Source organism: Zalophus californianus, chromosome 16, assembly GCF_009762305.2.
Source record: "Zalophus californianus isolate mZalCal1 chromosome 16, mZalCal1.pri.v2, whole genome shotgun sequence".
In the NCBI taxonomy this organism is placed as follows: domain Eukaryota; kingdom Metazoa; phylum Chordata; class Mammalia; order Carnivora; family Otariidae; genus Zalophus; species Zalophus californianus.
In genome coordinates, this window is record NC_045610.1 from 43,571,143 (window position 1) to 43,709,356 (window position 138,214).

Here is a 138,214-nt window from a genome sequence, read left to right on the forward strand (position 1 = left end):
TTAGTCAGCACTTACTGTGTGCCAGGTCCAGGCTCCATTCCCCATTGTAGGTGCCCCCTGATGGGCCTGGGTGCTCCCAGTGGCTCCCTCACCCCCCCTCCCCCTTAGCTCAGCAGCTCTGGGCCCTGGTGCACCACCTTCCACATGGCGGGTGGCTGGCTGGGGCCTCGTCTGCCCTAGTTTGTGCGGGCTTCAAAAACGAAAGACCACATTTTTCACTTTGGTGGGCTAGCAGAGCTGGCTGAGACAGACAGACCGCCTGACCCGTGAAGGTGACAACCGTGGTTTGTGGCCTCTCAGATCAGACAGACACTCTAAAGCTTGAGAGGGGACCCAATACCTTCTTGGCAGACCGTTCGATGTTCACCAAAAGGCTCGTCCCCACCTCCCTCCCTCAGGGGCAGCAGGAAAAGTGAGAGGGCCAACGTGGGTTTAAATCCTGGCTGTGCCACTTTCTAACTGAATGATGTGAGTTGTCCCACCGGTGGTAGCCTCAGGGGCCTCATTAGGGAAATAGGACCAGAATAATCCTTCACTCACAGGGTTGTTGTTTGTAACTCATCCTTTGGGTTTCCTCTTCCCAGACTCAGTGTTTACCTCCAAGTCCTTCAATCTTCACCCCTCCTTTGACCTCAGAACTAACTACTGCCACGTTTCTCTCATTAGACACCTCTCACTCCACATAATACTGTTGCGTCTTTATCATCATTCTCCTGCCATTTTTAGGGACCTCTGTGCCAAGGATCTTCTACATAATATTTTTGATATTCTATTCCAAATACGTCCTAATTTCAACTCATGAATTATTCAGAAGTGCATTTTGACATTTTGAAATGCACGCGGTTGTCTTTTCTTTTCGTGCTGTCTTTTGATTATTGATTTCTTTTTTTTTAAGATTTTATTTTTAAGTAATCTCTACACCCAACGTGGGGCTCAGACTCACAACCCTTGAGATCAAGAGTTGCATGCTCTTCCAACTGAGCCAGCCAGGCGCCCCTTGATTATTGATTTCTAATTTAATTATATTGCTGTCAGATAATGAGGTCTGTTTGATTGTTTTGAATTGGTCAGGACTTGCCTTGTGATCTAATATGTGGTCACTTTTGTAAATGTGTGCCTGAAAGCAAAAGTGTGTTTGCCGGTTGCTGACTGGAGAAATCAAAGTATTCAATTAAATTAAGCTTGTCAGTTGTATTGTTCAAATCTTCTACACACTTACTGATTTTTTTTAAAGATTTTATTTATTTATTTGACAGAGAGATACACAGCGGGAGAGGGAACACAAGCAGGGGGAGTGGGAGAGGGAGAAGCAGGCTTCCCGCTGAGCAGGGAGCCCAATGCGGGGCTCGATCCCAGGACCCTGGGATCATGACCTGAGCCGAAGGCAGACGCTTAACGACTAAGCCACCCAGGCGCCCTGATTTTTTTTTTTTTTTTTTTTTTTTTTTGTCGGCTTAAACTACCAGTTCCAGAGGGAGGGGATTTAAATCTTCCTTTATATTGGTGGACTTGTCTATGTTTCCCACTATTTCTGTTTATGATTTTGAAGCTATGTTATTAGGTGCCTATAACTGTAGAATGGTTATACATTCTTGATAAATTGAGGCAGGCAAGTATCCTAGTGTCTCTCTCAGCATGGTGGGTTTATTTCTTTCATGTTTGTCCAAGGATGTTACCTTTTGGGCACCCTTAACTTCTGAGAGGGGTGGATTGTGTCTGCTCCAACCTCCGACCTTACGAGGCCCCAGCTTTTACCTTGCTCCATTTTGGATTTGTGCCTTTGGGGATTTTCTTTTCTTGCAAGCTTGGCCTTGCATTGAAAACATCACATGTGCGCGCGCACACACACACTTTATGTTTTATCTAGCATTTCTAGTTGTTTCGTACCAGAAGGTACCTATAGTCCACCGTATTGCTGGAAATGAAAGTCTCTGTTAGCTCTTAACTTGAAATTTTATTTACTATTTAAGACAATTCTATGAGGGGCGGCGGGGTGGCTCAGTTGGTTAAGCATCTGCCTTTGGCTCAGGTCATGATCCCGGGGTCCTCCCATCGACAGAGCCCCACATCAGACTTCCTGCTCCATGGGAAGCCTGCTTCTCCCCCTCCCTCTGCCCGCTACTCGCCCTGCTTGTGTGAGCTCTCTCTCTCTGTCAAATAAATAAATCAAATCTTAAAAAAATAAAATAAAACAATTCTATGAAATCCTATCACCATTTTTTCATAATGAGAAAACTGAGGCTCAGGGGTTTTAGGACTGGATTCAGATCCTAGCTCTGACATTTACCAGCTGGGCGGCCTTGGATAAATCAGTCATTTCAGAGGACACCGAGCTCGGAGGGCACGGCAATAGGGCCTGCCTTGCAGGGCTGCCATCCAGCTCCGAATGACACACAGAAAGTCCCTGCTATGGTGTCCTTGATGCTCGGAAGACATCTGGGACCATTTCACCTGTGATCACCTGGCTTCTTTCCAGTCTTTAGGCCTGGCTGTCTGTAGGGCAGGGCCGAGTGTCTGGTACCAGGGGCTTGTCCTCTCTTCTCTGGGAGACGTTGACAAGGATAGTTCAGTGCTGGAGAGTTACCTGGCGGACCATAAAAGGCACATCTGCTGAGATTCTGATTCTGACGCACTCCTGGGTGTGGGCATGTGAGTCCCACGTGGGACTCTGCACGTGGGTACGGCCCGTGAAGGGTTGCCCCTCCCCCTCCCCTGGGCTGTCCTCTGGTAGGTCACCTAGACAGGACAGTAGGGTTGCTTCATCCACCACAAGGTGCCAACAAGAGGGATAGAGTGGCTCTCCTTGGTTAGCAAGCAAATTGCCTTTATTTTACCTTCACTTTCTGAATAGGGAATAAATACATATGGTTCAAAAATCAAAACAGTTTAGAAAGAAATGCATTCGAGAAATCTTGCTTCCACCTCTGCCTTGTCCACCCTGTTTCCCCACACCTTATAGGCGACTTCTTTTGTTACCTTGCTGACATAAATTCAAGCAAATACATTTATTCCTATATCCACCTCCCTTTCTTACATAAAAGGTAACATAACATATATACTGTTTTGCACAGCATTTTTGCTTCCAAATATATCCTGGAGATCTTTCCATATCAAAATCTGACAGGTTCTTTTTTGTTTTTTTACAGCTGCATATTTTTTCATTGTGGAGATGTACTATAGTTTATTTAACCTTTCAATGTCCAGCATAGTAGCCACATGTGGCTATTTACATTGAAATTAATTACAATCAAGTCAAATTTGAAATTCATTTCCTCGGTGGCACTAGCCACATTTCAAGAGCTCGGTATAGCTACCTGTGGCCAGTGGCTATCATGTTGGACAGCACCAACAGAATGGAACATTTCTATCATTGCAGAAAGTTCTATCGGATTGCTGGTTTCACGAATCCCCTAAAGCTGGACACCTGGCTCATTTCCAGTCTCAAGGCGGTTCAGTGATGATACCACCCATGGGGTATCAGGGATGCAGGGATGCAGGAGAGCTAAGTGAGAGCTGCTTTGGGAATGCTGGGCCTTCAACCTCAGATCTCAAAATGTGGGAGGCTCCTGGAAGAGAAGGTCTATTGGGTTTGGGGCAGGGGCTTGACCAGGGCCTGGAAAAGAGAGTAGCCCTAAGGACAGGCTTCCTGCTTTGCTCTAACCCTCCACCCACTCCCTCCATCCCCGCCAAAATGCAAGCCGGTTTCCTTTCATTCACGATTTAAGTCCTGCACTGCTGATATAGGGACAGAAGAGATACAGTTTCTTCCTTGGAGAAAGAGACAGATTGTTACTTGCCTTGTGACAAAGACTTTCAAATAGGCCTCACCAAACATCAAAAGGCCTTACAATACCTTTAATATAACAGAGTGAGGAGGTGGGAAAACAGGCATCAATTTAGAGGGGTTGCAAACTTTTTGAGGGCAATTCCAAATCTATCCAAATTCCCAAAAATCTATCCCAAAGTGCATAACCTTTGACTCAGCACTGTCATATTTATTTATAAATTTGTCTTATGGATACACACATAAGTACCGACAAGTTTATGTACCCAGATATTTCCTGCAGGCACCACTGTCTGTTGCAACAAAAGACTGACACAACGTAAATACCCACTAGGAGGAGAGTAGTGAAAGAGACTGTGACACATCCATATGATGGAGGACTATGTAGATTTTGTAGAGGCAGATACATTATTAAGTGAAAATAGCAAGGTGCTAAATTGTGGAACGCGTGCTACCATTTGTGTTAAACACACACACACACACACACACTGCTTGTATATGCGCAAAACATCTCTGGAAAGATGTATTAAAACTGTTGTTCTTTTAAACCGAGCACATGTATGTATTACCTTTAAAAAACAATTTTTTTTATTTTTTTATTTTTAAGAGGTACCCACTGAGTAATGGTGAGCAGGCAGAGGGAGGGAGATTCTTGGGGAGACCTGCTCAGTCACCTGAGCTCTGAGTGTCCCCAGTGACTGCACAATTCCTCCATACGAGGTGACAAGGCCACAACAGTCCAGAAATGTCACCCACACTGTGACTCCATCTCCATCACCTCTGGAGGCCTCGCCCTGCTTTGGCTGTCATACCGCCTGCGCCCAGCAGGGGGAAGCACAGACCCACTAAAGCATTGGTTCCAAACTTCACCAAGCATCCCTTCTAGGATTTCCTCCTCTGTGGACACTGATTGGAAAGACACTTCCTGCCAAGCCGACCAAATTTATTAGGTAATAATTGATTAAATTCTCTCCCTTATTTTGTGCCTCCCATTTCTCGTCAGGGTGCACGCGACAGAGTGTAGGCTCGCTAAGCTCGTCATTTTCCACATAAGAGGTTCTACTTAGCCCAACCTTGTTTCCACCAGGCCTTGGGTGGCGGTGGTTGGCCAGAGCATCCCCAGGGGTTGAGGGCTCAGGCTGGCAACTGCTTCATTAGGGGCTCCCCACCCTGCTCAGATTTTCAGCCGCGGGACACAACTCTCACCCTTCTCCTACCCAAAGAAGTAGTTCTGGGCGAGAGGAAGCATGAAAACCTGGCACCAGTCTGACTGGTGGCAGTCACTCCCCCAGATGTGTTTGGAGTCTGTCCCTTGCTAGGGGTGAGCAGCCTATTAATGGGGACTCTTTTCATCAGCCACAGATTCTCCAGGAGTGAGTGCAGTGCTGGGCATACAGCTGGTGTAAATTAAAGGTTTGTTGTTGTTGTTAAATGGAAAGAGACAACCATCGAGGGGACCGGGGACTAAATTCTTTAAAAAGCAAAAAAAAAAAAAAAAAAAAAAAAAAAAGGAGGGCCTAGTTAATCTCAACGGCAAGAACCCACTGACAAGACTGGACCATCTTCAGCTGAAGGGTCGTAGGCACAGAATGGATCACCTTCTTAGCATTCCCAAGGAAAATCCTGCTTTGTCTTACCTTATGGGTCCCTGGCTGGGACATGAAATCAGGAACCACATCTCTCTCACCCACCAGAGGTGCTGGTGACCTTGGCGGAAGAAATGCTTAAATCAGGTCGGTCTGGGGGAAGGGACTGTTTCATCCTAGGGCCTTCCTTAAAATTAGATAAATTTCCCAGCTCCTGCTTAACTCCTGTCAGTGGTTCTGGATGTGTGTGTGGGGGGGGGGGGGGGGGCGCGCAGAGGGAAGAGAGGGCTCTAAGGGGAAGGGATACTTATGGCCTCTGGCCTGACCTGGAGGAAATCCAGGGCTCCTTTAGTGGGCTCTCCCTCCTCAATGTCTTAGAAGTGCAGGGAGGGGCAATTGGGGATCTCTACAAATTAAACGGGGAACAAAAGGAGCAACTGAGAGGTTGGAGATTATGTCTCAGACCTGGGGATCTACAGCCCTCCCAATACTCGCTCACCTTTCTGGACCACCCTGGATGAGGGGGGCAGTGGGGGCTCGGACAGCAGCCCCAACGCAGTGTGGATTTTGAGAGTCCTCTCTGCCCCTTATTAGTTGCGTGCCCTTGGGCAAGTCACTTAACCACAGTGAGCCTCAGTTTTCCCATCTCTAAATGAAGATATCAACACCTACCTTTCCTGGTCATTGTCGCGGGATGAATGAAAGAAGACCTCTGGAAGCATTTCTGTAATTGCTAGACTTCAGGGATTATTATTCGCCAAGGTGAGAGGCCACCCTAGGTCCCTGGAGGTGATAGCGTCAAGGAGATAATTTTTTTTTTCCTCCTCTGCGGTGCCTGCTCCTTTCTCAGCCTGGATATGCTGGCTTTAATCCTCTGTTCCCCAACCCCCGTGCTTCTCCTTGAGACCGCCTTGGTGGTCTCCAGATTCTGGCACCTTGGCCTTTTCCCATAGGCGCTCCCATTCTACGACCCTGAGGATGTCGGCATGCGCGCAGAGTTGGTCCAGGTTGGGACAGGTCGTGGGGCTCTCCGCTGGCCTGAATGTGCGCCCCCCCGCCCTGCTTTGGGGTTCTCATTTGCAGATGGTTCCCTCTGGTCCTCAGCTCCTCTCTGGACTAAACAGAGGAGGACAGAAACAAGGGGTGGGGGGCCTGGAAGGGGGTTCCCACCTTCTCAGTCGGGAATCCGAGAGGGGAGCCCAGCCTTTGCGCCCCAACGCCGCACCGTCAGGGGTCTCCAAGCCGCGCTCGCAGTTGCTGGCAATCCTCGACAAGGAGGTTTCCCCCTCCCGACTCCCAGGCGGTGACACCGCCGCCCCCCCCCCCCACCGCCTTCCCCACTTCCCCTCACCCAGACCCCGCCGATCCCCGGCTCCGAGCGAGAGCGGGAGCATGCGGTTTTAGGACCCGGAGGCGCCGCCGCGCGCGCCGCCGCCTCTGCCTCGCCTCCGTCGCCTCCCGCTCCGGCAGGTGAAGCGGCGCCCGCCGCCCCCTCTGCGGCAGGTGAAGCGGGTCGGCCGCCCCCTCCCCGCCGCGCCATGGCAGCGGCTGACCCCCGGCCCGCGCCCCGCGCCCGCCCTCTCCCTCCAGCCCGCCCCCCGGGGGCCGGGTGCGTAGCGGCGGCGGCGAAATGCGGTTTGCGCGCTCGGGGAGCGACAGCAGAAGTTAGAAAATCGCCGAGGGGGGAGCCCGCGCCGCAGCTTCCTGCCCCCGGCCCAGCCCTCTGGCCCCGGCGGCCTGCAGCCTGACTTCCTCCCCCCACCCCGCAGCTCGCCGCCCGGCTCCTCGGACGGGGCCGCCCCGATGGGACGCCGCGCCCCGGCCCTCGCGCGCCGCTGAGCGGAGCGCCGCCGAGCCGAGCCCGCGCTGCCGCCGCCCGCCGCTGCCCTGCTCGCCCCCCCGCCCCGCAATCCCCCCCAGGCCCGGAGCCGCGGCCCCGGTCCCCCGGAAAGCTGGATTTCCGAGGCTGGAGGCGCCTGGCCGACTGGGTGGGGACCACCATGGGCAACGCGGCCGGCAGCGCGGAGCAGCCCGCGGGCCCCGCCGCGCCGGCCCCCAAGCAGCCCGCGGCGCCCAAGCAGCCGATGCCCGCGGCCCGAGAGCTGGAGGAGAGGTTTAACCGGGTTCTGGTGAGTGTGACCCGCCGCGCGCTGGGCGCGGGCGGGGGGCGCCAGGGGCTCGGCACGCGTCCCCGCCCCCGGGGGCTCAGGTACGGCTTGGAGATACCCGGCCCAGTGGCTGCCCCTACAGAGAGGGTGGGAGTGACAGTGGCTTCTTTCAGAGTGACTTAGCACTCTCCCCCCCAAAACTTTCTTCTGCAGTCGCCCAGTCTGCCTCCCCAAGACACCCCTTTCCCCGGCGCTCCTGGGTCTACAGGTCTAAACAAAAATGTCCTGCGAGGAAGTTGGGAGTCCGGCACTCAAGGGGGCCCTGGGGCATCCCCTTCCACACTGCACGCAGGCCCAGCCATGGGGCGCAGGTCTGGAGCATCTGCTTGTGTCTCAGGGCCAGAGATGGAAGGGTTACATTTTAACGTCCTGGGAGCTGGAGACCGAGTTCAGGTGTTTGGTCCTGATTCGTTCGTGCCTGGGCTGCTGGGAGCTGGGTCCTCAGACCATGCCGAGGGGGTGTCTGTGCGGGAGAGATTGCCTGTGGGTCCTTATCTTGGACATTTCCTCCAGCTCACTGAAGGGATTAAGGTTAGGAGGGGTGGGGTCAGGATGGGTTGGTCTCTCTGGCTTGGGGTGGTGCAGAATTCTGGAACCCCCCCCCCCACTATCACCTGCTGGAGGAATTGGGGGGCTTGGAGACTAGGCCCCTGGGGAGAGAGCCATCAGCTCAGGCTGAGCCTGGAAGCAGTCAGGATGTGTTTGGGGAGGGGCTCCTGGAGCAAAATCAGGGCTCCCTAAGACCTGGTGGGAGGCAGAAGTAGGGAGGGGGAAGGGCCACTCATTCTCACTTCCCTCTTCCTACCTCAGCCCTGTCCCAGGCTTCCTTCTCTAACTAATTGCCTGGTGGCCTGTGTGCTGTCAGCTCCCTTGCTGGACTCTGAGTGACAGGCGAGTGAGGCCGTGCTTTTTCTCAGGGGCACTTTGTAGCCTAAGCAGGCAGGCCCTGCAGGTCTGAGGGAGGGGGCCCAGGGGAGGTGCAGGCAGGCGAGCAATGCTGGCCCGCGGCAGTGCTCAGTCCGGTGTCCCCTCCATCTCCTTGACATCATTTCCCCTCCCTTGGCCAGTCATTGGGCAGTACTTGCCAGATCCTCTGCATGGCCCCTCATAAAAGTTCCTAGAAATCTTGGCTGCCCCCTCCCAGAAGGAAGGCTAGGAGGGGTTTGGGGGAGCCATCGGGTGGGGTGGGTCAATCCTTGTGAAGGCACCTTGCTTGATTAGGTGAGAGGGAGGGACTCTGAGAGACGCCTCACATGGGGCCAGGCCCTGATTACTCCATCTCTCCACCTGCTTTCCTTTCCCCAAACCCATGGCCTAGTAAAGCTGAGCTGAGCTGAGCAGATGGGGGAGGGGGGGGAGAATGAGGAGAGACAGTCTCTGGGGGACCATCTGGGGAGCCTGAGTTGGTGGTGGATCCTTGGACCCCTGCCAACCTGATGTGGGGGGAGGATATGGGTCTGTCTGTGTTTCCCCCCAAGTGTGTGTCTGTGGACAGGGGTGGGACAGGCCATCAGGGTGAGGTGCGGGCCCCAGTCTGCTCTCTGTTATACACACACTAGTGGGGAGGAGCGGTATGAATAACTCAGACCAGTGGGAAATCCAAAAGTCAAATGGTGAGGTTCAGATGCAGGTGTAGTTCTTGATCGCCCTGCTTGTGTTTTGGCCTTAGCTCTGATTGGCTGAGTCTGGCGCTAAGCGCCATGGGGAGTCCCTGAGTACCAGGGCGTGGAGGGCGGAGGCCCAGAGCCGGGTCTTAGAGGGTGTCTTGGTGGAGAAAGCAGCGGTAGCTGGGTAGGAATCTAGGGTTGGCAGCACCCACTGGGGCTCAGCTTTCCCCCCCAGCCCACAGGAACCCCAGTGTGTTTATACTTGGCCTTCTTTCTGGGGAGGGATCAGCCTGTCCCTTGTCCTGTGTGAGCAGAACACACCCCACCCAAGGTTGCTTGGCTAAGAACCTGGCTCCCCTCACTCCCCACCAACAGGGGCATGAGCCCCACCCTGGGGTGACAGCCTCGCCCCCGCCTGCAGCTGCCTGGGCTAAGTATTTGGCTAACCCCACGGGCCTGGCAAGCAATATCGCAGGGCGCGTCTCCATCAGAGCCTGCCTCCATGGCCAGAGCGGAGTCCCGTCCATAGTGAATGTCTACGTGGAGAAGAGCCTCCGACTGCTGAGAGTGATGGGCCCACCACCCGCCAGGAATCCCCGAGTCTTGATGGCAAAAGCATAGCCCCTTCGGATATGGTCACATGGCCCCAGGGGAGCTCTTCCTTTTGCTTAATAGCAGCCATTTGGTCCCTGGTGGGGGGTAGGACCCTGAGACCCCAAATCACTCCTTGGCTCCTGGCTGCGGGACCCGTCTTGTGGGTGAAGGGCGCCCCCACCAAGGCCTACCCCCAGACAGGAGATGGAGCTTGCTCTCCCTTTCCCTGCCGTGACCTTTCTCCCATGCAGGGGTGGGTGGCAGGGGGCTAATTTTCTAAGGAGGCTGTGAGAGAGAGGGGTGCCCCTGCTTAAAATGGGGGTGGGGAGAAAGAGCAGGTTGAGCCGGGGTTTCCTGCTGCTGCCTTAGCAACAGTGGAGGAGCGATGGCTGCCCAGAGACACGGGCCTGCTGTGATGGTGGGAAAACCAGCCCGCCAGACTCCACGCTCTCGCCTCTCCTGTGCCGTGCCCAAGGCTCGTGTCTTCCCAGACCTTCCCCTGGAAGGGTCGGGGTTTGGGATGACAAGGCACTCTTTCCAGGCCTTCCAGAAGTTCCATGCTTACGGCCAGGCATAGGACACCCCTGATCTGTCTGGCCAGGGAGGAGCCTGTGACCTTGGGACCAAGGGACCAAGGGAAGGTGTCCTGGATGTTGTGCTCGAGGCCGAGGGTGATGCTGATCCATCCACATGGTTCCGAGGCCGAACCATTCGGAAAGGAGTTTGCCTGCTGGGGCCTAGCCCCCTGGGCTGCCCTTAGCATGTGCCCAGGGATGTAGACATTTGGGGAGGCTGTGGGGGGAGGTGAGGACAGCCTCACGCAGGGTGTGGATCCTGGAAGTCCTGCTTTCAGCTGGACCCCTTCCCCGAACAGCAGAGGTAGACTCCATTGTGTTGGCCAGAGCCCTTCTCTGGGGCGAGGCAGATGAAGTTCGGGGAGGTGTAGCTGTAGGGGTGTTTAGGCCTTGGACCTCTCATCTCTGGGGTGTCTTACATGGAGGATCCCAATGGGGCTGGGGCCGTGTGGGCAGATGATGGCCTGGACAGGTGCTGTGGGGTGAGATTCTTAGCAGGCAGGGCTGGTGCACGCTGACCCTGGAAGCCCAGGGATGTGGTAGGCATGATTCACAGGGACATCTGGGGCCAGTTGGCAAAGAGCTGGGTAAGATGGGCAGGAGCAGGTGGGGTTGCTCTGGGGGCTACCTCTGCACTTTTCCTGGGAGCATGGGGCCCTGGGAGGTGGCTCAGGCCTCCCCGCCTCTGAGGGGGACAAGGGTTACTCGCGGGAAAAGCAGACTAGCTTCCTGAGCTCTGAGGTCATTATGCTGGGGGGTTGGATTTTGTCTTTGCCACTTATTACCTGGGTGACCTTGAGCAAGTTACTTGACCTTTCTTTTTTTTTTTTTTTAAGATTTCATTCATTTGACAGAGAGACAGCGAGAGAGGGAACACAAGCAGGGGGAGTGGGAGAGGGAGAAGCAGGCCTCCCGCCGAGCAGGGAGCCCGATGCGGGGCTCGATCCCAGGACCCTGAGATCATGACCTGAGCTGAAGGCAGTCGCTTAACCAACTGAGCCACCCAGGCGCCCCCCCCCCCCGTTACTTGACCTTTCTGAACTTCAATTTTCCCCATGGGTAGAAAGAGAATGCTACTGGCCTAGGCTGGCCTCCTAGGATTGTTGAAAGATTAAGTAGAGTTTGCCTGACCCAGAGCAAGTGCTCCAGAAACTCTTCCCAACCATGAGGAAAGGGATGATATCGGAGCAGATAGGGTCCTCTCCATATTGGAGGCCTTCTAGGCCCCTCTGGACTGTGCCTTTCCCCTCTTCCCACCTCCATTACCGAGACCCACAAAGGTTGCCAGCGTCAGCCATCACAGGCCAGGCTGCCCTCACTGCCATCATGCAGGTCAGCCACAGCGGGGCCTAGACCGAAAACTGCCTGGTGGCCGGAAACCACGGGAGGGAGGGCCCACCTCTCGTGGAGGGTGGGGCAGTGGTGGTGTTAACGGTAGCTGTGTGCTCATGGGGAGGGGGTGGGGAGGCCTCCACTTCCCTCTGAGAGACGGTGTGCTGGTGGGGGGGGGGTTCCCCAGTGAGTAAGAGCTCAGTGTGGGCAACAACAGGAAGCGTAGGGTGCTGGGTGGCAGGAAATGGGGCTGGCTGTTCCTGGTTCCTCAGACGGGGGACCGGGCCCAGGCTGTCTGCTGAAGACCCCTGGGGGTTCAGGACCCACATTTCTCACTGCCCTCAGTGAGAAGGAAACTGAGTCTTCTTACCAGCTTGCCAGCCAGGTCAGCTTGGGCAAGCGACTTAATCGCTCTCTGCCTCAGTTTCCCATTTGTGAACTGGAGATCATCATACTATTTCCTGTGTAAGCTTCTTTTTGAGGTTTAAATGAGTCAGTAGATAGAAACCACCTGGAATGGCACTCAGCACAGAGTGGACGTTTGGGGGAATGTGTATTGTCAGTGCTGTAATTCTCCCACCGGCTTAGATCAGCTTGGGCAGCCCCTGCTGTCCTGGCTCTCTCACCTGGCTTGCCCCTTGTCCCTGCCATGGGGACGCTTTAAACCCTGATGGGAGAAGCTGTGAGCTTTTTGGGGGTTCTCAGCACCTAATCCTGGGCCAATAACTCCAGAGCCCTCCTCTAAGTCTGGGATTGCCTAGAACTGCCGCAGAAAATCTATATAATGGGACTTTAAAACGTGAACAAAATGGATTGTGTTTGGAGATGCACTGAGAGCTCTAAAACCAAGGTTGAGGCCATGGAGAGGTGGGCGGAGGGGAGATGGATGGGGAAGTGGGGGCTGGGGGGACACTTCCTGGCTTCTGGGCCCATCAGGCTGTGGAGGCCCTGTAGGGCTGGTCTGAGACTGGGCTTGGTACCCAAGTTCAAGGGCATTCTGGGACTCAAAGGGCCAGACGTCATGAGGAGAAGGTGGGCAGGTGGGTTGGGACATAGTCTGAGCTCAAGCTGAAAGTGAAACCAGAGGGTGTGTCTGTGTCCAGATGCAGACGGAGCCCGTCAGTCTCCAGGGAGACCTCTCCAGATGTCAGCACTTGGGGGAGAGTGGGTCAAGGCAGTGCTTGCAAGGGGCTGGTCTTGGGGGAGTGAGGTTGGAGGCCCCTCTTGCCCCTGGAGAGGGAGGGACGGGAGAGGGGAGAATGATCCCCACACATTCTAGCAGGAAAGTTCGGAAATCAGCTCCTTTTCTCTGCCACGCCCTCAAAGATGGATCTTTTCTCTCTCTTCCCCTGACTCAAAGCCTCAAGGGCAACAGGGAAAGGGGGGCTGGAGGGTCAGTTCACTTTTGGCCAAGCCTCAGAGACAGGTCTGTTGGCTCTGGACGTTTTCACAAACTTCTGCTCATCCCACCGGCCCTCACCTCGGGGTCTCCAGTGGACTCCTCCCACCCCCCAATCTGTGAAACGCCTCTGCACAGTGTGCATCACTGGAGAGTATTATTACATCAAAACACAGCTTCTCACTGGGCATTTCCAGGAGCTCTGGGAGCCGCGAGGCAGAAGGGAAGTGTGCCTATTTTCCGGAGGAGGAGGCTGAGGCTCAAGGAGACAGAGGAGTCATCAGGCTGGGTGGGCCCAAAAGCTGGATGTCCTTGAATCCAGCCCGGGCTCTTCCTCCCCCCACGTCCCCTCACGGGAGGCAAGTGTTTCTCCCCCCCCCCCCCCCACACCTGGACTTCCCTGTCCTTTCCTGTCCCACGTGAGCGCTGTCCGCCAACCTTCGACTTGTCTCTCAGCCCCCGGCCCCGTGGTACCGCCTCCTCGCCGAGGGCCCTGGGTCTGGGGTCTGCAGCCGTTTCCCAGGAGGGTTTCACTCCACCCTGAGTGAGTGGCATCTTCTGGCTCCTCTCGCGCTCCTTAGGGTACCCGTCTCCCCGGTGGGCACAGCCGAGGAGCAGCTGCTAATTAGTGCTCAGCGCTGTCAGAGCTATTTCTGATTTCCGAGCCTAAATTTAGCCCGTCTGGCAGGCTGGCACGTAGCCCCCGGGGCTTGAGCACACCCAGGTGGGGAAGGGGCAAAGGAGTGGCCTGCCCTCCACCACTGTCGGGGCAGGTGGGCCCCACAGCAGAGGCCTCCCCCTCCCTGGGAGTAACCACTGGGCGGCCCTGGGGGAGTGGGCCAGGGCGCTGGTTCGGAGTCAGCTCTGGGCTCAAAGCCAGCCTGGCTCCCCGCTTCCTGGCTTTGTAACCTTGGGCAGGTCATTAAACTCATCAGTCCTTGCACCCGTAAGATGGGACGGGTGGTGCCGACGGTGGTGGTGAGGGTGTCCCCCCGCGGGGAGGGCTCAGAGCAGAGCATTAGTTAGCATTAGTTGCTGCCTCTAGAAGTGCCACTGGGCCCAGTCCAGGAACCAGATGGGTCCCTGGGGTGGGTGAGGGCCTGGAAAGACCCGTGTTGGGAAGCAGCTGTCCCCTGTAAGGCTCGGTGGCTGGGGCTCAGCCACCCCCCTCACTCCTCCTCACCGCCCTTCCCCGCCACCCCCTCTCTCCTCTGAGTCGGCCACAGCTCCAAGTTTCCCTGACATTGGCTGCCTTCCAGCCTCCCCCTTCCCCCTGAGCCTCGCCCCACTTTGCCCTGCCCCACCCTGGATCTCTATGGAGATCCAGGAGAGAGAGAAACAGGGATGGAGAAGGGTCTGGGGGAGGCCTTGCCCTCAGCTCCAAGGCCCTTCCTGGGCGATCGGTCAGTGGTGGCAGGAGCCGTTCTGGCTACTGGCGTCTTGGAGGAGGGCAGCAGATGAGACAGCAGCGGTTTCCTCAATCCAGGGGCTCACTTTCGCAATGGGGAGAAGCATGACGTACCCCCATCCCCAGCTGGCCTGCGGGGGGGGGCGGTGAGTAGGCCGTTTCACCTCTCAAGTGGGGCCCCCGCCGGAAAGCTTGGGCAATGGGGGCTCAGAACAGCCAGCTTCCTGTTGTCTGGGACTGACCTAAGGCAGTGATTTTGGGGGGTGAGGTCTGGCCAGAGCCCCAGAACTAGGCCCAGCGCCCCGGAGAGGAAGCTGGCTGCAGAGCCTCGGGTGGGTGTGGCCCCCTCTGGGCTCCAGCTCTGGCCTCCTCTCAGGCCCTTGTGACTGAGGCTGTGTGGTGAGCCACCAGAGCTGGTGACAGGGGCTTTCTGACTCTGGGCTGGGGATCCCTGGGGACTCCCACATCCCCAGTGGGATGGAACTCCTTGAGGGCAAGAACTCTTTTGGGGCCTGACGCCTAGGAGACCGTCTTTTAGCCTGGGGTTTACTGAATTGGGGTAGACTGGCGTCATCTTCTGTGTCTATTAGGAAGACACGCCAAGTTCCAGGGGCCCAGGGATCCCCTGGTGCTGGCAGCACCGGGCAGGACCCTACACCCGCCCTGTAAGGGAGAAGCTGGATGGGCACGGCTGTGGCTGGGGGAGGAGGACCAGGCAGAGCACTGCTGACCTTTCTTAGCTCCTGAGGAGAGTCCCAGCCTGGGCCACCAGCACCACAGACCCAGCATGCTGGCTGCCGGCCCCAGTTCCTGTGGCTGGGTGACCTTCCCCAGGAATCCCCCCCCGCCGCCCTTCCAGCCGTGATGCGCCTGCTTGGAGTTCCCTGCGTGTCTGACAAGCTCCCTTGGCTTGTCTCGGTCTCCTCCTTCTAGAAGTGATCAGGAGGGAGGGCGCTGGAGAGGGGCGAGGAGGAGACAGCTGTTTCCACCCTGGCAAGAGGTTTCCTGGTGTTTGTGAGACATTGGTGCCCTGGGCTGGGGCCGCATGTAGTCCCCGTGGTGTGTGGTGGCACGCAGGAGTGGGGCGTAGTGGGGCCTGGCTGGAGATGGATCCCGCCCAAATGCAAGAAGAGATGGTACCCTCTTATTGCACGTGGGGAAGTGAGTCCAGAAGTGCCGGAGGCCCCAAGAAGTTAGGCTGAGAACCCGTGCTCTTACCATCCCGGCCGTCGTGCGGGGAGGTGGTGTACGGACGACAGAGCCCAGGCCCTGGGGTCAGGCAGCCTCAGGGTCAAATCCCAGTGTCCCTTTCTAGCTTTGGTCCTCGGTTTTCTCATCGGCTAATCTGCTTATCTCCCGGGGAGAGAGGGTGATGGGGATTCACGAGGATGACAGATCTCCTAGGGAGCTGACCCCATGCCTTGCCCCTCACACGGGGGCCCCAGGCTCAGGGTCCTTACCTTGTCCTCCAGAACTGCATGAACTTGCCCCCGGACAAAGTGCTGCTGCTGAGCCAGTATGACAACGAGAAGAAGTGGGAGCTCATTTGTGACCAGGTGGGTCCCAGCCCCTTCCGGCATCAGGGTGCCCTGCCCTGGCCAGGCTGGGGCTGGCAGGAGGGGGGCACTGCCGCGCCCCCGCCCAGAGGGTCAAGACCCTGCCCAGAGGCCCGTGTAGCATCTGCAGAGGGTGCTGGGGGTGTCTTCAAGACTCTAGAGTCTCCTTCTCTTGGACATGGGCCTCTCCAAGGACCTTATGAGTCCCTAGCAGGGCTGGGTCTGCCCTCTGGAGAGCTGGCAGGGGCTAGTGCGGGGCGCTGGCCAATCCAGCCGGGCCACGTCACCGTCCTCCTTGCTGGGCTTCTTGGGACAGCCTCTTTTGACCCTCCAGCTCTGGGCTGGGGAGGAGAGGGTACAGCCCCAGGGCTGGGCCTCTTTGACCCCATGGGAGGTGAGGAGGAAGGGGCAGGACCCTTGTCCTTCTTTTCCTTGGGCCCAGAGGAGCTAGTGTCAACCAAGCAACAACCCAAAGGTAACCAGTTCCCAAGTGGCAGAGCAAGAACTAGAAGCCCTGTCTCCTGGTGCTCGGTGCCGCACCTGGGTTTGCACCTTTGTGGCTCACCGGGTGCCCCTGCCTCTCCGGCTTCTAGGGCTGCTGTCTGTGGTAGCAGGGAAGACCCCTCTCGCGCTGCTGGGCCAGGGTGGGGCCTGGCTGCCGCAGTGGTTCAGTGAGGGAGGGAGGCTGGGGGTGGGGAGGTGGGGAGCAAGGAGCCTCCCCTGGGAGCCAGGGCTGGGCCTTCGGCTCCTGCTAATGGACCGGAATGGGATGAGCAGCCTGTGCAGGAGTCTGGGGCGTAAGGGCTGGGCCCTGGCGGCAGGGTGAGGAGCTGCTTCCAGGGGCTTTGGGGCTGGGGTAGCGGCCCCTGCCCACCCCCCGCCACCAGGGCGGGGTGTGTAACAGTAGTGACACCTCCAAACCCCACCTCAGGACCGCACTAGGGCTGTGGCTTGTGAGGCCAGTGTGGGAAGCGAAGGTCCGAGACCGGGGTCTTTTAAAGTGGCCTGGTGGGTGGTTTGTTTAGATCTTTAGTATTTCAGAGGGGTCTTCAGATAGCCTGGGACCTGGGGTCAGAGCTGAGGATGGGATTCTGGGACAAGAGCTGGGGTAACTCTAGCTGTTTCACTGTTCACCTCATTCCGTCTTCCCAGGAGCGGTTTCAAGTCAAGAACCCTCCCACCGCCTATATCCAGAAGCTGAAGAGCTACCTGGATACTGGTGGGGTCAGCCGCAAGGTAGCGACGGACTGGATGTCTAACCTGGGGGTATATGTCTCCCCCTTTTTCTCTGTCCCTTTCCCCGCCTGCACCTTCCAAGCTCTGGGCAGTTGGAGTAACTGTGTGAATAAACTTTTTGGTGGCCTTTGTGGGTATGTGTATGAATGTGTTTGTATACTTTTAGGGGACTGAGGGGGCCCTGGGCAGGCTCCTTTGCCTGTAGCTGCAGATGCTTACATGGGTCCACTCATGTGCACTATGCAGCGTGTGTGCTTGTATGCATGGTGTGGCCATGTGTGGACGTGTGCGTACTATGTGTGTGCTTTTGTGTCCACATATGGTTGTGAGTGTGTACCCTTGGGTCCATGTGTAGATGTGCGTGTGCGCGTGTGCGTGTACCCCAGGTGTCCATGTATGGATGTGTGTGCGTGTGCGTGTACCCTTGGGTCCATGTATGGATGTGCGTGTGTGTGCATGTGTGTGCATGTACCCCAGGTGTCCATGTATGGATGTGCATGCGTACGTGCCCCAGGTGTCCATGTATGGATGTGTGTGCACGTGCACGCGTGTGCGTGTACCCCAGGTGTCCATGTATGGATGTACGGGTGTCATATCTGTGTACCCAGGGTGCTTGTATATGGATGCGTGTGTGTGTGTGTGCGTGCATGCCGCACGTCTGTGTGTGGAGGTATGTGTGTGCACCCTCGTCTGCGTGTGGGGCTCATCGTTGTGTGGGGCTATGTGTAGCCCGAGATGCTTATTCTGCCAGGCAGGTGTGTGGAGGTGGTGGGGGAGGCGGAGCGTGAAAGGCCAGCCGTGGGGTGGGGGGGGGCTCAGGCTTCACCCACCAGACTCTCCTGTTCTTGGTCCCCAGTTTAAGAGGCGAGTTCAGGAGTCCACACAGGTGCTGCGGGAGCTGGAGATCTCCCTGAGGACAAACCACATTGGGTGAGCAAGGGCTCAGATTTCCCTCTTGGGGGCCTGGGAGAGCTCTGTCCCCAGGGAGCTCCTGGGGCTTCCCTTTGCTACTCCCCCGTCACCCCCCAACACCCCCCCACCCCCGCATAGGCCATGTCTGCGGGGCCCCTCTGGGTTGGGGTGTCCAGTACAGCTTCCCTGCCTCTTCTCCTGCCCACCCTCTGTTCACCCCTTGAGGCATGGCAGGGCCTTGGGTCCCACCTGAGCCCCCTAGCACCCTCTAGCCTCACTGGGTCTTCTGAGGTTGGGGCTGGCTGGTGTCTCAGGGGTGGGGTGGGGGATGAGCAGCCCCGGGGCCCTGGCTGTGCCTGTTCTGTGCCCAGTCCGGGCAGGACCTCCCTCCTGGCTGGAACTCAGGGAGCCCTGTGCCCTGCAGGTGGGTGGAGGAGTTCCTCAACGAGGAGAACCGTGGCCTGGATGTACTCCTCGAGTACCTGGCCTTTGCCCAGTGCTCCGTCACGTAAGCCCCCCTCCCCGGCCTCACGCTGCTTCTCAGAGCCCTGGTCTGTGCTTCCCTGTACCTCATCCACGCCTCTGGCCACGTCCATGCAGTGCCACCCCAGCCCACCCTGGGCTCATGCACACCGCACCCGCGCGGTGGGTGATGTCCCTTCCTCAGGGCCTGCATGGACAGGGAGGGATGTGGCCTGGGGTGGCCAGCTGGGACCTGGGCGGCTTACTCTTCTGTTCCATCATTCCCTGGCCCCCTCCTCTGCCCAGCACAGCACCGAGCACAGCCCCGGATCTCCCCTGCACATACCTCTCTCCCCTCAGCGCCCCCCGCCCTGCCCTCAAGGGCCCCTGCAGGGTGGGCTTTCAGCCCCACTCTAACCCCTGCAGGTATGACATGGAGAGTGCAGACAACGGGGTCCCCAGCTCAGAGAAGAGCAAGCCCCTGGAGCAGTCCGTGGAAGATCTCAGCAAGGGGCCGCCCTCGTCCTTGCCTCCCCAGCCCAAGAGCCGCCACCTGACCATCAAGTACGTGGGTCCCCTTGCAGGGTGGCAAGGGTAATAGAAGATTCACCCCTAGACCGTTGCACCCTGCCAGCCCCGCCCCAGGCCCTTCGGGGTGGTGGGAGGGGTAGCCTGGCATTGGGGGTCACAGTAAGAGCCTCGAGCAGGGCTTGAGAGATGGGTGTGTTAAGAAGCCTTCCAGGGATGGGCACCTAGGAACTGGAATCTGGGTGGGTCTGGTTTAAGGAAGGTGTTTCTGGGTTGGTGAGACCTCCCTTGGTCCTCTCTAACCCACTCTTCTTTCCTGTGCGGCCTCCAGGTGCCCCCCCTCTCCCCGGTACGTAGCCACCTGGGGGCAGGTGCATGCCTGGTTGGCTCCCTGGGTGGGGGTGGGGTTCGGTGGGGTGTTCAGCTGACACCCCTGGGTTCACCTGCTGTGGATAGGCCACCCCAGCCCAATGCAGGACATCCTGCTGGGAGGCGGGGAGAGGGAAGAAGGCAGCCCTGGGGCCTCATGTGGCCCCCCAGCTTCCATCCTTCCAACTTTGGTCTTAGGGACCTACTTCATATTAAGCCCCAAACTCTCACAATATGTTCCTTTGTTTGCTCATTCATTCACTCATTTAACAAATATTTTTTTAGCATTTCCTATGTATCAGGCATGGTAGCAGGTGCTCAGGAGAGAGAGAGATCACCCTGCCTTTGGGAGCCCTTGGTCTAGAAGGGGACAGTGTTTGAGAGGCTATCGTGGAGGTGTGACTGGGAGCTCTGAGAGGGGAGGTGGCTACTTCCCGGGGCATCAGGAAGGTCTTCCAGAAAAGAGAGCGCTGGAACTATGTCTCGCAGATGGATACGGGCTTTACAGGCAGTGATGGGGACATTCCAGGTGGAAGGAACAGCATGAGCAAAGACTTAGGCACATCTGAGCAATGATGGGAGAAGGACGATGTGGCAGATGGGGGGAGGGGGGAGGGCTTCCCAGTGTTGGAAACGTGATAGAATTGTCAAGAGGCACTGATGTGGAAGTCATGATGGGCAGTTCTGCAACAAGGAAAAAAAAATCATGTTTTTTGGCAAAGAATTATCAGGGACACTCTTGGCACTTACTATGTATCAGGCACTGTTCTAAGCTCACTTCATAGTCCCAAAAACCCTATCAGGAAGGTACTGTTATTACCATTCCTGTTTTACAAATGAGGAAACTGAGGCACGGGGTGATTAAGTAAACTTGCCTAGTAAGTGGTGGCCAGGGATTTGAACCCAGGCTGTCTGAATTCAGAGTTGGCCTTTCAAGATGGCCGATAAGCCCATGAGGCTGGGAGCGCCACCTTGTGGAGAGCATTCCCATGGTGATTTCCAAGCTTTGGCTGTCTTCCCTCTATAGGCTGTCTACCCCCACAACACAGCAACCCTTTTTGATGCCAAGTTGCTGTTAAGGGTCTTTGCCTTCCTGGAGCCCCTCCATACCCCCACATCTAGATGCAGCATGCCAGGCCCAAGGCCTCGGGACCAAGGAAGCCTTCCTGCCTTCCGCTGGCCTCTTTGGTTGGGTGGGTGGGAATCAATTGCCTAATGTTCCAGATGTACCTTGTCGGGGGGAGGGGTTGTGGGAAGCCAGGTGTAGGATTCTGAGCCCTGCTGCCTCCCCCCTGCTCCACCCAGGCTGACCCCTGCCCACAGCAGGAAGGCCCTGCGGAATTCTCGCATCGTTAGCCAGAAGGATGACGTCCACGTGTGCATCATGTGCTTGCGCGCCATCATGAACTACCAGGTTGGTCAGCGAGCGTGAGGCACTGGGGGGCCCGGGGGAGCTGAGCCTGTTCTCACCGGGGGCTGCCTAAGCCGCTGGGGTTCAGGGACCCACTGTCCCCCCCGCCCCGACCCTGTTCCCCACTGGAGAACCCTGGGGATGGGGGCTGTTGAGGGTCTTGAGGCTGATGAGGCTTGAGGGGAAGCCCAGATTTCTGCCCCTTCCTGGTCAGGTCCCCTGGAGTACCCTGGACATGACTGGGGGCATGGACACGCCTCCTGTGGGGACCTAGGCACCCTCACCAGGGAAGGCTGAACACAGCGCCCTCAGGGACAGCTGCTCTGGGTGATTCTGTTTGGAGGAGTGGCTGGTGCGGCCAGTCCTCCTTCACTTAGCCGGCCGTTGAGGGCTCGCTGTGTCCGAGGTGCTGAATCCTGACACACTGGCTTTCGAACCAAGTTATTTAAAAAGAGGGGCCAGGCTTTGGCTGCCACAGAAAAGGCTGTGGTTGGCTCTGAAGAACTTCCCAAGCCTGAGGCCAGTGGGAGACCAGGAGGCAATGGCCCTGCCAGTGCCTTAGGTGTTGGGCAGGCCAGTCTGGCAGTCCTGGGGGTCTGCCTGGAGGAGCTGACCTTTCCTCTCTCGCCAGTCTGGCTTCAGCCTCGTCATGACCCACCCAGCCTGTGTCAATGAGATTGCTCTGAGCCTCAACAACAAGAACCCCAGGTGAGGTCCGGGCCCCTCACCTTTTTCCACATCTAGATTCTCCTGCCCCTTCACCCCTGGCTACTCTGCTCTCCCATTCCCAGGACTGCTGACCAGGCTCATCCCACCCCTACGCCCCATCAGCTGCCCTCCCTGCCCTCCCCCAGCCAGGCCCACCCGCAGCCTTGCTGTGGGGCCTGCTTTCAAGGGGTAAATTGGCCCTCCTGTCCCCAGAACCAAGGCTCTGGTGCTGGAGCTGCTGGCAGCCGTGTGCCTGGTTCGAGGAGGGCATGACATCATCCTGGCGGCCTTTGACAACTTCAAGGAGGTACTGAAGCCCCCCCTCCCAACAGGTGCTTGCTCTCTGGTGCTGCTTGGAGTCCTGTGGCTTGTAGTTGTGGCCTCCGCTGGGGGCAGCTGGGAGTGTTGGGTAGGCATTTGGGGAGCACAGGGTAGGGATAATCTGGGATGGGGAAGCTTTAAAGGGCAGGTGCCAGGTCATGTGGGGCACTGCCTGGGGCGACAGGGACAACTACAGGGATCTGCTGAGCCTCTGCCCCTCAGCCTGGCCAGAGCCAAACTGGGCTTGGTCCATGCACCTCGGGGTTGCACACATACACCTCTGCCGTGACTCTGGCTGAGTGGGTGCATGAGAATGTGACGCACAAGGTGGGGTATGGTCATTCCTTCCCTTAATGACGATTTGTTGAGTGCCTACTATGTGTCAGGCACAGAGTGGGCACTTGGGATGCATCAGTGAGCAAAAGAAACAAAGAAGGCAGGGGAGGACAGATAATAAACAGTATACTAAATGAGCAGATTATATAATGTGTCTGAAAACGGTGGACACTCTGAGGAACAAGAGCAGGCTGCCAGAGGGGCAGGAGGAACGGGTCGCAGGGTGGACAGGGAGGCCTCACAGAGATGGTGAAGCTTGAGCAAAGCTGTGAGGGAAGTGAGAGGCTTGGTGTGGTGGCGATCTCGAGTAAGAGCACACTAGGCACACGGAACTGCAGGTGCAAAGGCCCTGAGGTGGGAAAGTGCCAGGACACCAGTGTGGCCAGGGCAGTAAGTGAAGGGAGGGCTGGGGGAGATGGAGAGGGAGGGGAGGTTTTGAGCAGAAGAGTGACGTGGCCTGACTTCGATTTAGCTGGGAGGAGCCCGTAGAAGCACAAGGGTGGTGGCTGGAAATGGCTTGGGAGGTGTGTCACTGGGGCCCTCATGACAGCCATTCTCCCCACCCAGGTGTGTGGGGAGCAGCACCGCTTCGAAAAGCTGATGGAATATTTCCAGAAAGAGGACAGCAACATCGACTTCATGGTGAGCTCGGGAGCCCAGGCTGGGCCTGGCCGTCCTGGCCACCCTCGGTGTAAGGAGCAGCCCGGGGGCCGGGGTCTCCAGCTTCTGGGCTCTGCTCCTGCGAAGTATGAGGACTGAGTGGCTGGTGGGGGAGGGGTGGATGTCAGAGACAGGGAAGCTGGAGGGAGGGAACCTGGGGAAAAAATACGGGTAGGGCCAAAGCTGGGTTAGCTGAGTGAGAAATGGGGAAAAGGAGAGACTTGGGAGTAAATGGGGGACAGAAGACACTGAGCACCCCCACCCAGAGGGTCACAGACCTGCTTGTGGGCTCTGCTTCCCAGGTGGCCTGCATGCAGTTCATCAACATCGTGGTACACTCTGTGGAGAACATGAACTTCCGTGTCTTCCTGCAATATGAGTTCACGCACCTGGGCCTGGACTTGTACTTGGAGGTGAGCCCTGCGTCCCCCGCTGGGACTTAACCACTCACCAGCTGCAGAGTGTGGCTCTGTGCTTAGCAGCATGGGTGTTGAGGTCAGGCAGATCTGGTTCAAATCCCGACTCTGCCCCTTCCAAGCCCATGTGACTTTGGATAGGTTTCTTCTTCTCTCTGAGTCTCATCTGTAAAATGAGAGAATCATAAAGGTAATAATGACTCTAAATAGAATGAGGCAGAAACGTTTTCTGCCACCTTATAGGCATGTGGTCCATGGAGCTGTTATCACAGGCACCGGAACAGGCTCTGGGTGGCTCTGGGTCTGTCTGGCTCTGGGAGCATCAGCCTCAGACAGCTCTGACTCAAGCGCATAATGGGGAGCACGGAGATATTGGGCCAAAGTGGGAGCTGGCTTATGTTGGATGGGTCCAGGTCCTAGAGGCATTCCTTGCCCTGGGGAAGGTAGGCAGAGGGGCTTGGCACTTCCTGGTCCAGCCTTTGCAGAGAAGCTGCAGGTTCCCCGATTCCTTTGGGAGGCTTCTTGGAGGAGCAGGGCCTTTGGGATTGGATTTCTGAAAGCCAAAAGGTGAAAAGCTGGTGGGGGTGATATATCCATACAGGGGAATATTATTCAGCCATATAAGGGAATGAAGTACTGACACATGCTACCACATGGAGGAACCTTAAAACCATTATGCTAAGTGAAAGAAGCCAGACACAAAAGCCCAAATACTGTTATGATTCCTTTATATGAATGTCCAGAAGAGATAAGTCCACAGGGGCAGAAGGTCGATGGGCAGTTGCCAGCGGTCAGGGGAGGAGTGTATAGGGACTGACTGCTAACAGGTACAGGGGTTCTTCTGGGGTGATGAAAATGTTCTGGAACTAGACAGTGGTGATGATTGCACAACCCTGTGAATATACGAAAAACTACTGAATTATATGCTTTAAAATAATGAATTTTATGGTCTGTCAATTATATCTCAATAAAAACAAAGCAGGCTAGGGCTCAGGCCCCTCCCTCTAGACCCTAGGGGTGATGGGGGGGTCCTCAAAAGACCCCTTGCCTCGGGCCTCACCCTGCTCTTTCTGTCTGGGGGACAGAGGCTCCGGCACACGGAGAGTGACAAGCTGCTCGTGCAGATTCAAGCATACTTGGACAATGTTTTTGATGTGGGTGCGCTGCTGGAGGACACTGAGACCAAGAACGCTGTGCTGGAGCACATGGAGGAGCTGCAGGAGCAGGTGGCCCTGGTGAGAGCCGCTCCCGAACTAGGCCCAGCACATAGGAGGCCCCCAGGGCCTCACACTGGCATCAGGCATTGGTTTTAGGTGTGAGTAGCGGGTGGCTGTCTGCCTGGCCCCTGACTTGGACCTGAATCCGAATCTCGCATCCTGTGCCTTCTTTCTCAATGAGCGTTCACTGGGTTCCTACCCTGCGGGACCTCTGAGGAAGGCAGGCCGCTCCTCTCCCCGAGCTCGGAGCCCACACCCTGGCTTGGGTGGAACTGGGTGCCTGGCGCCCGTCCTGGCCCAGTCTCTCTCCACCCATCTCCCTCCTCAGTGGTGCCTTGGTTTCTCCTCCCGAGAGAACGGTAGTACCCTCAGGATCTCACCTACTTGGGTTCAAGTGCCAGGCTCAGCCCACCCGCCAGGCACCGGGCCCTACGCACGTCCGGAAGCCTCCCCCAGCCCTGCAGGCAGGCGTGCCTGCTGCCGCCCCCTCAGCGGCGGCGGCGCCAGTGCCCAGCGGCGGGTGGGGACTCACCATGAGCTGTGCCACAGCTGACAGAGAAGCTTCGGGACGCGGAGAACGAATCCATGGCCAAGATTGCCGAGCTGGAAAAGCAGCTAAGCCAGGCTCGAAAGGAGTTGGAGACCCTGCGGGTGAGGTTGGGGGCGGAGGGGGCCGGGCCAGGGGCGGGCTGGGCTCCCAAGAACTGGCCCCGTGGGGCTTCTGGGCTTGGCACTTCCTCTACCCGGGCAAGAGGGTGGGGGTCCTGCTGGGAGGCACTGACCTCTCCACACCCCCCCGGCCCCCCCCCCCCCCCCCCCCCCCCCCCCGCCCCGGGCTCACAGGAGCGCTTCAGCGAGTCGACCTCCATGGGCGCCTCCAGGCGTCCTCCTGAGCCTGAGAAAGTGCCTACCTCCGTCCCGGCGGCGCGGCCCTCGGCCCTAGAGCTGAAGGTTGAGGAGCTGGAGGAGAAGGGGTTAATCCGTATCGTACGGGGGCCCGGGGATGCTGTCTCCATCGAGATCCTTCCGGTCGCTGTGGCAACTCCGAGCGGCAGTGACGCCCCGACTCCTCCGGGAGTGCTCACCGACTCACCCAGCGCAGGTGCGCAGGAGCTTCGGGCTGGGTGGGGTGGGCGTGGGGGAACCGGGGTCTGGAAGGAGAGTGGGGAGACGTAGGTTCGGGGTTGTGGGCGTGGCTCAGGTGGTTGCGGGAGGGTAGACGGGGACCCAGTGCGCATGCGTAGGGAGGGGAGGCAGAGGCCAGAGCGCCTAGGTCCAGAACTTGATACTCCCCCTCCTTCTGCCCATCTTGGGTTCTCGGTTCTGTCTCGGCTCAGATCTCCCACCTGCGGCAGAGCCTGCTCCCGGAGCAGCACCCCCACCGTCGCCTCCACCACCCCCACTTCCCGGCCTCCCCGACCAGCAGGAAGCCCCGCCCCCGGCACCCCCACTGTCCTCACCCCTCCCTGGCAGCTCAGTGCCCCCGCCCCCACCGCCGCTGCCTGGAGACTTGCCGCCCCCACCCCCGCCCCCACCGCTGCCTCCCGGCACAGATGGACCCGTGCCTCCGCCGCCTCCACCGCCTCCAGGAGGTCCCTCTGGAGGGTCCGGCCCTGAGATGGGCCCAGGTGAGTGGACCGCCCAGGGCTGGGGGGAGATACGGAGGTGCCCCGACCTCAGTGTCCTCCAGGACCCTGTGTATGGGGGCCTCCTATTTCCTTCTGCCTGTCCTGTCAGGCCTCTCTGGGCCCTGGGTCCCGCCAACGACCCCACCCTCACCTCCCCAGTGCTCACCACTCTCTCCCTGTCCCAGGAGTGAAGGCCAAGAAACCCATACAGACCAAGTTCAGAATGCCACTCTTAAACTGGGTGGCCCTGAAACCCAACCAGATCACTGGCACTGTCTTCACTGAGCTCAATGACGAGAAGGTGCTGCAGGTGAGTGTGGCCCTGCCTTGCTTCCAGTGTGGGCACCAGGGGAGAGGGCACTTGCCTGGATCATGCTAGGGCATCTCCTCCACCCCATTGTACGGATGAGGGCATGGAGGCCCAGGGATGGGTGTTAAGCTACATGGATTGTTAAGATACATTTTATTAGTGTATCTGATAGGCAGTATGTCCGGACTCCCCTGGAGGCTTTCCCCTCACTCATTGTAGAGGGCACATCTAGCCTCCTGTCTGGCCTCTCTCTCCTTCTTTTAAGCTTCTTTTCCACCACCCCCACAGGCAACCAGGGTTTCAACTCTCTCTTTTTTTTTTTTTTTTAAGGGAGAGCAGGGTGAAGTGCAGGGTGGAGTGCAGGGGTGGGGCAGAGGGAGAGGGAGAGAGAGAGTCCCAAGCCGACTCCAAGCTCAGCGAGGAGCCCAGTGTGCGGTTCAGTCTCACAACCATGAGATCATGACCTGAGCCAAAATCAAGAGTCAGATGCTCAACCAACGGAGACACCCAGGCACCTCTAGCCCTTCTAATTCTACTTTTAGTTTTCCAAAAGAGATGTGTTCTCTTGCCTCCAGGCCATTGCTCATGCTGTTCCTTCTGCCTGGAATGCCCTTTCCCCTTTTTACCCCCAGCCAATTCAGCTTTGCCTTCAGCTGTAAGGGCTTGGAGTCTGGGTCCCCAGTGTTGGGTACTGCTCTTCCTCCTCGACGCTGTCTGCACTTCCCCTGTATCCCCCATCAGGGCTTGTGGTCAAGCCAGGTTACTGGTTTCTCTCTCTGCTGGTGGTGTGGTCAGAGCTGGATAGCTGGTTCAGCCAGGAATATATCAGACCCCAGCCCGCCCAGCCCCACCTCCTCTCCCTGTGCCCTCAGGAGCTAGACATGAGTGACTTTGAGGAGCAGTTCAAGACTAAGTCCCAAGGTCCCAGCCTGGACCTCAGTGCTCTCAAGGGTAAGGCAGCCCAGAAGGCCCCCAGCAAGGCCACCCTCATCGAGGCCAACCGGGCCAAGAACCTGGCGATCACCTTGCGCAAGGGCAACCTGGGTGCTGACCGCATCTGCCAGGCCATTGAAACGTGAGTACCTCTGCCCTGCACTTGTCAGTAGCCCAGCCTTTCTACTAGGCCCAGGGTCATCAGGCATCTGGTAAAAGAGTCCCAACTATGGGGCAGAGCCCATCAAGCTTCATGCTAACTCTGGTCAGGGAGTAGGGCTGGGAACCTTGTTCCCATTTTCAGGCCAAGAAAATGAGGCCATAGTGTGAGTCCACACCCAGACTGAGACATTCCCGTTTCCTCCCTGCCTCCTTGCCCAGCTGTGAGCACTCAGGCCCAGGCATTTACAGCTGGGCCTCTGGCACTGATGTATGTATGATAGGGACCTCTGGCTTCCCAGCTCCCAACGTCCCTGACTCCTACCTCTTGGTCCCTGAAGCTATTGGCAAAAAACAAATACTGAAGTTCATTTATTCAGTCGAGGTAGTGGGGTGGGGGGTATAGTCCTGCCCTCAAGAACTGGTGGGTATAGAGCGATAACTACTCCACCTTCCACCAGGTACGACCTACAGGCCCTTGGCCTGGACTTCCTGGAGCTGCTGACCCGCTTCCTGCCCACGGAGTACGAGCGTAGCCTGATCGCCCGCTTCGAGCAGGAGCAGCGACCCATGGAGGAGCTGTCGGAGGAGGACCGCTTCATGCTACGCTTCAGCCGCATCCCGCGCCTGCCCGAGCGCATGGCCACGCTCACCTTCCTGGGCAACTTTCCGGATACTGTCCAGCTGCTCATGCCGGTGTGGGCGGGGCAGGCAGAGCGGTGTGGGCGGGGCAGGGCGGTGTGGGCGGGGCAGGCAGAGCGGTGTGGGCGGGGCAGGGCGGTGTGGGCGGGGCAGGCAGGGCAATGTGTTCTGGGTTGGGGATGCGAGGAGGCAGCTAGCAGCCTCCGCGGGGAGAGGGCATGTAGGAGTACTTGAGCCTCCCATGGGCTTGCCCGCCACCCTGCCCCAACTTATCTTGCCTCTCCAATTGCACCCCCAGCAACTGAATGCCGTAATTGCAGCCTCAATGTCCATCAAGTCCTCTGACAAACTCCGCCAGATCCTGGAGGTGAGAGCCCAGGGCAAGGCCTGGGAAGTGGGGCCCGCTCATGACTCCTCGCCTGTTCTGGGTCATGTGAGGGGGAGACCCTGGCCTTGCCCTGCACTCCTGGGATGCAACAGATATGTTCCCAACTCTCACATAGAAAGACAAAGCTAAGGCAGGGGTGGAGGTTATGTCTACAACAGTGCACCTTAGACTCCTCCTGAGGGCTGAGCCCCCTCTGGGGATCACTATGTGATTAGCAGAGCACCCACACCTGCTCAGTGGAGTCTAGGGGAGGTCCCGGGAGCCGGTAGAAATGGCTGTTAGATAGACCGTGACATCACGGCCGAGGGGATGTCAGCCGCGCAGTTCTGGGTGGGAGCAGCAGAGGACAACACTGGGTATGCTAAGGGGCACCTGGCTGGCTCAGTTGATTGAGTATTATGAGACTTTCTTTTTTTTAAGTTTATAATTATTTATTTAAGAAATCCCTACACCGAATGTGGGACTCGAACTCATGACCCTAAGATCAAGAGTCACATGTTCCTCCAACTGAGCCAGCCAGGCGCCCCAAGCATGTGACTCTTGATCTCGGGGTTGTGGGTTCGAGCCCCATGTTGGGTGTGGAGATTACTTAAAAATAAAATCTTAAAGACATTGGGGAGACCAGGCACATATGTCAGCTACACATGCGTGTACATGGGTCATGGACCTGAGGGGCCCGTGCAGGAGTCAGGTGCGGGCTGAGTGTGTGGGGCTTGCTTTTCACCACATTTTCTTGTGCAGTTTATACTTGAGGGGGTTCCCTCAGCCCCAGCACCCTGCTGAGCACCCCCCTTCCCCCCCAGATTGTCCTGGCCTTTGGCAACTACATGAACAGCAGCAAGCGTGGGGCAGCCTATGGCTTCCGGCTCCAGAGCCTGGATGTGGTGAGGGGCACAAGGAGGGGGTTCCCTGGCCTGGGGGATGGGGGACAGCCGGTGGCCTGTGGCTGACAACAGGCCTGCATGCAGCTGCTGGAGATGAAGTCAACTGACCGCAAGCAGACGCTGTTGCACTACCTGGTGAAGGTCATTGCCGAGAAGTACCCACAGCTCACAGGCTTCCACAGCGACCTGCACTTCTTGGACAAGGCGGGCTCAGGTATGGGGTGCAGGTACCACCTCCTGGGCGGGGGGAGGGGCTCCGCCCTGGGGACTGATAGGGGTTGAGAAAAAGTGAGGGGACCACAGGGTGTCATTGGATGGGAATGCCACCTCTCTGATTCCCTGCCTCTGTGCTGCCCCACCCCCCACTCAGTGTCCTTGGACAGCGTCCTAGGGGATGTGCGCTCCCTGCAGCGAGGCCTGGAGTTGACCCAGCGAGAGTTTGTGCGGCAGGACAACTGCATGGTGCTCAAGGAGTTCCTGAGGTCCAACTCGCCCACCATGGATAAGCTGCTGGCAGACAGCAAGACCGCTCAGGTGGGCCAGGGCTGGCCAGGCCCTGGAGGTGGGGAGGTGGGGAGGTGGGGGGGGGGATGAAGTGGGAGAGGGGGCAGGGGGCCCACCTGCCTGGAGGAGCAGAGATGAAGTGGCCAGTGTCTTAAAGGCATATGGAGCTCCTAGGGGTCGTGCTGGTGGGGCTGACAGGCTGTGCCCACAGGAGGCCTACGAGTCCGTGGTGGAGTACTTCGGAGAGAACCCCAAGACCACGTCCCCCGCCATGTTCTTTTCCCTCTTTAGCCGCTTCATCAAGGCCTACAAGGTATGTGTGTGTGGTGGGCCGGCTGGGACCCCTGCGGGGCATTTTGGCCTCTCCACCTGGGCAGTGCAGAGGGTAGGGGACGCTTCTGTCTGGGGGTGGGATAAGACTCCCCTCACAGGGACCCACCTTGGCCCCTCAGAAAGCTGAGCAGGAGGTGGAACAGTGGAAGAAGGAGGCAGTAGCCCAGGAGGCAGGTGCTGACGCCCCTGGCAAAGAAGAAGCCCCAGCACCCAAGGTAGGCAGCTGTGCCTGAGCTTGGCACTTTGCAGGGATCCTCACCCCAAAGATCTGGTCCTCTTCCGTACCCTCATTTCTGTGAACAGACCCTGCCCAAGGTGAGGATGGTGCCCCAGCAGCCTGGGATGGGAAGGGCTTCCTCCTGCTCCAGCCTGCTGTGGGGGACTGGGCACACAGATGTTCTAGGGTTTGGTGGCCTGGGGAGAGGGGATCCTGGAGTTGGAGCTACTCACCTTCCATGCCCCACCCTCCCATCACCACCCAAGGCCCGGCGGCAGCAGATGGACCTCATCTCTGAGCTGAAGCGGAAGCAGCAGAAGGAGCCACTTATCTACGAGAGTGACCGCGACGGGGCCATTGAAGATATCATCACAGGTGAGGCTTTGGCTGGGCCTCTCCTAGCCTCTAGCCATCCTTCTAATGCTATCCTCCCCCCTCTCCCCACCCTAGGGGTCTGGCTGCCTCACCGCTTCTTGCTACTTTTTTCTGTCTGTTTTTCCTTTCTCTCCCCCCTCCTCCCTCCCAACCCTCAGTGCTCAAGACGGTGCCCTTCACGGCCCGCACTGGCAAGCGGACGTCCAGGCTCCTCTGTGAGGCCAGCCTGGGAGAAGAGATCCCTCTCTAGCCCCCAGGTACCTGGCTAGCCTGGCCTGGGATCCCAGAAGCTGCCCACAACCCTGGGGGCCCCTCAGGGGACTGGATCATGCTGCCCTCCCTTGGGCCACGCGTGGCTGGGGTGTGCTTGAGCGGGGTCTGGTAAACATAGGTCCCTTCCCACATGCACACCACCTGGGTCCCTACAGTGGGGAGGCCTGGACCCTGGAGCTGTGGTCCTAGCCCCGGGGCAGACTTTGGAAGGTAAGTGTCTCTCCTCTTGGCTGCCAGATCTGCGGAACCAGCCCTACATCCGTGCAGACACAGGCCGAAGAAGTGCTCGTCGGCGCCCCCCGGGACCCCACATGCAGGTCACCTCGGACCTCTCGCTGTAACGGCTCTTTCTGCAGAAGGACTCAGTGGGGAATGGGGAGGGGGTGGCAAGGCGGGGCTCAGGGGCTCAAGGAAGGTGTCTTCAGCTCGGCTGGGCCGGGCAGCCCCCTCTGCTGCTGCCGCCATTCTCCGAGATGGTCCCACCTCAAGTGGTCGGGCGCGGGGGCGTGGGGGGGCGGGAACAGCATCGCCGGCCCCTCCCCCAAATGCTGCTTGCAGCATCCCTCTCCCCCTAATAGCCATACTTAGCCTCAGCCGGAGCCTGGCCTGTAACTTATAAAGTGCAACCTCGCGCTCCACCCCCAGCTCCGGGAACTCTCCATGGACCTTATTTTTATACAAGATTAATAAAGATGTTTGCAAAAGATCCGCGTCCGCTCTGTGCCCGCCCCACCACACGCAGCCTGTTTTGCTCCGCAAACGCTTTACTTTTTCATAGCAGGTTTCTGCAAACAGGCTGGCGAAGGGGAGAAGGGCTGCTTCTGCACTAGAGTTGGGGGGGAGGGAGTCATCTTCGCGGGGCGCAGATAGTCTAGTGGCTGGCCCACGAACTCTGTGGGAGGGCAGAGGGGGCGTGCGGAGGATCAAGCTGGCAGCTCCCCTTTAGAGACTCTGGATTGGCCCCACCTCAGTCCTCCTTTCTACCCGCCCCGCCCCATTTCCGCCTCCTGTCTGGGTACCCTGCCCCTTTTTCTTAGGCTCCGTCCTAGCCTTGGTCAAGCCCCTGCATGATCCCAGACTACTTCGCCGTCCTCCCTCCCGGTTTCCTGGAGTCCGGCTCCCGCTCTTCGCCGGTCCCTCCCCGTCTGCCCCGCCCCCAGCCCCGCCCCCAGCCCCGCCCTCTCCCTCCGCTCTCACCCGGGCTGAGAGACCTCCGCGTGGGCGCGAGCTTGTGGCGGCTGGAGTGGCAGGACTTGGGAAGTCGGACGTCGGGGCGCGGGGCTCGGGGCCGCATCCGGTCTTCTGCGGGTGTCCGCCCGGCCAAGTTAGGTATCTGAGAGTAGGGGCTGTGCGCACCTGGCCCGGGGAAGCCGGGGGTGGGGGAGGGGAGGAAAAGGAGAGGCTAGTCCTGACAGCAGGTCCCCAGGGAGGGTCCGCCCCCTCCGGCGGGTCCCCGCCTGGCCCGGGGCGCACCCGCTTTGTGCAGTCTGTGCAGCGAGCGCTCCAGCTCGGCGCTGGAGAGGCTGCTGAGGCGCGCGGCCTGGCAGAAGAAGGTGAGGCCGGCGTGAGTGCGCACGGTGTCACTGTGGCCGCGGGACCGGCCCCTCCAGCCGGGGTTCAGCCGCAGAGCCCGCTGCTTCTTGTAGTAGCTTGAGGGGACAGGTGGGGGGCGGCCTCATCAGACACCGCCAGTCCTCTCCATCTCACAGGACAGGAAGCCACAGGAAACTGCCCCAGAATTCAGGGATCCCGTCTCCCTCAGGGGACCCCTGCACGGGGCAGCATCTGCTCCCCCATCCTGGGTCCTGAAACTGGGGACATGGGCCTACCTCATCACTTCCTGCACCACCTTGTGGGACAAGAAGCCTTGGCTCATCAGCTTGAACAGCATCTCTAAGAACAGGGTTTGCAGGCCCTGGGGGTCACAGGACCGGCTGTTCCTCACCTGGCCTGGGAGCAGAGATCATGGGGGAGTGTGAGGAGGAGCCTCCCTCAGTCCTGGCCGTTCCCACCCCGCCAGCCTTGCCCCTCACCCAGGCACTGAGCCAGGCGGTGGCTGTCAGTAAGGACACCCAGGAAGTCTTTGAAGCTTACAGTTCCGTCACCTGGGAAGAGAGAGAGGAAGGGGTGCTGTGGGGGCCTCCCCTGCAGAAGGCCCACCCTGCATATGCTTTAGGGGTGTATTTGCATCTCCTTCCAGACATTAGAGAATCCAGTCCCACCTCCAGCCAAATGTCAACCCCAGTGGAATGGGGGAGAAATAGCCCTTGCCCTCGGGGATCCCCAAATCAGGGTGAGGATTAACACAGCAGAAATGTTTAGGGGTTATGGGATAGGTGTGTTGATCAGAGCAGGCTTCCTGGAAGAGGGAACTTTAAAATGGGACCAGGCCGGGGATTCTGTGGGCAAAGGAGACATCGTCTGGGGCTAGAAGTGAGGGAGGACAAGAGGCCAGGGATGGGGGCACCCACCATCCAAGTCGGCCTGCTGCAGAGCCTCACACATCTCCTGTGGGCTCAGCTGGATGCCCACATTGCGCAGGGCGGCTTTCATGCTGCACATGTCCACAGTGCCTGTCGGGCTGGAGCTGAACAGTTTGAAGATCTCCTGGAAGGCTGCGGGCAGGGAGGGAGGCAGGCAGCAAGGTGAACCACACACAGGGGCCCGGAGGTCCGCCCACTCTAGCTCAGAACGGTCCTGAAGACTTGGGTGACTCCCACTGCTGCGGCATTATAACATTGAAAGAACACCAGTGACTACCGTGTATTGGCACTTGTCAAGTCCCCATTCAGGTTTCATGTTTGGACATGTTTGTATGAAAAGACATTCAACACTTCATGTCCAAGGTCCCACCATCAGTAGACTGAGCAGTGCTGGGCTCTGGAGCTGCAGTGCTCTGAGGCTCCCGGAGCCCTGCTGGCACCTGGTGGGGAGCAGGCCCTGAAGATTACTGGTGGTGAGTGAAATGGCTGCTTTGAGGGGCCCCTGCCAGGGGTACCGTGGCTTTGGGGCCCTCAAATATAGACCCCACAGCCCCAGATTCCAGGGGGGGGTGGGGAACTCAGATTATTTTTCCCCATCCTCCCTCCCAATTTCCTTCCTCCCTTCCTCTTTCATCTTTCACGTGTTCTGTCCATCCATCCATCCATCCAACCATCCATCTCTCTCTCTCTCTCTCTCTCTCTCTCTCACACACACACACACACACACACGCATGCGCACATATTAGTGAGCCCTGGAACTGTAAAGATTAGCCAGTTAGACTGGCATTGGGGACAGTTACAATATGATCACCAACTTCTCACAATGATCCCAGTCTCTGGGGAGGTGGTCCCGTGCTGGTCCTCTCCTCCTCCCCCGCTCCCAGCCCAGGGCCCTCACCCGCCAGCAGCCGGGCTGTCAGGGGCAGCAGGTTCTCGTCCGCAGAGCTGCTTCAGGAGGAAAAGGGTGGAAAGGACTTTGCACCTGCTGCACAGAGATGCCAGGGCCAGGCAGGCCTTACCCCAAACCCCGCACCTCAGGCCTGGTCTCTTGTTCCTGCCCTTACCTCTGAGACCCGGAGCCTGACTGCACTGAGCTGGCAGCTGCAAGGCGCTTGAACTCCCTGGGCCTGCGGGAGCCCTGCTCAGCTCCTACGGCCTTGACGGATGCTGGCTCCCTCTGGGTCAGTGGGGCAGTGGGCTGCTGAGGCCTCCCCTTCTGCATCTGGCAGCACCGCTGCTCTCCTGGGTCCTGTGTGGGCAGTCTTCCAGGCTGCGGTGGAGGCCTTGGAGGCAGGGAGAAGACAGGGCTGGGGGCCCCGCCCAGCAGAGTGCTCAGACTCTCCAGGGTGAGGGTGGGGGGCGGGGAGGCTGAGACCAGGCCCTGTGGAGGAACAGGCTCAGCTCTACCTTCTCCCAGGACCCCCCCACCAGCCTGCACCTATGGTCCCCAATCCAGGGGATTCTGCGGGCAGTAGCTTGTCCCAGCAGACCCTTCACTAGCCCTGGTTACCTGAACATCCCCTGTGCCGACGATGGGGATCTCTTGGTCTTCTGCCTTCGGCTGCCTGAAAGGCAGAGTCACAGGCTCTGAGGCTGGCTTTGGGGTGGACTTTAGCAGCTTTTGGCAGGGGGGCACTCTGTCCCTCACCACAGGCCTACTTCTCTTTGCGGGGGGCGGGGGGGGACCTGCGGCTTTACTCTTTTGAGTTTCTGCTCCCCTTAAGGCATCCGAATGTGTGACTCCACTCCAGAGGCTCACACAGGCTGGCAGAGGCCCAGGGAGAAGCAGGTCTTGGAGTCCCGAAGTCAGGGCGTGGGAAGGAGGGGTCCAGCCCAAGGTGGGGCTGTGGCCGCCCCCCCCCCCCCCCCGCCTTCCCCCAGGTCCCCTGGGAGGGAAGGATCTCCTCTTCCAAACCATGCAAACTTGCAAACCACAGTTCACAAAATACTCCAGGAAGATGCATCCCGACACCCCAGCGCCTCCCCAGATACTCACCTCTGCATCTCCTCCTCCTTCCTCTTTCCAGTCTTCTGTCCTCCATTTCCCTCTGCCAGCCCCCCCCCCCCACGCCCCCGGCCCTGGCCCATTCCCAAGTGTTCACCCCTTCCTAATCCCACCCTCCTAGGCCCTGGGCACTTCCCTCCTCGGCCCCCTCTCAAGGCAGGGCAGGCTCCTGAGGACCTGCAAGGCTGGGCTTTCACCTGACGGGGAGCCTTGGTGCTGGTGGGTCTGGAAGCTGACCAGGGCCCAAGCGATGGCTCTGCCTCTCGCCTCCCTTTCTCCCCGGCTTCCCTTTTCCCCGCCCGTGTTCTTCCCACATTCCGAACTCCCTTCCCTCCTTTGCTGCGAGCTCTCCTCTTCCAGAGCTTTCCCACATTGCCCAACGTCGTGGGGAGGCTTGTGCATTCGTGTGCATGTTTAGTGCACGTGTCCGGCTCGCCCGCCTGCGTGTGGATGTGTGCTTGTGCACACGGCCCGCGTGGAGCTGTCTGTGGGTGGACGTGTGTCTGTGCGTGCCTGTGTGCGGTACGAGTCAGCGGATGGTGTGTGTGCGCGCGTGTGTGAGTGTGTCTGGGTTGCTCGAGGAAGTACACCATTACATACTCGCCCCTACATTTTGAGCTACTTCCAGCTCAAGGCTGTGGCCCCTGGAGGGGCAGTCCTTTGGCTTCCTTCTTCCCCTCCTTTGAGCCCCTGGACACCGTCCCTTCCCCATGCCAGGCCCTTGCTGTGGACAGAAGCGGGAAGAATTCCTTTCAGCCTTGCCTCCTCACCTGGCCAGCCCACCCCCAGGAGGTCCTCTCCTAAGAAGATCCCAACATGTCCCTGGCTTCAGGCCAAGAGGAAGCCCCACTTCGTGCCCTAAGACACCCGAAGCCTCAGAGAGGGCACCAAGGCCTCCCCGAGACGGCTCACGAGTCTCTGCCGCCGGCTGAGAGGTCTGGAAGGTGGGAGCGAAGTGGAAGGACCCCTGGGGAGCGAGGAGGGGCCAAATAGGGCTGGCAGAGCCCCCTGGGGACAGGCTGGGGCAGCTCAAAAATGGGGGTGGGTGGAAACGAATACGACACGATGTGTTAACTAACTAGAATTTAAATAAAGTCTTGAAAGAAAAAAACCATGGGGCTGACATCCCTAAAAAAGCGAGACCGGGACTCCACAGCCAGGTGAGCTCGCTGGTCCAGGAGCATTTGCACAAAAAGTCTGAGTCAGGGGCCAGCACTGGAGGCTTTACTGGTTTTGTCTAGTCATTTCTCTGGGGAGGTGGGGGACGACACCTTAAAATGGATTTTCAGCAATAATGGACTCCCTTTCCTGGTTCTCGGCACCGAGCTGCAACGCAAAAGAGAGAGTGTCACTTGGGCCCCCGTGGCAGGGACGGGGAGAGGGGTGAGCCCAGAGGCCTCTGTGGGGAGGGCTCCCCGGGGGGGGGGGGGAAAGAGGGCCTCTTCCTGCTGCATGCTGATGGGCAGCTGGCCCTCTGTTGTGTCCATTCGTCACCAGGAAGCAAGGGGTGCTGCTCCCTCACATTCGGCTCCATGGAAGCGTCCTGGGCCCAGGGCCATCAAATTCTCAGCGGGGCAGATGCGAGGCTGAGCTTTTCCCATGAGGGTGAGGCCATCTGCCCTCTGGGTGACCGAGCGTCCTAATGCTAGAATGGCCCTTCCCATGTCGAACCCAGGTCCTTGCCGGGGCCCGGAAGTGCTCACCCTCCATGGTCCCCAGGCCTCCTCCAGCCCTGGCCTTGGCACTGTGCCTCAGTGCACAGGAACCTTGTTTCCAGCAGCCCTTATGAGGTCACTGAGGTTGAGACATCACAGCCCACCCCATCCCCTACCCAGCCCCTCATTCCATTTCCCCACCCCTACCCAGCTGTGTGAGCAGTGGGCCTACCCACACATCCTAAGCACACCCCCTCTTCGGGAAGCTGTAGGCCAGCCTCACTTACCCTTTCACGGCTCCTTTAGGCGGAGGGGACCAGGTCTGTTGCTGGAGAAGCTTCACTTCTCCTTCAATGGTGGCCCTCTTGATCCCCGGCTTGCTGAAGCCGAGGTAAGGGTGGAAGAAGTTCTTGTCTTCCTGCTTCCGAGCTTTCTGTGACTCCTCGGCTTTAAGTGGTTTCTCTAGCAAGTCCTTAATGAGCTTTTTCTTCTCTTGCTGGTCCATGGACAGCTGGATATCGGGATCTGTAGAAGGTGCCTCGACCTTCTGAGGTGGAGCTTTGACAATATGCTCCAAGTTGGGCAAGTCCATCTTGCTGGAGGAGGCCACGGCGGCCAAGGAGGAGGCAAAGTTGACCAGATCGGCCAAGCCGATGCCTGGCGAGAGACTGGAAGAGGACGGGTGGGGGTTTGGTGGCTGCTGGGAGCTGGTGGTGGGTGGAGCTGGCTGGGCCCTGGGGTCCTGGAGCTGCTTCTTGGAGCACGTGGTGGCCTTGGGGCCAGACTGCTGGTCCTGACAGCCAGCGGTCTTACCTGCGTTCTTGCCATGCTGCATGTTGATCACCCGCTCCAGGCTGTGTTCTGAGGCCTGGATGTGTTTGTCTGCCCAGAAGAGGTGCTTAGAGGTCTGCACGCGGATAGAGCGTTGGTTGGTGGACGCCTGGTCCTCCCCTACTGAACTCAGGTAGCTAGAATTTGACCTCACACTCCACCGGCTGACGTCCTGCTGCGTGGGGGGCTGGAGGGACTCTGTCCTAGACTCCCGTTGCTCAGGGTCCTTGGGCTTGGACTCCATCTCCAGCTCCAGTTCTGGCTCTAGGTCCAGGTCCACTTTGTGTGGGGGCTCCAGTTCCAGCAATTCTTTCTTCAGCTGGAAAGTTTCAACTGACGCTGAGGAGACCCCTGGCCCCTGAGGTCCTTCTGGGACCAATTCTCCAGCCCACTTTCCTGCCTTTGTCCCCTCCCCCTGCCTCTTGGCAGAGACCTGCCTGTGGCCGGGAGGCAGTGTGCGGCGGGGGTGAGCATGGGTGTGCATGAGCACGCCAGCACTGGCCGGGTGCGGGCTCCCAGGATTGTCAAGGATTTAGGGAAGACGGACCTTAAGGAATCCTGCCCCTTACCTACCACCTCCCCCGAAGAGGTGCCCCTGCCCACTGTTACCTCGACCTCATCTTCCTCTGGTACCAGCTGGTGTTGGCTTAGGCCACTCCTACGACAGAAGGGGACAGAATGGATGACAGGCCTCCAGGGAGTGGGTGGGGTGGCCTTCGGGGGAATGGAGGTCTCTGGGGCCCTCAAGATTCCCTCCCTTGTACAGGGGCCGGCAAGACGCCCCCAGCTCATCCACTCCCCTCGCTGTCCCTGCATCCACCAAGAATTCTGGAGCAGCATTTTCAATCTTTAGTGAGTTTAGGAGGTGCCTGGAGAGCTTGCCAAGTTGCTCCCTACCCCAAAGAGGGATCCAGTTAGTTGGAGGTAAGGCCCAGGATTCTTCATTCTAATCAATGAGCCAATGCAGCTCACTTGGAGAACCAGTGCCCAGAAGTTGGCTCCCCACAGAGGGAGAAGCCCAGGGCAAAATCCCTCCTCCTGACCTGCCCAACCCCAGCTTGGCAGATCTGAAAGGCAGGGGTGTGTGTGGAGGGTCCCCTCAGTTCTTGTTGGCACTTTGCTGCCATCTGGGCCCTTACCCTCAGTGCTCAGCCACTGAGACTCCCTGTCCTTCCTCAGGCATCTGCCCCCCGCCCCCACCTCGGGTCGCTCTGTGCCAGAGCAAGGCAGCTAGAAGGGCTCAGTTCCCATTCATGTCTCTGAGTGTACCCCGCCACCCCTCAGTCCTTCACTAATGTCAGGGGCTGGAGGCAGAAGCAGAAGGCAGGTGGTAGGACTCCTCCCCGCCCCAACACCGCCCTTGGGGAGATTTTGGAAGGAAGCAAGATGGAGGGAGATCCCGGGTTGGGGGGTGTATGAGAACTTGGCAGTGGTGGCAGGTGGTAAGGGTTGGTGGTCCTGGACGATGGGGAACTGGCTCTCACTGTGTCTCCACAATGTCCACTGACTCCTTGCCACAGCAGGGAAATCCATTGGCACCTGGCAGGAAGAAGGCGGTGAGGGCAAGGGAGCTGCAGGTGGGGACATCCCTGGGGGGTTCTGGAGCCCCGGCAGGTGGTGCTGCTCCAGCTACCTCCTTCCTTCCTCCCTGTCCTGCATCTCAGCTCATCCATCCTCCCCTCCCCCGTCCTGCCCCTCGGCTCCCTCCTCTCTCCAGTGTCACCAGGTCTGCGCTCCATATCTGCTCCCCTCCATGCTCGAATTTGCCTTTCCTTTGGCTCTCCCCAATCCATCACCATCCTCCACGAGGATGGATGTTAACAGGCTTCACTGCAATTTACTGAGTGCTACTAGGCTAGGCATCGTATTGGGTGCTTTCTGTGCTTTATCTCATTGATTTAACACAAAAAAATGAGAAAAGGTTCATTGGCCCAAGGTCCCTCAGCTGGTGGTTGCCGACATCAGGAACCGAATGCAGGTTTGACTAAAGAAAAACCCTTAACTCCCCTGTCCTGCATGCTATCCTACCTAGGGGTCTGTAACTGTGTCGGGACACCTAGAGAACCTTCCATTCCTGCTCCTCTGCCGCCTTTCTCCACTCTTCTCTGGCCAGGCTTCAGATCTGGCACTTACCCTAATCCTGGCCCCTCCTGCCCTGAAGCCCCTCCTCTCCTCCAGGCTTCTCACTCCCTCACGTCCGGGGTCACCCACCCAGGCATTTGATCTGCGGGGATGCTGACAGCAGAGTTCCCATCACCTTCTGCAGAAGGGCCTGAGCAATGCCTTGGGGAAGATTTCCCCGCCCCAGTCACCTCCCTGGAAGCTTGTATCTTTTACTGAAGAAGCCTCTTTTTCATCCTCTGGGCGGTAGGGGCACCAGGCTGTCCCATTCTCTGCTCCCCAGGGTGGTAGATGGGGATTGATGGTGGAGCCGTCATGGCAGTGGGAAAGCCAGATCCCCCTGAACCTAGAGTGTGGCAGGAAATAATGGCCTTGGCTCTGGCTAAGAATTGCTCCCAGGATTATATCCAAAGGATCGGAGTGTGCCATGGCCTCTTTCTAGAGATGTAGAGGCTGTTTCTGCATTTGGGATTTGGGCACATCCATGTTCCTCTTGGGCCTGGGCATCTTGGATCAGCCACATGGCCGGGCTAGGAGTGCGCTACCAGGGACAGGCTCCCAAGAGCTAGCTCGGTGGTCTCTGGAATCTTCCACCAACTTCACTGCCATGTTCCGTTGGCTTCCTTCATGTCTCTCTTCATTTGCAACTCCAGCTACTCCCAGTGCTGCTTTTATCCAGGCCCCTTGCCTCAGAGCCTTCCTTTGCACGCTTTGCAAAATTTCCCTAGACAATCTAATCAACACCCATAGCCTAAACCCTTCCATGAACAGCAACAGTGTGTGGATGGGAAGAGAAAGTGTTATGGTGTGAACCTCATAGCGGCACTGGGGGTTGGAAGCAAAAGTCTGAGGTTGACTCAACTTGGGACCTCTGTGCCCAACTTGGGAATGTTCTAGTAGGGATTCAGGTGACATTCTATAATATGTGAAATAATTACAATTTCCAACTGCTGGTTGCTAGTGTATAGAAATGTATATCCTGTAACCATCCTAAAATCCTATCAATTCTAGTTTTTTGTTTTGTTTTGTTTTGTTTGTAGATTCCGTAAGGTTCTCTACATAAACAACGATGGTGTGACTAGGGGCGCCTGGATGACTCAATCGGTAGAGCACGAGACTCTTGATCTCGGGGTTGTGGGGTTCAAGTCCCATGCTGGGTGTAGAGATTACTTACAGTATTTTAAAAAAGTATGTGTGTGACTCAAGACAGTTTTACTTCTTCCTTATCAAACTGGATGTCTCTTATTTCCTTTTTCTGCTTTACTGAGAACAATGTTTAATACAATGCTGAATAGAATTGAGACATCCTTGCTTTGTTCCTGACCTTAGGGAGGAAGCATTCAGTATTTCACCATTAAGTATGATGTTAGCTGTAGTTTTTCCTCATAGATGACCTTTATCACGTTGAGCAAAGTTACCTTCTATTCCTAGTTCACTCAGTTTTTACAGATTATTTTTTAGAGAGAGAGCACATGTATGTGCAAAAGATGGGGGAGGGACAGGAGGGAGAGAATCCTAAGCCGACTCCACGCTCAGTGCGGAGCCCAATATGGTGCTCGATCCCACAACCCTGAGATCATAACCTGAGCTGAAATCGAGTCAGAAACTTAACCAACTGAGCCACCCAGGTGCCCCTCAGTTCACTTAGTTTTTAGTTAGGAAGAGATGTTAGATTCTGTCTGATGCTTTTTCTGCATTTGTTGAGATGATTATATGGTTTTTCTTTTATATTCTTTTGTGTTTTAGTAATCTCTACACCCAACGTGGGGCTACAACTCATGACCCTGAGATCAAGAGTCATATGTTCTTCTGACTGAGCCAGCCAGGTGCCCTTGTTTTTCTTTTATATTCTGTTAATATATTGTATGTTATGTATAACATGAACAATGTTATATATTATTCTGTTAACAATTCTCTTATATTCTGTTTATGGTGAAATAAATTAATTTTTGAATGTTAAAAATCAATCTTACATCCCTGAGATAAATCTCATCTGGTCATAATGTATTATCATTTTACACATTGTTGAATTTGATTTGCTAACTTTTTGAAAGAAATCTCACATGAGGTTCATAAAGTATATTGGTGTATAATTTTCTTACATTGTCTTCATCAGGTTTTGATATTAGAATAATGTTGGCCTCATAGAATGAGTTGGGAAGTATTCTCTCTTCAGTTTCCTGAGTTTGCATAAAATTGGCATAATTTCTTCCTTATGTTTGGCAGAATTCACAGGTGAAGTGTGTGAACCTCAGCCTGTAGTTTCCTTGACCATTTTATCTAAGTTGGCAAATTTATTGGCATAAGGTGTTCATAATATTCTTTATTATCCTTTTCATATCTGTAGATTCTGTAGTGATGCCACCTCTTCTATTTCTCATATTGGTAATTTTTGTCTTCTTTTTGTCCTGTTCAGTTTGGCTAGAGATTTGTCAATTTTGTTCATCTTCTTGAACCAGACAGAGATATGTCTGTTTCCTGCCTCATCATCCTAAAGTGACATCTGCCAGGGAATCAGTCCTGCAGTCACAGATTCCCAGTCAGCTTTTTATGATTTCACTCTTGAACATGAATAGCCTAGCATGACTAGACATTTGAGGAAACTACCCACCTGCAGTTTACAGACCAAGAGAAAAGATGACTCTAGAATACCAGAGGTTATTTGGGAAACAGAAAGGAGCTTTAAAAATACTCTAAAATCTTGAGATTCTGAGATGTAGATATTCAACTATATATTGCATCCAAAAAGCAAGAACAGGATGCTTTTTGAAAAATTAAGAAAAGAAAGAACTTTTGGCAAAAAGGCTTGGAAAATAAAAGAAAATCTTCCCAGAAAGTAGAACCAAAATATCAAGACAATGTGAGAGAAAATGATCAAAAGGCAGTCCAGTTCTGGGTTACAGAAAGGGGATCTAGAAAGAATAGAGAACATGGAAAAGGAACGAGAACAGTTTTCATGAGCTGAATGATGATGTCATTGGCTTAAAAGTGTTCACCGAAAGCCCCGCACTATAGATGTCAAAATATCCTTGCTGTAAAAGTTCACTGCACCAGGAACAAAGAATTCTTAAATGCTTCTAAAGTGGAAAAACCAGTCACCTACAAGGGGAGGGGAATCGATTATACTGGCAGCAGTGTTAGCAACAATGGCTGCCTTTAAAATTCTGAGGAAAATTTTTTTAACCTGTAGGTTTATATCCAGCCAAACTATCATTTCAGACATGGAAGGACTCAGGAAATTTACTTCCTCTTTTTTGAAGGAAGTTATTTGAGGATGTTCTAAAACAAAATAAAGGTGTAAAACAAGAGAGCCAGAAAGGAAAGAGTGGTCCACCTCAGGAAAGCAGCTAAGTCCCAGGATTTTAACTGTGTAGAGGCAAGAAGATGAAGGGTTCTGGACAGTGGATTTCTGAAATAAAGAAAATCTGATAGGATAGTTGATTAGATGTAGAGGTTGATGAAAACTAAGACTATGATAAAACCAAAGAATATAAGGGAAAGGCAACTAGAAACTCCGGGAAAAACAAAAAGCTCTATGAGAAAGAAAAGGTAACTGTGGTACATTTCTTGGTTCTGCAGTGAACAGTAGTTATGAATCACAATAATGTTAAGTCCAGTTTTCAACTTTCAGAATCAACATATAAATAAAAATTGGAAAATATATTTGTGGTTATAGGACAATGTGAATGTTACCAACCTTGATATTTAAAAAATAAAAATACAAGTTAGCATTGTTGGGAGGTGGGAGGGAGGGAAGAAAGCTGAAGGGAAGAGTAGGGGCACTAAAAACTTCATCTTACTATGTGTGGTATCAAAAGATATTATCTAAAGTGATGAAAAATAAAGACATAAATATATTAAACTTACAAAGGCATCAGCAGATCTAAAAATGATGTTGGGAGGATGGCTCCATTAGAGCAGGAAGGTGATAATGTCTAAAACTGATAAACCAAGAAAGAGTCCGTGGGCTTGTAGAAAGATAAGAAGGTAATTAGGCAGAAAAATAGTTCTAATGGAACAATGTGGCTGCTCTGAGGAGTGAGACTGGGGGTGTTCTATGGGAGACACTTGCTTTTCATCACTGAATCAGCTCTTCAGAGCTATTTAATCATATGCATATATTTCTTTGATAAAATTAAATGTTGAACCCCTAAGGGCCAGGCATTGTTCTAGGGGACACAGTGACGAACACACGGTTTCTGCCTTCTTGGGGTTTCCAAGCCTGTGGCTGGGACCACAGAAGATCCTCTAATCTCTATTTCTTATTCCCACTTCTCCTGAGGTCTAGACTCAAACTCCAGTCACTGATTGCCCATTTCTCCCTAAGGGGATCTCTCCCTTGTCAGAGCCTTTGATGTCTCCTATCTCTGAAATGTCCTTGTTTTCTATTGTGATGATGCTCAGTGCTCACTTCTTCCTGGAGACCTTCGGGATTCTACCCTGTGGCATCTCCTCCAGTTGCCCCAGCCCAGTCCCTGCAGACCTCTGAGCACAGGACTCTTGCTGACCCTTAATGCAAGGTGGGCAGACTGTGTGGGCTTCCCACTTTGAATCTCTGATCCCCTGCACACAGAGTCTGCAAGGTGGATGCTCAGCAAAAGTCTGCGCAAAGAAATGAACACCCCACCAAACCACACGGCTCGTCCTCCATCTTTCACCTCAAGTTCACACCCTCCATGTCTAGACTCTAGTGTAGCCAACAGAGTTTGCATGTCTGATCCATCGTCCTTCCTAATCACTCATGTCTTGATCACCCCCTCTGCCCTGGAATCTCCCCCTCTCTGATAATCCTCCATTCTATCACCCAAATTGAAACCTGGGTTACTTGTGACCCCTTCTCAGTTCCCCAGCTTCTGACCTCCCTACCTCTGATGTTGACCTTGTGCAGGTCCCTTTCTCCACCCCCACTACTTCTCATCTCCCAACACCAAAATCAGTACAAACCTAGGACTGATCACCTGCCGGCACTCCACGCTGAGTGCTTCCCATTACATCCTCTTCACCACCCAATGCCCAAGTGGTCATGACTCTGCTCTCACAGACAAGGAAACTGCACAGGTCACACATCCGTTAAGAGAAGTGCCATGACTGGAACCCAGGACTGACTGGCTCCAAACCCCAAGATGCTAACTGCTGGGTTGTTTGAAATCTCTTTAGGCATCTAGCTGGACCACTACAACCAAATTTCCCTCCAACTTGGGCTACGTAATGACCCCAGAGTGAGCCTGTTGCATCACACCTGCCTCTGGTCACATCCAGACTGGAGAGTGGCTTCTGCTCTCTTGTTGCATCTCCTGGTATCTAGCTCCCTCCTTGCTCCAAGCAAGGTCTGACCTCTGCCCTCTTGTTGCATCTCCTGGTATCTAGCTCCCTCTTTGCTCCAAGCCCAAGCTCCCCCGGAGCACAGCAGGCCCTTTTGTGCCTCAGTCCCTTTGCACTTGCTATTTCAGATACCCAGGCAGTCTTTCTTCCGGCAAAATCCTACTCATCCCTGATAGGCCAGCCCACCTCTCCAGTGTCATCTTCTCTGTGACACACTTAGCTGTCCTATCCACATTTTAATTTTTTGTTAACTCATTAGACTCAGGGCCTAGCACAAGAGTTAAGAGCTGAAGGGGGTACAACAAAGGTCACAGGAGTGATTTAAGGTATCTGCATCAGTTTGTTACCCCACGAGTTTCGGAAAGGGAAAAGCTGTTCTCTGGTTGTTGGTTCTTGGCATATTTTTAATGCTGGCCCACGTCCTCCTGGGAGAGAAGATCCCGAGAAGAAAGCCCCTATTTCAGTGGAAACCTAAGGGGCAAACAGCTTTGCCCATTGCTACAGAGCAGAGGGCAAAGGACAAAGGAGGCGCTCAGGCAGTATTTGTGGAAGCCGACCGCTTCTCTCTGCAAAGGCTCTAATCATCAACCAGGAATAACTGAAGGGGATTTTGGGGTTATTAGCAGTTCGGGACAATTCATGAGTCGTTTCCTGAGCACAAGGCCGCTGTTCCTTCCGTGTGCCCAGAACCCCTCCAAGAGTCGGCTGACTCTGCAGCCTTTACTCCAAGGTGTGCATGTGGGCCCGTGCACACAAGCTTGTGCACCGCGCAGGGCCCAGGCTGGGCGCGGTGGTCTCGGGTAGAGGGGTCGGTCGGCTGGGGTCGACCTTCCTTCCAGGCGCCCCGGTCTCCGGGAGCAGGGGGAGGGGCCCCGGGCTGATTCCCCGCCCCGCCCGGCCCCGCCCATTCCTCGGCGCCCCGCCCCACCGCGCGCCAGCCCGCTCCCACCTGTCACCCCCATGCTGACCGAAGCTCTGTCGGGGAGGCGGGGAGCGGGCTGGTCGCTGCTGCCCCTCCGCCTCCAGTGCGCTCTTTGGTTGGGCGCTGTGGGGGGCGCTGGAGATGCTGGGGGCGCCTGCGCCTGTGATGTCGCCGCCTCTGTGACATCCCTGCCCGGACCCCACGGACGGAGGCGGAAAAACGCTCAGGATTCCCGGCGCGTGGGCGGGGCGGCCGTTGGGGGGTGTCCTCCGAAGACTGCGCCACCCTGAGCACTCTTCCCCGCAGGCCCAGAGGGAGCCACCTCCGGTAAGCTTGGATGGCCTTTGCACCTGCCCCTTTCTGGGGTGCAGGACCCCTCTTGGAAGCTGCTGAACCTGCGTCCTGTACCCCAAAGTCTGCATGTGTGCCCATGCACACACACATAGCTACTTGAGCAAGGCTTCAGGGGGCCAGATGGGACAAGGCCCCCCGCCCCCTGTGTGTCAGTGGCATCCATTTTCAGGTGGGCCCCTGTCCTGGAAAGGCCCAGGAGCCCACTCCTGCAAAGTCATCTCTGCTCACTCAGTCCTGCTCCCAGTTCTGTTCCCCGGAAGCCAGGCCTCAGGGACAGGAGAGGGTAGGGCAGTCTTTGTTTGGGGCTCCTGGTGCGCCCTCACCTCTCCACGTCAGGCCACTGCCTGGGGTGTGTTGACCTCTCCTCCTCAGCCCGCAGTGTTTGGCCAGGGACTTCGCTATGGCCACTGGATGGGGCATCTTGCCTAACTGGTCTGAATGGATAGGCCAAAAGTAGGACTGGAAGCGCCCACTGGGGGGGGGTGGTGGGAAAAGTGACCTCACTCAAGGGGTGGAAACATTCCTCGTCCAAAATCAATGGCAGCTGTGAGAAAACCCCAAGAAGGCAAAGGGAGGCAGCTGTTAGGATCTGAGGTTCTGTAAGCAGGCAGGCAAGAGTGGGGACAGCCATGGCCTAACACATTTGTCATCACCCCACACTTTATTGCTTACAAAGAGTACCACCCGAACTCTGCAGTACAAGGCTGCAGCTCTTCACGTGCTGGGGCCCGGGGGGGGGGGGTCTCTCCCTGCGGAGCAGAATGGCTCGATGTGGATAGCTGGACAGAGGCCACCTTGGCAAGACACCGGGATGAGCTTCTCCCGAGGAGGACTCTCAGGGGGACACCCCTCACCTCCAGGAGAGGAGGCTAGCAGGCCCCCACACAAGGATTCACAGTTGATTAATGCTACATGGGCCCTGATCAGCCCCCCCATTGAAGAAGAAGGGGCAATGGGGTATGGTTGGGGGGGGGCTCATCTTAAAGAAATGCGGAGGTTTGAGGGGTCATGCGCGTGGAGACAGGTCAAGACTTGAATGCCTTCACACCCCATCTCCTGGCCTGCTTATGCGCATGCAGAGCCACTGACCTGCCCTCCTGGAGGGCAGCCATGAAAGTGCTTTGAGGTCATCAGAGTGCAAAGTGCGGTTGGCAGTGCCCCCTGAGGCGAGGGGCTGGGCAGGGCCCGTGTGAGTGTGAGGCCTGGGCTGTGTCTCAGGAAGCTGGTGCGCCTGATGTCTAAAGCCGTGGCCGGGGGAGACAGGAGCGCCGGCACCCGCTGCTTTTTTGCACACGGATCACAGCCCATCCGCAAACTGCTCGGGTTGGGCCAGCTCCCGCCACCCTTCCCTTCCACAGACGAGAGGGCTGATGGCCAGTGAGTCATGGGCCGTTCTGGGTCTGCAGCCGCGGCTCGGGGCCTGCTGCTCTGGGGAAGACTGGTGGCCAGCAGCAAAGGGACACGTGCTTGGGGACTGAGAACCATTTCACTTAGACACCTGTGGTCCTTGGCGGAAGCTGAGTCCAGCTCCGGACCCGTTTTGCTATGCCCTGACGGTGTGCCCTGGTCTCCCAGGGAGACTTCCCACCGTCAGGCTTGGCTCCCTCCCTGACTCTGTCAGGAAAGTTCCTAGATTGAAAAGGGGCTTCAGTGGCCACGCAAGGGGGTCAGAGGGCGCCCCGCACCCGAGGGTGGGTACAGCTGCTGCCCTGCTCCTGTACTGGACCTGGGTGTGGGTCCTCAGACACTCGACACCCTTCCACCTGCTCAGAGGCCGAGGGACTCGCCCACCCCTCCCTGACCCAGGCCAGAAGCTACGCTCCCGCCGGCCAGCAAGGGGCCACTGATGCAAACAGGTCAGGCCAGCTCACGGGGACCAGGGCAGAGAAGACCCTTTTCGTTCGTTCCCCATTGACGGGAAGAGGCCTCCTGCCTTCCTCCTCCTCCTCCTCCTCATGTGGGCACAGGGTGCTCTCCCGGCGGGGTCAGGCGGGACATGGGACGTCCTGGGAGGCATTCTGCCTGCCCCTAGTCGCATCGCTGAGCCAGGGGGTGGCAGACCCCTGGGAGCAGGCTGAGCCTGGGTGCCAGGGGCGGCACCGAGCACCAAGAAGGCAGGCCGCCTCTGGCAGAGTGGAGTCAGTGGTGGAAGGCTGGCTCAGGGCCTGTTCTCCAGCTGGCCATGCTTGACCCTCCAGCTCCAGGCAAAGCTGCCGTCAGGGGCCAGGGTGCACTGCAGGTCGATGCCCGAGTCCGGCACCTCCATGTCATAGCGCACGGGCTGCCCATCCTTGGTCACCAAGCTGAAGGCTGCGGCCGGGATCTGGGGGCAGAGCAAACCAGCGGGCCTGAGACTGTGGCACGGGGCTCAGAGGCTGCTGAGAAGTGCCAAGCTGAGGTCTCCCCCCAGCCAAGCAGGCAGTCCTGAAGGCCTACTCTTGCCTTGAGTCCTGCAGGACTCGGAGAGTCTCACCTGGCCCAACGGTCGGTCCTGAGGAAGGAAAAGCCTTCCTCCTGGAGGGCTGGGCCAGGTACACTGGTTTCCGGGACTCTGCCTCTAAGTAAGTGCATACCTGCCCCCTTACCTGGCTGCTGATGCCAGTTGCGATGTCCCCCACCTTGACTCGGTGAAACTCCCGGATGTGCAGGTGTTCGCCATTGAGAGACTGTATCTGGATTTTCACACCTAGAAGGCAGGCGGGAACTGTCAGTGGAGTGGCCGCTGGGTCCCTAAGGAGCCCCATGCAGAGGGACGCGGGACAGCCGTGAGGATTCTGACATGACGCTTAGGCTGGAGTGGCCCTAATGGCAAACACCTGCTGGCTCTTCCTGGTAATTTTCGGTCAACCCCTAGAATTCAGCTTACACGACGCAAAGAGCTAAGGTTGGCTCTTTTGGGGAACTAGTATTCCAGTTTGCACACAAAGCAGAATGGAAGTGGAAACGGAGACTCTTAAATTAGCTTGTGGACAACTCAGGCTGTCATGTTCTCTGAGTTGGAGCAGCCCGTTGGCCAGGCCATGGGCGCTTGAGGCCACATGTCACACTGGCGCTGGGAAGAGCCAGGGAACAGTAAGCCGATGAAACCCTTGATCAAAATCACAATGCAACCTATACAGCCATGCTTGAAAACATCGCATCTTAGGACTTGAAATCCCAGAGGAGGATCCCAGCAAACTTGCTGCTGAGTTCTTATCTTGTTCCTCCTTTTCCCTGCCGGAGACATTATTTCTTGACTCCAGGCCAGGAGAGACTGCTCTGTGCCCCAAGTGAGCGGCCTCCTGGAACTCCATCAGAAGCCCATGAGGGGCAATGGTCCTTCATTGCCCCACCAGGGAAGGCTCTTGGGCAATCAGGGCCTCTGCTCTAAACCGACTTAATGGCCAGGTAGCTCCAGTCTGGGCACCAGGTGCCTCCCCCCGACCCCAGGCCCCCACCAGGGGAAGGGGGACCTAAACTGCCTCAGGCTCCCTAATCCCAGGCGGATCAAGTTCTGTGGGGACCGCTGAGCAGGCAAGTGCTGGGCTGTACCATTGAAATAGCTCGGCGTGTCGGTGGGCCGCCCCCGGGCCAGCACCATGTTCCAGCTGGAGCTGTGAGCCTCTGCCTGGCTGCCCCACGAATGCACGCCGGAACTCAGGGTGTCCCGTGAGCTCTGAGAGGCCTTTGACGGGTTCTGAAACGAGAGTGGGTGCGACTCAGGCCCCTGGGCTCAGGGGACCATCTCTGGCCTTGGCTGGATTTGGGGCACAGGGCCCTCCCCTGGGGTGAGGCACTGCTCCTGTCCTGGGCTGGAGTGTGGCTCTCCTGGGCACTTTTGGGGCTAAGCAGGGGGCTGAGGTGAGGAGTATTTCTAGGGGGATCCAAGCCCACATCTTCTTCCCACTATCCCTAGTAGTCAAACCCTTCCCCAATTCCCAGGTGTGCTGAAGACAGATGGCCTCCTCCTGAGAAGCTACCACCCCCTGCCCTGGTGGGGAGCCCTTCCGAAAGGAAGGGGTGACTCCCATCAGCCCGCCTTTACCACCACTTGCACTCAGCCCGCTCACCAGCTTACCTTCTCACTGTCGTCCGACAGAGAGAGGCTGTCGATGCTGAGGCATGAGAGAATCTGCTCCTGCTCCTCCAGTGAGAAGGGCTGGGACAGGCTGTTCAGAAACAGTTCTGCAGAGAAGAGGCAGAGGACGGCCGTGGAAGAGTGGGAGCGGCCGGGCCGCGTGCCCAGGGCCCCAGGAGCCCCGGCTGGGGCTGTCCGTACCTATTTCCAGCTGCTGCAGCTCCTGCTCAGGGACGGTTGCCTTCCGCTCGGCCGAGCCGGGATTCTTGGCAGGGGCCGCGTCCAGAGAGGACAGAGGCAATGGCTCCCATGGCCCACACTCCTCCTTGCCCCAGTTCAGGCTCGGAGACTTGTTCCGCTCTGGGGGCTCGGGGGGTAGTGGAGGTTGGAGCTGAGGGGCCCCGCCTGTTGTGTCCACAGCTGGCTGGGGCCCCGGGGCCCCAGGAGAGAGCTCCCTCGGCTGGACAGGCAGGGTCCGGTGAGAGTGGCCCTGGCTGGCCGGTGCCTGGGCTGGGTGTGGCGGCGGCTGTCTCGGCTCTTTGTACGCTCCCCTCCAGGGGCTCCGCAGACCGCCCACTACAAAACAGAGCACGCTCGGTGAGGGGGAGCAGGCCCCAGGCTCTGGGCCAGGCCACGTGGTCCTTCCTGAGCAGAGGGCTGGGAGCAAGCAGTGAGGGAGGACTCTTGTCCCACTAAGGGACCCAATTTAGGAGGGCGCCAGGTGGTCTTGGAGGAGGCCTCTTCCAGAAGATGGCCCTCTACAATGGGAACACGACGGTCTATCTGTTTATTCCATCTTCCTTCTAGGTAACAATCGCAAATTTAAAAATGACAGAAATGGCTCCAGTGAAGGATTCTGTCACTAGTAAAGAGAAGATTTAAAAACAGCCCTGAGGTCACAGCAACTTCGAGTTCCCAAGTAAACTGGCCTCCTTGACCTCCCCCTCCCGCCCCGCCATCTCTTACCCCCACCCCATCCCGCCGCCCCCCCCCCCCCTCCCCGGCCCACTCAGTGCTTCCCGAGGGCGCCATTGCTCTGGAGTGTGGGGTCAGTTCATCTGTGTTTGTGGGGGGGGCATGCAAGGTCTCTCTCCTGTTTTATTTATTCCCCTCTGACTCCCATAACCACTGCCTTTCCCCTGCCCACCTCCCGGTGACGTTCTAGTGTTTGATGTGGCACTTGGGGTTCATTCATATTTTTACAAAGTGTGTGCTGTTTTTTTTTTTTTTAAAGATTTTATTTATTTATTTGACAGAGAGAGCCACAGTGAGAGAGGGAACACAAGCAGAGGGAGTGGGAGAGGGAGAAGCAGGCTTCCCGCTGAGCAGGGAGCCCGATGCGGGGCTCAATCCCAGGACCCTGGGATCATGACCTGAGCCGAAGGCAGACGCTTAACGACTGAGCCACCCAGGCGCCCCTGTGCTGTTTTTATTTATCAGTATTTAATTTACAAATAAGGCATCGTTTTCTAGGCCTTGCTCTGTCCATTTACCCGGCACTATGGTTTGAAAATCCAGCTGGGCTGCTTTGTGAACACTGACTTGCTTTCACTGCCGTCTGGTGCTCCATGGGACACAGCCAGCGCCACCCCTGCCTTTGGCCCCTCCACTCTTCCGGGAAGAGACGCGCCACTGTACCCTACGCCCCTCCCACAGGTGTGCAGATGTCTGCGGGTGCTGCGAGGTGCCCTCCGGCAGAGCTAAGGGCCACTGCCCCACATCCTTCCACCACTTAGTGTTACTAACTTTCTACTTTTTCTCACTTAGTGGCCGGTAAGTGTTACCTGGCTTTATGTCACATTCGCTGATTACTAATGAGCTTGAGCCCCCCCTTTATTTACTTATTTATTTATTTTCGATTTTATTTATTTATTTGACAGAGAGACACAGTGAGATAGGAAACACAAGCAGGGGTAGGGTCAGAGGGAGAAGCAGGCTTCCCGCCGAGCAGGGAGCCGGATGTGGGGCTCGATCCCAGGACCCTGGGACCATGACCTGAGCCGAAGGCAGGCGCTTAATGACTGAGCCACCCCGGCGCCCCTTGAGCCCCCCTTTAATGTTGTAGTCCCTGTCCCCCATCGACTGAGCTTCGAGGCACAGTACAAAGCATCTCTCACACCACCGGTCTTCTAACAAGCCCACGGCGGGTTTCATCGCCATGCTCTAGATGGGGACACCAAGGCTCTGAGAGGTCGAGTACCTTGCCCTTGACCACTGCACCACGCTGTCGCCTCTCCAGCCCCTGCGGCCCGTGGGGGGCTCTTACCGTGCTGCAGAGCCAGGCTGACCTTTCCCCCCAGCTCCACCGCAGACGCACGGCGGCCGGGCTCTTTCCTCAGCCCCTCCTGGATGGCCTGGGCGGTGAGCGGGGCACAGGAGGGTGGGATCTCCCTCACAGGTGGAGGCTCGCTGGCGATCTGTGGGTCAGAAGGTGACACGTGTGGCCTGTCCCCCCTCATTCCCCAGCACCAACTTTCTGTTCTTGCTCTTCTCCCCACTTTCCCCTGCCCTGCCATGCTGGGGTCGGCCACAAAGACCGGAGAGGGATGGGACTTTTCCAAGGAAAGGGAAGAAAGGGGCCAGGCAGACACTGGGCAAGGTGGCAAGGTGCACCCAGGACCTCCAGGCTCAACCTGTCAGGAGGCAGGCGGAGGTGGCCCAGGGCACGAGTGGAAGAGAGCCCTGACCTGCCGTGAGCTCAGGGAGATCCCTCCCTTAGGATCTCCCCTGGGGCCTGTAGATTTGGTGGCGAGTATTTTAGTCATGATCCCACATTTATGATGAGGCCTCTTCCCGTTCCATCTGCCACCGAAGAGCAGCCAAAACGGGGGTCACTTCAAGCCTGCAGCCTGGGCCCCGAGGCCCTGCTGGCTCCCCTCCGAGCCATCCCAGGCGCTGTCACTGACCTTGAGGCAGAGTGGCCCCCTGAAGTACTGGGTCCAAGGGTGGCAGCCGTTGAGCATGTGGAGCATCATGCAACAGCTGCTCCAGATGTCCACCTTGGCATCACAGGGCTTGCCCATCACCACCTCTGGGGCCATGTGGGTCTCTGTGCCGGGGATGTAGTCCCCTGAGAAGGTGGCGTGAGACCGAAAAGCCAACTGTGAACTCTGACGGGCAAGAGCCTTGGCAATAACCCCCACCCCCAGCCCCCAGTCGATTCCTGAAATACCTGGAATTTGTCTCTGTTAAAGTACCTCGAATAGAGAGGAAGCTTCCAGATCAAACTTGCTGGGGACGAGCTAAATCAGGGGCTCTGCTGGGAACTAGTATAAAGAATGTATCACCCAAAATAGGGGCTCGGCCCTTTGGACCCAATCCTTAGAATACTTTTTAAAAATGGGGAGGGGCCTGAACATTGAAAAGTAGGTTGTAGGAGACTAATTAATGGTTTGATGTTTCTGAAATTTTGGTGAGTGAAGAAAAAAAAAAACCCACAAACTTCAATGCATAGAAGACTAGAAGGATCAATACCAGATGTGAAGATCCCCACCCCCTCTGCCCTGGTGACTTGTGTTTTTTTATTTCTGCTCAGTTCTACTTTCTCCAAAAGATTTTAGAAATTATTCTTGTAATAAGAAAAAAACCCAGTAGTTATTTTAAAGTGACGGGCAGGTGTCCGTCTTCAGTTTACATCTTCAGAATTACCAACACAGTCTTTAGTAACAGAATCACTTCTAAAAGACTGTTTTTCTTTTGGTCAAGAAGAAATAATTTAATGCTTAATGCTATAAATGAAAAAAGCAGGGCACAAAATTGGGTTATATCCGCCTTAACTGCGTACAGGGATAAAAAAAAAACACAAAGAAAAGATGATGTGGAAGGAATTACTTAAAACGTTCATGATTGTCTCTCTGGGCAAGAGGAGCGGGGAGGGTCCTTTTCCCTTCTAAACCACGTAACTCTGTAGTTGCCAAATATTTTACAATGGATGTGGATTATTTTAATAATAAAAAAACTGTTAAGTTAAAAACAAACATTTCTCCAGCTACAGAGCCTAGGCCCCTCGGTCAGCCCTCCCGTTGTGCTTCCAGAAACTGCTCAGAGGCCCGGGAGGGCTGAGGCCACAGGCTGGGAGCACAGCTATCCAGAAAAGGCCGCACAAGAGGGTTGGAGCCGTGGGAGCTCCGCGGCAGAAGACCTGGGACAAGGCAGCCAGCCTTTCTGTTCCCTCTTCTGTGTAGCAGGAATCTCAGAAACGTGAGCATCCGATCCTTGCTCCTATGTTTAAGCATAAGAGAAGCTTTCTAGAGTCGTTGAGGGGCTGAAATATAATGGTGGACAAAAAGTGCTCACGTCTCGGACTGCTGTTATGGAAAGCCCGGGAGAAGACATGGGGCTAATGCTGAGTCAAGGCTGGGGATGATCATTCTGGGGAGGGCGGTGGGGGGGCGGGGCTTACCCGTGACCAGTGACTTGCCCAGGCCATCGGGTTGAAGGCACACAGCATGGCCGAAGTCACAGAGGGCTGCACGGCTCCCATCGCTGGACAGGAGCACATTGTCAGCTGCCGGGCCACCCCAGAGAAGAAGAGGAACAGGTGAGTCACTTCAGGCCGCAGCCCCGTCTGGGCCTCCAGTGAGGCAGTTTCTGGCTGACCCTACGTGGGTTTCATTAGTCATGAGGAAGGCGAGAGCCTTATCGGTTCAGGCTAGAGGCAGGCAGCAGGCCGATCTTGGAGGTACAGTAGGGACAGAGTTTCCTCCTGGGACGCTGCCACTCAGCTCTGCTGTCCCCACCCTCCCCCAGTGGTCGTCGGTGTGTAGACGCTGTGTGGGCAGCACTGCCCACTGGCAACTATGGTGTCAAGCTGAGGGCTTGGGAAACACACCCCCCCCCTTCCCACCGGCACAGCCTAGTCAGCCTGACTCAGGCCCTGCCACGGGGGATGGCCAGGCAGGCCCAGAAGGATCTGGGAGGAAAGCAGGCAGGATGAGGTAAGGAAGGAGCCCACTGGGGACCAGGGCTGTTGGGGCGTGAGCCTCACCTTTGATATCTCCGTGCAGAATCCTTCGGGTGTGGAGGTATTCCAGTCCTTCCAGAGCCTGGCCTAGGTAGTAAAGGGCCCGGTCCTCTGGCAGACAGCCCTTCTGCTTTATGAGCTGGCCTAGCGAGCCACCTAGGAGACCAATGGCCAGTCTTTACATGGGGCATTTCCAGGCCTGCAAGGCAGGCCAAGGGCAAAGGCCTTCAGACAGTAGGTGGTTGGAAAGTAGGCCTTTCCTGCCAGTGTCACAGGGTCAAGAGGTTAAAATGGAATAACTGGGGATCAAGGTCAAGCTGGGAAAGACTCGGGCAAACCCCAAGTCTTGGCTCTGATCCGTGAAGGGGAAAGAGTGGCACCTGGCTCCTTACCTTCCAGCAGTTCCATGAAGATGTTGACCCAAGGACCCTCCTTCACAGCTCCATACAAAGGGACGATCCTGGGTGAGGTCAGTCCCGCACATGCCATCAACTCTTCTGCCCGAAACACTTCGATGCGCACCTGGCAGGGCCCACGTGAGTCAGGGTGAGGGCCCAGGCTGCTTCCCTGGCATCCTGGCAGGACCCTCGATGCTCCCTGCATGGAGACTGCTGATGCTCCCCATGTCCATTCTGAGGCCAGGCAGGGCCGTGATGGGCCTACTGGACCCTCAGAGACTAAACTGTGTACCCTGGGGGGGGGGGGTAGGTCACGTTCAACTTATCGTACTTGCTTAAAGTTCTGTACTGCCGATGTGTGTGGAAACACTTAGAATCACACAGAAACTACTACCCTTATCCAGGCCCCTGGCATGCTGCCCACCCTCAAATCTGCCAAACACAGAACTTTTTCTCCCCCCCGGGCCCAAATGGCTGGGCCACTTCTAGGACGTGGGACCTTTTGTTTATCAACATCCACATCTATTCCCCGGAGGCTGGGTTTCCATCTTATCTGCAGCCAGGGCCGATGCAGCCAAGATCCTGGCTCTGTCAGCACCCTTCTCAGCACTTTTCTCAACTCGGAATTATTTGTCTTTTCCCCTGAGGATGAAAATGTCCATGTAGACGGAGCAATGCTTGTTTATTCTGTTTGCGGCTGTTTCCCCAGGATCTGGGCCTAAGAGAGGCTTCTCAGGGGGAGTGGCTTAGCCAAGGCCCCTTCCCGAAGGGACCACACACTCCCTTGTGTGGGGACCAGCATAGCACGGTGGGAAGAAATAGGCCAGGGATACAAACATCCTAGACCAAGACTCTGGCTTGGCCATTTCCAAAGGTAGAGGACTTTCCCTAAGCTCTGTTTCCATATGCAAATAAACGGTGGTGACGGGACTTGGAGGGATGATAATCAGCACCAGGCCTGGCAACTTGTGGGTGCTTGGGAAATGTTAGGTGCCCACTTCCTCCAGCTCAAGCAAGAGCTGCTTATTAAACACTTAGAATTCCTAACAGAGACATGTCGTCCTTTCTGGCCGCAGCTGGTTCTCGTGTTAGCCTTGAGAGGTACCACCAGGGGGCGCCAGTGGCAACCAAACCAGCCTGGACGACATCAGTCAGGACCTGGCAGAGCTTTGCTCGGAGACACGCTGACTTGGCAGGAGCTCTGCCGATGTGGGGCTGTTGGGCTTTTGGACTTTTGCCTATCAGTGGAAAATGTCTTCTGGTTACAGAATATCTGGTTTGGTTAATCAACTCGCATAAGCTTTGACTCTGTCAGTGTTTCCAGCTCTGAACCTGGGCTGGAAGGAATTCGCCGACAGGACTTGGACTAGCCAATTTCTCTCTCTCTCTGGCTCCTGGGCTGAGCTGCAGCCGAAGCACTCTGGGATGCCCCAGAGGACTCAGCGGGGCGCTGCAGGTGTTGGCGTTGGAGGGAAGCAGTGATCTGTGGAACATCACGCAAACTACTAGCTCCAGAGAGTTCAGTTTCAGCATTAGCTCGCGCTCCAGTCTTTCCACAGATCTTTATGGAGCTAGGTTTCTGGAGGCGGCTGTGACAGAAGTATTTTAGGGGGGATAATGTGGAGCAGAAAAGGAAGGTGAGGGTGTCCAGTCGGATTTCAAAATTTGAGAATTGTGCAGTGCCCAACGAGGCATACATCCCATTAGTAATTATGGTTAAGAACAGAAGAAAAATTTTCTTTCCACTTATGCGCATTGTTATTCAAATGATCACCACGTTGTTAGGCTAAACACTATTGTGTGGCCTAATTTACTCAGTAAACGGAACATTTAGGTACTTGTTTTGGCCTGGGGTGCCATGAAAAATTACTGACTCTAAGGGCTGCGAAGAACACTTGAGAACCTCTGCTTTAACTATGAAGAAATCCCTAAAACAATGTTAAAAACCTTCTCACCCAGGGGTGCCAGGCTGGCCCAGTGGGTAGAGCGTGTGACTCTTAATCTCAGGGTTGTAAGTTCGAGCCCTACATTGGGTATAGAGATTACTTAAAAATGGAAATTTAAAAAAAAAATGTAAAAAAACATTCTCACCCAGACACACGGGGGTCAGAGGGGACGCTTCCAAACACAAGGTGCATTCAAAGTCTGTGCCAGCCCCAGGGAGAGCAAGCAGAAAGGGCAGTCCTGACGGAGCTGGGCGGGGAGAACGCACATGGCCTTCCTCCCCAGGGCAGCAGCTGGCCCACCACTCCTCCCTGGACTTCAGTGTCCTCAGCAGGGTCGTGGGATCGAGCCCCGAGCTCCGTGCTCAGTGGGAAGTCTGCTTGGGTTTCTCTCGCCCTCTCCTCCTGCCCACCCCCTCACACGTGCATGCGTGCGTGCGCACACTCTCTAAAATAAATTTAAAAAGCCCCCCAAACTGGTATTTACTGCTTGCTTAAAACACACCGGCACGGTTCTAAGTGCTTTGTAAGCGTTGGTATTTGCATCTTACAGGGGCCTGTGGGGCCGCACTCTCATTGTCCTCATCCAGCGGGCCAAGGAAGCTGAAGTCTGGGCAAGTAACTTACCCAAGGTCACTGGCAGTATCAGCTGGGATTTTGGTTGGGGAAGGCTGACTCGAGAGCTGCCAGCTACCCTGCTTCACTGAAGGCCTTTCCAGGAGTCTGAGCTTTTATATCCAGACCGTTTCCGCCCCCCCCCCATCCATTCAGGAGCGAGCATACCCCCGGGGGGAAGTGTGGTCAGCCGTCCCCTAACTGCCACATCCACAAGCCACCTCCCTCGGCTTAACTGCCGGCATGCTGACGCTGGGCGTTGGTTTTTCCTTCTTGAGACTCTCCCCTCTTGTTTAGTATCTGTATCCATTTTACTTCATCAAAAAAGGGATAGTCACAATTTTGTATATTCTTTTAAAGATCTCAGGGACATAAAATATGTGGAAGTAACTAACACAGTACTGGGCACATAGTAGTCCAATGAACAGAGGGCACCCCCTTATTTCCTCTTTACCATGGCCATATGCTCCCCTCAGTCCCACTTCTGCTTCCTCAACACATGGCCAGGCTGCCCTCACTCAGGTACCCGGCTAATGGCCGCTTCTACGTAAATGTCCACCCCCCCCTTACAACCTGAGCTCCTTTGGGGCAGGCGTGTGGATTCTGCAACTCTGTCTCCAGCCCCTGGCACAGTGTGCTTGGTAACAGCTGGCTGGAGTTGGCCAAGGCCACACCAACCCAGATCAGTGGCAGAGTCAAAAGGAGGCTCCCAGAACTCCATGCTCGAGCCAGATGTTCTTAAATAAATGGTTCTTAATCCTCTTTGGGCCACAGGGCCCTCTGAGAATCTGACACATGATACAGACTTCCCAACCAAAATGTGTGTGTACATACACACCACATACAACCACACCACAGAATAAGGTTTCAGGAGTTCGTGCAATCTATAAAATTCACCCACTGACTAGGATATGAACTTCTACATTGGCTGATAAAAAGCACTAGAGAGATGTATGTGTACCAATAAGGAAATGTGTCCATGATCTACTATTACATGAAAAAAACCGGGCACAGCTTCTAGAATACAATCTCAATAAAAGAAACTACATGTTTATGGGGCACCTGGGTGGTTCAGTCAGGCGTCTGCCTTCAGCTCAGGTCGTGATCCCAGGGTCCCGGGATCGAGCCCCGTGTTGGGCTCCCTGGGTCTGCTTCTCTCACTCTCACTGCCCCTCCCCCTGCTTGTGCTCTCTCTCAAATAAAATCTTTTAAAAAGAAACTACATGTTTATATATATATATATATATATATATATATATATATAAAAACAAGTCTAAAAAGTCAAAGGGCAGGTACTCTGAGAATGGACTGGGGAACAAGGAGACTTTTGTATTTTGGGGTATCCTCTGAATTCTTTTAATGAGCCTGTGTTTATTTGCAGTTAAAAGATCAAACAAAACCTTAAAAAACAAAACCCCCTACATTAAACCCTGGACTCAGGGCCGATCAGCATCTGACCCGAGGCCACTGATGTTCTAGAAGGAGGACCGAGGAAGTGCTGCTGTACCACGTGCTGGGTCCTCCTCAGGGAACAGGGGAGGGTGCTCAGACTTGCTCCGACCCCCTGTGCAGCCTGACCTGCGATCCCTGCTCCCTCCCCCAACCCTACCCTCTTAGCCAGGAACCGTTTTTCAGATCTTCCGGCTGAAAATCCTAAAGGGCGCCTGTGCCTGCGCGACTCCCCCTGACCGCCTTGTTGGCAGCTGTGTGGGCCGCCAACGAGCCATCCCACTTGAAGTCTTGGCGGGGGGCGGGGGGGGGGGGGGAGCGGCCAGCTCCAGCAGGCCTAGGCAGCAGCTCCGGCGCTTGGAAGCCCATTCGTCGTGGTTGGAGCTTTTCTGCCTGCCTTGGGGAGGTGAGAAATGGAGTTATCTGTCCTGTTCTACTATATCAGGGTTGTTTACCTTGTTGCCTGGGACTCCGAGAACCTCAGCAGGGCAACAGCTGAGCAGCCCAGTGACTAAGCTCTCCCCAGCACTGGGCATGGGTTTCCAGGACACTTCACACTCTCACTCTCCTCCCAGCCACCCCTCAGGAGGGACAGCTGAGCCTTCTCTGATGGCCTGCGGGGGGACCTGCGGCTAAGGAGGTTAGGCACGAAGCCTTGGCCTCCAGCGGAGGAGAATGAGCCACGCGGGCAAGAGCTCAGCATTGCCAGCACGGGCTCAGGCCAGGGGCAGGCGGCGGGGGTGGAGCCTGCTTGTTTGACATAGTCTGTCTGAAGTTTGGGGTAATACCTACGGATAGTCCCCTCTCGGCCTGTCACCTGGTGGCCCAAACTCTCAGACTTGAGCATCCCAGGCCACATACGAGCCAAGGAAGCCAGGTGATTCACGTCCGATGTGTGTCCTCACCGCTGAGAGCCACAACTCTGCATGGGGCCCGAGCTGGCTATTTGGCCCTCTTTCCTTTTGGGGATCAGAGTGTCCCTGACAAAACCCTCTTGAAAACAAGATCCATCACTGAACTAGCTTATTTCCCTTCATCGTGGGCCAAGAACGTGGCCCATGGAAATGTGTCTCATTTCTGCCTCCTGTGGCCCTGGGCACTATAGCTCCGAGGCTGAGTTTGGGCGGGGAACAAGGTGGCTTCCAGTCAAGGTGAGCTGGGAGTGTCTCCAGCCGAACTCTGGAGACAGACAAGCCTGGGTCTCTTGCTGTAAGTCGCATTTCCTCATAATGTCCACTTCCCAGGATCTCTTATTCCTGCCAACAGGAGGCAGAACCTGCACCTAACTCAGATCTGACTCCTCAGGGCCCAGCCTCATCCAAGAGGCACCTGTTAGGTACAGGCTACTGTTCCGGTTATTACCTTCTGGCCCAGGTGTGAGCACTCCCACTGTATGGGGTTTAGGGGTTTTAGCTCAACATGATGAGCCAACTGCCTTCCAGGTTTGGACTTGCCCCTAAGGCCCTGGCATCAGGAGTGACCCAGGACGCGTGCACACTTGCACACTCCGACATACACGCATACCAAATGCAGCTCCCAGGCTGGGACATGTGACTGACACTGCTCCCTTCTGGTTCCAGCTGACCCCAGGGTGCCCAGCGACAGCCAGGCTCCGTTAACAAGTCAGACCCACGGCTGCCCTGGGATTGCCCTTGAAAGAAAGCAGAGGGAATACACCAGGGACACCTGCCTGGCTTCCCTCTGCAGCCCCCAGAGCCTGGGCATACCTCTTCCTTTTTGGCGTACCTTTTTGACGGCACACTGGAAGCCAGTCTGCTTGTCCTCCATCCTGTGCACCTCCCCGAAGGAGCCTCTGCCCAGACAGGGCTGGTGCGTGGCCCAGTGGACCTCCTCTCGGTACTCATAATCCACCGGCTTGAGTTTCTGGGGTTGGCAGGAGAGAGGCCCGTTTCAGTGGCCAGGGCAGCAGAGGGACAAAAGGTTACCGTGAGGAAGGCGCTCTGGGTGGCAGTCTTTGTCCGCCTGCTCGGGTGGAGCCCTTATCACCAAAGACCCCAGCGGGTCTGAGGCAGGGCTCTGGAGGGGCAGGACCAGAGCGGGTTACAGGAATAAGTGAAGGCAAAGGAGAGCTTCGCGGGTGGCCCAAGTCTAGTTGATCCTTGTGATGAAAGATCCTTCTCCCCGGGCTTTGTGGTTGTGGGACAGAAACGGAACTGTCAACAACCTTGACAATGAAAAAATACAGCTCAGGAGCTATAAGGTAAAAGAAAGGGAAGGGACTGCAGAGAGGGGTAGGGGGCAAGGGATCGTGTCCAAGATGGATGGAATAAGCCCCAGAACCTTAAGTCTGGTGAAATGACTTAAGAGTCACAAAGCTCTCCAGTAGAGAACTGGGGTGGGGGGAAGAAGGCAGGGCAGGGGGTAGCGCGGATGGGCAAAATCCTGGTCTTTCACAGCGGGGGTGGGGAGTGGGCATCTGTGGTTGATACTGCCAATTCCTGTTTCTCAGAATACGCATCATTCATCACACACACATGCACAACAGCCATAAGCAATAATGAGCTAACCAACCAGAAGAACTCAAAAATAGAAGTCTCTAAAGAGCCTGAAGAGTGACCTGGAGGCGGAGTGGGGGGTACTGCCTCTCGCCAAAGCTACGCACTTTCCTACTCTCTGACGGGTTCTCATGCACACGAGTGACTTCCATAAAGAGCGAAGACCACCGCCCCCAAGGGCAGAAGTGGAGAGTGGGTGTGGCAGGTTTCCAGTGATGCTGCCCAACCCCCCCCCCCTCAGCAGGTCCCACCTGACTGCCAGCTGCCGATCTCGGCCCCAGAGTGGGTGGCACCTGTGCAGGTGTGTGGGGGCTCGCTTACCTCCGTAAGTAGGACCCCCTCGCTGTCCTCAGTCTCGGGGCTGGGCTTTCGGGGCTTCGAACCCCCTGCCGACCAGGTCTTGGCCAGGCTGGCCAGGCTGTGGGCCTGGCCGGAGCTCACGCTGCCCTGCAGGGCGTGTACCAGGTACTCCTCCACAGAAAACTTCTCCCGTGGGCCACGGGATGGGCAGCCGGGCTCCAGGTGGGGGCCAGGCACCGGCTTCTGACTGTCCACGCAGGCCAGTTTGCTCAGGTAAGGGCCAGCCAGGGGCTGCTGGCTCTCTATGCCAGTCAGTTTGTCTAGGAAGAAGGACTCTAAAGGGTGAGGTTTCCAGGGCTGGAGAGGATGGAATGGGAAGGGATGGGGCAGCCTGCTGTAAGGGAAGGGGTGCACGGGCTGGGGCAGGGGGCCGAGGGCCTGCGGGTGGTGGAGTTTCCACACATGATTTAGACATTGCAAGGGGCTGATCAGTTTGTGGAGTTCCGAGCGAGGCAGGGCCGGCCGCAGGTCCTCCTCGAGTTTCTTGAAACACAGTCGGCCAAGGCCTGGCTCCTTTGGAGGCTTGGTGAACTGGAGGGCATTTCTAACATACGTGGGGCCTAGTGGAGATTCATCCTCCTGTGCGGGAGAACGCCAGGTGTTAGGACCCGGGCCCAGGGCCAAGGCCCCGGCAGCATCCTGAAGGCCCAGGCAGCATCCCGACGGCCCCAGGAGCCTGGGGTCTGGGCTGTGGTGGTGACTCTTACCTGCACGGGGACTGTGCAGCTCTCCTGCTCTGGGGTCCTGGGGAGGGGTTTGGCCAAGGCCACTCCGGCCTGCGCCAGGGACTTCGAGCTCTTCTTCTTGCGCTTCTTCTGGGCTTTGCTGCGGCGCTTCCCTTTCCAACACACACGGGCCATTTTGCCCTCTGTTGCGTGGGCCACATTGTTGGGGATCTGATCAAGGCTCTCGGACTGGCTGTTGAAAGGGACAGATCCGCAGGTTGAGTGTGAGGCAGTGGGGCAGCGGGGGGACGGCTCAGGAACTGCGGTTAGAGTCGTAGAGACCCCCGAGGTCAGATCCTAGCTTGGTGAGTGCTTGTGTAAACGTGGGAAAGGTCCTCAACCCCAAGGAACCTCAGTTGTCTCATTTATAAAATGGGCGTAGGACTTCCTGCCATGCAGACGAAGGTGGGGTTTAAAGGAAACCGCTCATTTCAAAAGCCTACCTCAGTGCCTGATCCCAAAGCAAGCTTCCGACAGACAGCGGTTATTACTACCATGATGGGGCGCACGCTGTTCTTTAGGGGGGGATGGGCAGATGCAAGATTCCCACACTGCTCTCCAGGGTGGGCTGTCCCTGGAGAGGTCCCCGGGTGCGGGGGGGGCATATGACTCGGAGGGCCACACTCCGCAGCGGGCACTCTCAGCTCTGACAAGAGTCTGTTTCTGTTGCCTCTGGATGAGGGACAGTTGAGTCTGGGCACCTCCACCCCCACTGGTTCCTGGAGATCCCTGGTTTCCGGGAATGTAAGTTGCTGCATAAACACAGACGCCATTGGGGCGCCTGGGTGGCTCAGTTGGTTAAGCACCTGCCTTCGGCTCAGGTCACGATCCCGGGGTGGGGGCGGGGGGGGGTCCCTGCTCAGTGGGGAGTCTGCTTCTCCCTCTGCCCCCACGCCCCCCCTCATGCTTGTGCCCTCTCTCTCCGAAATAAAAAAATAATATCTTTAAAAAACAAATAAACAAAAAGTCTCGGCTGATGCCTGGTACCAGGGAGCCTTCCATTGTCCGCCAGCCTAGAGGCTCACTACCACTGTGGATCCAAGCTGGCTCTTGGTGTTATGGCACCGGCCACAGAAGAGTGTCTGAAAAAGCCACTGCCAAATAGCTGTGCAGCAGACCACAGCCTCAGCTGCCCCCCAGTGGCCTCACCTTCTTCTCCCCAACAAAGGAAGCAGATTCACAGCAGTCCTAGGGGCTGCTAAAGGCCTATGGGCTTCTCTCAGGCAGCTGAAAGAAATGGGCCCTGAGAAACCCCCTACCCTGGGCCCTGGGGGCAGCGTAAGGCATGTGATCTGACCCAGCATTTCTTGGTTCAAGGGCAGCAGCCCTCCCCCAGCCTTTTTCATCACTAGCACTTTGCAAATCCCAATGATAAAAAAGTCAGCCTGTTGGTAGAGGAGGGAACTGTCTCCAGGTTCAACTTGCAGTTAGCCAAAAAATCATCTTTGGGGATGGGGAGCCTGGGAGCAGACCGAGCCTCACTCTGGCTTCCTTTCCGTGGGGCCACCCAGCTGCGAATCTGTCTGTCGGTCCCCTCCGGTGTCCAAACCCTCATCCCTCCTTGGGCGTGTCTCGCAGGAGAAAAGACACCAGCGGGTTTCTCCCACAGTTACAGCGGCCCCTCGGCACCTGCGTTCCCGGTCACGCACCACTGGGAAAGTGACTCCTGTTCCCAGCACCCTCCCTACTGATGGGAAACGAGAGGGGAGCAGCAAGGACTCTGAGGAGAATAAAAATAAAATGTCAAGCTGACGGGACCCAGAGGCAGTCATCCACACTCCGTGAAAAGCTTTTGAAAAGCTTCTTTGGCTGACAGAGCAGTTCAGCCAGGAAAACCTGGGCGGGTTCCAAGAGCTGAACCACAGGTGCTGGAGGAGGGAGCCAGGGGTCACTGGGGAGCGGCCGGGGCAAGCAGCCAGGGGAGGGAGGACTCGGTTTCAGGTCCCTGGGACCCACGCGAGCTGGCCTCCTTACCTGTAGTGTTTGGACCCAGCAATGAAGATCCGCTCTGAAAAGGTGGGGCTGAACTCTTGGCTGTTTTCACCTTGTGAGTAAAGGAAAAGAGGTTGGACGAGCGGAAAGGAGGAGAGGAAGAACAAGACCTGGGCACTGAGGACAGAGACATCTTAGAGACACCCTCTCGGGCCGCTGCCCCCTCACCCCACCCTCCCGCTCAACAAGAGCAGAGGGCAATGCCAACAACGGGGGCAGAAGGGTGCCCACCTCCCTTCACTAACGTGACTAGGTGACGTCATAGAACACACCCAAAGCAGCGGCCGGCACATAGTAACAGCTCAATAAACACCAGCTGTCGTGTACTTCTACGTGACTGTGTATGCGCCTACTAGGACCATCATGTCACCCACTGTTTTACTTTGTATTCTCTCATCTCTCCTCAAAAGCCAGCCAGAGGGAGTGGAAGACAGGGGAAGGATGTGTACATGTCGGAAATGCCACCTGTCTCCCCAGGCTGTATCCCAAGAAATCTTAGAGGGTAGGGGGTACAGAGGAGGACTTCTGGCCTCAGCCAGGCACCCAGGAGTTTCTCAGGCTCTGGTGGCAGCCACCATGCCGAGTCATTTGGAAGTATCGTGAGTGCAAGCAGAGAGGACCAGACAGGCCTCACCCTGCATTGGCCTATGTCCCCTTGACTGGCCCAGCAGGCCAAAGAGCAGGTGTTCATTCTCTGGGGTGGAGCCACCTCAACGTAGAAGGTGGGGAAGGGCCTAGAGGCCCCAGAGGGGCTTTCCAAGAGACCTGGCCTTTCCTGTCTGGGGCCTCTCCAGAGATGCTCAGGCTGCCCAAGGTCACAGCACAAGCTGATGGCCTGCTTGACGATCCTGCCAAGAGCCCCAGGACCTGTGAAGCCTCCCAGCTCTCCTCTCCTGCTCCGCTCATGATAGACAAAAGCCTCTACACACCACTCCTCCCTTCTGTGTTCCAGCCCCCGGCACGGTGACAGCTCCCACTTCAACTCATTCTTGGCTTACCGCCCCCCCCCCCAGTTGTGTCTTGTGAAAATCTCCGATCGCGGTCAACTCTGACCTTCCTCCCCCGTGCCCTGCCACACTGGCACGAGGACTGTGCCCACCTGCAGGCCCGCCCGCCTGCCCTCTGTCACCAGCCCCGGTCTGGGCCCTTACATTCGGCCTGGGCAATGATGGAGATGGCGGCCAGTCCTCCCTCGGAGCCTTCCTTGGCGGTGCCTTTGGTGATCACGTCGTTCAGGATGTCCCACTTTCCGCAGAACACGGGGCTCTTCTCCACAGCCTCGAGCTTGTTGACGGGGCCTTGCTTCTTCCCCATTGCCTGTGTCTTCTCCTTGGCTTTGGCGAGCTCCTTCTGCTGCCCGGCTGCCGAACCAGGGGCGCCTGGGCAGGCCATTTCCATCACTGCCATCTCCCAGGCTCACACTCACCCTGAGGGACCAGACGCAGAACAGGCTGGGTTAGAGGAGAAAAGTGGGGGTGAGGCTTTTGACCTCTTTCTGCCTCATATATTTATCTTCCAAACACCCCAATGGCAAAGGAGTCATCCCTTCTTGTTCCATGTGGCATGAACCTTCACCCTGGCTCCTGCTAGCGCACCCCCACAAGCAGACTCCTTCCATTCTGCCCAGCGAGGAGGATTCCAGCCCACTCCTCCAGCATGGCCAGGGCGCAAACATCTGGGTTTGTCCTTTCTTGCTTTTATAAATAATGGCCGAATCGCCTTCTGGTTTTTTTTTTTTTTTTTTTAATGCTGAATTTTGCTCTCCCAGAACGTGGTGGTAGATTCCATACTCCAAAACCACCAGTCACCTCACTGACTCTGCACAAACCTTGCCTTCTCAGAGGACATGTCTACACTGGCCACAGTGGCTTTTCTCCAAATGGGGAAAATCAAATTTTTGTTCCCTAGCAGGAGGTAGATACATATATGTGTGCATGCATAGATTTACGTGTGGATATATACATTACACGCGCACGCGCGCGCACACACACACACACACACACACACACACACACACACACACAACATTTTACAAAGTCTACAAATCAGCATGCAAATGGCAGCGCCAGCACTTGGCTCTTTTCCCAGGACGCATCTGTCTGTGGCCTTCCAGAAGGAACTGACATGCTTCTTTCTGTAATGTCCGTACTCATTGCTGAAAACCTCTCCTAGGTATCAGTTTTCTTTCAGGCAACATTAGTAGTGGAATATTTGTATTAGCGCCCCCAACACCGATCTATACCTCTAGGACTCCCAAGATAAAGCGCAGGGCTTCGTGTCTCGCTGGGTTCTATCTCCAGCAGTCCTGTGCGTTCCCCGGAAGCCCCAAGGGAGAGTGAGCCCAGTGTTGAGACAATCTTGTGCAAACAGCACGTAGACTAGAACTGTCATGAAAGTGATCTGCACTGATCTGGGATAGCGACCCTATGGGAACCTTTTGAAAGACTGGGCCTGTGAGCTCCCAAAGCGCAGGTCCCTCCAAGTCGGGACTTGCTTTCCACCGAGCCTGAGAAGGCACCGCATTCAGACTTTTTTTTTTTTTTAAGATTTTATTTATTTATTTAAGAGAGAGAATGAGATAGAGCATGAGAGGGGGAAGGGTCAGAGGGTGAAGCAGACTCCCCACTGAGCAGGGAGCTTGACGCGGGACTCGATCCCGGGACTCCAGGATCATGACTTGAGCCGAAGGCAGTCGCTTAACCAACTGAGCCACCCAGGCGCCCCAGACAGGTTTTTAGTAAGTGCTCCCTGCTGGCAAGCTGGTCTAAAGCTGCAGTCTGCCCTGGTGGCAGTCCACTCATCCTGGAACACAGTTCCATTCGCTCTTGGGGCAGAAAGGCGGGCCATGTGAAGGCAAACCTCTCCACCGCTGGTCTTTTGTCCTGTGAGGCTAGAAGCTGACCTGGGATGGTGGGGGCCTGGGCATCTCTAGGCTGAAGCTCTCTTCCTACCGAGTCGGCCTCACTGCAACAGCCACGAAGCACGGAACCAGCTCGACTCAGGACGGGGTGGGGGGAGGGTGAGATGGGCTTGTTGGTCACTACAAATTTGATCCTTCCATTTCTGCCTTCAAGGGTCTGCTGACTCCGAACTCAGAGCGGCTCCAGCTTTCAGTTCAGATGCCTGGGCTTGGCCCTGAATGCCGGACGCTGGGGAGGGGCACGGGTGGCCTCATTGTTACCTGTTGACCTTGAAAAGTCTAAGGGGTGTTCTGACTTCCAAGTGCCCACCTGTCTCAGCCTCCTATTTTTTTTTAAGATTTATTTATTTATTTGAGAGAGAGAGAGAGAGAGGTGGAGGGGCACAGGGAGAGAGAGAATCCTCAAGCAGACTCCCCGCTGAGCACGGAACCAGACATGGGGCTTGATCCCAGGACCCTGAGATCAGGACCCAAGCTGAAATCAAGACTTGGCTGCGTAACCAACTGCGCCACCCAGGTGCCCTGTCTCAGCCTCTTTGCCAGAGGAAAAGGGGTCTTAAAAACAAACTGCAAGCCCTAGGAACCTAACACTATTAAAGATGCGCCAAAAGGGACGTCAGTAGTGCTTTAATCTCATTTTCATTTGAAGAAACTGATGCTAATTAGGCGGAGACTTGCCCAAGGTCACCCAGCCTTGTGTGGCACCACAGGCCCAGGACCTAGAACCCCTAGCTCCAGGCTGTGCCACCCCCTCCCCGAGTCTCCTGGGCTCCAGGCAAACACAAGGGGGAAACTCATGGCCCTGTTTGGTCAGAAGGTTCCTGAGGGTGGGGGTGGTGCCCTGAGCGTACAGCACAGTGGGGCACAGAGGAGATGATCGATGCTGGCTGAATGGGGGTATCAGAGGGTGACCTTCAGAGACAGGATGATCCCGAGCACCAGGGATGAAGAGAAAGTCCCATCTGGAGTGAGAGAAATGAGGCCAAGGTTGTTGCAAGGGCACCCAGCTGTTTGAGATCTAGCTGTGCTTCGGTTCACAGGGCCGGTCTCTGTCGGACATGGCTCATCCTGAGCTACAGCCCTCCAGAGAGGCTGGGGGGCTGCCCCTCGCCCCCAGGAGCCATCCTGTTGCCTTGGTAGTGAGCTGGGCCACTGGCCAGGGGTCCTGATCCCCCCTCCAGGAGCATGCCGGACTCCCCCGTGCCAGGGAAGCTGAGTCTGAGGCAGCAGGGCTAAGGGCCCCCTCTGCAGTTCTCTGATGACTCATCCAATAGCCTGGCAGGCAGAGAGAGGAACAAGCAGCCCGTTGAGAGGTTAACCCAGAAGTTGGCAGCTGAACCTGTGAAGGGCACGGGAAAACAGGCTGACCCTCACCTCCCAGGGGCACAAAATCACAGCCTGGGAGCTGTACAGCTTCTCCGGTGCCACATGACCATGACTCAGACCCTCACTGATAGCCTCCAAGTTCAAGAAGCTATTCTCAGGATACTCTGGCCTGAGAGTAGCTCTCCTACACATTCACACATGTTTGCTCCCTCTCTCCTTCCCCACTTCTACAAGGGTTCTGGCCTACAAAAAACAGGGCTCTGCATTAAGCCTGGGACTGCTGGCCAGGTGGCCTTCCTAGCCCTGAGCTTTGCCCCTGGCTTGCTGCCTCAGACCACTGCCCTGCAGCTTTGCCCCTTCTTCCTCCTGTAGCTTGTGGGGAGTGAAGACTGAGCCTATTAGGTCTCTGCCTTTGAAGGCAAGTCAAAATCCTGATCCATTACTCAGTCTGGACGCTCTCCCCAGCTCCACTCTGGCCTCAAATGTATGCTGCTCCTCTCTCACTGTCAGAGCCGAAGATGTGGGCACGGGTAATAGCCAAACCCGCTGAGCTCACCTACAAGGCCACAGAAACCAGAGGGGAAAGAAAAGGTGTGTTATTTTTTCAGTATTCTTTTAGGGCCTGGTGCCCGTGCACTGCTTGTCTGTCTTCTATGGGGCCTCGATGACCACCGCCCCCGGAGAAGTCTGGTGGTCGCCGTGACTGGGACGGCACCAGAGCAACCCTTGGGCGTATCTGTAGGACATGCCTGTTGTGGGCAAGGCTCCTGGGCCCTGAGACAAACTTGGCTCCCTCACCAGCTAGTAAAACTCTTCTGTCCAAGTTGGGGAATTCTTTTTTTTTTTTTTTTTTTTTTTTAAGTAGGCTCCATGCCCAGTGTGGAGCCCAATGTGGGGCTTGAATTCACAACCCTGAGATCAAGACCTGAGCCAAGGTCAAGAGTCAGATGCTTAACTGACTGAGCTACCCAGGCGCCCCCAAATTAGGGAGTTCTTAATGTGGGTTCAAGGATAGCCTCAGGATGGTCTGTGAGCCACAGAAACCATATACAATTTGTATTTTTACAGGGAAGAGCTCCACAGCTTCCATCATATTTTCCAAGGGTCTGACATTCCCCAGAAGGTTGCTGTAGTCTCTTTAGAAGATCAAGGCCATGATTCTGACACCGCTCTTTCATGACAAAGAAGAGCTCAATAATGTAGCAGTTTTCTACCTGACTGCAAGTTAGAATAACCAGATGAGTTCTAAAATGCACTTGCCCTAGACCTACTGAAACACTTGCGGGCATTAGGCCCAGAATCTGTATTTTTGACAAATTCTCTGGGTGATTCTGATGCCAAGGGGTCAGAGACTACCATCTGACCCCTGGTCTATACTGTAAGGCTGTCCTGTCCAATATGGCACCACTAGCCACATGTGGCTATTTACATTTAAGTCAATTAAAATTAAATAAAATTTAAAAATCAGTCCCTCAGTTACACTAGTTACCATATTGGACAGTGCAGATACAGAATGTTTCCATCACTGCAGGAAGTTCAATCAGACAGTTCTTGTTTACAACTATGATAGCAATGTTTTCTCTGACAGCAAAATCTCTGCTCCTAGGATTCTGCGACAGGACTGGAATCTAGGCTAAATGAATTGCCGATTAACTGGAAGGTACAAAAATATGTTTTATTTTGATCTTCAGTGATGATTACCTTCACATTTCAGTTCCCTTTTTTAGTAAGTGCAGTAAAAACACCAGACTAGGAACCAGAAGAGAGGGGTTCTAGCCTTGGCAACTTTTTAAAAAAAAGCCAGTGGGACCATTTTTGTCAAATGAACTCATAGCTCAACGCCCAGTATATAAAAGAGCTGGAAGCACGCAAATGATATGGAACTCATATGAGAAACAGCTGTTCTGCTAGAGAAGGTGGGCAGGGGCCTCATGCGCTCAACTTCCCTTCATCCACCAAGGATTTCTGTGGAATCCTACGTCTTCTCTTCTGAGGAAGAGAGCTTGAAAACCAGTGGCCTAGGAAATCTTGTGAGGTTCCTTCTAGTTCCCCAAGTGTAACTGATCTGTCAGGATCATCTGAGGGCAGGATGACCAATTCAGAATGATCACTGTCGATATTCACTAAGCACCTACCATTTATTGACCTCATTTGCAGATGTGAAGACTGAGGCTCTGACAAGGCCTGGGGCCTGCCAGACCAGCAACACAGTTACAGGTTGCAGAGGTGGGGCTGGACCCACGCGACTGTCCCCAAGACTGTCTCCAAGCCCGCATGCTCAAGCTCGAGCAGGCCACTGAGATTCTTCTCTCAGCTGCTTCTGACTTGTGGGGGCCAAATGAGGCAGTTGGTCGGCCTGGTCCGCAGAAGATGCTGAATGAAAGCTCATTCTCTTGCCCTTCACCTGCCTCACGAATGCCATCACCAAGACAATGGGACTTCTCGGTGTTAGCACGACAGAGACAAGGTGTTCAGCTGTAGCGAAGGCATTTAACATGCTGAGCCTCAGGTCTCTGCATACAAAAGGCAAATAAAAATCTGTTTTACAGGGTCATCCTGGAAATGTCCACTGAGGGACCAGGGCAGACCAGGGCAAATCCCTCTCATGACTATTTCATCTGGAAGTAAAAACTTGTCCTCCTCTGAATGCCCAGAGGGGACAAATAGCAGAAGTAGAATGACTCAACTTCCTTAATAAGATATTAGTTGAAAACCCAATCTTATTCTGATGCTTCCTCTTTTAAGACTTCAGCTTGCCTGGCCACTAGGCCACACTGGGCTGGCTTCTGCCTGTCAAGAATGAGGGGCTGTGAAGGAAGGGGAACCAAGGTCAAGTGCCAGGCAGAGTGAGCTGGCCTGGCAAAAACAGCCATCTGGCCCGGCAGATCCAGAGATCCTCATACCCGCTCAGTCCTGGCTCCCCTTTCTGCCCTGCCTGCTCTCCCTAAACTTCCCTCCCCACACCCCCGCCTCTGTTCTGGCCAGTCTGCTCCTCTCACTTGCCTGAGCACAGCAGCAATGGGTAAGCCTCGGATTCTTTTCCTTTGTTCACCCTGTTGCCCTGGTAGAGAATGCCTTCTTCCTTTATCAATATCTACCTTTTATAACCTATCCCCTCAACGAAGCTCCTGCATCCATGGCACAAGTGTTCAGTGAGTGTCCCCCAAGTGCCAGGGCCTGTACTGACCGGGATCATTCATTCAATGTCTTCTGTGCATTGGGCACGTGCAAGGTGCTTTATCCACTTCAATGAATCTCACAGAAACCTTGCAAGGTGGGTGGTATTATTCCCATTTTATAGATGAAGAAACTAAGGCTCTAGGAGATAAGTTGCCTGCAGAAACAAATGAGGCCCAATTTACACAACTAGAGCATCTACCATGGGATTAGAGCTAAAGCTTCCTGGCCCTTTCCCCAGGGACCCAAGGATTCCCAGTTCCATTCTAGAATAAAAGTTTACTGGCAGAGGCCCCTGGAACATCAAGGACCTGAGCAGTATTACTACCCATGTGGTTATTACTGCTCCCATTTTAAAAGCCCATAGGATCTGCCCACTGTTCGTATTAATTGCTTAGTCTGTGTAGGCAGGAAGCACAAGAACCAAAAATGAGGGGTCTCCGGTAAAAGCCGAATCAGCGATAAATTGGTCAGACTTCTAGGTGGGTTACACCACCACATGTTCCTGGGATGTTAGAATGTTTAACTTGATTAGTTTTAACAGGTCATTCCATTTTCTTAAAACAACAACAACCCCCTCACTTATAAGGCGCACACACAGAAACATGAATTCCAGGAAAGATGACACTACCTTCGCTGGGAGAGTCACTGAAGGATGATGTGCTTTGGCAAGCAGAAAAGTAAGCCAGAGAAGAAGCGGGATGCAAGAAACAATGGAAGGCCCAGGCATCCATAGGATATGTGGGTCAATTTAATTAACCATTGGGCGTAAAAAAAAAAATAGTTTAAGCCACTTTAAAACATTAAGTTCTAGAAACATTAGCAAGGAAGGAAGGTGGAGGGGGGTTGTTCAATGGGTAATGAGTAATAAGAGCCTTGCCTTTTGGTGAAATTTACATGTAAAAGTGTTTACACTTCATTACAAAAAAATTATAGTTTAGTATGTATGTTAAAATCTAAGAGTAACTAACTATAAGGATAGAAATGCAGGGGTGCCTGGGTGGCTTGGCTGGATGAGTGTCCAACTCTTGGTTTTGGCTCAGGTCATGATCTCAGGGGTGCGGGGTCGAGCCCTGCTTTGGGGCCTCTGTGCTTGGCGCAGAGTCTGCTTGAGATGCTTTCCCTCTCCCTCTGCCCCTCCCTCTGCTCACCCGTGCACTCGCACACTCTCTCTCTCTCAAATAAATAAAATGTTAGAAAAAAGAATACAGATACAATTCAGAGTTTCTAAACCAGAAGGGCAAAAAAAGAAAAACAGAAAACTTGATCACTCTAACAAAAGGCAAGGAAAAAAGGAAAAAAATAGCAAAGGAAAAGGACACTAAGTATAAAAGGAAAACAGAAATGAAGGTGGCAGAAGTCAGTCGAAGTATTAATGCAGCATTAATCACAAATAGATAAAGCCCACCCATTAAAAGATAGATAGGATTTTAAAAGATCCAGGTAGATGCTTACTAAAAGAGACAAAATAAAATTATATAGAAAGACTGAAAATAAAGGATGAAAAGAGATATGCCAGACCCATACTAACCAAAGACATGTAATATTCATATCAGACAAAACATTTAAGATGAAAGGATATAACTTATATGCACCTAATAAAGCGCCTCAAAATCCAAAGGCTGGTGGCAAAGTTGAGGCTTTATGGATGAGTGAGGTCTCTGCTTTGGAGTGTTCCGTCAAACAGAACTGCAGGGTCTTATAATACAGCCATCTTTGAACATGGGTTGGGTCTGCTGGGAGTTGGGCTCTGTGCTGAGTGTTGGGTGTACACTGAGGAAGAAGACCCAGCCCCTCGAGGAGCTCATAGTCTACTAAGGGAAAGAAACAAGTAGTCAGAAAATTACAATCCAGTAGGGTCACACAGCAACAGACACAGAAACACAGCAGACGCAATGGGAACACTTGGAGGGACACCTAGCTCAGCCTGGTGGGTATCAGGAAAGGCTTCTTGGGCTAAGTCTCAAGGGGTGAGCAAAAACAGCCCAAGAAAAAGAAGGTATTCTAGGTGGAGGGAATGGCAAAAGTTAAGGCACAGAGGTGAGTCTAGGAAGAGTCCCAAACAGCTCAAAGTTGCAGGTGGGCAAAGCTTAGGTCATGCAGGGGTTAAATTCTTAGCAAGAGGGGTAGAATTCAGGGGCAGAGTTCCAGAGGGAAGAACCTACAGGGTAGGGGCAGATGGTGGATGTGGGTATTGACATGTAAACCGTGCCCTTCGGATAGAACTCTCACCCCACCTCCCCAGCCTGGGCTGACAATACCCTAAGCTACAGGCCTCTGGGAGCCTTGCTTAATTTTTTCCCCCAGGTGGAGAGGCTAAGTGGGCACTGGGACCTAGAGACACACTCGAGGAAGGAGGAAGGAGCATTCTGAGTGAGTGGAGGCTGGAGGAATCTCAACCTGCCTGGTATGCCAGCTTGAGGCCTGCTTCCCAGGAGAGCAATTTCTGCCTCAGCATTTTACATTAAGGAGGATAGGAAATTCAAATGCACCTCAATCATTAAAATCTTACAGATCAATTTTAAAATAAAAACCTGTCATGCCCACAAAAACTCAGTCTCGCCAATTCCACAGGTCAAACTGCTAGGTAAATGAAACATATGGAACAAAATTTCTTTTCTTTTTTTTTTTTTTAAAGATTTTTAATTTATTTATTCATGAGAGACAGACAGACAGAGAGAGAGAGAGAGAGAGAGAGAGAGAGAGAGAGAGAGAGAGGCAGAGGGAGAAGCAGGCTCCCAAGGAGCAGGGAGCCCAATGCGGGACTCCATCCCAGGACTCTGAGCTGAGGCAGACGCTTAACCATCTGAGCCACCCAGGTGCCCCGGAACAAAATTTCTGCCTGTCCTCCAGCCCCCACCACACGCCCGTCAAGGCTGGCTAGCCCCACACGTGCAGAGACCCTGCTGTCTACAGGCCCCCTCAAATGTTCAAGGCAATCACCTCATGTCTATTCTATTAGCACAGGCCTCACCCACTTCCAGCTTCTCCCTGATCCCCTCCCATCCCAAGTTAATCTTAAAACATCATGTCCTTAAGATAACCTCAGGTTCAAAGACATCTGCTGGCTCTGCACTACTTATGGGCCCAGGATCAATTCTGTGGTCCATAATCTGTCTAACCACTATTTCCCCAAAAACACAGGGTTTGGCTGTGGCCAGTCTGATCTCTCCATGCCCAACTGACTCGCTGCTCAAATCTACAGGTCTGTGTGCGCCATGTCTTGTGGGGGCCACCCTGCACAACCTACTTGCCCTTCACCAGCCAAGCTCGGACTTAGCCTCCGGGAAGTCCCTCCTAATGGCTTCATCGCACTGTCGCCTCCTTTTCTGACCGCCTATGGGACTGGCTCTCCTCACTCTCCTCACCCTCACCCTGGCCCTTAATCATACCATCACCCCCCTTACTCCTCAAATGAAATAACACAGATGAAAGAACTCTGGAAATAAGAAAGCATTATACCAAGAGGAGACAGCCATTTCTTGTGTGTACAACTCAGAGAACTGTGTCTAGGTAATGCAGCAAACAGAGTTATGGAAAAAGATGCCTCATCAGAGATGCTTAGTATATTCTGCAATAGTAAAAGCTGGAACAAAAATGTCTAATTATGGGGGAGGATAATTATTAGATAAATCATGGTACGTCCATTAACAATGTTTATAAAATGATTTTTAACTATATGGAAAAATGCTGATGGGACACAATATTAACAGAGAAAAGATTCAGATTTATATCTAAAGTATGATCCCACCTACCCTGTGTCTGTATACTACATCAACCTTTATAAAAATGTACCCAGGGGGTACCTGGGTGGCTCAGTCGGTCAAGCTTCTGACTCTTGGTTTTAGTTGGGGTCATGATCTCAGGGTCGTGGGATGGAGCCCAACATCAGGCTCAGTGCTCAGCACGAGTCTGCTTGTCCCTCTCCCTCCTCCTCTGTCCGCCCCCACCCTGTGTGCATGCTCTCTAAATAAGTGAAATATTTTAAAAGGGGCACCAGGGTGGCTCAGTCGGGTAAGCGTCTGCCTTCAGCTCAGGTCATGATCTTAAGGTTTGGGGATCGAGTCCCACGTTGGGCTCCCCACTCAGCGGGGAGTCTGCCTCTCTCTCTCTCCCTCTGTCCCTCCCCCCTCCCTGCTCGTTCTCCCTCTCTCTCAAATAAATGAAATCTTTTTTTTTAATTACGATTTTTTATTTATTTGACAGAGACACAGCGAGAGAGGGAACACAAGCAGGGGGAGTGGGAGAGGGAGAAGCAGGCTTCCCGCGGGGCAGCGAGCCCGACGCGGGGCTTGATCCCAGGATCCTGGGATCATGACCTGAGCCGAAGGCAGACGCTTAACCGACTGAGCCACCCAGGCGCCCCCCAGTTACCGGTTTCTTGTATATCCCCCCCAGAGATGTTCTCTGGGGAGTATTACTTTCATAACGAAAACAAGCGATCACTAGAAAAGGGTCTCATGGTATGGGATAAGAATTGAAGAGGCATCTGGTTCACATTTTGTGAGTGGGGCTTAATAAATACGTGATAATAAATACCCCCAACCCACACCACCTGCACTGGCAGCCTCATCAGAATCTCTGTGGCTGGTCAGCAAATGCTACCGAAACAGGGGGCTGGAGGTGGACAAGCCCGTCCCTCCTGGTTTTGGTTTTCATTTCTGTCTCTTTCTTGTTTCCCACTGGGGGCTGTGGGTTTTATCAGTTATGACTCAAGAAGTAGGAAGGTGCTCAAAGATGGCCCTGTCAGCCGTCCTCAACTCTGAAAGCCACGGCTTCCTTGCTTTTATTTATAGTCACCAAGGCCAAGTGTGAGCAATAGTGAAGGCCAGTGCTAGTGCGGGATGTAAGAAACACTTGAGGGCACAAGTGGACCCATAGAGAGTGGGACACACAGCACAACTGGCCCTGAAACAAAGCCACCAGCCCCTCCTTGCCTGCTTATGCCACGGGTGGGACCCAAGGGTTGGTCTGAATCTGGGAAACCTGAAGGAAGCAAGCTGTTCTAGTGAATCTCTCCTACCTTCTTTACATAATTATCTGACCCCCTATTTTTTTTAATCTGTATTTTGTTTTCAACTACAAACGTAATACTTGTTCACTGTAAAAATTTCAACCATACAAAGTGCTTAGAGAAAAAGAAAGAAAGAAGGAATTTTGCCCCATTTCCTCCTCCCTACAATGTAAGAAACCCTTAAATTTGGTGTAAATCCTTCTATCTCCATGCCCAACTGACTCGCTGGATTTGTGCACAGGGCTCTTACGTCAAAGTACATATTCCTAACCATAACACTCTATTTTCATGTGATCTAAATTAGCATACATATATAAAGTTTGGGACTATTTTTAAAAGAAACATGGCCTTATAGATATCTAATATTCTACCAGTTATATCTTTCACTTAACAATAGATTATGGTCGGTGCCTGGGTGGCTCAGTCAGTTAAGCGTCCAACTGTTGATTTCAGTTCAGGTGGTGATCTCAGGATTGTGAGATCGAGCCCCAAGTCGGGCTCCATGCTGGGCGTGGAGTCTGCTGAAGATTCTCTTCCCCTCTTCCTCTGCCCCAGCCCTCCACTCCCTCTCTAAAAACAAAATTAAAAAGACCTAAAAAAACAACAAAAAACCCACAATAGATTATGGACACTGTCCCACTTCAATGTATGTAGCTCTCTCGCATTTTTTTAAATGGCTCCATAAGATTCCATGGTATAAATGTACTATCATTTCTTCACCTATTCTTCTATGGATATTCTTGCAAATTGTTCCCAATTTTTCACTCTTATAAGTATTACTGCAAAAACAAAACAAAACCCAAAAAACCCTTTATTCACTTCTTTGTGCACTTGTATAGGTAAATTCTAGGTAAATACCTGGACCCGGAATTTGAGGGTGACCCTCTGCATGGTCACTCTTTTCTTGTTTCTATGTGTCAGGAAAGTAGGCAGCATTGATCAGTCCGGGACAGGTGGTTCCCAAACATTATATTAGTTATTTGCTAGAAAGATGCTACCCTTGCTTTCAAGGTGCTTGTAATCTAGTTGGGGAGAATGGCCGGCTGGATAAATAAAGGAATCACAAAATGATCTTGGGATCAAAAGGGCCTTTGGGGGTCACTTATTCCAACATATCACTTATTAATCCTGAGGATGGCCTCCCAGCTACATAATAGGATGGCCCTGGAGTCCAAAGGTCTGAGTTCGAGTTCGAACTGTAGTCTCTAACACTCGGGTGGGTGACCAGGTGCAGATCACTTACTCTGAAACACAGATGTCTCATCTGTAAAACAGGGATGCTCAAACTGAAACAACAGGATTTTACAGGGCAACTAGATGCAAGAAGCAGTCTTTAAAGGCCCAATACTGTGTCTGGAACACAGTGGGTGCTCTGGTAAACGTTAGCAAAACCTCCAATGAGAAGGAAGCTGATACGAGATGAGTGGTCCTTTCCGGGACTGGAAGTACCAATTGTTTGAAAGTCCTTGCCTCTGCAGAGCTGAAATCCACCTCGCAAAGCCTCTAGCCAGCAGCCCTAGTGTCAAGAGGAAGGTCTGGAACAGAAGCTGTCAAAGGAGGAAGGGAGAATCCCAAGACCAGAAGGGTATAAGCAGTCAGCAAGGCAAGGCCAGCCTATGAGGGGGATGTTCTTTGAAGTGCATTCTGCACGTGCTGCCCAGCCTCTCCCTCTGCTGGCAGTGCCCAGCTCCGAATGGACTGAGGAACGAGCTGCTGGCGCCTGAGGAACCAGGACCCAGAATTCCTTGACAGCTCAGGTTGCAATTAGCTGTCCTGTGGACATCTTTGGGTGTTTTCAACAATCTGCTGCTACGTGTGTACACGTTAATTACATGCCGGTGTCAATAACAATAAAAATAATGGCAGCTATTATTGCCTGCTACATATTAGGTAATGCACGCATTATTTCCTGGACCCTCCCAGGAACTCTGTGAGCAGGGCACTAATAGTGTTCCCTTTATACGGAGGAAGAAACTGAGGCGCAGGAGCTCAAGTAATTAGTCTGATGCTACTCTGCAAGGAAGCGGCAGAAGCTGGATTTGTGCACAGGGCTCTTACGTCAAAGTACATATTCCTAACCATAACACTCTATTTTCATGTGATCTAAAGCTTAAAGAATTGAGACCCAAATGCAGAAGCTGCCACAAGCTAAAGGTTTGTTAGTGAGGAACCCAGGGACTGACCCAGGAGGAGGCATCTCAATTAGGGAGCATAAACACGGCCAGCCTATGTTCTGGAGAAAAGCAACTTTAAAATGGCAATGGGAAGCAAAGACTCCAAGCTGGACACGTGGCAGGCCCATGTTCCTTAGTCTACCCATGCCCAGCATGGGTATCAGGTCATGCATACTTGGGCCCATTGCAAGGACCGATTCTATGACAAACTTCAAATGTGCCATGCATTTTAGAAGGTCTGGCTCCAGGCTATTTTACTGTGGTTTTTGTTGTTGTTTGTTTTGAGCATCAGCTAGCATCCTCACAAATATGGTCGGTACTTTGTCTCCAGGCCCCTGATAAAGGGCATTGTGTAAGCTTTAAAAGAAAAGTGTTACAACGGCATTTTCAATTCAACTTTTGAATCCTTTGCATGAGGAGAGCCAACAGCATACTGGGGCATCATTGATCCACATGGACAATTATGGAATTGGTGTGCAGGAGAATGGGGGCGGGGCGGTACGGAGGGAAAAAAAACCAAAACAACCATACGCATGCCTCATTTTATACAATAACCAGCAGGGAATTTTTAACGTATGTTATGTCAAAAAAAATTTCAAGTGTGTTTCGTGGGGTATTTTGTGTCATTAAACATCTTGATTAAGCGGGGCTGCAGTGTATACCGTTTGGTAATGATCGATTTCCAAAGATTACAGTGCCATAAATTGCCCCGGACACTAAAATCATGCCAAACACAATCAGCTTTCTTTTGATGAGTCAAAATGCACTTCTGACTCTTGTCAAGCCTTGAGGTCATCATGACAAGCAACATTTGGTTGTGAAAAACAGTTCTCCTTCTTTAACCTTCTGAACTGGATTCTGAGCAAGAAGTTCCCTGGGCTATGGTTAATCCCACTGAACTACAACCACTGCCCTCCTCTTGGTTGGTAACTCTGTTTTCCCAGGTGGGACTGGCTTCAAGCAGGGTCGACCTGTATGCAGAGCAGATGGAGAAAGACAGGTTCAGCCTCCCTGTGAGGGAGGAGGCTTCAAGTTCATTGTAGTCACTGGTGACTGGTTTTGAAATTGAGGAACTAGTTTGAGGAACTTCAGATAAACAAGAAACCCAAACAACTCGGTTTTCCACAGAAGACTTCCAATGCACAGAAGTAAATGGAAGGAAGCACACGGTCCAGCTCTGCTTTTTGGCAGTGGAACCCTGACCATGGCCTCATTTCAGACGCTGCCCTACACACCCTTTGACAGACTGGCCTGAGTGACAACTTGAGGACTTGAGCAGCAAAGGTGACTTTGACATGTCCCTTTATATTACAGGGTCACACTCTTGTCCTCCTTCAGGAAGGGAAGAAAGTCATGGGGCCTGTGTATAACGGAATATTCAGAGGCTCTCAGAATATTCCTTGGTCAAGGAGGGGAAACCATGCATAGCCTGTGGCTTTTTCAGCCTCTTTCAGACCAGCAGGGCCCAGAAGGACGAATGTGGATGTCAGTCTTGTACTTTCACTGGACCATGAATCCTTAGCCAGGGATTCCCATGCTCCAGGTGCTGTGCTGGCCAGCAGATGCCATGGGGACCAAGACAGACAAGGTCCTTGCCCTCACAAGGCTGTCACCATTGCAACCCTGGAAAGGCTTTTCTGGAATGCTGGACTTAATTACGAAGAAGCACTGTCACGGGTCAGCCTTTGAATCATTTGCCTACAAACCTGTGTCAGAGTGGCGCCAAGCACATGGGATTTGTCATTGTGTCACTGCCTTCCCTGTTCCAGCCTGGAAGGCTAGGCTAAGTCAGCCATACCTTTAATAGCTGGCTACTTGTCTGCTTCTGCTCTGAACTATGTGTGAGCACACACTTCTCCTGACAGTGCCTTCGCCTCTGCAACTGCGTTCCTTTCCTCCCAGACTGCCGAAGTTTCCAGATTGTTCTCAAGCTCCTTTTCCAAGCTGACAGATCCCACCCAGGTACCTGCAGAATGGGAGGTGGGGCTCCTCTCCTCTGAGGAAGTCTGCGTGTGACAGTGCTGGGTCAAGCTGGACAAGGCAAACCACACTGGCTGCGATGCCTTTCTGGCTCCCCGCCAGCCCCCACAGTTGGGGATCACAATTTAGCACCTGCAATGTCTGTCTTCCCCCCTGCCACATAAGCTCCTTGAGGGGAGTATCTCCATTATCCTCGTTTTCATACTCTCGCACCTGCCAGAGCCTGCCGTATGTGACATTCCTGGCAAAGGCTCACTGAAAGGATGACTGATACACTCCTGAAGAATATACTAGTGTCCTGGCTCTAAAAGCCTGGCAGGTCTGGCATCTGAGTGTCCAGACTGTCCATTCACCTGGCGAGCAGGAGTGGGCAGAGCCTGGTGACCAGGGGTGGCTGTATTCTGACTGCACCCTAGCAAGAAGGTGTCATGCAAACTGGCTACTGAGCCACCCTTGTCCCCTTTCTTAAATGCTGACCTTGAGACCCAATTATTTCCAATTCTTTGAGAAGACCCTTCTGTGCTGGACAATATCTGTCTGGGCTCCAAAGTGCACATATATGCTCAACGGGAGGTGGTACACAAATCTCTGCCTTTTACATTTATCTCTAGAAAGCTATTCCTGCCTCTCAAAGTATGTCGTCTGCCAATAGTACAGTCCCAACAGTAAGCTGGGACTACTGAGCAGAGGCTCAAGAGCCTGGTTCATCCAACTAACTTCTTGTGCCAAAGGAGTCCGTTTCTAATCTTAATTGGTGATAGCATCCTCATTTGAGGTTGGCTAAGGCCCCCTTTCCTCCTAAACCTCCCAGTCATCCCTAGTATTGACCAGTAGACCAATATTGACTAATTCTGGCCCAGTGAAAGGCAATGTCAATGAAAGCAGAAGGCGGGTGGTGATTTCAGATACAACAGCTCTTTGAACTTACAGGGGTCACCATCCAGATATGACATCATGCTCTGCCCACAGGGAAGAGCTTCTTCACAGAGAGTTACTGGATGAATCCAGTTGGAATGACCCCTGACTACTCTGGCTTTTCCGGTCACCTGCGTGCCATGGGCAACATGTCTCTTCTTCACAGTGGGAAGATGCAGAAGAGCTTCTTGGTGCCCAGTGGGTCTGTACCCTCACGGTCGATCATTAATAGCATCTGAATGCCCACTCTGGGTAAGACACTGCTTGGGGAGGTAGGAAGGTGCCCTAAAGGTGCAGGCAACCTTTGAGACTTCCAGGTAACCCTGCCCAGAATTGTATTCTCTTATCAACCTTGACCTCCTTTTGGTTACACAAACTCATGGTATAAGAGAGTGTCAAGTGAATAGACTTCTGTTTACTTTTTCTTAGGCCCGGAGCAGCTGCTCTGGCCCCACCCTTCCCAGGTCTGGCAGAGCTTGCTGAAAGACTGACAGGTCAAGGTGGGGGAATAAAGGAGGAACTAGTTAAAAAATCCAATTCCTACTCCAGGAGTATACTGTTCCTTTGTTCAGGGAAAGGAGGCTGGACTTTAGTTCAGATTCTGCCATTAACTAGCCATGTGGCCTTGGGCAACTCACTCAGCTTCCTTGGGCCACCATTTTCTCTTCTGTAAAATAGGGGAGAATGTGAACGGTAATGGTCATTTCCAGGCTGTAATTCTAAGAGCTCTTTCTTGACAGAGTGGTTGAGGCCTAAAGGTCACTTAGCCATGCTTGCCTAAAATGATGGTTGGCTAGTTCAGATTGATTGGGTGTGCCTATGGGGCTGAGGGGGAGCCTGTGACCACTTGCAAGGCAATGCTAGTTCTTCTCCTGAGGTTTCAATAAAGTCAAGCCCTCTTTGTGGGTAACCCTGGACATTGCCTATAGATGTCCCTGACCATTAGCTGTCAAGCTCAACACCAACTCCACGGGTCTAGAACAGAGAGTTTTGAACAGACTCTTTGTCTTGGTGGATGCCTGGTCATGGCCTTAGTGGGAAGAGGGTGAGCAGAAGCCATAGCAACCAGAAACTGGGGGGCAGGAATGGCTCAGGACTTTCCTCTGCTGCTTATTTCTGAGTCCAAACACCAGCCCTGGCTGTGTAGACAACTGAAGTAGTGGCAGGCTTGGAATGACAGTAAAATGACAGTTTCCTGACGTCCAGGGTTTAATCTAGCCTTTTCAATCATAGGCACTCTTCGGAACTTCCAACTCAGGTGGCAAAAAGAAAGACAGGTAGGAAAGGGTTCCCCAAAAGGTCTTTCACACCAAAGCATGGTTTGCTCTCTCTGCTCTTTGCCAAGGGGTTTCCCAGCTCCCCGGAGCCAAAGCTCCCCTCCTGCTTCTTTGCTGACTGTCACTGGAAGCAGGCCATTTTCCACCCTCAAGGTGGCTGGACTCAGGAGTACAGTGACACCACTGATCTGGGCTCTGTGCCTTGTTCACATGACCCACCCCCCCACCCCCCCCCGCCAGGGGATCCATCTCTCTGTTGGTTGGCAAACCTTGGGAGCCTCCCATTTGTTTCCTTATCCCTGCCTCCAAAGCCCTTCAGCTGAAATAAAAGTGATCTTTGGCAGAGGGCTTCTTTTTTTGTTTGTTTGTTTATTTATTATTATTATTTTTTTAGTAATCTCTAAGCCCACCATGGGGCTCGAACTCATGACCCCCAGATCCAGAGTCACATGCTCTTCTGACTGAGCCAGCCAGGTGCCCCGTGGCAGAGGGCTTCTTGACAAGGTCTGCTCAAGACTTCCTTTGCCATTGTGCTGGGGAATAAGTTGCCTGTCACCTACACCCCTGCACGGGTGACTCACCTTCTAGAGAAAGTGCTCTGCTCACCTAAGCAAAGCTGCCTGGAAAATGACTAAGGCACCTATCAAATGCACTCTGTGAGGCTGACCAGTTAGTGAGCCGGGTCCAGACACTCTGCCTCTCACCTCCAGCCTGAAGTCAAGTGTGGAGCTGCCACTCCAGGCCTGCTGGTTTCATTTTCATCTGAACCGAGCTCCACATGAGGCTTGACATCCGGTGATCTATTTTTTCTAAAAACTAGGTTCACTTTAGAAATGACTCTTTGGCCATGAAGACAGCTTCCCCAAGAGAAAACAAAATGTTATTTAAAGGGAACGTCAGCCTGGTGGGAGCCTATATTTTTGTTTTGTATTAAGAAGAGGAAAAAGCAATTTAAAATGTAGCAGGAAACTTTTTTTCCTTGGGTGATTAAAGGAGGATCTGCAAGCCCCTGACTACAGATCCAGGACCCCCAGATATGGTAGTGGCAATAAGCTGACAAAAATGTATTTATAAGGGGTCAAGGATGGTGGTGAGAACCTTACCCCACGGAACCAAAATCTCCCTCTGAGTCCCTCAAACAAAGAACAAGTCCTTGCTGACTTATATTCTATACAGTATTTTCCCATTTTTCATCTCCAGAGCTAAAGCTGGGACCCCCCCTTCACCACATGGGGGTGGTGGTGCACAGAAGGGAGTCCTAGCAAGGCCCAGCCCAGCTTCTGGCTCAGAGTCCTGGGGGGTGCCGAGGGTGCCCTGGGTTTAGGATCACCAGCTCTGATCGGGCACAGCCTGGGCCTCTGTTGGCTCCTTTGGAGGGTGGTGAGGGTAGTATTTAGTACACGACAGGAAGAAGGTGACAGCGAAACCCCTACACAGAAGAAACACCCCCCTGGAGGTCCTCCTGAGAAAATGACTCTGCCCTGTCAGGCAGCCTGACCCTTCCTGACATCATCTTACAGAAAAAAGGCAACGAGGACCACAGCTATTACTACCACGACCACCACCATCACCATTTATAGGCGTCATGTTCTGTGGCTTATTATGTGCCAGGCACTGAGCTCAGCACTTTATATATATTCTCTCATTTTCTACTCGAAACAACCCCATGAAGTATTTCTGATCCCATTTACAGATGAGGCACCCGATGCCCAGGGAAGTGAAGTGATTTGCCTGGGTCACACAGGCAGACAGTGGCAGAGCTGGACCTGACCCAGGTCTGTCTGACTTGACAGCCTAAATCCCCACATTTGATATTGGAGACACCGCAGACTTGCTCTATTGCTCTGGCCAAAACACTTGACCACTCTGCCTTAATTTCTGCATCTGTAAAACAAAGATAAGCAGATTCATCCAGAGGATGTGCTCTTCATCTTTCAGCCTTTTATTAATAAGTAATTATGAATAACCAATACCAGTTAATAATCGTTAGCAATACTTGTTAGCATAAATAGATAAATAAAGCAACCAGCCTGGTTTAGTTACATTCAAAACTGGCATGTTTTGGGGGGGGTGCCCAATTTAACCTTTCATGAGTAGGTCAGTAGACAAAGCAGTGAACTAGAGGTCCAGAAATGTGGGCTTAGATTCTGGGCATGACAATGACGTCCTGAGTAATCTCATCCACTTTACTCCTCCTTACGAGTCTTCCTTTTCCTGATCTTTGGTCCTGCCTTTCTTTACACTAGTGTTGTAAAAAAATAGCAAAAAAAAAAAAAAAAAAAGGCTACAAAGTACCATTACTCTTGAAGCCATATAATTTTAAGGGATTTCTATCAGGAGGATAAGGGGTTAAATGACGTAAAACAGCAAGTCAGGAAGAGGATCTTTTAAACTCATACAAAGAAGGGCACACAGGCCACTCAGGAAAAATGACTTTTCTCTGTAGTATCACTCGGGTAAATAAGACAAGCCAAGAACTAAAGGCTCCATACCCAACATACTTCAATGTCTCACTCAGCTCAACTGAAATGTTCTACTACCCAATTTGCCCTAAGTTTAGCTTTCTATTTCTAATCTGCTTTCAACATTTCAGTCAGCATCACCAAGTACATGCAAAGCCTTCACACGTGCATCACTTCAAACGCTCATCCCACCCCTTGAGGATGCTCAGCCCCCACTCCTTTCCCTTCCTCCCATCGTGTGCCGAGGCAGAGGGCTTGGCTTATCCTTACAGTTCCCCAAATCCACTGACATGGAATTGTCTCCCTTCCTGCCAATTTCACACCGGTGCCATCAAAAGTGCCCATAATGCTCAGATGTTTCCAGTTTAACTGAAATACTAAAATGGGGCAAACAGGAAGCATCAGACACAACTGCGGTAGTGACTTATTAATCACGAAAGCAGAATTTTAGTTGCATTTTAACCTTTTGCCAGGAAAAAAAAAAAACAGCTTTGAGATGATGGAAGCCATTGGTACAAATATGCTGCCTATATGAGTATCAAGCTGACTTATACTTTTAATTTAGGACTGAGTTTGGTTCTACACTTTTCTTAACTATCCTCCCAGAAAGAGCATCTGTCAGGCCAACCAAATATGAATCTGTCAGCTCTTCATCAAGGCAGGCAGACCTGTTAGAAACGCTCATGTGCTATCCACTGAGACAGGAAAAAAAATAGGAAATTCAAAGTGACTTCTCGGGCCAAAATGATAGAACGCTCTTAAGAGGGTGCCAACAACAAAGAAAACAAGCCTGGATGAAGCTTTGCCTTTCCCATCTCTACAGAGATCTCTCACCAGACCTTGGCCAGGATGAATTGTTACCATGAACCAAAAAAAAAATCACAACAGTTGCCTGGAGTTGGACAACCAATCAGGGCAAGCCTGCTTCTCAACATTAAATGATATACAAACACTCCAAGCAGATCACAAAGGAGTCAGTGTTCAACAGGAGAACCAAAATGAGGAACCAAACCTCCATCTGTTGAGGCGAAACGGCCAACCAGACATTTTTGTTTAATAGATGAAGGCTCATTTGGCAGGGTCTCTGTCTGTGGTGCCGCTCCCACAAACCCTAACAGAGAATACCAGGGCCAAAAAACCCCCTTTAGAACTGCTCCTTATAATCTGAAAACAGGCAGAAGGTGACCTAAAGCTTGGCAGCATACTGCTGTCTGATTTTACAAAAGGGCTGGAACATACACCTGGGTACGTATTTCAAAAATTAAAGTCAGAGACTCTAACTTTTATTTTTGAGACCTTCTGAGAAGTTCACCACACCCTTCAAAATAAAGGAGGATGTTTTAAAGATGTCAGAGGTCTGGCATCACTGCACCCAAAGAACTGACTTTGACATCGCTTAAAAAACACCCAAGAGTAAATCCAAATACATCATAAGCACAAGCACCTGTCCTCTCATGGTGAGAGCAAAAATACCACACCAAACTTCTCCCTTCTTCTTGCAACTAAGTCCCATCGTGTGGTCCTGGTCCAGGGAAAGGAACCTGGGTAAGACACCAGTGGCCCAGGCTCCTCACCCTGAGTTCTAGCTATGATGAATACTAACCCCCCCACCTGCCTCAGGTACCTCACCTTTAAAAGAGGACAACACAGTCTTACGTCTTCACCCAGATGTCTGAAGGAAAAAGGAGGTTACAGGTATGAAGATACAGAGTAAAAAAAAAAAAACACATCACTAATGTTAAGATACTATCTGCCTCTAATCTTTCAGACAGACCATGTTTCTAGTCAAGGGGTTTTCAACATTTTTCCTGGAATGAACTTCAGACTGCTATTTTGTACTGGGCCCCACTTCTCATCATTTAATTTCACCTGGGCTTTTAGATTCCTTAATGAAGTCACTCGTGTTCACTATCTCCAGTGAACAAAAATAATTCTGCCACTTACGCCACTGATTTCTGTACGTTTTCTCCATTCATCCTCTTCTCCCCACACTACTTCCCCCGTTCACCTTTTAAGACCGAAGGCAACATTTAAAACTCCAATTTGGAAGGAAACGCTTTTTCTGAAGTTACCCATCACCAAGAAGGCTTCTGGGCAGGTGGGAGTCTGCACTGTACAAGAGGCCTCTTTCTGCCTGGTGCCCCGTGGGCTTCCCAGATGGGAATATTACACCGGAGCCCACAGATCAAGTCCTGAGTGAGCGGACAGAAGGGTTACAGAAGGGTCAGGGTAGGAAAGAGGATGCTGAGAGTGGCCAGCACTGCCCCGCTGGGTGCCAAGGGCAGGCTCTGCGCCTTCTCCCCGCCTCCGGGTGTGACCAGAGAACTTCCCAAGGGAAGGCCGAGGGTTTCACTGCCAGGGCAGGTGGGAGGGCGCACAGACCCGGAGCGCTTGTGCATCGGCCACCTTTCGTCCCGAGCGGAGGCGAGTTCCCACCCTGGGGGCACCCAGGGAGAGGAGCAGGACGGGCGGGCTTGGCGGCGGGGCAGGTGAGCGCCGGGGAGACGGGGTGCTGGGGAAGGGGAAGCAGAGCGCCCCTTCGCGCGCTCTGGGCGCGTGTGCGGCCTGCGGGGGTGCGAGGCGAGCACTGCGTGCGACCTTGGCCCTGGCAGCGTGGTGTGAAGCGAGCGTTCGCGGCCCGCCGCCGAGGGCCCCCACGCGAGTGGATCTGACCGGCCGCGCCGCCGACCCCCACCATTCCGGGCGGCGGGCCAGGCCGCGGCCCGGCCCCGGACTGAGGGGCGACTCATCCCCGCCGCTCCCTCGGCGCCCCGCTCCGGTCCCCGCGGTCCCGCCCAGTCACCTACCGGCTGAGCGCCGATCTCCCCAACCAGCGAGTGTCGCGCTCCCCTCGCCCGCGCTCTCCCGCCGCCGGCCGCCGACCGCTGGGCTCCGGGACTACGGTCGCCCCGCCCCGGCCTCGAGCCCCGCCCCCTCACCGCCTTCCCGGCCGCCCCCGGGGCCACGCCTCCCCCAGCGGCTGCAAATTTGCCCCGCTTCGCGCCTCCTTGCTCTGGCCGCACCTCGACCCTTGGCCCCGCCCACTCCTCCAGTCTAACCAATGAGCCGGCGCGTCCCCGCCGGTCCCGTCGTACAGCCCCTAGCAGAGATTGGCTAGGAGGGCCTCGTTTCCAGAAATGGGCACTATTTCCGGACAGTGTTTATAGAGCCGAGATTGCTAGGCGGACAGATTGACAGAAGGCGGAGGCGGCCAGGGTGTTGGTGTAACCACACATGCGCATTGGGCTTCTGGCAGTCTTTTTTTTTTTTTTTTTTTTTTTTACGGGTTGCGTGCTTCTGGAGGTTACGGGAAGGAAGGTCAAGTGTGCGCATGCGTGGGCACCCCAGCCTTGGACTCAGGTTACCTTGGAGACGGCGAGGCGCTCTCCCTCCTAGGTCTGGTTCTGCTTCCTCTTTGCACTTAGCCCTGGCGGCTGAGGAAGGTGTGGAGCGGGGAGGGGGGCGGGCGGGGGGCTTAGAAGCACTTTTATTGAGCACTTACTGTGTGCCCGGCGCTGTAGAATTCCCGAGGACGAGTAAGACAGGTTCTGGTGCCTTCCCTTGAGAAACTTGGGGAGCCTAGGGCCTAATGGGTCAGACCTGTATGTTGAAACCCAGGTCTCATGAGAGAGCTTGTGGATGGTTTGGTGCAACACCTTTGTACAGCCAGAGAAGCAACGTGGTGGGAGCGCTGCACGAAGCATCTCCCAGCTGGGTTTACAGGTCACAGGCCAGGGAGAAGACTCGAACTTTACCTATGCGAGAAAAGGAACCTGGAATCTGAACATGCTCCAAGGTGTCACCAGTGCTTCTTTCTGACTGGGGGAAGGGGGAGTGGTTAGGGAGGTCGGGGTATTTTTTCTTTTCTAACTTTTGCGTATCTGTATTTTCCAGTGTGTCCACAGTGAGCTTATCTTTTATTTGTAATAAAAAATTACAAACTTTTAAGAACAGTTTGCAGAGTAAGAGGTTCCCCCCCCGCCCCGACCGGGGCACCACACCCCCTTCAGCGGTCTATGGCAGGCAGGTCTGGTAAGGCCCCATCCTAGGTTGTCTTGGGAAGTAAGGATCATCTCATCTCTGGAGGTGTTAGAGCAAAGACCTGCTCAGGAGCTCTCATTTTCAGACAGTCGGTGGTAGCTCAAAGCCTATTTTTGGAGATCTCTGTTGGGGGGGTAGGGAAGACCATTTATTTAGTCAGGGGTCGAAAACTCACAACCTAAGGGCCTCACCCACACACTCAGGCCACAGATATGTTTTGTTTGGCTGGCCGAATGTTGTGTTTTTTTTTTTTTTTTTTGAATGCCTTAGAGCAGAGCCTGCAGTTCCTCCCAGCCTCTGCATGTGTTATCTTATATCCAACCACTTAGCTATGTCATCTGTCTGGCCCCCGAAGCATTTGAAGTTGTGGTCCTCATAATGCCCGTGCTTTGGAGCTGGATAGTCTCTCGTGCATAACCAGCTCTGCCACTGACCCGGAGATGGTGGACAAGAAGGAAGCTGGGGTCGCCTAAAACTCCTGCCCACCCCAGGGTTTTTCATGTCAGTCACTCTGCGGGAGGTGGAGCTTGGCGAGATGGTGGTTTTCAGGTTGGTATCAGTAAGCCTGGATCCTCGGCTTGCCTCTCCCACCACCTGTTCTGCCTCTGGGCACACCACTTCTCAGGAAAGACGTGGGCATGGGCCCAGAGTCTGCAGACGCTCCCTGGCTTGCCATCATTCCTTTAAGACACCCAATGCCCACGTACTTTACCCAGCTTCCCTTGACACTTCTTTGGGTTTGGGTCCCCTGCATGCATTCACCACCCCATCCTGATGATCTGACTTTAAATCTATCCACTAACACTAATGTGAATCAGTGGGAGAGAGTGACGTGTTGACCCAGAGCTGCAACTCCCAAGAAAGAATTTTGCATCAGGTTGCGGCAGAGGGACAAACCCCTACAGACCAGTGAGGAGGACCCTGAGGACAAGCGGGACTTCCTGGTTTCAGCTACCTTTCTCTGGCCTCTCCAAGCCCTACTGTGTGTGGGATGAGGTGAAACAACACAATTCCCACTCCCGGTGAGCACCTTGGAATCTCTAAAACTTGAGATGCTTGCACCTCCTGGAAGGACAGCTTCAGGGCAAAATCTCTTCCTCCCAGTCCAGCCAGTTAAGTCACGGTAACCTGGAAAGGCTTCTAGCCTTGAGTCACTTGTGCAGCCCCGGCTCTGCTTTAAATAAAAGAAATTGACATTTACAGAGTGACTCACACCTGGAGCAGTGAGCCAGTTTCTCAGCACTCAAGGATTTCTATATCCTGCCCCAATGGTTCAGGTCTGGAAAAGGGGTAAACTGTGCTCTTCCTAAAAAGAACAGCAGCTTCTGTTTTTTGAGAACTTGCAAAAGTGTAACCGGACACTTCTAAGTGTTTCGTGTGAGTGTGGCCTCCCTGAATATTCACTCTAGTATGGGCTTCCTCAACCTGGCACTATGGAGGTTTGGGGTTGGATAATTTGTTGTGGAGGGCTGTCATATGCATTGTAGGATGTTAAAGAGCACCGCTGCTCACTGGCCACCAGTAACACTACCCCTACAGCCAGTTGTGACAACAAAAAATGTCTCCAGACATTGCCAAATGTCGCCAAGGAAGCAAAATTGCCCCCCCAATTGAGAACACTTACAGTCTAACCCCATAGAGTAGGTACTATTATTATTGCCCCCATTTCACAGATGAGCAAACTGAGGCTCAGAGAGATGTGACTTGCATAAGGTCACTTTGCTGTAACAGTTAAGTGGGGGCCGCCTGGGTGGCTCAGTTGGTTAAGCATCTGACTTGCTTTTAGCTCAGGTTGTGATCTAGGGGTTATGAGATCAAACCCCGTTTTGGGGCTCCATGCTCAGTGGGGAGTCTGCTTGAGATTCTTTCCCTCTGCTCCTCCCTACCCCCCGCTCGTGTGCATGCTCTCTCTCTCCCTAAAATAAATAAATCTTTGAAAAAAAAGAGAGAGAGCTGGGATTCCAACCAGGTGTGGCCCAGGGCCCCTGGCCCCCTCTGCATGCAGGACTCTGCAAGGAGCCTTTGGGCTTCAAGGAGCCATTTGCCCATCAGTTCTGTAGAAGAGTGAGTGCCTTTTGTGCCTCAATGAGACAATGCTTGGAACTCCTTTGATCATTTTTCCTCTTCTGTTTGCTTTGGAAAAAAGGAAATTATATTCGGGGTTTTATTGCCTTAGTCAGCGCAGTTCACGGTGTCCAGCCATGTCTAGTGAGAAGTGGCTAGTGAATCATCTGGGTGTCTGTGGGTCTCGGGCCCCAAATTCCTGTGAGGTCCTGACGCTATACTTGAGAAGAACTCAGATGTGAGGCTGAGATCAGAGATGACTGGGGGCTGAGGGTGGATGTTCCTGGGGGAGAGGAGGTTTTACTTTGGCTGTCTCCCACCAATTCCTCCCCACATGGGAGATGGAAGGGGGCATGGCGAACCATAGAGTTATTGGAGAAGAGGAGGAGCCATGGTGATGTGGGTAAGAACAGGTGCCCATCTCCACAAAGGATGGAAGGAAGGTTGGGGGTCTCTGTGGGGCACTGGGCAAAGATGACCTTACCAAGAGCAGGTCCCGGGCATCCCTTCTGATACCTCTCCCAACTTGGGGGCCCTCTTAGGGAGCCCTGGGTTAAGGCTTGACGCAAATTCTTCTTACTTCCTAATTGGTTATCCCCTCCTAGCTCCCCTCCCTGCCTCCACTCTCCCCTCCATACCACCCTCAACCCTTCTGGTGGCTTTAATCCTCCTAGGAGACCACTGTGATCATGTGCTCCACCCACCGTGTCCCAGCTTCTCCCGCCCTTGACCTCCTCCCCTTTAGCTTCTTCCTCTCAACCTCCAAATGTGATCAAGTCTCCCCAGCCAAAAAAACAGACAAATAATAATTGAAAAACCCTCTGTCCTGGCTTTCCCCTACACTGTTGGCCCAACCTTCTTTCCCCTCCCAACTCCCAAACTTCTTGGCACTCTGGGTGTCTGCTTCAGCTCCCACTTGCCTGTACCCCTTGCTGTCTGGTTCCTGGCTCACCACCCCTGGTCTCCATGGACCCCCACTAATCGCCCACTGGTCGGAGGACCTCGTCCCAGCTCGCATCTGCAGACATCACAAATGTGGTGCTCTGTGCCCCTACTGTGTCAGGTCCTGGGGGTGCAGAACCTCCTGACCTCTCCCTGCCCTTAGGGAGCTTCCAGTCTAGTGGGTGGACAGACTTTGACCAAGTGACTCCAGATGAGGACTTGAGTCATTCCAGGTGATGAAGGCAACGAGAGGGAGGACAGAATGTAGTGTATCCAGCAGGGTCCTACTGGGGAGGGAGAAGTCTGGGTTTGTAAACATGCAAGGAATTAATGCCAAGAGTTGGTTACAAAAAGGATGGAATTGCTGAGAGGCCCAGGAGGAGATGGCAAGGTAATCAGGAATCCACTGCTACTCCTGGGCTGGAGGTTCTTGAGGGGGAAGCAGTGTAATCCATGGCTGGGGGCCAGGGTCTCTTGGAAGAAGTTGGAGCCAGAGAGGAGACACAACTCCTTCCATAGACATTACTCAAGACCAAGAGGGACGAAGAGTCTCCTTTCCTTAACCTGGGAGGCTGCAGAGATCGGTCATCAGTGCAGAGAAGAGAAGGTAAGGACCAGATGGGGGGGCCCATGGCCCAGGACCAGAACAGGTATGGGATGGGAGAGGATGAAGAGGTGGGGGGGGGGGTACTGACAGAGTAGAGAGACTCAGAGAAAGCTTCCTTGAGGAACTAAGCTGGGACCTGGAAAGTGGAGAGGGGAAAATATTCCCAGTTATCACTGGAATTTTTTTAAAAAAGACAACTTAAAAAAAAAAGATTTTATTTATTTGAGAGAGAGGGAGAGAGAGAGAGAGAGAGAGAGGATGCATGCGCATTATGGGGGTGGGAGGGCGGGGGTGGGTGTGGGGCAGAAGGAGAGGGAGAAGCAGGCTTCCCGCTGAGGGGCTCCATCCCAGGACCCCAGGACCACGACCTGAGCTGAAAGCCAACGCTTAACCGACTGAGTCACCCAGGCGCCCCCAAAAAACTTAACTTTTTTTTAAAAAGATTTTATTTATTTGACATAGAGCAAGAAAGTGGCAGAGGGAGAGGGAGAAGCAGGCTCCCGAAACCAGGACCCTGAGACCATGACCTGAGCCAAAGGCAGACACTTAACTGACTGAGCCACCCAGGCGCCCCCAAGACTTAACATTTTTAAGAGCTGTTTTGGGTTCACAGCAAGATTAAGCAGAAGGTGCAGGGATTTTCCTCATGCACAGCCTCCCACAGTATCAACATCCCCCCCCAGAGTGGCATTTTTTAAACAACCAAGGAACCTACATTGACCCATAATCATCCAAAGTCCGTAGTTTACATTAGGGTTCACTCTTGTGGCTGTATATTCTATGGATTTGAAAAGTGCGTAATGACAAGTATCTATCACTATGGTCTAGACCATACAGAGTATTTTCACTGCCCTAAAAATCCACTGCATTCTGTCTATTCATTCCTTCCTTCTGTCTCAACCCCTGGCAACCACTGATCTTTGTACGGTCTCCATAGTAATAAATAAATAAATTGTGATATATCCAGACAATGAAATATTATTCAGCACTAAAAAGAAATGAGCTATCAAGCCATGAAAAGACATGCAGGAAACTTAAATGCTCATTACTAAGTGAGGGAAGCCAATCTGAAAAGGCTACATACTATATGATTCCAACTATATGTCGTTCTGGAGAAGGCAAAATGATGGAGACAGTAAAGAGATAACTGGTGTTTTTGGCCAATTATCTTCCTGAGGCTTTGGAGATACTGCACTTTATCTTTTTCCTTCTCCCACCCCCCCCCCTTTTATTACAGAGGGAGAGACAGAGGGTGGGGAGGGGCTGAGGGAGAAGGAGAGAGAGAATCCCAAGCAGGCTCCATTTGGTGCTTGATCTCACGACCCTGAGATCATGACCTGAGCCAAAATCAAGAGTTGGACACTCAACTGACTGAGCCACCCAGGCACCCCTCCTTCTCCCACTCTTTTTTTTTTTTTTAAGATTTTATTTATTTGAGAGAGAGAGTGAGCAAGAGAGAGAGCACGAGCGGAGGGAGGAGCAGAGGCAGAGGGAGAAGCAGACTTCCTGTTGAGCAGGGAGCCCTACGCTGGGCTTGATCCTGGAACTCCGGGATCATGACCTGAGCCTAAGGCAGGTGCTTAACCGACTGAGCCACCCAGGCGCCCCTCCTTCTCTTACTTTTTTTTTAAAGATTTTATTTATTTGAGAGAGAGTGGGAAAGAGAGAGAGAAAGCATGAGTGGGGAGGGGCTGAGCGAGTGCAGAGCCAAATGTGGGGCTCAGGGCTCAATCCCGGGACTCCCAGGATCATGACCTGAGCTGAAGGCAGACACTTAACCGACTGAGCCACCCAGGGGCCCCTCCTTCTCCCACTCTTAAAGACTGAGGCACTCCCCAGGTTTCAGTCCTCTCAACTTTCTCGCTGGGAGTTCTCTTCCACTCCTGACTTCATTTAATCATTCAACAAATATTAATTGAATACCTGTTATGTGCCAGGCCCTTGATTAGGCCCTGGTGACAGAGAGAGTTGAATAAGTCATGAAGCCTGCACTAGAGGAGTGATAAGGTTGCCATACAATGTAGAGGTTAGAAGGAAGCCCTGGGTAATACGACAAGAACACAGAGAAGAGATCAAAGAAGGCTTCCTTGGGACGCCTGGGTGGCTCAGTCGGTTGAGCGTCTGCCTTCGGCTCAGGTCGTGATCCCGGTGCCCTGGGATCGAGTCCCGCATCAGGCTCCTTGCTCAGCAGAGAGCCTGCTTCTCCCTCTGCCTACAGCTCCCCCTGCTTGTGCCCTTGCTCACTCTCTCTCTCGCCCACACTCTCTCTCTCTCTCCAACAAATAAATAAAATCTTAAAAAACCAAAAAACAAAGAAGGCTTCCTGGAGGAGGTGATGCTTGAACCTATTGCTGCCAAGTATATGGGCAGTAAGCCAGGTGAGTGATGTAGGAAGAGCATTCTGGCAGGAGGAATAAGGCATGGAGACAAGGGACACGTCAAGACACATTGAAGGATTGCGTGCAGGATGCAAGGACGAGCAGCGAGATCCTCAGTCTGGTCCTGCTGCCTGTGATCTGGATTGCACAGGGCCTTGTAGGCCAGATTTAGTAGTCTGGGCCCGGGGAGAGACAAAGAACATTTCCAGAACAGAACTGTAGAGACATCCCTCCGTCTGCAGTGTGAGAGGTTGGGGGATGGGGTATAGGCTGCAGATTCGAGGCCAGTTGGAGGGCCTTGCAGTAGACCAGGTGAGAGATGATGGGGGCTGGACAAAGGCAGTGCGAGGGGATGGGGACCCGGGAGAGATTAGCAAAATACAGAAAGACTCAGAATTGAGAAAATAAATCAGATGCTCGGGCGTGGTGGAGGATGGGAGGGCCAAGTCTGGGATGCCCCAGCTGGTCAGGAGCCATAGGAGGAGAGAGGTTCTGGGAAGAAGAGGTGTGTCAGCTTTAGACATAATGTATCTGAGGTGCCTCTGGCTCTCTCAGTTGTCCTTGGTTGTTGACTTCCAAATTAACACCTTCATCTCTGACCTCGATCTTGAGCTCCCAACTGGAATTTCCAGGGGCCTGTGAAGCATTTCTACTTCTAGCCACCTGGCAACTCCAGCTCTATTTATACAGTGCCCCAAACCTGCTCCTCGCCCATCTCTCTCTGTTAACGACATCACCTCATGCCCCAGGAGCCTCCGTCGCCTCCTCTTGGTGACTCCCCCAAGCCATGTTGACTCTCTCCATAATGCCTTTGTGTCTGTGGCCTCCCTCTGTCTCCCCTTTCTGCCAGTGCCCTGATGTCTCACTGCTTCCTCTTGCTTCTTATTGCCGTTCGATCCTTCCTCCTCTGTGCTGTCACTCCCTTGCTCAAAACCCTCAGGGGCTCCCCATTGCCTACTGGTAAAACACAAGCTTGCTGTCTGGCTCTCGAGGTCCCCACAGTCCAGCCCCACCTTACTTTTTTGACACTTCCTTTTCGCAACTTGCCTGCAGACCCCCTTCTCTCCTGCTCACCGTTGTCCCAAACCGCCCCGTGGGTGGTGCACCTGGACTACAGGCTGTCCCCACGGACTGAAACGTACCCCTCTGGTTCTGCCTATCAAATCACACCCATCCCTCAAGGCCCTGATGAAATGCTTCCTCTGCAAGTATCACATTTCCCAGTTGATTGCTTGCCTCATCTCCTTAACAGACAGTGAATGCCTCGAGGCCGCTTATAATCACCACTTGGTGAGTTGGTATTCAGTAAATGTGTATTGAGCTGAATTGGCTCAAAACCATTCCTCAGATCAGGAACCTGCTGTGGCTCCTTATTGTCAACCACTTCAGAAGCCTGTTTCTAGAGGCTTCCCAGGTTCCATTTTAGGTACCTAACCTCGCTCTGCCACCCTTGCTCCCCCAGATATGTCCCACATTCCATCTCAACTCTATGCTCAAAGTGTGAAAGATAAAAAAAAAAAAAAAAGGAATAAAATCTTCCTGTCTGCCTTCCCTTATCTACCAGGGTGGCTAAGCTCTGCATACTTTGTTAATATAATAGTAGTTTTATTTTTTTTAAAGATTTATTTATTTATTTTTGAGAGAGTGAGAATGAGAGAGAGAGAAAGAGTACGTGAGAGTGGGGAGGGTTAGAGGGAGAAGCAGGCCCCTCGCCAAGCAGGGAACCCGATGTGGGGCTCGATCCCCGGACCCTGGGATCATGACCTGAGCCGAAGGCAGATGCTTAATGACTGAGCCACCCAGGCGCCCCCTGCCTCTCCTTTTTTAAGATTGGAATTCTGGGGTGCCTGGGCGTCTCTGTCGGTTAAACCTCCGACTCTTGATTTTTGGCTCAGGTCAGGATCCCGGGGGTCGTGGGATCGAGCCCCAGGTCCAACTCCTTGCTCAGCTCAGGAGTCTGCTTGAGGATTCTCTCTCTCCCACTCCCTCTGCCCCTCCCCCTGCTTGTGTCCTCTAAATAAATAAATAAATAAATAAATAAAATCTTAAAAAAAAGATTGGAATTCTAATTTTGCTCATAGTGGTGACCTCAGTTTTAAAAGTCCCCTTGCGGCTAGGGGGCCATGTGACACGATTCTGGCCAGCGAGATGTACCTGTGAGTCTCTGGGTGGGGCTTCTGGGAAAACTTGCTAAAAAGGGCCAACCCAGCGGGCACATGCCCTTTTGTCTTTTGGCATAATTCATTATCCTTCTTCAGTCTGGAATATGGACCCACTGCCAGGAGATGGAGCACCCAGAGCTTGACCATAAGAATGAAAACCTCATTCTCGGATGGCAGAGCAGAAAGGGAGATGGGCTGAATCCCTCATGGCCTTGAGGAACCATGGTACAACCCGGGACTGCCCACCTCCTAGGGACTGCTGTCGTCTAGCTCCTGCAACAGGGGGAAGCCACTGCAGTTGAGCTTCTGTTACATGCCATACTGACTTGTATGCTGAGATTTGTGGAATTAGCCATCTTGAGAATTCCCAACCATGAAAAATGGCCCAGGAATGAAATCACAGTGTCAAAAGCCCTCCTATGTGATAAGCTTGTGTTCGTGGGGGATTGTGTAACACGTGGACACAGTACAGAAAACGGGTCTGTAACCCAGAGCAGTTGAGAGGGCCACTCCTATTTTCTGAGAAAGGGAACCTCTCCGGCAAAAGCTAGGGAAGGAGATAAGTAACTTGATGGGCTAAGAGGGAGAGAATGCCAGAAATTTCAGTCGAGGACCATGTGATTCTGCTGCTAATGGGCCAGTTGGGACCCCCAGTGGTGCACGGGACCCTGTGTGGTGGGTCGGAGCCCTAAGTAACACTGATGTCATGCTGAGAAAGTCGGTCTCTTTCCAATTCTTTTTTTTTTTTTGAGATTTTATTTATTTATGTGTTTGTCAGAGAGAGAGAGAGAGCACAAGCAGGGGGAGCGGCAGGCAGAGGGAAAAGCAGGCTCCCCACTGAGCACGGAGCCCGACGCGGGACTCTATCCCAGGACCCTGGGATAGAGGCCTGGGCTGAAGGCAGATGCTTAAGCAGCTGAGCCACCCAGGCAACCAATTCTTTTTTTTTTTTTTTTTTTTTGATTTGTCTATTCCTTAAATAGTTGATGTGTGATGTATGCACTTTGTACACATTTCAGAAGAGTATGCTTCTCCCATCTCTGGCCACAGGTTCTCCTTTTTCGAAATGACCATTCTTACCAATGTCTTGTGTATTTATGTTTTATGCATCTATAAGCACATAAATTCATAGAGCCTCTTTTTTTAAGATTTTTATTTATTCATTTGAGAGAGAGAGAGAGAGAGCACGTAAGAGCAAGCAGGGAGAGGAGCAGGGGAGAGGGACGAGCAGACTCCACGCTGAGCTCAGAGCCTGATTCGGGGCTCAATCCCATGACCCCAAGATCACGACCGAAATCTTGGGGAGCCGAAATCAAGTGCCAGACGCTTGACCGACTGAGCCACGCAGGCGCCCCCATATAGCCTCTTTTAAAAAAACAAATGGAAGCATGCTATATACACGACTGCTCTGTTCCTTGCTTATTTCACTGTATATATCAATGAGTTCCATGTAGGACATATAGAGCTGCCTTGTTCTTTTTAAAGACTGCATCCTATACCATCCTATACCATTGTGTGACTAGTATGTAATTGGTCCCCTACTGATGGGCTTACCTGTTTCCAACCATTTCCTATGACAAGAATTGTTGCCTTGTACCTATTTCATTTTGCATATTAACTAATCCATGTATTAAGCGAATATTTACTGATGACATATTCTACACCAGGCCAGCTTTAGGCACTGGGGGTAGAACCATGAACACAAAGACCCCCGTCCTTGCATCATGGAGTTGCCATTCCATAGTGGAGAATAGACATAGGCTTATATCCCCAGAAGTGGGTCACATTGACTTTGTGTCAATCCTTCTAATTAAGTCAAGAAGAAGATCTCACTTTGGTGCCAATATGTCTTTAATGCCTTTTTCTAACACTTGCTAATCTTTTTGAGACAGACTATTGGTCTAAGGATTAGAGTTTTTGGCAGACCACAGAGACTGGCTAGAGTTTAATAACCATGTTTGGTTTTTATTGGATTTATTTTACATAGCAAACGATACTGATTTTCGTCTACAGTCAAAAGATGAAGGTTCCTTTCAAAGTATCCAGGTTCCTGGGGCGCCTGGGTGGCTCAATCAGTTAAGCAGCTGCCTTCAGCTCAGGTCATGATCCCAGGGTCCTGGGATCGAGCCCCACATCGGGCTCCCTGCTCGGCAGGAACCCTGCTTCTCCCTCTCCGACTCCCCCTGCTTGTGTTCCCTCTCTCGCTGTATCTTTCTCTGTCAAATAAATAAATAAAATATTAAAAAAAAAGTATCCAGGTTCCTTTCAAAAGAATCTAAGTTTATTTTTAAAAAATTTTTATTGTTATGTTAATCACCATACATTACATCATTAGTTCTTGATGTAGTGTCCCATGATTCACTGTTTGTGCATATCACCCAGTGCTCCACGCAGAATGTGCCCTCTTTAATACCCATCACCAGGCTAACCCATCCCTTCACCCCCCTCCCCTCTAGAACCCTCAGTTTGTTTTTCAGAGTCCATCATCTCTCCTGGTTCGTCTCCCCCTCCGACTTACTCCCCTTCATTCTTCCCCTCCTGCTATCTTCTTTTTTTTTTTCTTAACATATGTTGCATTATTTGTTTCAGAAGTACAGATCTGTGATTCAACAGCCTTGCACAATTCACAGCGCTCACCATAGCACATACCCTCCCCAATGTCTGTCACCCAGCCACCCCATCCCTCCCACCCCCCACCACTCCAGCAACACTCAGTTTGTTTCCTGAGATTAAGAATTCCTCATATCAGTGAGATCATACGATACATGTCTTTCTCTGATTGACTTATTTCACTCAGCATAACACCCTCCAGTTCCATCCACGTTGTTGCAAATGGCAAGATCTCATTCCTTCAAAAGAATCTAAGTTTAAAAAGAAAGATGAGTCAACTTTGAGAAGAATGTTGAGTAAATATTAATAACATAGGTGGAATTCAGAGATAACCCCATGAAGGTGATATTCAAATGACCAGTGTGAGGAAATCACTGATGTAAACAGAACATGGAGAGAAGATAAGGCTCTTTATGCTGTATTTGATGTTGATTTTTGTATCTTCACTCATCTTTGGTGTTGAAATGGTCTTGCCTCTGTATTTCTTCCTAGGCAGCTTATTTATTTATCATTTATTATTTGCTTCGATTTCACTGAGTTTCTGGTCACAAAGGTTTGTGTTTGTTTGTGTGTGTACATGTGTTTTAATAAACTGCTAGCAATTTGCATTCCCTCCAAAAATCTCTTTCATTTGAATTCCCCAGATGCCTGGGGGCCTCTTTGCCATTGGGGGCTCTGGAGATATTTGGAGACGCCCCTGCTAGGGATGCTCATGCACTACATTTAGTCAGATACTCATAATCTGGCTGAGACTTGCTCAATCAATCTCTTAAAATATACTTTGATGAAATAACCCAACCCAAGTAGGCCTTTGAGGAGATTTCGAAGCCAGAACCTTCTGAACAATGCCCCAACCACAACTGGGTCTGCAATCACCCACAAGCTTGTTAGCTCAAGACGCAATTAGCTTGGTGGTTGCAAATGTAAACAAAAGCGCATTTCACAAATGTGCCCTTTATGCCAAGTAGGTGATAGTAAGTCTCTACCAGTGGTTGTCAGCTGTGGTCAGAGGGTGGGCGGTACCTCAAGGCCCTGTGGCAGGGAACCTCTGTGGTGGGAGATAAGAGGGGCCAAGGTTAATGGAGGGGTGAGTGGGGGGGGGCAAGCAGAGCTATAGGCAATGAAGGGGCATCTGGGACCTTGGAAAATGAGAAACAACAAAAAGTAAGGCCATCTGTTAATGGTTAAGTCCTTGAGCTTTGAAATCTTGTGGAGATTGATTGCTAATAATTGATTACTGAGGACCTACCATGGTGGAGGCACTGATTGAAACATTTTCTAAGTGCTAACAAAGTCGTTCTCAAACTTTCTGGCTCACTCTTAAATATTTTTGAGGACCCCCGAAGAGCTTTGGTTTCTGTGGATTATATCTGGTGGTATGACATTGAACAACTGGTTCTCTGGGGGAAAAAAATCCTGATTGGTAGCATATGCCAATTCCCATGGTGTAAAGACTTCCACTGTGGTCAATTTCAAGATTCCAGCTTAACATAACAGAACATGAAATGGGAAGACACGTGCACGATAACGCTCCCAAGTCAGGCGGGCTGACTCAGCACACTGCTGGAACATTTATCACTACTTAAGGTGTTAGAAATTAAAACTGAGGAAATTTTAAAATATGCAATTCATTAAAAATATGAATAACAAACCCATTACATGTAAATATAAATAACACTCTTTGTGAAAAAACTGGATGTTCCCAAATAAAAAAAATCTTATTGAGAAAAGTGAGCTTGCTTTTTTATATTTTTGCAATTCCCTTTAATGTCTAGTTTAATCAAAGGCTCCTGGATTCATACATCTTCTGCATTCAATCTGTTATGATGTCAGACATCGTATGGTCTCTGGAAAACATTGCAGAGCAATAAAAGTAAATAATGTCTCACTATTGCTATGAAAATAGTTTTGGTCTGCTGGACCCCCCTGCAACAAAGGGTCTCGGGGCCTTCCAGGGGTCCTGGGATCACACTTTGAGAACCGCTGTCCTAATGCATTTAATTTCTCCAAACATCCCAACGAGGCAGGTTTCTTATTATCCTGACCTTACAGATCAGGAAACTGAGGCACAGAGGAGTGAAGTAACTTACGGTGGGGGGGGCACTTAGTGAGAAAGTGGCAAAGTCAGGATTCAAACAAAGTCAGTTCCTAGAGATGGGATTGAGTTGGTGACTGTCACTTAACTAGATGTGTGTGTGATCTTGGGGAAAATGAGCCTCTCTGAGCCTGAGGTGTTGTCATAACACCCATAACCCATTGTCATCCCCAATTTGGGTTAGACTTCACTTTCCCTCACTCTCAGGTCTTACTCGTGGGTCCCTCATCTGTGCTTACTTAGCATTCTCTTTTTCTGTCCACATGACGCTTTATCCCACATGACTATGGCATTGTTTAGTTGCCCCCATTGGATTGTACTCTCCATGAAGGCAGACACCAGGTCTACCTTGTCTCATCAGGATCTGGAACAGGTGCTTGAAAATCTGCTCAAGGAAGAAATGAGTAAATAAATATGCATTGAGACTTCGCATGAAGGCAGGCTACAGTCGGTCCTACCCAGAGTTCTGCCCTGTGGCTCCAGGGAGAGAGGGAAGGAGGAGTGGGGAGGGGGCTGTAGTGCACTTATATACCCAAGCTTCTGGCATCATCATAATCACAGGTCAGACCACAGGCTAAGAAAAGCTACCTCCTGAATTCTCCAAAGCAGTTCAGATCACCCACTTTCTGCCTGGACTCACTTCTTACTCAATCTTTCCATCACTCAGCACTCAGACACTCAGCTGAGTAGTCCCTCCAGATGGTCTTCATCCTTCTAGAAAATTCAGCATCTCTGCCCTATTCTACTGGGGTTGGGAAGGGGGAACTCTCTGCCTTTTCCCTTCATAGCCTGGGTTTTGTACGTTATCAGGAACCCCCCCCCCTTTTCTAGAACAATTAAACCTTTTTATTTCATCACCTCTGGGAAGGGTCAGTCACACAAGAGTGAAGTTGTCTTGTTCCCGTGCCCCACACACGCCACTGGCGCCTGATTAATGGCTGCACTTCTGGAGGCTGGGGACCTGAGGAGATATAGCCCAGCAGGTGGGGCCAGTTAGATGGAGGCCATCTCCCTGGGCTTGGAGCTGGTCAGCTTCCTCTTTCACTATCTATAACGGTCCTTTCCAGCAGTGACCTTCTAGGATTCTCAGAAGCCGCTGAGAAGTGTAATTGTGGGGGAAGGGTGCAGGCAGCTCAGAGACAATCAACCCGGATTCTGCCTGGAAGGTCATGGGACTGAGCCCTGGCACCGGAGACCTTTAAGAAGCAAAAAGGAACTGAGAAAACAGCCAGGAGTTCGCCTAGCCTGGTGTTCCTGGAATTCTGCTTTGTGTGTGAGCTTCCGGCGGCAGCCAAGGCCCCTCTGACTAACAGGAGATGGGGATGGGAGGCAAGAGGGTGGGCGGGGAGGTGGCTTGGCCTGACAGCTCGCCTGGGCACTGCCAGCTCCGGGGATGGGCTCCAGGTGTCCTCCAGGGGCCAACCTGGGTCTCCAGAGAACCTCACCCGTGAAGGTGGTGGCTGCCCAAGAGCTGTGCGGGTCAAGTCTACAGGTTGGGTTCTCTTTCCACCCTGGACAAGCTCTCTGCCCACCTGCTCTGGAGCAGGCAAACAAACAGGCTGTTATCTCTAGAAGGCTGGCTTTAAAACCTGACCCTTGGGGCGCCTGGGTGGCTCAGTCGTTAAGCGTCTGCCTTCGGCTCAGGTCGTGATCCCAGGGTCCTAGGATCGATCCCTGCATCGGGCTCCCTGCTCGGTGGGAAGCCTGCTTCTCCCTCTCCCACTCCCCCTGCTTGTGTTCCCTCTCTTGCTGTGTCTCTCTCTGTCAAATGAATACAATCTTAAAAATAAATAAATGAATAAAACCTGACCCTTATCCAGGAAGGAACGGCTGACTCCACCACCACTTTTATGATTCAGTAGTTGTCATCCTGAAAGGCACTGTGAGCCTGGCTGGGGCCACAGGACTGATGGATTTTGGCTGGACAGGGAGGAGGAGGGAGTGGGAGGAGCAGTGAGGTTGGGGTGTAGGTGTGGGTTCTTAGGAAAAGGTACAATTGGGATCAGAGCCACCCCTGAGGGTGCGGACAAACCTAAGGATCCATTTCCTCCCTCCACTCAACATTAGAGCGAGTGAAGCCTTGCTAAAATAAAAACCAAGGGTAGCTTTGGTGTAGCATTGCATCCTCGTACTGCATCACAGTCGTTCACACATCTGTTCCTTGCTTTAACTTGTGAGCTTCCAGAGGACAGAGGGTGGGGTTGCACTCACCTCTGTATCCCAGGTGCAGGCCCTGGCCCTGACACACAGGGACGGCTCAGTAGGTTTTTAGGTATTACATGAATGAATGGAGGAGGGAGTGAATGAAACCACAAACACAAAAACCCGTAGTCAGGGTAAAATGCCATTGGGAGGAGCTAAATGCAAAAGCAGTTGATTGGGATGGGTGTGTGTGTAGGGTACCCGTGTCCTGTTGCTACTTTCCCGTCAGAGATTCAGAGAAGCTTCTCTCCACAACCCCCCCACCCCCCGCTGCTTTGCTGCTTTGCTCTCTAAATGCTCAGATAATGTGGTTCATTCACCCATTCAACAAATGTTTACTGAACACCTGACATGACAAGCCCTGGGCTGCGTGACTGGGAATGAATGAGACCCGCACATGGCCGGCCTCAGGAAGCCTGCCCAATGTCACCAAGTAAGTAATTACAATGAGCTGTGACAAGTGCTGGGAACTGGTAGGTCGCACAGAGCTAGAGTGACTATATAATTTAATGTCCCAACTGGAACACTGTTGACGGTATAGGTGATTGTTGCAGGTTGCGTCCTTTGGGAGGCAGATTCTGAGATGGGGATTCGAGTGCAGAAAGTTTATTAGAGATGCTTTGGGGTCAACGCCTGTAGAACGGAAGGGACCGAAGCCAGACCGGGCAGAGGGAGAAGTTGAGATGTGCCACAGTCTCAGTGAAGGCTTCAGCCAACCCCATAGGGAGTTCAGACTCAGACGGCCCTTTGGCATCAGCTCCAGTGGGGGTGTGTGGCTTGGCTTTTATACCATCATGTTGATCGGTCATTGGATACTGGCTGCCTCTGGAAGGAGGTGTTACCTTGGGTGAGGCCATCCCCAAAGAGGGCCGACAGCTGAAGGCGTCTCCTGGCCGCTTTCCCAACAACTCGGGATTTGGATGGTGCCTCACTGACCTGCCACAGGCGCACGGATGACAACCAGGCCCAGGCAATAGGCTGTGTCGGGTGCCTATGGTGGGAACACCTGCTGGGGGTTTCAGTGGGAACCCTGTATCAATGCAGGGTGGCATGAAGCTCAGGGCTTGTGCAGTTGGCAACCTCTTCATCGCCAGCTCTCTTCCCTTCCCTCGCCTGTTTCCTCTGCTTTAGAGGACAGTGGGTGGCTTTTGCGTGTGTTCTCTCATTTCACATGCATTCCGTCACCCACTTCAAGAGCATAGCATCACTTAATTTGCGGTGAGGTGAGTGTAATTATTTTTCTCACCCTCACATCCAAACTATCAGGAAGTTCTTTCACCATTACCTCCAAAACAGAGCCCCAAACCATTCAGTTTCTCCACCTTCACCACCTCTACCCTAGGGCAAACCACCATCTCCTCTCTCCTAACTGTTGCCGTTGTTTTGATTTTGAACCAAGATGGCCGACAGCATGGAGCTGCAGGAGGAACGGGTGATAATGTGAAGAAAAAAGAATCAGAAGACCACTGAGGGAGCCTCCAGCAGAGTGCATGAGCTCAAAATACCCGAGAGAAGCCCAAAACATGACATTTGATCTGAAGAATCACCATATGACCTGAAGTCTTCAGAATAAACTGAAAGGCAGGAGAGACAGTGGTTAGGTCATGGCCCCTGAGACCAGAGTGCCTGGGTTGACATAACCTCAGGCCAGCGTCTTGACTTCTCTGTGCTTCAGTTTCCTTGTCTGTAGAACGGTGGTAATGATAACAGAACTCTTGGGGCACATGCGAAGTGCTCCTCTGAGCTCCTCAGTATTACCCTGTGAGCTACCATCTTGGTCTGTGTTCAACATGGTAGATGTGGCTGTTGGTGCCCTTTCCGGGCCTCATCTCCCTTCGGCTCCTATCTCCAACATGCCCTACCCCCACTCCCACATGGAGTCATTTATCCATTCGACAAATATTTCTTCAGTTGCTACCCATGCATCTGGCACTAAACTCTTGTTTTATTCTTCTGCATCCCACAAGTATTTGAGCTAATGGGCAGGTGGCCTTGGGCTTGCTTTTGCCTAAATGGGAGTCTCTGTCTCCTGCCATTTCTTGTTCATGCTCAAAGTCACCCAAATGGAAAACCAGCTTCCGTTGTGGCCCAGCTACTACCTCTTGTCCTCCATTTTGGACCTTCAGCTGCTGGTGGAGAATGAGCATCATGAATGACCCCCCTTGAGTGACCCCCTGAATGACCCTTCTTCCTGGACCCAAGAAGCCTTGGTGGGAGAGAAGGCCCTTGGCAGCTTGGAACCCCACTCTCTTATGTGGTTGTATTCTCCACCTTGATCCTACCTTGGCCATGGCCTTGTGTGCTCCTGGCCTGTGTCTCCTTTTCCTGGATCCCTCTCCGAATGTCAGGAAAGGGCCTAGAAAGGATGAAGGAAGGGTAAAGTGGAGAGGGCAGGGGGCAGGGCAAGTGGAAGAAAGAAGTGAGGCCCCGGGAGGCAAGAGGCATTGAGAAGATTGAAGTGTGAGAGGGTGCTGATGATGACATGTGCCATGAATTAATGCATGAGTGCCTCAGTGGGAACGATAGCCCTGTGAAGTCAGTACCATGGTCGTCCCGTTTTCCAGGGAAGGGGGCTGAGGCAAAGACAGGTTATGAAACTCCCCAGAAGCCTACCACAGAGATGGGAGAGCTGGCTGCCTCCCCCGGATGGGGGAGGGTGCAGAAGTCCCACAAGGGCTCCCTGAGAAGGACATGCACCCAGCATAGAGCCAGTGCTCAGTGAACAGTGTTAAATGGATGGTGGTGCCAAGAGGCTGGGGGCAGGGTCTTTACATAAACCCCTGGTGTCTGGTGTCCGTGGGCCCCGGCTAGTGAAGCATCTTATCTCCCCCACCCAGGAATTCCTCAGCCCCCTTGGTCAGGGCCCTGCAGTCCACCAGCCAGAGGGAAGCTGGATTCCCCAGTTCTGGGTTGGCATTGCCCACACCACTGCAAGGAAGGAGAGGGCTATGGTGTGGGCACAGCTTGACATCGGTCACTTCCTACCCTTGGGGCCCAAGGGGAGGCAGTTAGCCTCACCTTCCTCAGTTGCAAAATAGCAACGTAGGTCCATCCTCCATGTCAAGGTGAAGATGAAACTGTTTGGGGGTAGAGCCCCGCACAGGGCAGGGAGGCGGTAAACGGATGCAGTTAGGGCTGTTCCTCTTCACCAGCCCTACTGCACTCATGGCTGATGAGCTCTTGGCAGTTGACAAAGCTCTTTCCGCTCCCATGTCAGCCTGACTTGGCTCCTCTTAGTGGGTGGGCAGGCACTGCAGAACCTCTGTGTTTCACCGATGAGCAAAGAGAAGCCCAGAGGCCAGAGAGGACAAGGAAGTCTTGTAGAGGTCTCCGAGGACCTGCGGGGGGCGGGGGGGGGGGTGTCAGGAAGAGAGGGCATCCAGGAGCCCAGTGTGACCGGCCTGCTGTCCCCCGCCTCCCTCAGCCACCGAGCCCATCAGCGCAGTTAGGATCTGTTGGCCTGTAACTAGTCCCCATGTCCCTGTCCAGCAGCAGCCTGACCTCGTTCACTTGGAGAAAAACAGGAAGCTGCGCTCTGCCAGGAATCAGAACACACCCTTCCTCAGCCCTGGACTGCAAGGACGCTGGGGGGCTCTGGGGGCAGGTCACAGGGCAGGGTGTGGGGTAGGGCCTCTGCAGGCCAAGTCAGGGTGGCCGGGGGCCTGGACAGATGGGCTGGGCTCTGGCCAGGCCCTGCTGAGCTCCCCAGGGGCCAAGAGGACGTGGGAAGGTGGGGAGCCAGGAACGGGAGCTCTTGGCCTTCCTCTCCCATGTGGGGACAGAATTATGGGGCACCGGGGGGGCACATACGACTTTTGCCTCCATGGGCCCCTTCTTCTATTAAAAAAAATATTAAAAAGTATATTCCACAACTGTATTGGTATAAAGATGAATATGATTCAGGTTGGACTCGTGATTATGTTTTCATGATTATCTTATCTTGTGGTTTTAAAAGAAATGAAAATGAAAACATTTTCCTGGGCCCCTAACAGTATGGTGGGCCCTGGGCCTAAAGGATAAGTTAGCCCTACGGATGAAGATCCTAGCACTTTCCAGTCCTGCAGAAACCATGTCCCCCCAACATGGCCACGAAGCACAGGGATTAGCGTTCAGAGATCAGATGGGCATGCCGGGCTCAGCCTGGAAATAGAACCTGTTTCCCCCTCTGTAGAATGGGGAAATGAGGGCATCTGCCTCCTGACGCTCTTCTGAGATGGTCTTGTGAGAAGTGTCTGGCCCAGGGCCTGCCTCAAGGGAGCCCCATTATTTCCTACTGGCAACACAGATTAGGCACCTACTGGGTACAGAACCCAGGAAAGAATGTGGCTTAAGGGAACGCCTACCATTTTCTATCAGAGTTTAGGGTCATCTTTAATTTTTAACTTTTTATTGGAAAGCAATTTACTACCTTTAAATATGCATAATGTCACAAATAGAAGTGTGGTGAAAATCAGCTGGTATCCATGTTTGATTTCAGTAAAGAAGATTTAGTCCCGGGATGGAGTGCCAGCCCATGAATGTTGTTTAAGCCCCCAAACTGACTAGTGGGTTGTGTACAGAGAACTCTTTTTTAAGGACCTTGAAGGAGAGAACTGAACTGAATTTCCAGCTGGCAAGGATTGTTTGTGTTAAGGTTCTCATTTCTCTGATGTTTCTGATTAAAACCTCCCAGCTTTTCTGGCTGAGTTAGGTCACTCTGGTCTACTGTTATTTCGGTATTTCCTGAGAATCTGAGCTGGGGTTGGCTGCAGATGTGCTCCTCAGCCTGTTACCCATGGGCTCTGTGGGCTAGTGGCCTGAGGTGCCTCTGCTCTAGACCCTCTTTTGTGGGGTGGTGGCAGGGGGAGGGGGGTCATGTCGGAGCGGGGGAGGACAGGTCATCCAACTCATAGGTGCTGAGACGCAGAGTGAGTCCACTTACTGGTTGTCTCTTAATGACCCTGTCACTGTTCTGCCTGAAACCCTCAGGGACCTCCACTGGCTCCCCCAGGAAAGGGGGGAGGCCCCTGCCTCCTGCCCACTGGAACCAGCCTGGCTCCTTCTCAGGACCCCCTTCCTCACTTCCCGCCACTCTGGCCCTTAGGGGAAGCAGCCCCCGCCGTTGCTCCCAACACCGCCCGCCTGTTAGCCTCCTTCACAGCCTCGGCCTCTGGAAGTGACCCGTTTCTATGCGTTGAGTGTTAGAGTCTTCTAGTAGAGTCCATCAGGCCCACTGGGTGGTAAGCTCCCCGAGGGCCGGGCCTCGCCTTTATCCTGCTCCCTGCTCTATCCCCAGCCCACAAGAGGCACCCAGGAAATATTTGTTGAAGCCATTATTATATTTAAGCATACAGTATTCATCCATACAGTAATGGCTTCAAAAATATTTCCTGGAAGAGAGGCTTTGGAGTCACACAGACCTGCGTTCCTGTCCCATCGAAGCAAGTCTCAGCTTTGTCATCTTCAAAGTGCAGATAAAAATCACACCTGGCATGGGGCGCCTGGGTGGCTCAGTCGTTAAACGTCTGCCTTCGGCTCAGGTCATGATCCCAGGGTCCTGGGATCAAGCCCCGCATCGGGCTCCCTGCTCGGCGGGAAGCCTGCTTCTCCCTCTCCCACTCCCCCTGCTTGTGTTCCCTCTCTTGCTGTGTCTCTCTCTGTCAAATCTTAAAAAAAAAAAAAAAAAGTCGCACCTGGCTTGCTGGGCAGCTGTGGGGAAGGGAGGCCGCGCCCAGAGAGAGACGAGCTGCAGGGGTAAGGATTCCCTGTGGCGACAGGGATGGGTGAAGGGGCAGGCCCGGGAGCCCCTGTCCCAGATCACACTGTTTTGTCTCCATTAAGGGTGGACATTCATCACAACCACACCTGTACGTGGGTTGACGTCATCCAATTTAGAATGGTTTTATCACTTTTGTTCCCAAAGTTGGCTGTAGGTCGGAATCAAAGGGGAGTTAAAAAAAAAAAAAAATCCTGAGGCTGGAGCTCAGTCTTGGAGAGGCTAAGGTAATTGATCTGGGGTGTGGCCTGGACATCGGGACTTTTCAAATGACCCCAGGTGGGGCCCCTGGGTGGTTCAGTCATGATCTCAGCGTCCTGGGATGTGTGCGTGGAGCTCGCATGAAGCTCTGCTTCATGCTCCCTGCTCAGCAGGGAGTCTGCCTCTCCCTCTGCCCCTCCTGCTCCTGCTTGTGCGCATGCGTGCTCTCTCTTTCTCTCTCTCAAATAAATAAAAAAATAAAATCTTAAAAAAAAGAAGAAGAAGAAGAAAGAAAATGACCCCAGGTGATTCCACCATGTAGCCAAGGGTGAGAACTTTGGCCTTGCCCCAGATGTGACTTCGGGTCCTCTGCCTTCCTACCACTCCCTTCCCGTCTGCCTGAAATTCACTTGACGTGGCACAAAGACTTCCAAGGCACAATTGAGATAAATGGCTTAAAAAGCAGATGACTAATTGAGGAGAGAAAGCAGCTGAATCTCTTCCTACATGGGCTCTGCTATCAGCTGTCAGATTCTTTTCTGCCTTCCTAGCGGGGAGGGGATTAGAGCAGAGGAGCTGGGTCCTGGGAGTGGGAAGGAAAAGAGAGCTAGGATCTGGTGTCTGGAGACCAAGGTCCTAAGCTTTGCCACTGTGTAAATATGGACTTAGCAGCTCTCTCTCCCGCCTAGGGTCTCAGTTTCTCGCTCCGTGAAATGACATTCGTTTGAGAGCCAGCATCCTAGAGCTAGGGCCAATTCCACAATCCCTAAGAACCAGCCTTCCAGCCATCCTGAAGCCTGCATGTCCATGCAGATTCCCTGGCCTCGAGCTGGCCCTGCTTGCTGAAGTTTGTTTAGCGCAACCACGTTATGATAAAGCTTAATTCCCAGAAGACATCATTGTAATTTTGAGGCTATGAAGCAACTCGGAGTGAACTTATGAGGTGTTGACAAGTAGAGGTCATGGGGGAATCAGCTTTTTATTGCATAGAAAATCATCTTCTATAATCAGCTGGAGGCTTATCTGCAGCTGGTTGTTGCCTAAGAGAGTGAAAATGTTTCCTCTCTTGAGCAGGTCAGTGTGGAGCCATTGTAAGAACTTTTTACACCAGTCTTCTTAAACGGAACCCTGTTCTTGTTCCTGTGGTCACCAATTAACTGATGAGAGTTTATAGTTCTTGGAAGAAAGAAATGGAAATTCTAAGGAAGAGACAGGAGATGTAGAAAGCCCTTCTAATGAGATACAGGAATGAGTAGGGCTGAGGTAAGGGAATGTCCTGGAACCAGTCCGAAGGGCGGGCCCAGGAAAGAGTCCTCGGGCAACTGCTTTTGGCGTTCAGATGTTTTTTTTCCAAGCTCAGGCCTGAGGGCCTCCCAGCTACAGAGCCCAACCAGGCCACAATGATTACACAAATCACAAACACAATGATTACACAAATCTAGTGCCAGTCCAATCAGGCCCAAGCCCAACTTTTTCTGCATAGTACAACTTGCACATTTGAGGTCAAGCTCTGTTGGACACAGAGAGGAAGGTATTCGGGAAAGGACAGACTTTTTCCAGAAATTCTCTGGCACCCAGTCGCCTCTTCCCCCCAGTTCAGATTTGGGAGCACATCTAAAGCAAGGCATCACCGTGAAGGCTGCTCAGATACTTGGGAAGCTTCCTAAATGAAGTCCACTCAATTGCCTCAAAGTACGCGTTGGCTGCATCTCCTGGTGCCTAGTGTTGGGTTAGATGCCCAAGTTGAGCTTGGGAGGTAAGTGAACTTGGCATTGTCCCTGTGTTCTCCGTGTGAGGGAGTTGAACACTTCTGTGTTCCAGGCACTGTGGACTCAGACCGGGGGTTCAGAGGTGAGGAAGACCTGCCTTTACTCTGGAGGGGTTCACAGACCATGGGGTCTGGCTTGACCATCTGGCTGCCCTGGGGCTGGACTCTACCTGGGCAGACCCTGGCTCTTGGCCCCACTCGCAGTGGTCACCCTACCCCCGTGCACTATTATGCCCTCCTGTATTCCACTGGCTGCCTGACGGGCTAGCTGGGCTAGCCAAATAGTAACACATCTTGATTACTGGGTTTGTTGGTACCTCCTGAAGTGTTGTTATTGAGGCAAATGCCTAACTCATGTAACCCCAGTTGAGGCCCAGACAGACCTCTGACTGACGGCCGTGCGTATACAAGCAGCTGCAGGCCAAAGGGTTGAGTGCTTAGAACAAAGCCCCATGAGAGCCCAGAGGGACATTTGAATAATTCTGGGGGCAGTGTTTCCAAAGCCTACTCTGAGGAACATCAATCCTGTGAGGTGCTCCTCCAAAACTAAAAGATTTTGTGGACAAATAAGTTTGGGAGGGGCACCTGGGTGGCTCAGTCGGTTAAGCATCTGCCTTTGGTTCATGTCACGGTCTCGGCATGCCGGGATGGAGCTCCACGTTGCTTCGGCTCTCTGCTTAGTGAGGAGTCTGCTACTCCTTCTCCCTCTGCCCCTCTCCCTGCTCGTGCTCACTCTCTCTTTCAAATAAATAAAATCTTAAAAAAAAATTGGGGAAACAGTGCATACTTTAGCTTCCCCCTTAGACCTTGAACATACTGAAGACTCTGAGATTCCTGGATGAAGAAACATTACCTTTCTAGCCCATCCTCTGTGGCTGCTTAGCTGTGTCAATGTTTCTTAAAGTGAAATGGGAGGGCACTCATCCCAGAATCTCTTGGGGGTGCTTGTTGGAAATACAGAATCCCCTGCCCTGCTGCAGACTTTCTGAGTCAGAATCTCTGGAGCCAAGACCCAAGAATCTGCTTTGAACAAGTTCCCAGTTAATTGTGATATGTGCTTATGTCGAGAACCCCAGCTAAACCTTCCCTGGCCTTGGCTTTTTCTCAGAGTATTGTAAAGATCAAGAGATAAGCTCGAGCAAAAAGATTAGTCAGAAAGAAACTACACACTTCCCAACTCATTCTATGGGGCCAGCGCTACCCTGATAACAAAACCAAGCAAAATTCAGCACAAAAAGAAAGAGAAAACTAGAGTCCAATAAAAATAATGACTAGAGCTGTAAAAATCCTCAACAAAATACTAGCAAACCAAACCCAGCAACATATCAGAAGGGTTATACACCATGATCAAGTGGGATTTATCCCAGGCATGTGAGGTTGGTTTAACATCCAAAAATCAATGAATGTAATACAGCACATGAACAAAACCACTGGAACAAAGAAATGGCACAGTAGTTGGATGTGCACATGGGGTCAAGGAGGAGTTTGAAACAACAGGAGACAATAGAGGCAAATGAAATGATCTGATTCAGAGGAAGAATTGCTGGTGACAGATAGGGTAGAACCTCTCAGGAGTCCAGTTCTTGATAAGGTGAGAGGAGATGGTATCTGCAACATAGGGAGCCAGTGGTCTTGCAGAGGAGCAGTGACACTCTTCAATTGTCATAAGGAGAAAGAGAATTTGGTACAGATGGGGAGGTGGGAAGGTGAAGGTACTCTTGAGGGACTGCTTTTATATTCTAATTGAAATTGTCTCCTTGCCTCTTTTTCTTTCTTTCCTTCTTTCTTTCCTTCTTTCTTTCTTTCTTTCTTTCTTTCTTTCTTTCTTTCTGTCGTTCTTTCTTTCTTTCTTTCTTTCTGTCTTTCTGTCTTTTTCTTCCTCCTTCCTTCCTTTCTTCCTTGTTCGTTCGTTCATTCGTTCGTTCGTTCGTTCCTTCCTTCCTTTCTTTCTTTCTTTTTTCTTTTTCTTTCTTTCTTTCTTTCTTTCTTTCTTTCTTTCTTTCTTTCTTTTTCTTCCTTCCTTCCTTTCTTCCTTGTTCGTTCGTTCATTCGTTCGTTCATTCGTTCCTTCCTTCCTTCCTTTCTTTTTTCTCTTTCTTTCTTTCTTTCTTTCTTTTTCTTCCTTCCTTCCTTTCTTCCTTGTTCGTTCATTCATTCGTTCGTTCGTTCGTTCCTTCCTTCCTTTCTTTCTTTCTTCTTTTTCTTTTTCTTTCTTTCTTTCTTTCTTTCTTTCTTTCTTTCTTTCTTTCTTTCTTTCTTTCTTTTTCTTCCTTCCTTCCTTTCTTCCTTGTTCGTTCGTTCATTCGTTCGTTCGTTCCTTCCTTTCTTTCTTTCTTTTTTCTTTTTCTTTCTTCTTTCTTCTTTCTTTTTTTTTTTTCTTCTTTTTCTTTTCTTTCTTTCTTTCTTCTTTTCTTTTCTTTCTTTCTTTCTTTCTTTTTCTTCCTTCCTTCCTTTCTTCCTTGTTCGTTCGTTCATTTGTTCGTTCGTTCGTTCCTTCCTTCCTTTCTTTCTTTCTTTTTTCTTTTTCTTTCTTTCTTTCTTTCTTTCTTTCTTTCTCTCTCTCTCTCTTTTCTTTCAGCATTTATTGAGCACCTACTGCATGCTCTGGCACCGTTCTAGGTGCTGAGGTTACAGCAGTGAGCAATTTGTTTTGCTTTCTTCCCCCAAAACGGTTTATTAAGAAAAATTTCAAACATACAGAAAATTTAAAAGAATTTTATGTGAGTGCTCGTAAACCAACTAGACTCTACAGTTGACACTTTGCTCTATTTGCTTAATCGTATATCTGTACATCTCTCTCTATCCATCCACCTATCCACCTGTCCTTCCATCTTTTTATTTTTTTGAATCATTTCAAAGAAAGTTGTGGACATCAGTATCTTTTATCCGGAAACACTTCAGGATGTGTATAGTTAACAAGAGTTCAGTATTTGTTTATCTTTTGGGGGGTAAAACTTATGTACGAGAAATGCCCAGATCTTAATTATACATGAATCTCAAGGATGGGTGAATTTGGACAAATGCTCACACCTGTATAACTCAAACCCCTATCAAGAGATAGTACATCATCATCACCCCGGAAAATCCCCCATGCTTCTTCCTAGTCCCTTCCTCCCCCTACCCAGGTAACCATTATTCTCGTTTTTTTTTTTTTTTAAAACCAGAGATTAGTATTACCTATTCTAGGACTTCAAATAAGTCAAACTGTATCATATGTACCTTCATGTGTCTAGCTTCATTCTCTCAGCACAATGGGAGAGTCATTCATGATGTTGCATGTATAGATAATTAATTCTTCTCATTGCTAAGTAAATCCCTTTATGTGATTATGCCAGAAGAAATTATTTATTCTTCTGCTAGTCATCAGAGCTGTTTCTGGTTTTTAGCCATTATGAATAAAGCAGCTATGAACATTCCTGTGGTCATATATTTTTTTTTTTTTGTGGACATACGCTTTCATTATTCTTAGGTAGAAGTAGAATTGCTGAGATAGGTTTTGTTTTAAGAAACTACCAGATCTTTATCCAAAGTGGTTGTACCATTTTACATTCCTTCCAGCAATGCGTGAGAGTTCTGATTACTCCAGTGCCAACGTCTGATGCTGTCAGTCTTTAATTTTGGCTATTTTCGTAGGTGTATGCTGGTGTCTCATTGTGGTTTTATATGCATTTTCTTAATGACTAATGATGTTAAGCACTGTTTCCTGTGTTTCTTGGCCATCTGTATATTTCCCTTTGTGAAGTTTTTATTCAAATCTTTTGTCTATTTTAAAAATTGGGTTCTCTATCTCTCTATTATTGAGTTGTAGGGGTTCTTTATATATTCCGTATACATGTCTTTTGTCAGATATATTTTGCAAATATTTTCTTCCAGTCTGAAGCTTGCTATCATTTTCTTAATGGTATATTTTGATGAACAGAAAGTTTTTTTTTAATTTTGATGAAGTATAAGATATCAATCTTTTAAAAATAATTATTGTTTGGGGCGCCTGGGTGGCTCAGTTGGTTAAGCAACTGTCTTCGGCTCAAGTCATGATCCCGGGGTCCTGGGATCGAACCCCACATCAGGCTCCCTGCTCGGTGGGGAGTCTGATCTCCCTCTCCCTTTACCTGCTACTCCGCCTGCTTGCGCGCGCTCTCTCTGTGTCAAATAAATAAAAAATAAATCTTTTAAAAAATAGTTACTGTTTTCTGTGATCTATTTTAAGGCACCTTCGCCTACTGCTAAGTCTTAAAGATATTCTTCTATGTTTTCTTCCAGAAGCTTTATGATTTTAGCTTTTGATTGAGGCCTATCATTCATTTAAAATCAGTTTTCGTGAATGGTGTAAAGGAGGAGTTGAGGTTTATTTATTTATTTTTTTTCATATGGATAGCCGGTTCCAGCACCATTTGTTGAAAAAACTTTCTGCTTCCCATTGAAACTCTTTGGTCATTGTATTAAAAAAAAAATCAAATGACTGTTTAATTGTTGGTCTATTTCTGGGTTCTCTTTTCTATTCCATTGATCTATTTGTTTGTCATTGTGATCATGCCACAATGCTTCGATTACTATAGCTTTATAATAAATCATAAAGTCAGGTAGGGTAAATTCTCTAATTTTGTTCTTTTTCAAGAAGCTTTGAATATTCCAGGTCCTTTGCATTTCCATAAAAATTTTCAGACATGTGACTTTCTGCAAAAGAATCTACTGGAATTATGATTGAAATTGGGTTGCATCTAAAGATCATTTTGGAGAGAACAGACATCTCAGTATTGACGCTTGATATTGAGTCTTGCCAGTCCATGAACATATTTCGCCACTTCTTTTTTTTATAAAGATTTTTTTTATTTATTTATTCATGAGTGAGAGAGAGAGAGAGAGAGGCAGAGGGAGAAGCAGGCTCCCAAGGAGCAGGGAGCCCGATGCGGGACTCGATCCCAGGACTCTGGGATCATGACCTGAGCCGAAGGCAGACGCCTAACCATCTAAGCCACCCAGGCGCCCCATATTTCTCCACTTCTTTAGGTCTTCTTGAACTTCGAATTTCTTTCAGCAATATTTTATAGTCCTCAGCGCACAGGTCTTGCACATCTTTTGTGAAACTTATTCCAAAGTATTTCATGGTTTTTTTTCATGCTGCTGTTAAATGAAATTTTTCAGATTTCATTTTCTAGCAGGGGCAACAACGCTGAAAGCCAGACTGTGACAGAAAGGACAGACCTTCAGGAGGTCCTAGGTGTGGGGAAACGGGGACGGGGTGGGGTGCCATTTGTTTGCAGGCAACTGCAGAGGGGCGGAGGGGGTGACAAACATGTGGCTTATGTGATGGGAGGGAGGGCTGATGCACCATATGGCAGGGAAGGCCAGCTTCCTTTCTCTCTCCCGTTCCTAAGCAAGGAAGTCCGTCCTCAACCCCCTCCTAGGAGAGGCCGCTGCCAAAACTGGGGCCTTGGAAAAGTGCTCCTGTGCCCCCTTCCCCAACCCTCTGAGCTGCTGAGCTGCTTCATCCACCAGCCCTCTGTGGGGGCTGCCACCCTGGACTGGGAGGAGCCTCTGTGGACAGTTAAGCTGGCCCCGGGGGCACATTCTGCCCTCTCTGTGAGAGGCCATATGGCCTCGGGGTCCTCACTGGCTCAGCCTGTAGGGAGGAGATGGAAGCAGAAGCACCTGCGATTTACTTTGCTCAAAATATCACAGCCACACTCCTGGGCTGGCTGTCAGCTGTCCCCTACCTCCTGCCACCCTCAATGGTTTCTCCAGCCCCATTTCTTCACGTCACCCCACCCAGTTATAGAGTCAGCTGCCCACACCTCTCACAAGGGCCAAAACTTCCACGTCATGCTCTACGGAAAGATTCTCAAGAAGCAGAAACTGAACAAACCAAAACTCCACCCATCCTGGATCCTGTCCCCGTTCCATTAGGAAGGGTGTGCGAGGAGAGGAGGGGACCAAGCCACAGGGGCTGCCCCGTGGTTGGGCAAAAGGAATGTTGGGGGGCAGTGGCTGTGCCAAGGGGGGCTGTCACCCCTCTGTACTCCCCACGATGCCCCCGAAACCCCTTCAAGGAAAGGTGTACCTACCATGCTTTACAACACTGCCAGTTGCTGTAACAATGAAACCCCAAAATATATTGTGTTTTTTTCTCACTCGTGTACCAGTTCCCAGCAGCTCTTCCTGGATTGCAGGTGGCTTTCCTTCAATGCCGTGATTTAGAGACCAGGCTTTTTGCGTTTTGAGGCTCTACCATCCCCTGGTCTGACTGTCATCCTTGGCACCCACCTAGTCGGAGGGGAGAGAAACCCCGTGGAAGGCATAAGCACTTGGCAAAAACCTTGGCACAGAGGTGACGCCCTTTACTTTTGCTCACTTTCCATTGGCAAGGACCTGTCATGGGGCAACAGCTGGATGCAAGGGAGCCTGGAAGATGTGGCCCCTGGCCCAGCAGCTCTTTCCCAGCGACAACTTGACACTGGCAAGAAGAGTTTGGATTTTGCTATCCCCGCCACCGAGCCCTGTGAACTTGCTCTATAAACCGTAGAGGGCTGTTTGGATGTGACAAGTCCCATTCCCAGCCTGGGTGTTTCATGGTTTTCCTCTGTCTCCGAAGTTGCTTTCCACCTCACTCAGCCACCACGACCTCCCCAGGTTCCCCTCCTTCCAGACACTTACCTAAATCTGACCCTTCTAAGAAGCTTTTCAGGGATCTTAATATCTACACTGAGGTCTCCCATTCTCTGAGCAAGAGCAACATTTGGGGCTAGATTCCCCCCTTCCTCATACACTCACAGTGTTTGGAATTCTCTCAACTGAGGACCAAGGCTTTCTCCCCACAACTGACACCAAGGCTTCAGACACGTGTGCCTTGGGAGAGAGGGCAGAATTCTTTCATACTGAGGGTCCGTATAGATCCTTCTAGAAGGGAGGGAAAGAGGCAAGGGCACTTTGAGTTTAGGGCATGGCCAGCTGCGGGCCTGATGTCTCTTGCTTTGCTGGTGTCTCAGCTAGATCTGTCAATCACATGTTGAGCATCTTCAACTTTTTCTAAGCAACTTGAGACGAATTAAATAGCGTGTATTTGTTATTGCTTACCATATGCCAGGCATTGCTAGGTACTTTTTATGAGCACTATCTGATTAATCTTCTCAACAGTCTAATGAGGCAGGGACTTTATTTTATCCCCGTTTTGCAGACGAGAAAAACAAGGCTCAGAGAAATGAACTTTCCCAGGGTCACAGAGCTAATGGTTGGTGGAGGCTGGGTTTCAACCCACATATCCAACTTCAAAGTCTGCTAATTCCTCTGTGCCTCTGTGTCCCTACTCCCTGGGACCCCCCGTGTGGCAGAGGCACCCAGTGCTCACTGGATAGCCTTGTGCTTCTTCACATTTCCTGGCGTTCCTTGCAGTCGTGTGACCAACTCTGATCAGTGGGCTGTGAATGGAAGGGACACGTGTCATTTCGGGAGCAAAGCATTTAAGTGCTGGTGTCCGACCCTCCTGTTCTCTCTTTCCCACTCGTGTGATGACAGAGGCCGTGGCTTGAAACGGAGGAACCACTAGAAGGAAGCGGGCCATCGTAGAAAGGACAGCTGACCTGGAGAGCTGTCCGACCTGCAGGAGCTTCGTGTGGATGAGACATACGCCTCTGCTGTGCTACAGCCCTGAGATTGGGAGGTTAACTTGTTACCGAAGCGCACCATGGCTGCTCCTGACTAATACACCAGAACAGGACACCCAACACATCACCTGCCTGGCTGAGGCAGTAGAGTCCCTCAGACACTTTGTTTGGAGAGTCCCAGAGTAAGAATGGGGCTGAGGTGACGGCCCCGAGACACGCCCCCAGAAGCAGATGGGAGAGCACCGAAGGTCTTCCTGAGCCCCTGGGCAGCAGGGCCTCCCTGGGCCTGGCCTCTCATTCCAGGTCCTCCTCCCCCCGGCATCAGGCTTCTCCCTGTTGCTGCTTTCCCAAGCTGCTCGTTTTTGGCACAGCCCCTCTGTCTCCTCCCCTAACACAGCTTCCAGAAGCTAAGGCCCGGATACCACTGGCTCCTCTCCAGATGCTGGCCCGAGTGCCTGGAAGTCTCTCTGAGCCTCACATTGTCTTTGAGATGTATCCCTGTGGACGCAGAGCTCTTGCAATCTGGGCAATCACCGCTTTCTGGCCCCCATTGACTCTGGGGAGCCACTGGCTGGGTGTGGCAGGCAGGAAGCCCAGGGTAGGGCTGCCCATTGTCAGGTCAGGCCTGGGGAGAGGGTGGGGGTCTCGGGACCCTGGGCTGGCTCTTGCCTGGGCCTGGACAGCGAGAGTGTTCACTCCCCACCCAGACAGTTCTCAAACACTCGTCCCAGAGCATCTGTGTGGGGCTGGCCCTGTGTGTGGTGCTGGGGGAGCACAAAGGCAAGAGGTTGTGGCCCCTGCCTTCGAGGAGCTTCTATCCTGTAGGCTCAAGTAGAACGGTAGCTACAGAAAAACACAACACAGGGGAGAGTATCAGTCAGGGATTTTTTCAGTTACAAGTAACTGGACATCCAGAGAGAAAAGGTAGTGTGCGTCTCCCTTCTGAAAGTAATTCAGATTCAAATGTTATTTTCTGAAACACTATTTATTTTTCAAGATTTATTTATTTATTATTTTTTTAATTAAAGATTTTATTTATTTATTTGAGACAGAGAGACAGCATGAAAGAGAGAGCACGAGCAGAGGGTAGGGGAAAAAGGAGAGGGAGAAGCAGGCTCCTCGCTCAGGAGGGACCCCAATGCGGGGCTCCATCCCAGGACCCTGGGATCGTGACCTGAACTTAAGGCAGATGCTTAACTGACTGAGCCTCCCAGGTGCCCTCTTTATTTGTTTGAGAGAGAGAGAGAAAGAGGGGTGGGGGGGTGCAGAAAGAGAGAATATCCAAGCAAACTCCTGCTGAGCGTGGAGCCCGACGCAGGGCTCGATCCCACGAGCGATGAGATCAGGACCTGAAACTGAAACCAAGAGTCTGTCGCTCCACTGACTGAACCACGCAGGCGCCCCTGGAACACTATTTTTTTTAAACACTATTTTTTGAAACGCTGTGTGTGATGCGTGTGCATGCCAAAATTCACATTGACTCTTCAGACTTTCTGGCTGCAAAATTCCAAGTTAAGTTTATCAAAGCTGAAATCTTTTCTTTTCTCTTTTTGTTGGTCCTCTAGGTTAGCTGTTACCTTAAGTCCTGCTCTGAGTTTTCCAACCGAAGCACCTCAAAAAAGGAATATTTTGTCCCAATGTCTGAAAAAATTCCAACTCCAGGCTTGGTTGATTCCAAGCCCTTGTATGCAATCTGCTTGACTCTGCTTTTTCTTTGTTTTGGCTTCATTCTTGAAGCTCATACTCCCAGGACTACATTCTGTGTTTATCAGTCTCACCTAAAAGGTTGGGCCCATCTCCTAATCACACCAGAAAAGCCCTGATTTAATGGACTCCGGGTCCCGGGCCTGACCATGAACCAATTTCTAGAGTGGTTGGGGATGGAGGTGGGGGTGGTTGAAGAGAAGATGTGATGCTTTGACTGCCTGGGTCACAGGCCCCCTCTCTGGATCCTGGGGTACAGTCAGCTTCTTCTGGATCACATGACTGAAGGTGGGGGAAGACGGGCGTGTTATGATCAGAAGGAAGATGAATGCCGAGTGGGGTAACAGTCAGTGCCTACTGCTGGTAAGACAGTGAAATGTGCCCTCATAAAAGCGTGAACCAGGGGCTGTGGGAGTTCAGAGGTGGGAGATGTCATTTCTAGTTAAGGAGATCAAGGAAGGCTTCATGAAGGAGGTTGCCTCTGGGCTGGGATTTGAAGGATGATTGCGGTTTGGATGTTAGAGCTAGGGAGTTGGGGAGGAAAGAACATTTGGGGCAAAGGGAACGATGTGAGCAAAAACCTGGAGGTAAGCACAGAGAGTGGCAAAGCCTGAAGCCAAATGAGGGAAAGGCCTTGAATGCCTGGTCAAGGGGATACGGCTTGGATTTGGGAGGCATTCGTGCTGGTTCTGGAGCAATGGATAGGTCCTCAGATCTGAGCTCCCGAGGACTGATACTATCTGCCAGAGGGGCCCTGACCGCCTGTTCTTCCCCATCCCCCCAGGTGCCCTGGGTGCCACAGATCCCTTCTTCTTTGGTTCAGCTCAGACAAGGCTGGAGTTTTCCAGTAGAAATGCTCACTGAGAAAAAGGGAAAGTGGAAACCCGAATGTGGTTACAGAGCTTAGCTTTCACCTCCCAAAGTACAGAAAGCCTGAGTACCTACTCTGGGCTTAACCTCCTCTCTCCCGCCCTGTGGGCTGAGCCTGAGGCTAGGGTGGGGAAAAGGCAGAGGTGGCCACGCTCTGGGACCCTCGGGCTCTCCAGTGTTCACTTCCCATCTTATCCCTGTCCTGCCCTGAATAGTACTTGCTCGGCAGCTGCCCTGACCCAGGACAAGGGACTTACCCTCAATTCTCACCTCTCAATTCCTCCCCTGACACTGCCCTCATCAGAGATATCTCCGAGATGTCTGCCAGGAATCAGAGGAAAATCAGCAGAAACCCCTCCAGCATAGGGTCATGGACCAAAGGTATGAGCTTTGGAGTTAGTCAACCTGCGCGTGAATTCCACTGCTATCCCTTAAGGACAAGATGCATCACCCGCCTGGCCCTCTGTTTCTTTTTCAGCAAAATGGAACGACTAAGCTCTACCTCAGGAGCTTGGTGAGAGGATGAAATGTTTTATCCGGGCACAAGGTACTTCTGCAATAAATGGTGGCAACGATGATGGTGAAGATGATGAAGAAGATGAAGGAACAAACCAGGGAGGGAGGAACACTCTGAGCTTCGCCTGTGAGTGAGCCCATGTTGTCAGGCTGGGCAGACACAGGCCTGGCGGGGGGGGGGGGGCGTCAGGACAGAGCACCAGGACTGACCGGCAGCATCGACCCCAAAGCAAGCTCCAGGACTTTGAGCTCTCCTTGCCTTGCTGGCCTCAGGAACCCCCACAGGAACACTTCATCAAGTTATCCATTCTGTAACTCCCCAAATTAAGGCAGGCGTCATGCCACAGGACCCTGGAAAGTCAGACTGTGCCAAATGTCCGGGGGGGGGGGCGCTCTGAGTCTCAGATTCCCATTGTCCCCTAACTGATGGGGACAATGATCAGGCTCTTTGGGGGCCCCAAGCTGCCCAAGGATTAGGCTTTTAAGAGGATTTCTATGAAGCTCAGGGTGGCTGAAACAGGCCTGAAGGATGGGGTGAGGCTGGCTGGCAGGAGGATAAAGGCTCAAGCTAGGGGTCACCAAGCTTTCCTGATACCCTCTCAGGAAAATAACTTGAGAATATATCCCCCCAAATGTGTTTCTTTACTTATTTATGTCAGGAACATATACTATTACACTAATATAGTATGCCCACTATAAAAGTATATATATTTTGATAAAATTATACATAAAATGAAAGTTTTAAAGAGATTTCAATAAGAAACAAATTGTGGCCTATCCATACAACAGACCAACTACCGAGCTATAAAAAAAAAATGAAGTCTTGGGGCACCTGAGTGCCTCAGTCGGTTAAGCATCTGCCTTCGGCTATTTATCAGAGAAGATACATGAATGGCCAATAAGCACATGAAAATGCTCCATTTCACTGACCATCAGGGAAATACAAATTAAAACCACATGAGATACCCCTCCATACACTCTAGCATGGCTATAATCAAAAAGACAGATCATAACAAGTGTCGTCGAGGATGTGGGGAAATTGGAATGCTCAGACATTGCTGGGGAGAATGTAACATGGTGCCACCACTTTGGAAAGCAGTTTCACAGTTTCTTAAAAAGTGAAACAAAACCTGACCACATGACCCAGCAATTCTCCTAGGTATCTGTCTACCCAGCAGGAATAAAAACACGGGCACCACAAAGACGTGGATGCGAGCGCTCATCGCGGCATTATTCACACTATAAAAACCTGTCGACGTCCTACTGTCTACTGAGTTGTGAATGGATAAACAAAATGTGAAGTACCCATACAGTGGAATACTACTCAGGAGCAAACTAATTAAACATGCTACAACACGGATAAACCTCAAAGACATGATGCTCAGTAAGAGAAGCCAGACATAAATGACCACATATTGTATGATTCCATTTGTATGAAATTTCCAGAGACGGCAAGCCATAGTGACGGGAAGCAGCTTGGTGGTTAGTGGGGTGGGCGGGGTGGGGGTGAGGATTAAACCCTAAGCCACTCGAAGGAGCTTTAGAGATGATGGAAGGATTCTAAAACTGAGTGTACTCAAAGCTGCACAACTCTGTGAATTTACTAAAAATCATTGTATAGTATACTTACAGTGGACGAGTTTTGTGCAGACTTTATCAGTAAAGCTATTTTTAGTATATGTGCTCCCAAAGAGAGCACAGTAAAGCCGTTTTTTTTAGAAAAGATTTTATTAGGGCGCCTAGGTGGCTCAGTCATTAAGCATCTGCCTTCGGCTCAGGTCATGATCCTGGGGTCCTGGGATCGAGACCCACATCGGGCTCCCTGCTCAGTGGGGAGCCTGCTTCTCCCTCTCTGCTGCCCTTCCTCCCTGTTTGCGTGAATGCTCTCTCTCTCTCTCAAATAAGTAGATAAAATCTTTAAAAAACAATGAGGAACCTCTTTAAGCATCGGTATAGAAATGTCTCCAAAATGTGTGAAGTGGAAAAAGCAAGGTGCGACTGCCGTTTGCACTTTTTTAAAAAAGAAAAGGTGTGTGTAGTTATGTTTTACTCATGTTTGTATTTAGACATAAACATGAGGTATGGACAGCCTCTGTCTGGCTGTGGTGACGGTAGGGGCTTGAGGTGCAGGAGCTGCATGGGTGCTAGACAGAAGTGGAAGACTGATTTTGTGTCTTTACATTATTCTTTTCTGAAAAAAATTGTGGTACAATACACATACCATGAAGTTTACCATCATAGCCATTCTGAGGTATCCAGCTCGGGGGCATCCTGCACATTCGCACTGCTGCGCAGCCATCCCCACCCGCCCCCTCCAGGAATGGCCCAAGTTTCTACCCCGGAGCTCTGTGCCCATTCAACACCCACTCTCCGGTCCCCCCCCCCAACTCTAGGCACTTTCTAGAAGTGCAATCCTACAATATTTGCCTCTTTGTCATGGAATACTTTCACCTCAATCCATCTTGCAGCGGGGGGTCAGAATTTGCTTCCACCGCACGCGTGGACCACACCTCGTTTATCTGTTCATCTCTCCATGGACACCTGTGCTTTCACCTTTTGGTTATTGTGAATAATGTTGCTCCCCACGTGGGTGTACAGATACCTCTTCGAGACCCTTGTATCTACCTTTCTCAGGCGTATGGATACGCTACATATTTGAAAAAAAATAAAATGTAAAGGGATGAAATACAAAGAAACAGACACGGGAGTTGTACTATTTCTTCCCACATCCCCTTCCGAGGCCCTCCAAGGGGGAGCGTTGGCCGAGGAGGGTGGGGGGCGCGGCGCGGGGACAGGGGCGCGCGTCCTCCCCGGGGGTCCGCACGGAGGGTCTTGCTTAGTCCCCGGAGGCCCCGCGCCGCCGGCCGTGCCCTCGCCTGCCCGCCGCCCACCCCCCGCGGGGCGCCGGCCCCCGCCGCATTCCTGCGCGCTGCCTGCTGCCGACCCGGTGACTCACGGCCCAGGCAGCCCGGGAACGCCCGGCCTCGTCCTGGGCCCGCAGCCGCTGGTTTTCCTATTTGGAAACTCTTTAGCCGCCTCCGCGCCAACCAGCCGGTCTCCTCCCTGGTTGCCCCGTAGGCGGCTGGGAAGGAGGGTAGGGGAAGCCTGGGGACAAGCGCCTTTTCTGCAGGACGGGGGGCGGGAGACCCACAGGCCTTAGAGAGAGAGGATGGGTGCGTTCTCCCTTGTCCCCAGTTCAAGAATCTCCAAATGCCTGAAAGCCAGATTTACAGGGTGGCAAAACCTGACCTGAAGGGACATGGGACTAAGTTGCAGTCTGTATTTATTCCGCCGAGTGTGGATGCTTCCAGATTTTGCTGCGGAAATGTACCTCTCTGAGTACAAGATATTGCCCCACGTCCCCTGGAGGAGCTACATAATATACAATGGATGCGCTGAATTCCCTTTTGAAAACCTGAAAAATTCTGAATTCCAAAACCCATCTGGCTGCCAGGAATTTAGATAAGAGACTGTGGGTCTGTGTTGTGTCCATTTTCCTGAGCACCAGAGTCAAGGCTCAGAGAGGTGGGTCATAGCTGGGAATGGGCTGCTGGGTCTGAGTCTGAGTTGCAGTCTCTCCCTGACCTGTCTCCCCCAAGACTCTGCCAGTCCTGTGCCCCACCTCCTCTCCTGTCCCTCCTCTGGGAAACTTTTCTTGTCCACCCGAGCCAAAGCTGACCTTTCCCTGTTGGGTCTCAGAGACCAGCCCAGTGCCCACCACATATGGGCACTTGGGAGAAAGAGAACATGGTGATGAGCAGGCTGACCAGAGGCTCCAACTACTCAGGACCTAGCCTTGACTTGGCCACTGGGCAGCGGTGTGACCTCTGACAGATTACTCATCCCTCTTGTGCCTCAGTTCCCTCATCTGTAAAGGGGCATAACAGTAATAACCCTCCCATAGGGTTGGTGTGGGGATTAGAGGATGTGGCCCGGCATAGATAAAATGAGAGACACGCATTTTGCATGGGACACAGCTATGCTAAAAAAATTATTTCTTGTTTACCTGAAATTCAAATTTAACTGGGTGTCTTGTACTTTTATTTGCTAAATCTGGCAATTTTAGTCCCCAGTGTATGTTAGCTGGTACTTTTCTTTTTTTTAAGATTTTATTTATTTATTTATTTATTTATTTATTTATTTATTTATTTATTTATTTATTTAAAAGAGAGAGAGAGAGAGAGAGAGAGAGAGAGAGAGCACGCACTCATGAGCTGGAGGGAGAGGGAGAGAGAATGTAAAGCAGATTCTTCTCTGAGCACAGAGACCAATTCGGGGCTCGATTCCCAGGACCCTGAGATCGTGACCTGAACCAAAACCAAGAGTCAGCTCCTTAACTGACTGAGCCACCGAGGCACCCTGATTAGCTGGTATGGTAATAATAAATGTTGAATGATATGAAAAGCTTTTTATCATAGTATTTGTATGTACCTAATCTTTCCCCAGTAGATTAAAAGCATTTTAAAAGCATTCATTCATTCATTCATTCGTTCACTTAACAATTATTTATTGGGCATCTCCTATATGCAAGTCACAGTCCCAAGCTTTGGGGATAGAACAGTGAGTCAGAACTAGTCCCTACCCTCATGGAGCTCCCAGTCTGGCAAGGAAGATGAATATTAAGCATGAATTACCCTACATGATTAATAAGCATTGTGACAAGCCCCTAGATGTCCTAGCAGTAAGGTCAGGCTGGGTGGGCACCTGAGCCTGGGATTTTTCCATCTCCTCCCTCGCACTCCTGCCCTTAGTTTGCTTGCCTGGTGGGTGGCTGGACGCTGTGCTGAGGAGCAAGGAGAGATGCTTGGGAAGATGTTCCTGATCCCTGGGAAGGAGGGTCAGTGTGCGCGGTGGTTCCCACAGTGGGGCTGACCACCCCCCCCCACCTCCCGGCAAGCCATCCACACTCTCCCCATCCTCCCTGGGAATGAGGTGAGGTGGGAGGGGTTGGGTCCAGCGGGGGAGAGACTCTGCCTGAGACCAAGGTGGGTCTGGGCTGAATCCGAGACTTCATCTTTCGGAACACGTCCTGTGTGTTTGTCTGGTTGGCAGGCTCTGGGTGGGGGCGAAGGGAAGGGGTTTGGGGTGAACCATGTCTCTGCAGAGGGCAGTCAGCTGGTAATGTCCGTGGAGGGGAGCACCTTTAAAGATCAACTGGCTTGACATTTGGTGGATGAGGATACTGAGCACTTGAGAGGGAAGTGCCTTCTGAAGGTCACGCAGATCTTTCCTGCTGGAGCTGCCACCAGAACCCAGGCTGACTCCTGGCCAGAGCCCTTGCCCTGCCCCCTCTCGGCCGCAGCCCCCGTGGTGTTAAAGGAGAAGGCCCCGTGAGTTCACCACCCTTCTCCCCACTGGGAATCCCCAAGGAGGGGTCACCTGGGAGCCCATGGCCTCCCCTCTCCCACATCCCCCAAGCAAGTTTCTGGGCAGTTCAGGCCCTGGGCCTCTGTCTGCAGCTCTGAGCAGGGCGGCCACTGAAAGCCAACCTCAAACAACAAATGAGAAATTTGGCCTTGAAAAAGTTTCACTTCCCAAATTTCACTGTGGTGGCTACGCTCTGGGGCAGGGATCTGACATCCCTAATGCTCTCTCACCCGTTCCTCTCCAAAACCCTGAGGAGCTTGACTTGTGACCTGTCCAGGCTCACTGAGGGCAGGGATCTCCTGCTCCCTTCTCCCCGGGGGCTAAGGACTGATCCAGTCCCCTCCCCCAGCCCCACCCCCGAACCACCCAGGCAGCCCAGCGGTCCCCAGTTCTCTGTGCGCCCAGGCTGGGATGTCCATGAGGGGCAGGGCAGTTTTCACCTCATTCATGTTCTCTTTGTCCCCTCTCCAGGGACACATCCGCTACCTTAGTGAAGACCCTTCCGTCTCTTTCCTGGCATTCTGGGATCATGGGAAGTCCTGCCATCAGACATCCCCAGTTCACCTGGTGCCACCACTCCTAGCTCCATGTGGCAGTTCTAAAACCTGTCCACAAATTCTTTGGCACTGTGGCCGTGGAGAAATGGGCTCTGTCTTCTGGCCTTGAAACTGAGCCAACCTGATAGAGAGTATGGTGACAATAGGGTACCTCCGAAGTGCTGTGATATGGCTTCCAAGGCTAAGTCTTATAGATGGTTCAGCTTCCTTCAGGTTCTCCAGGGACATTCATCTTCGGAGCTCTGAGCCGCCATGTGAACAGTACAAAGTCTACCATATTGTAAGGAAGACCACGTGTAGCGTCTGGCCAAGGCCTGTGCTGCCAGTGAGCATCAGCTGTAGACAGCGAGGACAGCTGTGCTTAGAAGAGGATGGGTATGGGGGCGGGGTGCCTGCCAGGATTCTGGAAGCTTCTCAATCAGGGCCCACTGAGCAGTGGAAACTTGACTGGCCCCAAGTGGCTAGCAGGCCCAGAAACTCAATTTTATCAGGGTCTTCAGAGAGAGGGATGGGCTCAGAGGGCCAGAGCCCCCCCACGTCTGAGCTCAGAGTAGTGAGAGACCTTGGCTCTGGGGGCTGCCCCCACCTCTTGAGCCAGCACCCTCCCTTCCTATGGGCCCCAGCCCCCAGGCAGAGTGCTCTCATGGTCACTGGGTTAGAAGGGACCAGTGACTGGCCTGTTAAAGCACATCCACCCTCTAATCTATGTTTCTTTTATTTCTTTATTACTTAACTCATTCCCCAGTAGAGTTTGAGCTCCATGAAGACAGGAGCTCACAGAAGTTTATCTGTGTTGAATTCTGCTGCATCTCCAGTACTTACAGCAGTGTCTGGCACATAGTAGGTGCTTAGTAAACATTCACTAGGTAAGTAAATGGATGGATGGTGTGTCTGTTACTGAGAAGCCAGACTAGTTGTAGCCCAGGCATTGCTTGCTCCTCTGTGAAGTGAGTGCCATGGTGGGGCCTATCCATCAGGGGTGTTGGTGGTGACTTGCGGAGATGGACTAGTGCTCATGCCTAGTGTGTTGCTAAAGCTGAAGTGGGGATTATAGGGATCGTTGGCATTATTGGCTGCCACAGGTTGAGTCTCCTCTGATCAGGAAGACAAATCCAGCCTTCCTGCTGGCCCTTGGCCCAGGCTCCATGAAGATTTCCAACCCATGAGCATATTTGGGCTTCTGACCCTCCAAGCAGATGAGGCACCTCCTTGTGGCTCCCACAGCCCCACCCCTCCCAACCATGTGTTCCCCAACCCTAGCTCTGGCACACTGATCGCTTCTCAGTCTGGGAAATCTCAGGGTTTGAGGAGCAGGCCTCAGCCCCTGTATTCCAGCGTCTAGCCCCACTCCTGCCCGGTGAGTGCTGGGAAATGGACAGTGAGGGGATTGGGTTGGTCAGAGCTTCCCCTGAGATTGCTTCATACCTTCGCATTCTTCAGATTTTGACCTGAAACACCAGAGCTTCCCTCCATGACACTGTAAGGATTGTTGTTCTGTGACAACAAGATGGTGGATCACAGGGCCAGTTTCTTCTCAGTTTCCTCCCCAAGCCGGAAATGCCATGGGAGTGTGTCAAGAGGAAGGCGACAGTAGTGTTAACCAGGTCCCACCTGCACATACGGTTAAGGTAGCCCTGGCCCTCTGGGGGGCACCTGTTTCTCCACAGCAAACACAGCGGGGAGACTGGGGGAGGCCTGGTGGCTAATCTGGTGCCCCAGGCTCCCCACCAACCCTCCTCGTGGTTGAAGAGCGATTCTGTGCCGTTAGAATGTGCGCAGAATCTGCGCCTCTCTGGTGCCCACGGAGATTATCTGCAAAGGCGCAGGGGTAAGGAGACAGGGGGCCTGCCCTCCCCGGGCCCTTCGGGTACTTGCACCTGGGTCTGTGCGGCCTCGGGCCGGGCTGGGAGGGGACTCCCTCCCCTCAGAGCGGGAGAAGGAGGGGGGGGTGGGGAGATGGTTCTGCAGTTCTAGAAAGGCTAGTTTTAACCCTTGCTAAAAGGTAGGTAACTTCTGACCCTCCTGGGGGACCCTCCCTCCCTCCACAGTGCCCTCTGCCACCACAAGGCGAGGTTTCCACACCCTTCTCGTCCCCTCCCCTTGCTGCCCAGCTGCCTCGTTCTGCTAGTTGGGAAGTCTGCCAAATGTCAGCTTGGCCCACCTCCCTGTCCAGGCCTCTCTCTCAACCCTTTTGCAGCCCTTGCTGGGGGCCTTGGGATTCTAGGATACCCCCCTCCTGGCCCTGGGGGAGACTTCCCAGCAACCCCAAAAGGAGGCACCTCAGGGCTGGGAGGTGGAGGTGGGCATCTTTCTGGTTTCCCCCATGCCTCTTACAAACCATTCCTCCTCTTCCTTCCTCCCTCACCCCCCTGGTTCCGTTGAATACACACGAAGCAGCTCTGTCCTCCAGGCCCCTGCCTGCCAGTGCCGGCGTCCACCTGGCCACGCCCCTGTGTTCTGGGGGCGCTCACTGCCTGCCTTTCAGCCTCGTTCTCAGTGACTCCAGTACTCACGCGACGCCCTGTCCGCACCCTGACCTCCTCGCCTCCCGACATCACTTCCTCCACGCTGCCCAGCTGCCTGCTCCCAGGGTCACCCTCTAGACCTTGTCCTCTCCTCCCTCCAGCTCCCCTTCTCTCAGGCAGGCAGGCTCCTTCTACAACCCCCCACCCGGTGACCCTCCCATTTGCTCACTGGCCATCACCCCTCCCCTTGCCTTGAGGTCCATGGTCTCCCATTTTGATTATTCTAGTGCAACAAACCGACTCTTGTTCCCTGCTCCCTTTGTCATTTTTGCTTGGCAGAGCCTCACGGTGGCGGTGGCCGAAGTCAGCTCCCCCCTTTCTCCCCACCGGCCCCAGAGAAGCAGGGAGTTCCTGGGACAAGCCCACAGCCAGGCCGCCTGGACGCACCTTAACCTCAGATGGGCCCTTGGCCTGGAAACTGCTCCGTTTTCCTGGTGGGAACATGGACAGAACTGGTTGGGTGTTGGTGGGGCAGAGAAGGGATACAGGGAGGACTTAGAGATTTCTGGCTGGAGCAGTAGGGTGCGTGGTGGGGCCCGTTTTCTGAGATGGGGAAGATGGGCAGAAACAGGTTTGGAAGAGAAACCAAGCCTCCTCGCAGTTGGTGCTGAGAGTCTGGCCTCCCAGGTAGATCTTAAGCCAGTGAAGGTCTCCCACCTTTGCTGCATCCAGCTCGGCCCCGTGGTCTTGTTAAAGTAAGCAGTCAGAATGCACCAGCTCCCCTCCTTAAACCCTTCTGGTGCATTCACACTCGCTACAGAATGAGTCCGAAGTCTCCAAGCCCTTTTCAGAATCTGGCTGCTGGCTTCCTCTTCTACCTCCATCCCTTCCACTCTCGACTCTACCCCCATCGAACATGCCAGTTCTCCCGCTGTCCTGAGCACCTCCCTCCGCTTCTCCAATGCCCCAGGCACTGTCTCACCCCAGGCCCTTTGCATGTGCTGTGCTCACGGCCTGCCAGGCTCATGGCTGGTGACTTCCCAGATGTCACCTCCTTGGAGGGCCTTCCTGGACCACACAGCCTGCGCAGACCCACCAGGCACCCCGTGTCGCTCCCTGTTGCATCACCGTGTTTGTTGTCTCCCGTACAGAATGTATCATAATCCGGGGTGCCTGGGTGGCTCAGTCGTTAAGCATCTGCCTTCGGCTCAGGTCGTGATCCCAGGGTCCTGGGATCGAGCCCCGCATCGGCTCCCTGCTCCGCGGGAGGCCTGCCTCTCCCTCCCCCACTCCCCTTGCTTGTGTTCCCTCTCTCTCTGTGTCTCTCTCTGTCAAATAAATAAATAAAATCTTTAAAAAAAAAGAATGTATCATAATCTAAGGCCACCTTGTGAGTTGGTTTGAGTTTATTCTTCCACACCCCCTGGTGAGGGGGGCCTCATGGGTCCTGCTTGCTTTATGTTCCGGCACCTGGTGCATACTAAGTGCTCAATACGTACTTGTTAAATGTAGAAATGAACGAAGGAAGGAAGGAATGGGGAGGGGTTCTTTCCTCTTAGGGTTGCTGTGAGGATGAGCTGTGAGAGGGGGTGGGAGATAGCTCTGGAAACTGGCCTGTGCGGCACATGGTAGGTGTTTTGCTCTGGCACGACACTCGGCATGCACGTATTGATACGTGCTGGTGAATGAACTCATATGCCACAAGGTGGGATTTAGGGTGTGAAAGAAGTGTGGACAAGGTGTTGGGGGAGGGGCCCTCGTTAGAGAAGCAGGGGGAAGGCTCTGCTGCCCTGCCTGCCCAGCCCACCTCACCCCTCCCCTGTCCTGCCGCTCCTGCCTCCAGCCCTCCCTCCTAGAATGCCTCCAGAAGGGCCAGCTTCCACTGACCCCTCACTACGTGGCTCAGGGATTCCCCGATACTTTCACATTCAGGCCTTGGGAACAGCTGAGGACAAGCATGAGGTCCCTGCCTCCGTGGAGCTTACGTTCTGTGGACTGATCAGCGATCAAAACAGTAACCTCCTTCCAGGAAGCCTTCTCTAATTCTCCTCCCCAAATCTGGTGCCTCTTCTCAGACCACCCTCAGGTCCCTGTTCCCCTCCCCCACTACACTCCCCACCACGGGCTGTGAATTTCCGTGGGGATCTGTCTCCACTTAGAAGACAGGAGGACCCAGATTCTTGTTTTTTGCGTCTATTATCCTGATGGGCATGGGTCTTGGTGTCAACTGTATCTTTGGGTTGCATTCCAGCGCCCAAGGGGAGGGGCAGTGTTCCCTGCCGAGGGCCATGGTGGGCAGAGCCGCGATGCCGGGTGAGGGCCTGCGTGTTTGGGGAGAGTGTGGGGTGCAGGACGGTGGGGTGAAGTGGCATGCGGGTTGGTGCCACATCTTGGACGGCCGGATAGGTTTCAAATGGAGTCCTGTAGCACTTGTCTTGCTAGGGGCTATGTCCTGATTTACGAAACCACCAAGGAAGCCACGAACTTGGTCACATGTGAAGTCACATCTGACCAGGTTGTCCCACTTTTCCTACTGCCCGGCTGAAGACTTGTAATAGTTTAAAACTAAGTGTCTCTGCTTCACACGGCAAGTGCCTGGCTCGGGGAACCTGTTGGGTGACCAAGAGGTTAAGTAGCAGTTGGAGGCACTGTCATGGGTGACCTATCCATATAGGGTGGTAAAGGGAACTGGGATGACTTGGGGACATCCCTAACCTTTGAGGCTGACGTCACGGTGATAACCACTCACCCACAACACATCTCGTGGTGCCAGTTCTCCACAGAGGTGGTTGAGGTCCCTAATGCAGGGCTACGTGGCTGATATTCTCATGAGCACGCAAAAGGAACCCGCAGAGAAATTAGAACCATTTCGAGAACTGTTCACTTTTTTGTGTGCAGCAAGTATGTATTTCCACCCTCTTGTATAAGCAGTTGCCAGGAATAGCAAACCGTATAAACTCTATGTGCTCGTGGGAGGGATGGTGAAGTGGAAGCAGGGTGAATCTCAGGAGGAGGTGCTTAAGCCGGGCATCGAAGGATGGGAGGTGTGATGACCAGGTGGAAGGGCGTTCCGGGAGAGGGAAGAGCATGCACGGAACTTGGTGTGAAACGGTACGGCTTGTTCAGGGAGCAGCAGGCCGCTAGATGTGGCTCCATTTATCAAGTCCCCCTCGTGTGCCCAGGGCTGGACCACTTCTTCCCACTGATCAAGCCCATCGCCCTCTAAGGTGACTTTTGTAGAGGAAGGAGCTGGTGCTTATGGAGGTTACATAACTTGTCTCAAGTCCCATAGCCAGTGGCAGAGCTCAGGTTCAAACTCAGATTCATCAGATCCCCAGACCTGTGCTCCTTACCACCATACCAAATTGCCCCATAACATGATGTGGGACCTGAGGAGCCAAGGGTGGCCATTTGGGACTTGATTCTAGAAGGCAGAGTCTCCGGAACGCCTGCCATTTGCACTCCATTTTCGAGAGAGCTGGTTACGTCTCAGACTTTCATTTCCTTAAGGCTTGCCTTCAAATGTTTTACTTTTTAAAAAAGTTAAGTAATTTTTCTTGATGTATAACATACATATGAAGGAGTACACAGCTCAATTAATTTTCAGTCATGTTAAAAACAGTCGTTTTTTTCACCCAGGTCAAAACCAGAAAATTCCGAGCCCCTCAGCAGCCAGCCTTGTGCCTCCTCCCAGGAACAACCCCACGGGCAACCCCTCTTCCCGTCGTAACAGCAATTAGTTTTGTTTGCTTTTGAACCTCACTTAAATGGAACCATAAAGACTGTTCCTTTTTGTGTGTTTGGCTCAACATTTGTGTAATTTATTCATTCTCACTTCTATACAGTATTCCATTATCCGCATGTACCAGAATGTATTAATCCATTCTACTGCTGACATATCGATTGTTTTCAATTTGGGGGCTGTTTTGAATGGAGCTGCTATGAACTTTCCGGTACATGACTCTTGGTGAACGCAAGCACTCATTTCTGTTGGAATTATACCCTGGGGGCTTGAGCTCCCGGGTCAGAGAGGAGTATGGGTACGCTCTGCATCAGTAGACCTGGCCAGTGGCCCAAAGTAGTTAACAGTTTACAGCCTACACTACCAGAGAATCAGAGTGCTAATCGTTCCACATCCTTGCCAACATTTGATACTGGGAGTCTTTTCATTTGAGTCCTAGTGGGTGTACGGGGATATCAGATTGTAGTTTTAATTCACATCTCCCTCATGACTAATGTGGTTGAGCTCTTTCATCTGTTTATTGACCACTTATATATCTTCTTTCTATGAAGTAGTTAAGTCTTTGCTCATTTTTCTATTTGACTTTTTAAAAAGATTTTATTTATTTATTTGACAGAGAGATACACAGCGAGAGAGGGAACACAAGCAGGGGGAGAGGGAGAGGGAGAAGCAGGCTTCCCGCGGAGCAGGGAGCCCAATGTGGGGCTCGATCCCAGGTCCCTGGGATCATGACCTGAGCCGAAGGCAGACGCTTAAAGACTGAGCCACCCAGGCGCCCCTCTGTTTGATTTTTAATTTCTATTGATTTTTCTTTTTTTTCTCTTTCTTTCTTTCTTTTTTTTTTTTTTTAGAAAGGGAAGGGGGAGGGCAGAAAGAAGAGGAAAAGAGAGAATCTTAAGCAAGCTCCACGCCCAGTGCGGCGAGTGCAACCTGGGGCTTGATCTCACAACCCTGAGATCATGACCTGAGCCGAAATCAAGAGTCAGGCACTTAACCGCCTGAACCACCCAGGTGCCCCAATTTTCCTTTTTGATAAGTAAGAGTTCTTTATATATTCTGGATGTTAGTCCTTTGATAGCCATATGGTTTGCAATATCTTTTCCCAAATAAATTATTTTATGGATCATTATTAGCATAATAAAAAAACCAGTATCACATGTCATAGATCGTAGGTGACTATAGAATACGTAAAATAAAAAAAAGACAATGTCATTAATATCTGCGGGCAGCATGGCTAGGGTCCTGATCCCTGGTAAGTGATTAGCAAGTCAAAAAGAAGTGTTAAAGACACTGAGGCCGGAAGGAATTAGTAAAGAAATAACTCCTTCATTTTGCAACTCCATATTAATTATCACCCTCTGTCCTTGAACCTCCTGTAATTAT

General features: G+C 52.7%; 4 protein-coding genes and 2 long non-coding RNA genes across 16 annotated transcripts; 2 read left to right on the forward strand and 4 right to left on the reverse strand.

Moving 5' to 3' along the window:
- Window positions 1-2,244: 2,244 nt before the first annotated feature.
- On the reverse strand, window positions 2,245-6,645 carry LOC113908012. 2 transcript variants are annotated; one of them, XR_003515339.1, is made up of 4 exons: window positions 6,541-6,645; window positions 6,043-6,153; window positions 5,422-5,491; window positions 2,245-2,584 (listed from the first exon to the last, which is right to left on the reverse strand). It is a non-coding gene; the product is annotated as an uncharacterized LOC113908012 (long non-coding RNA). The 2 variants fall into 2 exon arrangements; XR_003515338.2 differs by having other exon boundaries at window positions 6,043-6,567.
- A 557-nt stretch (window positions 6,646-7,202) lies between these two features.
- FMNL1 (formin like 1) lies at window positions 7,203-31,927 on the forward strand. 4 transcript variants are annotated; one of them, XM_027625035.2, is made up of 27 exons: window positions 7,203-7,499; window positions 15,926-16,009; window positions 17,162-17,275; window positions 18,102-18,175; window positions 18,582-18,665; window positions 19,046-19,183; window positions 20,822-20,930; window positions 21,559-21,635; window positions 21,849-21,942; window positions 22,860-22,934; window positions 23,255-23,365; window positions 24,454-24,603; window positions 25,135-25,236; window positions 25,429-25,687; window positions 25,923-26,213; window positions 26,399-26,523; window positions 27,396-27,598; window positions 28,077-28,311; window positions 28,556-28,624; window positions 29,449-29,529; window positions 29,614-29,743; window positions 29,900-30,063; window positions 30,245-30,346; window positions 30,486-30,581; window positions 30,850-30,958; window positions 31,117-31,215; window positions 31,469-31,927. In XM_027625035.2, the coding sequence occupies exons 1-26, from the start codon at window positions 7,371-7,373 to the stop codon at window positions 31,206-31,208; spliced, it is 3,297 nt and encodes a 1,098-aa protein (XP_027480836.2). In that variant the 5' UTR covers window positions 7,203-7,370; the 3' UTR covers window positions 31,209-31,215; window positions 31,469-31,927. The 4 variants fall into 4 exon arrangements, with proteins under 4 accessions (XP_027480836.2, XP_027480839.2, XP_027480835.2 ...); XM_027625038.2 differs by having other exon boundaries at window positions 17,162-17,245; XM_027625034.2 differs by lacking the exon at window positions 31,117-31,215 and having other exon boundaries at window positions 7,207-7,499; window positions 31,469-31,926.
- LOC113939266 (EF-hand calcium-binding domain-containing protein 3-like) lies at window positions 31,927-36,353 on the reverse strand. 2 transcript variants are annotated; one of them, XM_027625044.2, is made up of 10 exons: window positions 36,330-36,353; window positions 35,225-35,279; window positions 34,779-35,021; window positions 34,613-34,662; window positions 33,703-33,846; window positions 33,265-33,336; window positions 33,061-33,181; window positions 32,705-32,880; window positions 32,429-32,587; window positions 31,927-32,123 (listed from the first exon to the last, which is right to left on the reverse strand). In XM_027625044.2, the coding sequence occupies exons 2-10, from the start codon at window positions 35,230-35,232 to the stop codon at window positions 31,996-31,998; spliced, it is 1,101 nt and encodes a 366-aa protein (XP_027480845.1). In that variant the 5' UTR covers window positions 35,233-35,279; window positions 36,330-36,353; the 3' UTR covers window positions 31,927-31,995. The 2 variants fall into 2 exon arrangements, with proteins under 2 accessions (XP_027480845.1, XP_027480844.1); XM_027625043.2 differs by lacking the exon at window positions 36,330-36,353 and adding an exon at window positions 35,711-35,726 and having other exon boundaries at window positions 34,779-35,095.
- SPATA32 (spermatogenesis associated 32) lies at window positions 35,834-46,676 on the reverse strand. Of its 2 annotated transcripts, XM_027625046.2 has the most exons (6): window positions 46,598-46,676; window positions 39,690-39,744; window positions 38,815-38,863; window positions 37,662-38,524; window positions 36,991-37,045; window positions 35,834-36,443 (listed from the first exon to the last, which is right to left on the reverse strand). In XM_027625046.2, the coding sequence occupies exons 1-6, from the start codon at window positions 46,608-46,610 to the stop codon at window positions 36,312-36,314; spliced, it is 1,167 nt and encodes a 388-aa protein (XP_027480847.2). In that variant the 5' UTR covers window positions 46,611-46,676; the 3' UTR covers window positions 35,834-36,311. The 2 variants fall into 2 exon arrangements, with proteins under 2 accessions (XP_027480847.2, XP_027480848.2); XM_027625047.2 differs by lacking the exon at window positions 35,834-36,443 and having other exon boundaries at window positions 36,496-37,045.
- Window positions 46,677-46,763: 87 nt separating this feature from the next.
- LOC113939268 lies at window positions 46,764-55,365 on the forward strand. 2 transcript variants are annotated; one of them, XR_003525184.2, is made up of 4 exons: window positions 51,574-51,900; window positions 52,455-52,637; window positions 53,221-53,342; window positions 55,016-55,365. It is a non-coding gene; the product is annotated as an uncharacterized LOC113939268 (long non-coding RNA). The 2 variants fall into 2 exon arrangements; XR_003525183.2 differs by lacking the exons at window positions 53,221-53,342; window positions 55,016-55,365 and adding an exon at window positions 46,764-46,897 and having other exon boundaries at window positions 51,789-51,900; window positions 52,455-53,126.
- Window positions 47,239-90,122, reverse strand: MAP3K14 (mitogen-activated protein kinase kinase kinase 14). 4 transcript variants are annotated; one of them, XM_027625041.2, is made up of 17 exons: window positions 89,995-90,086; window positions 74,961-75,176; window positions 67,094-67,369; window positions 65,925-65,994; window positions 63,933-64,143; window positions 63,187-63,804; window positions 62,096-62,233; window positions 56,337-56,466; window positions 55,969-56,100; window positions 55,384-55,488; window positions 53,888-54,051; window positions 53,248-53,398; window positions 51,183-51,557; window positions 50,982-51,088; window positions 50,456-50,600; window positions 49,510-49,610; window positions 47,239-49,247 (listed from the first exon to the last, which is right to left on the reverse strand). In XM_027625041.2, exons 3-17 carry the CDS (start codon window positions 67,347-67,349, stop codon window positions 49,083-49,085), a joined length of 2,868 nt encoding a protein of 955 aa, XP_027480842.1. In that variant the 5' UTR covers window positions 67,350-67,369; window positions 74,961-75,176; window positions 89,995-90,086; the 3' UTR covers window positions 47,239-49,082. The 4 variants fall into 4 exon arrangements, with proteins under 4 accessions (XP_027480842.1, XP_027480841.1, XP_027480843.1 ...); XM_027625040.2 differs by having other exon boundaries at window positions 74,961-75,179; window positions 89,995-90,048; XM_027625042.2 differs by lacking the exon at window positions 74,961-75,176 and having other exon boundaries at window positions 67,094-67,393; window positions 89,995-90,032.
- Window positions 90,123-138,214: the final 48,092 nt, after the last annotated feature.

Coding starts and splice junctions, on each gene's coding strand:
- LOC113939266 (XM_027625043.2), bottom strand. Junction 35,096..35,224: donor TCGGCACAGGGGATGTTCAG/GTAACCAGGGCT, acceptor GTTCCTCCACAG/GGCCTGGTCTCAGCCTCCCC. Junction 32,588..32,704: donor GCACAGACTGCACAAAGCGG/GTGCGCCCCGGG, acceptor TCCCCGGGCCAG/GTGCGCACAGCCCCTACTCT.
- MAP3K14 (XM_027625041.2), bottom strand. CDS start 67,349: ATGGCAGTGATGGAAATGGCCTGCCCAGGCGCCCCTGGTTCGGCAGCC. Junction 63,805..63,932: donor GCTGCACAGTCCCCGTGCAG/GTAAGAGTCACC, acceptor TCTCCCGCACAG/GAGGATGAATCTCCACTAGG. Junction 62,234..63,186: donor AGGGGGTCCTACTTACGGAG/GTAAGCGAGCCC, acceptor TGCCAACCCCAG/AAACTCAAGCCGGTGGATTA.
- FMNL1 (XM_027625034.2), top strand. CDS start 7,371: ATGGGCAACGCGGCCGGCAGCGCGGAGCAGCCCGCGGGCCCCGCCGCG. Junction 7,500..15,925: donor AGAGGTTTAACCGGGTTCTG/GTGAGTGTGACC, acceptor CTTGTCCTCCAG/AACTGCATGAACTTGCCCCC. Junction 28,312..28,555: donor CTGTCCAGCTGCTCATGCCG/GTGTGGGCGGGG, acceptor TTGCACCCCCAG/CAACTGAATGCCGTAATTGC.
- SPATA32 (XM_027625046.2), bottom strand. Junction 38,864..39,689: donor GTGGACATTGTGGAGACACA/GTGAGAGCCAGT, acceptor CTTCTGTCGTAG/GAGTGGCCTAAGCCAACACC. Junction 37,046..37,661: donor CCTAAAGGAGCCGTGAAAGG/GTAAGTGAGGCT, acceptor TTTGCGTTGCAG/CTCGGTGCCGAGAACCAGGA.